Below are 144,179 nucleotides of genomic sequence, written 5' to 3'. Positions count from 1 at the left end.
TCAGGGTGTTGTGGGACAATTTTCTTAAAACGTGGACCTAGTGGACTCTTAGAAGCCCATTTGCCTAGCAAAAGGGTTCTAGAAGGCACCTCCTTAAATCTTTTTGGCATCTTAACAAAGGATCTTGCAGACCTTTGGTTTGATCATTACCCTTGGAGCACTATGGATTTAATCTTTGCACTGGAAACTTTTTTCACTTTGATAGTTGCTTGTTGGAGGAGACTGCAGATGAGAACAATTTCATGTTTATTTCCAGAAAACACTGGCTCTTTTATGTTTTCCACTAAATTCTACTTGAAAATGGAACAGTTCTTCCTTTAGTGCATCTTGCTTTTCATGCAGTTTGTTATGGGAAGCTAAAATAAGACAATTGACACTCTGAACATTTTGTATGAAAATCTTCTTAGCAGGAAAAAATTAGGAATAGGAAATTTTATTATGGCCATCTTGGAAATACACCTTTAAAAATATGTTGTATAATATTATACATTAGCATAGATCTTTTGAACTTTGAGGTATCAGATATTATAACTGAATGGTGTCTCATAAGCTATCTAATATATTGTTCTATACAAGAAGGATTCTTTTCTTTTTGGGAGAATGTAATAAATAATAAAATCTACCAAACCAAAGATTCCTCGCCACAAAATATAGGAAACAAAGAAAACAGTTTTATCATTGAATAAACTTTAATGTATGATACACATCACAGGCAATCCCTAAAGAAATTACAAAGAAAAAATAATGTAACCTTTTTATAGAGCTAGGCAGATACAAGGAGACAAAGAAAGCATTCAAAATTTTCCCTTTGGCAACAGGGAAATTTTTTAATGTAATTAAAAAAATTTTTTATTTACCTCTACATTCTACATTATTCTTACCAGATGACCATCTAGGCATGCAATGAATATAAATAAAGAAAAGATTGCTATGGCATTGTAAATTGTACCATTATTGGATACTGTATTGTACTGGTCAAGGTTCTCCAGAGAACCAATAAGATTATATACATATGTACACACACACATACACACAGTGATGAAGAGAGTTATTATAAGGAGTTGGCTCATGTTATACAGAGGCTGGCAAGTCTCAAGATTGGCAGTTGGCAAGCTGGAGCCCCAGGAGAGTGAATGGTATAGTTCCAATCCAAGTCCAAAGGCCTGAGAACCAAAAAGCCCTGCTGTAGGTTCCAGTCTGAATACGAAGGCAGCAGAAGACTGATGTTCCAGCTCAAAAGACAGTTAAACAGAGAGAGTGAATTCTCTTTTACATCTCTAGTTGCCATTCAGAGACCCTCTTCTATGCTCTTTACTATGTCTTCCACACCTCTGTAACTCTGACACCAAGCACAAAGCCTTTGGTGCACAGATTTTACCAAATAAATGTTTGATAATTTAAGAAATGAGTTATTGGAGCTAGGTTCTCTGATGCTGTTAGAGACTAAGGTATGAAGAAGCTGGAAATTTATTTAAGAACTTATTTAAGAGCATTCAGTTTTTACAGAGAGAAATGAAAAGAATGAGAACATTTTTTTTTTTTTTTTTTTCTCATGGGCAGGGGTGGAGTGGGGACAAAAACCCAAGATTGCTTATATGAAAGATTTTCTGTAGGAAGGATATATGAAGGAAGTAAGTTTAGAGTGACTTGTGAAAGATAATTTTCCGCCAAAACTTGAGATAGTGGATTTAGGGCTCAGCCAAGATGAGGTTAACATCCCACCATAGATTTAAAATGAGTTAACAAAGACAAAAATTTCAACTGTCAAAATTAGGAAAAAGAAAATACAAAAAATTTAAGGTAGTGAATCAGAAAGAGAATCCAAAATGCATTTGCCAAGCCGATTGAGGTTATATTAGCTAATTTCTCTATTCTCTAAGTGGGATTTAGTTAAATATATTACTTGCCTTTTAGTGCGTTTATTTGTGTGCTTTTTGCCAGTGACTAGTGTTCAGGAAATGGGATAGTGAACAGCAGAAAAAACTGAGAGGTTAAAAATCAAGCTCTTCAAAGGAGTTTTCATATTAGGTACTTTGGCCACATGACTGAACTCTAGTCATTGGGATGTGGGTGGAAATGATGCCTGCCACTCCTAGGCCTGGCTCTTATACCCTGTGTTGTCCTCTGTGCTCTTTCTCTTTCTGTTCAACTGTGATTGCCAGAGCCATCTTGGAAGCCAGTTTTTGAAGATGGTTGATTTGCCATAAGTCTAAGTTCCTGAAACACTGAATACCTACCTACCCCCCTCACCTCATTCACCAGGCTAACCTGAAACATTAGTTCTTCACTGTTATCCAAATAAGATACAATTTCTATTGTATCTATTTGTCTATTTGTTACAGCAGTTTAGGTCAAAACTATATTTACACATAATAGAGTGGGTAAGAGCTCAGAATTTGGGGACAGACAGAGTGTGTATAACTAAATCACTAGCACTTTGATCTTCAGTAAAACACTTCATCTCTCTATGCCTCACTTTCCTCATATGTAAACCAGGCTGTTCTTGGGATTAAATGAGTTAATATACGTAAAGTGCTTAGAACAGTGCCTAGTAGATAGGAAAAAGCCTAAAATACATTGGAATTGTTATTATTATACATTCATTACTTGATTTTTCTTCTAATTTAAGTTCTAAAGATGATCTCTTGAAAAATGTAGATTTAGTTAATTTATTTTAACTGTTTAATAGTCTCTTGTGTTAAGACCTATAACTTGGTTATTTCTTACTATGAATACAAAGTGTAAGAATATAGGTGTGAAGAACATGTAACAACTTCAGGATTATAGCTATTTCTCTAGAAATAGAAGGAAAGAAAGTAGGGATGGAATTACATGCTTTTTCTTTTTTTTTTTTTGCGGTACACGGACCTCTCACTGTTGTGGCCTCTCCCGTTGCGGAGCACAGCCTCCGGACGCACAGGCTCAGTGGCCATGGCTCAGCCGCTCCACGGCATGTGGGATCGGGATCTTCCCGGACTGGGGCACGAACCCGTGTCCCCTGCATTGGGAGGCGGACTCTCAACCACTGCGCCACCAGGGAAGTCTGGAATAGTGCAGTTTTGAATATACCTCAGGGTATGCAATTGCCCTGAAACACGTAGTAACCCTGTTCACTCTTCTGCTTTTTATGATTATATATTTTTTTTCTTTTTTAGAAATTCATATAACTGGAATCATACCATATGTAGTCTTTTGTATCTGGTTTCTTCCACTTATTATAATAGTTTTTAGACCCATCTACATTGTTCAATGAGTTAACAGTTTGTTCTCTGTATGTTCAGTTGTTTCTTTATAAACCTATACAATATTTTGTTTATTTAACAGTTGATGAGGAATTATAGTTGCTTTCAGTTTTTGACTATTATGACTGAAGCAGTTATGAAAATTTGAGTACAATTCATTACATGAACATATGTTTTCATTTCTCTTGAGTAAATAGATAGGAATGAGATTGGTTAGTGTATATCTAATTTCACAAAAGACTGCCCAAGAATTTTCCACAGTAGTTGAAAAAAATCATACATCCCACTAAGACTTATGAGGGTATCAACTGCTACTTGTTTTTTTTTTTAATAATTAATTTATTGGATTGGCAAAAATTTTTGTTCTTTCTCCATACAATGTTACGGAAAACCCAAATGAAAATTTTGGCCAACCCAATATTTGGTAGTACCAAATTCCCAGTATTGAAAGCTTATTCAAATAACTTGCATTATTCTTCTTAAAAACGCTATAGTAAAAAAATGCTAAGGAGTTTCCATCACTATTTTTTTTAATTTTATATGGGAGTATGGTTGGTTTAAAATTATGTTAATTTCAGGTGTACAACAAAGTGATTCAATTATACATACATGTATATTTATTCTTTTTCAGATTCTTTTCCAATATAGGTTATTACAGAATTGAGTAGATTTTCCTGTGCTATGCAGTAGGTCCATGTTGACTATCTATTTTATATATAGTAGTGTGTATATGTTCTTCCAAAACTCCTAATTTATCCCTCCCACCACCTTTCCCCTTTGGTAACCATAAGTTTGTTTATTAAGTCTGTGAGTCTGTTTCTGTTTTTTAAATAAGTTCATTGGTATCACTTTTTTTTAGATTCCACAAATGAGAGAGATTGTTAGATATTTGTCTTTCTCTGTCTGACTTACCTCACTTATATGATAGTCACTATGTCCATCCATGTTGCTGGAAATGGCATTATTTCATTCTTTTATGGCTGAGTAATATTCCAGCTGTATATGTATGTGTGTGTGTGTGTGTGTGTATATATATATATATATATATATATATATATATATATATACACATACATCTTCTTTATCTATTCATCTGAGGATGGATATTTAGCTTGCTTCCCTGTCTTGGCTATTGTAAATAGTGGGGCAGTGAACATTGGGGTGCATGTATCCTTTTCAACCATGTTTTTCTCTGGTTATATATGCCCAGTAGCGTGATTGCTGGATCATATGGGAACTCTATGTTTAGTGTTTTAAAGAACCTCTATACTGTTCTCCATAGTAGCTGTACCAATTTAGTAGCTGTACCAATTTACATTCCCATCAATAGTATAGGAGGGTTCCCTTTTCTCCACACCCACTGCAGCATTTTTTTTTTGTAGACTTTTTGATGATGGCCATTCTAACTGGTGTGAGGTAATACCTCATTGAAATTTTGATTTGCATTTCTCTAATAATTAGCAGTATTGAACATCTTTTCATGTGCTTTTTGGCCATCTGTGTGTCTACTTTAGAGAAATGTCTATTTAGGTCTTCTGCCCATTTTTTGATTGGATTGTTTTATTTTTATGATATTGAGCCATGTGAGCTGTTCGTATATTTTGGAGATTAATCCCTTGTTGGTTGCAACGTTTACAAATATTTTCTCCCATTCTGTGGGTTGTCTTTTCATTTTGTTTATGTCTTCCTTTGCTGTGCAAAAGCTTTAAGTTTAATTAGGTCCCATTTGTTTATTTTTGTATTTATTTTCATTACTCTGGGAGGTGGATTGAAAAAGATCTTGCTGTGATTTATGTCAAAGAGTGTTCTGCATATGTTTTCCTCTAAGAGTTTTATAGTATCCAGTCTTACATTTAGGTCTTTATTCCATTTTGAGTGTACTTTTGTGTATGGTGTTAGAGAATGTTCTACTTTCATTCTTTTACATGTAGCTGTCCAGTTTTCCAAGCACCACTTATTGAAGAGACTGTCTTCTCCATTGTATATTCTTGCCTCCTTTGTCATAGATTAGTTGACCATATGTGAGTGGATTTAGTTCTGGGTTTTCTATCCTGTTACATTGATCTATATGTCTGTCTTTGTGCCAGTACCATACTATTTTGATTACTGTAGCTATATAGTATAGTCTGAAGTCAGGGACCCTGATTCCTCGAGCTCCGTTTTTCTTTCTCAAGATTGCTTTGACTATTTGCTGTCTTTTCTGTTTCCATATAAATTTTAAGATTTTTTGTTCTAGATCTGCAAAAAAATGCCATTGGTAATTTGGTAGAGATTACACTGAATCTGTAGATTGCCTTGGGGAGTATATTTTGACAATATTGATTCTTCCATTCTAAGAACATGGTATATCTTTCCATTAGTTTGTGTCATCTTCAGTTTCTTTCATCAGGGTCTTATAATTTTCTGAGTACAGGCTTTTTGCCTCCTTAGGTAGATCTATTCCTAGGTATTTTATTCTTCTGGATGTGATGGTAAATTGGATTGTTTCCTTAATTTCTATTTCTGATCATTCCTTTTTAGAGTATAGAAAAGCAATAGATTTCTATGTATTAATTTTGTATCCTGCAGCTTTACTGAATTCATTGATGAGCTCCAGTAGTTCTCTGGTAGTGTCTTTAGGATTTTCTATGTATAGTGTCATGTCATCTGCAAACAGTGGCCGTTTTACTACTTCTTTTCCAATTTGGATTCTTTTTATTTCTTCTTCTTCTCTTATTGCTTGTGGCTAGGACTTCCAAAACTATGTTGAATAAAAGAGGTGAGAGTGGACACCCTTGCCTTGTTCCTGATCTTAAAGGAAGTGTTTTCAGCTTTTCACTGTTGAATATGATGTTAGCTGTGGGTTTTTCTTATTTGGCCTTAATTATGTTGAGGTATCCCTCCATGCCCACTTTCTGGAGAGTTTTTATCATAAATGGATGTTTAATTTTGTCAAAATCTTTTTCTGCATCTATTGAGATGATCATGGTTTTTATTCTTAAGTTTGTTAATGTGGTGTATCACACTGATTGATTTGCGTATATTGAACAATACTTGCATTCCTGGGATAAATCCCACGTGATCATGGTGTATGACCTTTTAATGTATTGTTGTTGGATTCGGTTTGCTAGTATTTTGTTGAGGATTTTTGCATCTGTGTTCATCGATGATATTGGCCTATAATTTTCTTTGTGGTGTCTTTGTATGATTTTGGTATCAGGGTGATGGTGGCCTCATAGAATGGGTTGGGGAATGTTCCTTCCTCTGCAATTTTTTGAAATAGTTTCAGAAGGATAGGTGTTAATTCTTCTCTAAATATTTGATAGAATTTGCCTGTGAAGCCGTCTGGTCCTGGACTTTTGTTTGTTGGAAGTTTTAAAATCACAGTTTCAATTTCAGTACTTGTGACTGGCCTGTTCATATTTTCTATTTCTTCCTGGTTCCATCTTGGAGATTATACCTTTCTACAAAATGGACAAATTCTTCTAGGTAACCCATTTTATTGGCATATAGTTGTCTGTAGTCGTCTCATGATCCCTCGTATTTCTGTGGTGTCTGTTGTAACTTCACCTTTTTTATTTCTAATTTTATTGATTTGCACCCTCTCCTCTTTTTTCTTGATGAGTCTGGTTAAAGGCTTATCAATTTTGTTTATCTTTCAAAGAATAAGCTTTTAGTTTCATTGATCTTTTCTACTGTTTTCTTCATCTCTATTTCATTTATTTCTGCTCTGAACTTTATGATTTCTTTTCTTCTACTAATTGTGGGTTTTGTTTGTTCTTTCTCTCATTGCTTTAGGTGTAAGCTTAGGTTGTTTGAGATTTTTCTTGTTTCCTGTGGTTAGATTGTAATTCTATAAACATCCATCTTAGAACTGCTTTTGCTGCATCCCATAGGTTTTGGATCATTGTGTTTTCATTTTCATTTGTCTCTAGGTATTTTTTGATTTCCTCTTTGATTGCTTCAGTGATCCATTTGTTGTTTAGTAGCATATTGTTTAGCCTCCACATGTTTGTGTTTTTTACTTTTCTTTGAGTTGATATCTCATAGCCTTTTGGTCAGAAAAGATGCTTGATATTATTTCAGTTTTCTTAAACTTACCAAGGCTTGGTTTATGGCCTAGCATGTGATCTACCCTGGAGAATGTTCCATGTGCACTTGAAAAGAATGTGTATTCTGCTGCTTTGGGATGGAATGCTCTACAAATATCAATTAAGTCTATCTGGTCTAACGCATCACTTAAGGCCTGTGTTTCCTTCTTGATTTTCTATCTGGGTGATCTTTCCATTGATATAAGTGGGGTGTTAAATAAAGTCCCCCACTATTATTGTGTTACTGTCAATTTCTCCTTCTATGTCTGTTAACATTTGCGTTACATACTGAGGTGTTCCTATGTTGGTTTCATATATATTTCAATTGTTATATCTTCTTCTTGGATAGATCCCTTAATCATTATGTAGTGTCCTTTGTCTCTTTTAACAGTCTTTATTTTAAAATCTATTTTGTCTGATGTGAGTATTGCTACTCCAGCTTTCTTTTGATTTCCATTTGCATGGAATATCTTTTTCCATCCCCTCACTTTCAGTCTGTATGTGTCCCTATATCTGAAGTGGGTCTCTTATAGACAGCATATATATGGGTCTTGTTTTTGTATCCATTCAGCCAGTCTATGTCTTTTGGTTGGAGCTGTCTCATTTTGTCTAACTTTCTGTGTTTGCGATCTCTTTTTTGCAGGCTACAGGGTTGTACTTCCTCTTGCTTCTGGTTTCTGCCCCCTGGTGGGTGAGGCTGGTCTAAGAGGCTTCTGCAGCTTCCTGGTGGGAAGGGCTGGTTTCTGCCTACTTGTGGGTGGAGCTGGGTCTTGGCCCTCTAGTGAGAAGGACCATATCAATGGGTGCATTTAGAGGCTGTTATGGGCTCAGGAAGACTTTGGGCAGCCTGTCTGCTGATGGGTGGAGCTGTGTTCCTGCCCTGTTAGTTGTTTGGCCTGAGGCGTCCCAGTAATGGAACCTACAGGTTCTTTGGTGGGGGCAGGTCTTTGTGTCAAAATGGCAGCCTCTGGGAGAGCTCACACCAATGACTATTTCCTGGTACCTCCACCACCAGTGTCCCTATCCCCACAGTGAACCATACCCAACCCTATCTCCCCAGGAGACCCTCCAAGACCAATAGGTAGGTCTGGCACAGGCCTCTATGAAGTCACTGCTTTTTCCCTGGGTCCTGGTGCACATGAGACTTTGTGTGCACCCTGCAAGAATGGAGTTCCTGCAATCAAGCCTGCTGGCCTCCGAAGTCAAATGTTCTGGGGGATCCTCCTCCTCATGCCAGTCTCCCAGTCTGGGAAGCCTGACATGGGGCTCAGAACTCTCTCTCCTTACGGGAGAACCTCTATGATACAATTATTTTCCAGTTTCTGAGTCACCCACCCAGTGGGTATGGAACTTGATTGTATCACAGATGCTCCCCTCCCACTGTCTTTTTGTGGCTTCTTCTTTGTCTTTGGAAGAAGAATATCTTTTTTGGTAGGTACCAGTCTTTTTTGTCCATGGTTGTTCAGCAGTTAGTTGTGTTTTTCATGTTGTCATGAGAGGAAGTGAGCTCAAGTCCTTCTACTCTGCTGTCTTGTCTCCAACCTCAACTGCTACTTGTTATCATCAGCATTTGATATTGTTTAATTTTAGCCATTGTATTTGGTTTATAATTTAAATTGCATTTCCCTTGTGACTAATAATATTGAGCAACTTTCCATATGCTTATTTCTTGTTTATAATCTTCTGTGAAATGCTTATTCAAATATTTTGCCTACTGTCAAAGATAAACAAAGCCAGACACTAGTCAAAGTGGTAAGGACAGATTTTAATCAGTAATATACTATAACAATAGAGGAAAGAGTCCAGTCTGAACTGAACTCAACTTCTATTTGTACAGGGGTAATTAGGTGTTCTGAAGGGACCATGAGGGAATAGAGAAGGAGGTGAGCAGGGGCTCAGTAGAGCCAGGGAAGTGAAAATTACAAAAATCAGAAGGGTGGTGGTCCATGTGAAACCCATATTGGTTTGTTAACTGGTACTTATGGAAGTTAGACTTTTACCCTCCCACAGAGGCTGGGAGACAGGGACTCTACCTGCAGGTGTTGACTGGAACAAACAGAAAATTCTTTTGGCAGCCTAGCCCTCAAACCAGCGAACTTTTATCAGTTTTCTCAACAGGTACTTTAAGGGGGTCTATGGTCATGTTAAGGATGTGGCCTTGAGCTGTTAGAAACCATGTTAGTGTTTTGTTCAGGTCTTTTTTTTTTTTTTTTGGCCACGCCACATGGCATGTAGGATCTCAGTTCCCCAAGCAGGGATCAAACCATGCCCCATGCAGCAGAAACCTGGAGTCTTAACTGCTGGACTGCCAGGTAAGTCCCTGTTCAATTCTTTATAGGCCAAGGTTGAGTCCTAGTAGAGAAAAGGTTTAAACAGCCTGGATAGAGTTTGGTCAAGGAGAGAAACTTTGTCACTACTTTAATTGGTTTTTGTCTTCTCATTATTTAGCTGTAGGTATTTTTTCATATTCTGCTTACAACTCTTAATGAGATATATGTTTTTCAAATATTTTTTCCCAGGCTGTGACTTGACTTAATTTTCTTTGTAACTTATTTTGAAAAGCATATTTTAAAAAAATTGATGGATTCCAAATTATCAGCTTTTTATTGTATGATACATAATTTTGCATGCTAAGAAATTTTTGCTTCACTTAAGGACACAACTATTTTCTACTAGTTTTTTTATTCCAATAATTTTTGTAGCTTTATTAATTACATTTATATGTAAGAGCCATTTTGAGTTTAATTTTTGGATATGTCATGACAAAGAGAAAAAAGATTTTTTTGGCATTGAATGTAAAATAGTTGTGGCAATTGACTGTTGTGGTAAATCAACAGTTGATTTACAATATTGTGTTAGTTTCAGGTGTACAGCAAAGTGATTCAGTAATACACATATATATGTATATGTATGTATATACACACACACACACACACCTTTTTCTTCAATTCTTTTCCATTATAGTTTATTATAAGATATTGAATATAGTTCACTCTGCTGCACAGAGTGTTGTTTATCTATTTTATATATGGTAGCATGCATCTGTCAGTTCCATACTCCCAATTTCTCCTTCCCCCCACATGCCCCTTTGGTGACCATAAGTTTGTTTTCTATGTCTGTAAGTCTGTTTCTGTTTTGTAAATAAGTTAATTTATACTATTTTTTAGACTCCACATATAAGTAGTATCATATAATAGTTGTCTTTCTCTGTCTGACTTACTTCACTTAGTATGATAATCTCTAGGTCCATCCATATTGCTGCAAATGGCATTATTTCATTCTTTTTCATGGCTGAGTAATATTCCAGTGTAGATATACACCACATTTTCTTTATCCATTTGTCTGTTGATGGACACTTAGGTTGCTTCCATGACTTGGTTATTGTAAATAGTGCTACAGTGAACATTGGGGTGCATGTATCTTTTCGAATTAGAACTTTCGTCTTTTCTGGATATATGCCCAGGAGTAGGATTGCTGGATCCTGTGGTAACTCTATTTTTGTTTTCTTAAGGAACCTCCATACTGTTCTCCATAGGGGTTGCACAAATTTACATTCCCACCAACAGGGTAGGAGGGTCCCTTTTCTCCATACCCTCTCCAGCATTCATTACTTGTAGACATTTTGATGATGGCCATTTGACTGGTGTGAGCTGATACCTCATTGTAGTTTTGATTTGCATTTCTCTAATAATTAATGATGTTGAGCATCTTTTCATGTACCTCTTGGCCATCTGGATGTCTTCTTTGAAGAAATGTCTAGTTAGGTGTTCTGCCCATTTTTTGATTGGGTTCTATGTTTTTTGTTAGTGAGTGATATGAGCTGTTTGTATACTTTTGGAGATTAAGCCCTTGTCGGTCGCATCATTTGCAAATATCTTCTCTCGTTCCATAAGTTGTCTTTTCGTTTTGTTTATGGTTTCCTTTGCTATGCAAAAGCTTATAAGTTTGATTAGGTCCCATTTTTTTAATCTTTCATTATTTATAGTTGTAATTCTATTTTTTTTATTTTATTGAAGTTTAGTTGATTTACAATGTTATGCCAATCTCTGCTGTACAGTGACTCAGTTATACACATAGAGACATTCTTTTTTTTAATATTCTTTTCCATTATGGTTTATCCCAGGAGATTGGGTATAGTTCCCTGGGTCCTTGTTGTTTATCCATTCTAAATGTAATCGTTTTCATGTACCAACCCCCAAGTCCCAGTCCATCCCTCTCCCTCCTCCCATCCCCATTGGCAACCACAAGTCTGATCTCTGTGTCTCTGAGTCTGTTTGTTTTGTAGATAGGTTCATATGCCATATTTTACATTCCACATATGAGTGATATCATATGGCATTTGTCTTTCTGTTTCTGACTTACTCTACTTAGTATGATAATCTCTTGTTGCATCCATGTTGCTGCAAATGACATTATTTTATTATTATATTTAATTTTGCGGTACGTGGGCCTCTCACTGTTGTGGCCTCTCCCATTGTGGAGCACAGGCTCCAGACGTGCAGGCTCAGTGGCCATGGCTCACGGGCCCAGCTGCTCCGCGGCATGTGGAATCTTCCCGGACCGGGGCACAAACCTGCATCCCCTGCATCGGCAGGCAGACTCTCAACCACTGCGCCACCAGGGAAGCCCCAAATGACATTATTTTATTCTGTTTTATGGCTAAGTAGTATTCCGTTATATATATGTACCACATCTTCTTTATCCGTTCATCTGTTGATGGACATTTAGGTTGTTTCCATGTTTTGGCTATTGTGAATAGTGCTGCTATGAACAGGGATGCATGTATTTTTTTGAATTGTAGTTTTGTCCAGGTATATACCCAGGAGTGGGATTGCTGGATCCTATGGTAGTTCTATTTTTAGTTTTCTGAAGAAGTTCCATACTGTTTTCCATAATGGCTTCACCAACTTACATTCCGACCAACAGTGAAGGAGGGTTCCCTTTTCTCCATACTCTTGCCACATTTGTTATTTGTAGACTTTTTAATGATGGCCATTCTGACAGGTGTGTGTGTGTGGTGGTAACTCATTATAGTTTTGATTTGCATTTCTCTAATAATTAGTGATGTTGAGCATCTTTTCACATGCCTACTGGCCATCTGTATGTCTTCTTTGGAGAAATGTCTATTAAGGTCTTCTGCCCATTTTTCAGTTGGGTTTTTTGTTTTTTTGTTGTAGAGTTGTATGAGCTATTTGTATATTTTGGAGATTAAGCCCTTGTTGGTAGCACCATTTGCAAATATTTTCTCCCATTCTGTAGGTTGTCTTTTCTTTCTTTCTTTCTTTCTTTTTTTATGATTTTCTATGCTGTGTAAAAGCTTGTAACTTTGATTAGGTCCCATTTCTTTATTTTTGTTTTTATTTCTATTGCATTGGGACACTGACCTAAGGAAACACTGGTACAATTTATGTCATAGAATATTTTGCCTGTGCTCTCTTCTAGAAGTTTTATGGCATCATGTCTAATGTTTAAGTCTTTAAGCCATTTTGAGTTTATTTTTGTGTATGGTGTAAGGTGTGTTCTAACATCATTGATTTACATGTGGCTTTCCAGGCTTACCACACCACCTGCTGAAGACACTGTTGTTTCTCCATTGTATGTTCTTCTTCCTTTGTCAAGGATTAATTGATCATAGGTGTGTGGGCTTATTTCTGAGCACTCTATTCTGTTCTGTTGATCTATATGTCTGTTTTTGTGCCAATACCATGCTGTTTTTATTACTGTAGCTTTGTAGTATTGTCTGAAATATGGCAGGGTTATGGTTCTAGCTTCTTGTCCTCAGGATTGCTTTAGCAATTCTGGGTCTTTTGTGATTCCATTCAAATTTTAGGATTATTTGTTCTAGTTCTGTGAAAATTGTCATTGGTAATTTGATAGAAATTGCATTAAATCTGTAGATTGCTTTGGGTAGTATGGCCATTTTAACTATATTAATTCTTGGTCTCCAAGACCATGGGATATTTTTCCATTTCCTTGAATCATCATCAATTTAATTTATCAATGTTTTTTAGTTCTCAGCATATAATTCTTTCACCTCCTTGGTTATGTTTATTCCTAAGTATTTTATTTTTTTGATGCAATTTTAAGTGGAATTGTTTTTTTACTTCCCCTTTCTGATATTTCATTAGTGTAAAGAAATACAACAGATTTCTGTATGTTAATCTTGTATTCTGCTACCTTGCCGAATTTATCAGTTCTAGTAGTTTTTGTGTGGAGTTTTTTGGATTTTCTATATATAGTAGCATGTCCTCTGCATATAGTGACACTTTTACCTCTTCCCTTCTGATCTGGATACATTTTATTTCTTTTTCTTGTCTGATTGCTGTGGTGAGGACTTCCAATAGTACTTTGAATACAAGTGCTGAGAGTGGGCATCCTTGTCTTGTTCCAGATTTTCATGGGAAGGCTTCAGCTTTTCATCATTTAGTATTATTTTGGCTGTGGGTTTGCCATAAATGGCTTTTATTATTTTGAGATATGTTCCCTCTGTACCCACTTTGTCAAGAGTTTTTATCATGAATTGATGTTGAATTTTATCAAAAGCTTCTTCTATATCTATTGAGATGACCATGTCGTTTTTGTCTTTTCTTTTGCTGATATATATCACATTGATTGATTTGCGTATGTTGAACCAGCCTGTGACCCTGGAATGAATATAACTTGATCATGGTGTATGATCCTTTTCATATGTTTTGGATTTGGTAAAATTTTGTTGGGGATTTTTGCATCTATATTCTCAAAGATACTGGTCTGTAATTTTCATTTTAGGTAGTGTCTTTGTCTGGTTTTGGTATCAGGGTGATGGTGGCTTCATAGAATGGCTTTGGGAGTGTTTCCTCCTCTTCAGTCTTGTGGAAGAATTTGAGAAGGACAGTTATAAGTTCTTTGTATGTTTTGTAGAATTCCCTAGTGAAGGCATCTGGTCCTGGATTTTTGTTTTGAATTACAGATTCTATTTCACTTCTAGTAATCAGTCTGTTCAAATTATCTATTTCTTCTTGATCCAGGTTTGCTGCGCTGTATGTTTCTAGAGACGTGCCTATTTCTTCTAGGTTGTCTAATTTGTTGGCATATAACTGTTCATAGAATTGTCCTATGGGTTTTCTTTTAAATTTCTGTGGTATCAGTTGTTATTTTTCCTCTTTCATTTCGTTTATTTGGGTCCCCTCTTTTCTTCTTGGTATGCCTGGCCAGAGGTTTGTGGATTTTGTTTATCCTTTCAAAAATCCAGCTCTTAGTCTTAATGATTTTTTTCTGTTGTTTTTTCGTCTCAATTTTATTTATATCCTCTCTGATCTTTATTATTTCCTTCCTTCTGCTGATTTAAGTTTTGTTTGCTCTTTTTCCTATTATTTTGGGTGGTAGGTTTGGTTGTTTTGGGGGGATTTTTCTTGTTTTCTTTGAGGAAGGCCTGTGTCGCTATGAACTTCCTTCTTAGAAGTACCCTTGCTGCATCCCATAGCTTTTGTATGGTTGTTTTCATTGTCATTTGTCTCGAGGTGTGCTTTTATTTCCTCTTTGAATTCATCATTGACCCACTGTTTTTTTTTTTAATAACATGTTGTTTAGTCTCCACGTAATCATTTTTTCTCTTTCTGTGATTGATTTCTAGTTTCATGCCATGGTGATCAGAAAAGATGCTTGAAATAATTTTCTATCCTATTAAATTTGTTGAGGCTTGCTTGTGTCCTAGTATGTGGCCTAGCCTGGAGAATGTTCCATGTGCACTTAAAAAGAATATGTATTCTGGCGTTTTTGGATGTTGTGTCCTATAGATATGACTTACTATTCTAATTATTCTATTCTGTGATTCATGATCTCTTTTGCCTTACTGATTTTCTGTCTGCAATATCCGTCCATTGATGTCAGTGGGTGTTACCATCCATTGATGTCAGTGGGTGTTAAAGTCTCCTATTATTATTGTATTCCCATCAATTTTTCTCTTTATGGCTATTAATATTTGCTTTATATATTTAGGTGCTCTTATTTTAGGTGCAGATATATTAAGTGTGATATCCTCTTCTTGTACTGATCCCCCTTTCATAATGATTATAATGTCCTTCTTTGTCTTTCTTTATGGCCTTTGTTTTAAAGTCTATTTTGTCTGATATGAGTATTGCTATCCCTGCTTTCCTGTCATTTCCTGTTTCAAGAAATATCTTTTTCATACCCTCACTTTCAATCTATAATTATCTGTCACCCTACAGTATGTCTCCTATACGCAGCATACTGTAGGTGCTTGTTTTATTATCCAATCTGCCATTCAATGTCTTTCAACTGGAGCATTTAATCCATTGCCATTTAGAGTAATTATTGTTAAGTATGTATTTATTGCCATTGTAAACCTTATTTTCCAGTTGATTTTGTATTTATTCTTTGTTCCTTTCTGCTTTTTGTTTTTCCTTCTGTGGTTTGATGGTTTTCTTGTACATTATACTTGAGTTACTTTCTTTTTGATTTTTGTGAATCTATTATATGTTTTTGATTTGTGGTTACCCTGGTTTTCAAGTATTTTAACCTGTAACTATAGCTACTTGCTTTAGACTGGTAGTCATATAAGCTCAAACACATTCTAAAAGATCTACATTTTCTTACTCTCCTCACCCACATTTTGTGATTTTTATGGCCTACTTTACATCTTCATATTTATCCTTTTGCTGTTCATTGTAGTTATAATTGCTTTCACAGAAATTTTTTGATTATTTTTTAATCTAGGTACTGGCTTATTTACATGAACTTCAGCCCTTTAATGTATTTATTTTTTTCCTATTGATTTCCCCTTTCCTATAGATTTTTGCTTCTTTTCTATTTAGAGAAGACCTTTGAATATTTCTTTTAGGTTAGGTTTAGTATTGCTGTATTCTTTTAGTTTTTTCTTGTTTGAGAAATTCTTTTACTCTCCTTCTATTCTAAATGATAATATTGCTGGGTAGAGTATCCTAGGTTACAGGTTTTTCCCTTTCAGGACTTTGAATATACCTTGCCACTCCCTTCTGGTCTGCAATTTTCTGTAGAGAAATCAGCTGATAGCTTCATGGGGACTCCCTTGGAACTGACTTTTTTTCTCTTGCTGCCATTAGAATCCTATCTTTTTTTTTTTTTTTTTGCCATTTTAATTATGATATGTCTTGGAGTAGGTCTTTTTGGGTTCATTTCGTTTGGATTCCTTGTGATTCCTGTACCTGGATATTTTTTCCTTCCTTAGGATTGGTAATTTTTTAGCTATAATTTCTTCAAAAACATTTTTGATTCCCTTTTCTCTTTCTGGGGTTTCTATTATGAGTAGATTGGCACACTTTATATTATCCCATAGATCTAGTATGTTGCTTTCGGTTTTCTTTTTTTTTTCACTCGTATTTCTGTCTGTTGTTCTGATTGGGTGGTTTCCATTATTCTGTCTTTCAGATCACTTATTCATTCTTCTACATTATTTAGTTTGCTATTTATTGCCTTTAGCTTGGTTTTCATCTCAGCAGTTGAGTTGTCTAATTTTGATTGGCTACTCTTTATAATTTCTAGTTCCTTGTTACAGTGATCTGCATTTCTATTGATAGCCTTTCTTAATTGTTTCAGCATTTTTATTACCTCCTTTTTTAACTCAGAGTTTAGTAGTCTGAAGAGGTCTATTTCCTTGTTTGTTCTGTCAGGAGATTTCTCTTGTTCTTTCAGTTGGGAGTAATTCCTCTGCTTCTTCATTTTTCTTATATTTATGACTATGAATTTAGGAGAAACAGTTATGTACTGTGATTTTGAAGGGTTGTTTTTATGTGGGAGTATACCTGTATAGCCTGCTTGAGTCCAGTATTTTCGGTGCAAGGGCTATTTTTGCTCTGAATGTTTACCACATCTTTCCTTAGGGTGTTCTGGCACTTGATCCCTTCATAGTGGGTTGTGTTTGGTGTTGTGGTGACCAGAGCCTACACTGGATGTTGAAAAAGGCCTCCTGTTTGCTCTGTGGTTGCCCTGTTGCAAGCAGGGTCTGTTCCCCAGTTGTTGGAGTTGAAGCCCCCTGAGGTTCTAATCTGAAGTGGGAAGTAGGCAGGACTGGAACACTCCCTCTGGAAAAGGAGCTGCTGCATGTTCTTCCCAGGAGTTGTCCTCTAGGACATGTGATTCTGTGACTCCACTTGCCACCTGGTGTGTGCCCACAAAGATCACTGTTGCTGGCACTGCACTTGGTGGTTGCCTCTGCTTGTGGGCTCTAGTAATCAGCTTGGAGGTCCCTTAGGCATGTGTACACACTCACAAGACTGCTGGTGCATAAACCCATGTGAGCTGCACCCACTGAGCCCACAGATAATCAGCTCAGATGGCCCTTGATTAAACAATTTTTGAATGGGGTTTTGCATCTATGTTAATAAAAGTTATTGGTCTGTAGTTTCCATTTACTGTAATGTTTTTATCTGATTTTTGTATTGAGGTACTGCTGGCTTCAAAAAATGAGTTGAGAAGAGTTCCATCTCTTTCACTTTTCTGGAAGAAACTGAGTAGAATTTACATTAATTTCTCATATCATGACTGATAGAATTCATCTGAAGCCATCTGTACCTACAGTTTTCTTTATGGGAAAGAATAAACAGATACTTAATTTCTTTCATAGATATAAGGTCCTTAGCATTGTCTGTGTCATCTTGTGTAAGTTTTAATGGTTTGTATCTTCCATGGAATTCATCTGTATTATATAAATTGTGAAATATATTAGCTATTTGTAACATTCCCTTATTACTTACTAGCCATAGGATTTCTATTGCTGTTCTTTTATTTTTCACATTATTTTTTCTTTATTTTATTTTCGATCAGATTGGATTGAAGTTTATCACTTTTATCTTTTCAAAGAGGCAGCTCTTAGATTCATTGATATTTTCTATTGATTGCTTAGTCTCTATTTCATTTATTTCTGCTGTGATCTTTATGCTTTCTTTCCTTCTACTAACTCGGTTTTGTTTATTCTTTGTTTTCTAGTTCCTTCAGGTGCAAGGTTAGACTGTTTGAGATTTTTCTTGTTTCCTGAGGTATGCCTATATTGCTATAAACTTCCTTCTTAGTACTGAGTTTTCTGCAACCCATGAAATTTGGATCATTGTGTTTCCATTTTCATTTGTCTCCAGGTATATTTTTTAGTTTCTTCTTTGATTTCTTCAGTGACCCATTGGTTATTATTAGCATATTGTAAAGCCTCCATGTGTTTGTGTTTTTTGCAGTTTTTTTAAAATTGTAATTGATTTCTAGTCTCATGCCTTTGTGGTTGGAACAGATGCTCAGTATTATTTCTTTTTAATTTCTTGGTTTTTTAAAATTCTTTTATACAATTTTTAAAGGTTACAATCCATATACAGTTATCAAAAATACTGGTTATATTCCCTGTATTGTATAATATATCCTTGTAGCCTCTCTTACACCCAATAGTTTATATCTCCCACTCCTGTATTGCCCCTACCCCCTGCCCACTTAACCACTATAGAGTTTGTTCTCTATATACGTGAGGCTGCTTCTTTTTTGTTTTATTCACTAGTTTGTTGTATTTTTTTAGATTCCACATATAAGTGATATCATACAGTATTTTTATTTCTCTGACTGATTTCACTAACTTAGCATAATGCCCTCCAAGTCCAAACATGTTGCTGCAAAAGGCAAATTTTCACATCTTTTCCCATTAGTGGTTTATATACATATAAACCAGGAATGGAATTGCTGGCTCACATGGTAGTTCTATTTTTAGTTTTTTGGAAACCTCCCTACTGTTTTCCACAGTGGCTTCACCAATTTACATTCCCACCAACAGTGTACAAGTGTTCCTTTTTCTCCACACCCTCTCCAGCATTTGTTATTTGTGTTCTTTTTGATGATAGTCATCTGATTGGTGTGAGGTGGTATCTCACTGTGGTTTTGATTAGCATTTATCTGATGATTAGTGATGTTGAACATCTTTTCATGTGCCTGTTGACCATCTGCATTTCCTCTTTGGAAAAATGTCTTTTAAAGCCTGTTTAGTTGCTTTTTTCTTCCTGCTTTTAAGATTCTTTATTTTTAATTTTTGCCATTTTAATTACAATGTATCTTGGTGTGATCCTCTTTGGGATGATCCTGTTTGGAATTTTCTTTGCTTACTGGACCTAGATGTCTGTTTCCTTTCCTGGGTTATAGCAGTTTTTAGCTATTATGACTCAAAGGTGTCCTCTGCCCCTTTCTCTTTTCTCCTTCTCAGACCCCTATAATGCAAATATTAGTATGCTTGATGTTATCTCATAGGTCTCTTAAACTATTCTCATTTTTAAAAATTCTTTATTCTTTTTTCTTTTCAACTTGGGTGTTTTCCACTGCTCTGCCTTCCAGATTGTGGATCCATTCCTTTGCATTATCTAATATCCTGTTGTTCCTTTTAGTGTATTTTTAAACTTCATTTATTATATGCTTCAGCTGTTTGGTTCTTCTTTACATTTTCTAACTCTTTTTGAAATTCTCACTGTGCTCATCCATTCTTCCCCTGAGTTTGGTGAGCATCTTTATGGTCATTACCTCAAACACTTTATTGGGTAGATTGTTTATGTCTATGTCACTTAGTTCTTTTTCTGAGGTTATGTCTTGGTCCTTTGTTTAAACATATTCCCGTGACTCCTCATTTTGCCCAATTCTCTGTGTTTATTTCTATGTATTAGGTATGTTTCCTGATCTTGGAGAAATGGCATTATGTAGGAGATGCCCCATGGGGGGTTAGCAGCACACTCCTCTCTCTGTTCACCAGAGCTATACACTGTGGGGGTATCCCCTATGTGGGCTATATTTGCCCTTCTGTTGTTGCAAGGCCCGCTACTGTGGGTACACTGACAGATGGACCTGGCCCCTGTCCCAGTTGGCTGTGACGCTGTGTTGTGTGCAGTAGCTGTGTGCCTGCTGGAGGGCAGGGCAGGATTCCTGTTTGGCTGCAGAGCCTGAAGGGTGCATGAGGTTGCTGGTGGCCCACTCTTGGTTGGGGCTGGGCTCCCATGTGCCTGTCTGTGTGTACCTGGGGAAGCATGTAGTGCCAGCCTGTTGGAGGAAAGGGCTGTGTTCCTATTTATTGGGTGGGCCAAAATGTTCATTTGGTTTTTTCCATAAGATGGCTCTAGTAGCACTTAGTTGTCTCTAACTTCATTTGAAACTATTTTGTTAGATTGTATGTGACAGCTGTCATATCAGCATGCATTTAAAAAAAGACTTATCAAAATTGGTGAATTTTTGTATAGCTATTTTACTATTGAAGATGGAAGAAAAAAGCAACATTTTCAGTGTATTATGCTTTATTATTTCAATAAAGGTAAAAACATAACTGAAACATGAAAAGATTTGTGCAGTGTATGGAGAAGGTGCTGTGACTGACTGAATGTGTCAAAAGTGGTTTGTGAAGTTTTGTGCTGGAAAGTTCTCGCTGGACAATGCTCCATGGTCGGGTAGACAAGTTGAAGATGATAGTGATCAAATCGAAATTATAACAGAACAATCAACGTTATACCACACAGGAGATAGCTGACATATTCAAAATGTCCAAATCAAGCATTGAAAATCATTTGTACCAGCTTGGTTATGTTCATTACTTTGATGTTTGGGTTCCACATAAGTTAAGCAAAAAAAAATCTTGAACATATTTCCACATGTGATTCTGTACTGAAATGTAATAACAAAAAGTTCTGTTTTTAAAACAAATTGTGAAGGGCGATGAAAACTGGGTGCTGTACAACAATGTGGACTGGAAGAGATCGTGGGGCAAGTGAAATGAACCACCAACAACCACACCAAAGGCCAGTCTTCATCCAAAGATGGTTATGTTGTATATATGGTGGAATTGGAAGGGAGCCCTCTATTATGAGTTCCTTCTGGAAAACCAAATGATTAATTCCAACAAGTACTGCTCCCAATTAGATGAACTGAAAGTGGCACTCAAGGAAAAGCATCCAGAAATAGTCAACAGAAAACGCATAATCTTCCATCAGGATAACACAAGACTGCATGTTCTTTGATGACCAGGCAAAAACTGTTACAGCTTGGCTGGGAAGTTCTGATTCATCCACCATATTCACCAGGCATTGTACCTTTGGATTTCCATTTATTTTGGTCTTTACCAAATTCTCTTAATGGAAAAAATTTTCAATTCCCTGGAAAACTGTAAAAGGCACCTGGAACAGTTCTTTGCTCAAAAAGATTAAAAGTTTTGGGAAGATGGAATTATGAAGCTGCCTGAAAAATGGCAGAAGATAGTGGAACAAAAGGGTGAATACATTGTTCAGTAAAGTTCTTGGTGAAAATGAAAAATATGTCTTTTATTTTTTCCTAAAAAACCGAAGGCACTTTTTGGCCCACCCAATAGATGTCTGCAAGGCCCAGGAGATCCTATATTCATTTTAATTGCAATATTCCCTAACCTTTTTGTGTTTTTTTGGTGTTTATTTATTTATGTCTTCTGGGACTATAAACACTTGAAGTGTAGGAGCCCAGTGTGTGACTTGGACTCCTTGCTCCTTGGAAAGAACCTCTGCAATTGTGATTATTCTCTCATTTGTGGGTCACCTGTCCAGGGGTATTGGTTTTGACTATACCCCATTCTCTACCTCTCCTACTTTATGATTCTTTATATCTTTAGTTACATAGATCTTTTCTGCTACTCTTCAGGTCTTTCTCATAGATCCTTGCTCTGTAAATACTTGTAATTTTGGTGTGCCCATGGGTGGAGGTCAGCTCAGAGTCTTCCTACTCCACCATCTTGACCACACCCATAATGGATATCTTGATCTGTTTATATTAACCATGGATATCCAATTCTAATTGATATATTAGATAAATTTATATGATAAATGATATGATAAATTGATGGGATATTTTTAGGACTTCAACTGAGAAATGTTGATGCTACTCAGTTCTGTAGCTATTTCTATTATTAATTGCAATGTAGATCTAGTACTTAATATCAGAGTACCAGAATGCCAGATTTTAAAGAACATTCATAGTCCACTGAATTATTTGTCTTTATGTAGTACCTTATATAGGTTATTTTAAAAAAAATTTTATTTTATATTGGAGTATAGTTGATTTACACTGTTGTATTAGTTTTAGGTGTACAGTAAAGTGATTCAGTTATACATATACATATTCTTTTAAAAATTATTTTCCCATTTAGGTTATTACACAATAATGAGTAGTTGCTCCCTGTGCTGTACACTAGGTCCTTTTTGATTATCTATTTTAAATATTGTAATGTGTATATGTCGATCCTATACTCCCAATTTATCCCTCCCCACCACCTTTCCCCTTTGTTAACCATAAGTTCATTCCCTAAGTCTGTGAGTCTGTTTCTATTTTGTAAACAAGTTCATTTGTATCTTTCGTTTTTAGATTCTGCCTATAACCTATATCATATGATATTAGTCTTTGTCTGACTGACTATGGTAAATTCCAGGTCCAACCATGTTGCTGCAAATGGCATTATTTCATTCTTTTCTATGGCTGAGTAATATTCCATTGTATATATGTACCACATCTTCTTTATCCATTCCTCTGTAGAACATTTAGGTTGCTTCCATGTCTTGGCTCTTGTAAATAGTGGGGCAATGAACATTCATTTTAGATTTATGGTTTTCTATGTCCAGGAGTGAGATTGTTGGATCATATCCAACTGAAAAATGTAGCTTTTTTCAGTTTTTAAAGAAACTTCCATACTGTTCTCCACAGCAGCTGTACCAATTTACATTCCCACCAATAGTGTAGGAGGGTTCCCTTTTCTCCACACCCTCTACAGCATTTATTGTTTGTAGATATTTTGATGGTGGCCATTCTGACTGGTGTGAGCCGATATATCACTGTAGTTTGGATTTGCATTTCTCTAATAATTAGCAATGTTGAGCATTTATTCAGGTGCCTCTTGACAATCTGTATGTCTTCTTTGGAGAAATATCTATATAGGTCTTCTGCCCATTTTTTGATTGGGTTGGGGGTTTTGTTTTCTTTTTTTACTATTGATCCACATGAGCTGTTTGTAAATTTTGGAGATTAATCCCTTGTCAGTCGCATCACTTGAAATATTTTCACCAATTCTGTGGGTTGTCTTTTCGTTTTGTTTATGATTTCCTTTGCTGTGCAAAAGCTTTTGAGTTTAATTAGGTCCCATTTGTTTATTTTTGTTTTTAGTTCCATTAGTCTAGGAGATGGATCAAAGAATATACTGCTGCGATTTATGTCAAAGTGTGTTCTGCATGTGTTTTCCTCTTAGAGTTTTACAGTATCCAGTATTACATTTAGGTCTTTAATCCATTTTGAGTTTATTTTTGTGTATGGTGTTAAAGAATGATTTCAGTCTTTTACATGTGGCTGTCCAGTTTTCCCAGCACCATTTATTGAAGAGACTGTCTTTTCTCCATTGTCTATTCTTGCCTCCTTGATCATAGATTAATTGACCATAGGTGCATGGGTTTAATTCTGGGCTTTCTATCCTGTTCCATTGATCTATATCTCTATTTTTGTGCCAGTACCATACTGTTTTGATCACTGTAGCTTTGTAGTATTATCTGAAGTCAGGGAACCTGATTCCTCCAGCTCCACTTTACTTTCTTAAGATTGCTTTAGCTATTTGAGGTCTTTTGTGTCTCCATACAAATTTAAAATGTTATAGTTTTAGTTGTAAGGAAAACACCATTGGTAATTTGATAGTGGTTGCATTGAATCTGTTGATTGCCTTGGGTAGTATAGTCATTTTGACAATATTGATTCTTACAATCCAAGAACATGGTATATCTTTCCATCAATTTCTGCCATCTTTGATTTCTTTCATCAGCATCTTATAATTTTTGGAGTACAGGTCTTTTGCCTGCATAGGTAGGTTTATACCTAGGTATTTTATTCTTTTTGATGTGATGGTAAATTGGGTTGTTTCCTTAATTTTTCTTTCTGATTATTCCTTGTTAGTGTATAGAAATACAACTGATTTCTGTGTGTTAATTTTGTATCCTGCACCTTTACCAAATTCATTGATGAGCTGTTGTTTTCTGGTAGCATCTTTAGGATTTTCTATGTATAGTATATATCATGTCATCTGCAAACAATGATAGGTTTACTTCTTCTTTCCCAATTTGGATTCCTTTTATTCCTTCTTCTTCCTTTATTGCTGGTGGCTAGGACTTCCAAAACTATGTTGAAAAAAGTGGTGAAAGTGGACACTCTTGCCTTGTTCCAGATCTTAGAGGAAATGTTTACAGCTTTTTACTGTTGAGGATGATGTTAGCTATGGGTTTTTGATATATGCCTTAATTATGTTGAGGTACGTTTCCTCCATGCTGACATTCTGGAGAGTTTTTATCATAAATATCTGTTGAATTTTTTCAGAAGCTTTTTCTGCATCTATTGAAATGATCACATGGTTTTTGTCACTTTTTAAATGTAGTGTATAACAGTGACTGATTTGCTGATACTGAAAAATCCTTGCATTCCAGGGATAAATCCCACTTGATCATGGTGTATGATCCTTTTAACGTATTGCTGGATTTGGTTTGCTAGTATTTTTTTGATGATTTTTGCATCTGTATTCATCAGTGATATTAGCCTATAATTTTCTTTGTACTATCTTTGTCTGCTTTTGGTATCAGGGTAGTGGTAGCTTCATAGAATGAGTTGGGAGTGTTCTTTCCTGGGCAATTTTTTGAAATAGTTTCAGAAGGATAGGTGTTAACTCTTCTCTAAATATTTGATAGAATTTGCCTGTGAAGCCACCTGGTCCTGGATTTTTGTTTATTGGGAGTTTTAAAATCACAGTTTCAATTTCAGTACTTGTGATTGGTCTGTTCGTATTTTCTATTTCTTCCCGTTTCCGTCTTGGGAGATAGTATGTTTCTAAGAATTTGTCCATTTCTTCTAGGTTGTCCACTTTATTGGCATATAGTTGCTCCAACTAGTCTCTTATGGTTCTTTGTGTTTATGTGGTGTCCCTTATAACTTTCCCTCTTTCACTTCTCATTTTATTGATTTGAGCCCTCTCCCTTTTTTTCTTTATCAGCCTGGCTAAAGGGTTATCAGTTTTGTTTATCTTTTCAAAGAAGAAGCTTTTAGTTTCATTGATCGTTGCTATTGTTTTCTTCACCTCTATTTCATTTAATTCTGTTCTGATCTTTCTGATATCTTTCCTTCTACTGCCTTTGAGTTGTGTTTGTTCTTCTTTTTCCAGTTTCTTTATGTGCATGATTAAGTTGTTTATTTGAGATTTTTCTTGTTTCCTGAGGAAAGATTGTATTACTATTATCTTCCCTCTTAGAACTGCTTTTGCTGTGTCCCATAGGTTTTGGATCATGTGCTTTTCTTTTCAATTGTCTTTAGGTATTTTTTAATTTCCTCTTTGACTTCTTCAGTGATCCATTGGTTGTTTAGTAGCATATTGTTTAGACTCCATATGTTTGAGTTTTTTTTTTTTTTTTTTACAGTTCTTTTTTCTTAAAGTTGATTTCTAATCTCATAGCACTGTGGTCGGAAAATATGCTTGATATGATTTCAATTTTTTAAAAATTTAATTTAAAAACATTTTTATTGGAGTATAGATGATTTACAATATTGTGTTAGTTTATACTGTACAGAAAAGTGAATCAGCTGTACATATACATATATCCCCTCTTTTGGGGATTTCCTTCTCATTTAGGTCACCACAGAGCATTGAGTAGAGTTCCCTGTGCTATACAGTAGGTTTTCATTAGTTATCTATTTTATACATAGTATCACAGTGTATATATGTCAGTCAATCCCAATCCCCAATTCATCCCACCCAGGCCTTCTGCCTTGGTATCCATACATTTGTTCTCTACTTCTGTCTCTCTATTTCTGCTTTGTTAACTAAGGTCATCTATACCAATTTTTTCAGATACCACATACATGCGTTAATATACGATATTTGTTTTTCTCTTTCTGACTTAATTCACTCTGTATGACACTCTCTAGGTCCATCCAAGTCTCTACAAATGACCCAACTTCATTCCTTTTTATGGCTGGGTAATATTCCATTGTATATAAGTACCACATCTTCTTTATCCATTCCTCTGTTAACAGACATTTAGGTTGCTTTCATGTTCTGGCTATTGTAAATAGTGCTGCAGTGAACACTGGGGTGCATGTGTCTTTTTGAATTATGGTTTTCTCTGGGTATATGCCCAGTAGTGGGATTGCTGGGGCATGTTGTAGTTCTACTTTTAGTTTATTAAGGAGTCTCCATACTGTTCTTTTTAGTTTATTAAGGAGTCTCCATACTGTTCTTTTTTGTTTTGTTTTGTTTTTTTTGGCAGTATGCGGGCCTCTCACTGTTGTGGCCTCTCCCATTGCAGAGCACAGGCTCCGGATGTGCAGGGTCAGCGGCCATGGCTCACAGGCCCAGCCGCTCCGTGGCACGTGGGATCTTCCTGGACCAGGGCACCAACCTGTGTCCCCTGGATCGGCAGGCGGACTCTCAACCACTGTGCCACCAGGGAAGCCCTCCATACTGTTCTTCATAGCGGCTGTATCATTTACGTTCCCGCCAACAATGCATGAGGGTTCTCTTTTCTTCACACCCCCTCCAGCATTTATTGTTTGTAGATTTTGTCGTGATGGCCATTCTGACCAGTGTGAGGTGATAACTCATGGTAGTTTTGATTTGCATTCCTCTAATAATTAGTGATGTTGAGCATCTTTTAATGTCTTTGTTGGCCATCTGTATATCTTCTTTGGAGAAATGTCTATTTCGGTCTTCTGCCCATTTTTGGATTGGGTTGTTTGGTTTTTTGATATTGAGCTGCATGAGCTGCTTGTATATTTTGGAGATTAATCCTTTGTCAGTTGCTTCATTTTCAAATATTTTCTCCCATTCTGAGGGTTGTCTTTTCATCTTGTTTATGGTTTCCTTTTCTGTGCAAAGCTTTTAAGTTTCATTAGGTCCCATTTGTTTATTTTTGTTTTTATTATTATTTTAGGAGGTGGGTCAAAAAATATCTTGCTGTGATTTATGTCAAAGAGTGTTCTGCCTATGTTCTCTAAGAGTTTGATAGTGTCTGGCCTTACATTTAGGTCTTTAATCCATTTTGAGTTTATATTTGTGTATGGTGTTAGGGAGTGTTCTAATTTCTTACTTTTACATGCAGCTATCCAGTTTTCCCAGTACCAATTATTGAAGAAGAAGCTATGTATCCACTGTATATTCTGGCCTCCTTTGTCATAGATTAGGTGACCATAGTTGCATGGGTTTATCTCTGGGATTTCTATCCTGTTCCATTGATCTATATTTCTCTTTTGGTACCAGTGCTATACTTTCTTGATTACTGTAGCTTTGTAGTATAGTCTGAAGTCATGGACCTGATTCCTCCAGCTCTATTTTTGTTTCTCCAGATTGATTTGGCTATTCGAGCTCTTTTGTGTTTCCATACAAATTGTTACATTTTTTTGTTCTAGTTCTGTGAAAAATCCCATTGGTAATTTCATAGGGATTGCATTGAATCTGTAGATTGCTTTGGGTAGTATAGTCATTTTCACTATATTGATTCTTCCAATCCAAGAACATGGTATGTCTCTCTACCTATTTGTGTCATCTTTGATTTCTTTTATCAGTATCTTATAGTTTTCTGTATACAAGTACTGTGCCTCCTTAGGTTGGCCTATTCCAAGGTATTTTATTCTTTTTGTTGCAGTGGTAAATGGGATTGTTTCTTTAATTTCTCTTTCTGATCTTTCAGTGTTAGTGTATAGGAATGCAAGTGATTCCTTTGTATTAATTGTGTATCCTGTGACTTTACTAAATTCATTGATTAGCTCTAGTAGTTTTAGGGTGGCATCTTAAGTTTTTCTATGTATCATGTCATCTGCAAACAGTGACAGTTTTACTTCTTGTTAGTTTAGATTCCCTTTATTCTTTGTTCTTCTCTGATTGCTGTGGGCAGGACTTCCAAAATTATGTTGAATAATAGTGGCAAGAGTGGGCACCCTTGTCTTGTTCCTGATTTTAGAGGAAATGCTTTCAGTTTTTCACCATTGGAAATACTGTTTGCTGTCATATATAGCCTTTATTATGTTGAGGTAGGTTGCCTCTATGCCCATAAATGTGTTTTCAATTTTGTCAAAAGCTTTTTCTGCATCTATTGAGAGGGTCATATGGTTTTTATCCTTCAATTTGTTAATATGGTGTAACACATCGATGGATTTGTGTATATTGAAGAATCCTTGCATCATTGGGATAAATCCCACTTGATCATGGTGTATTATCTTTTTAATGTGTTGTTGGATTTGGTTAGCTAGTATTTTGTTGAGGATTTTTGCATCTACATTCATCAGTGATATTGGCCTGTAATTTTCTTTTTTAGTTACATCTTTGCCTGGTTTTGGTATCAGGGTGCTGGTGGTCTCATAGAATGAGTTTGAGAGTGTTCCTCACTCTGTAATTTTTTGGAAGACTTTGAGAAGGATAGGTGTTAGCTCTTCTCTAAATGTTTGATAGAATTCACCTGTGAAGCCACCTGGTCCTGGGCTTTTGTTTATTGGAAGATTTTTAATCACAGTTTCAATTTCAGTGCTTGTGATTGGTCTGTTCATATTTTCTATTTCTTCTTGGTTCAGTCTTGGCAGGTTGTGCATTTCTAAGAATTTGTCCATTTCTTTCAGGGTGTCCATTTTATTGGCATAGAGTTGCTTGTAGTAATGTCTCATGATCCTTTGTATTTCTGCAGTGTCAGTTGTTACTTCTCCTTTTTCATTTCTAATTCTATTGATTTGAGTCTTCTGCCTTTTTTTCTTGATAAGTCTGGCTAATGGATTATTCATTTTGTTTATCTTCTCCAAGAACCAGCTTTTAGGTTTATTGATCTTTGCTATCGTTTCCTTCATTTCTTTTTCACTTATTTCTGATCTGATCTTTATGATTTCTTTCCCTCTGCTAACTTTGGAGTCTTTTTGTTCTTTCTCTAATTGTTTTAGGTGTAAGGTTAGGTTGTTTATTTGAGATTTTTCTTGTTTCTTGAGGTAGGCTTGTATAACTATAAACTTCCCTCTTTGAACTGCTTTTGCTGCATCCCATAGGTTTTGGGTTGTTGTGTTTTCAATGTCATTGTCTCTAGGTATTTACTTTTCTTTTTTTTTGCGGTACACGGGCCTCTCACTGTTGTGGCCTCTCCCGTCGTGGAGCACAGGCTCCGGATGCACAGGCTCAGCAGCCATGGCTCACAGGCCCAGCCACTCCGTGGCATGTGGGATCTTACCAGACTGGGGCACAAACCCATGTCCCCTGCATCGGCAGGCAGACTCTCAACCACTGCACCACCAGGGAAGCCCTCTAGGTATTTACTGATATCCTCTTTGATTTCTTCAGTGATCTCTTGGTTATTAAGTAGTGTGTTGTTGAGCCTCCATGTGTTTGTATTGCTTACAGATGTTTTCCTGTAACTGATATCTAGTCTCATAGTGTTATGGTCGGAAAAGTTACTTTATACGATTTCCATTTTCTGAAATTTACCAAGGCTTGATTTGTGACCCAAAATATGATCTATCCTAGCGAATGTTCCATGAGCACTTGAGAAGAATGTGTACTCTGTTGTTTTTGCATGGAATGTCCTATAAATATCCATTAAGTCCATCTTTTTCATGTATCATTTAAAGCTTGTGTTTCCTTATTTATTTTCATTTTGGATGATCTGTACATTGGTGAAAATAGGGTGTTAAATTCCCCTACTATGATTGTGTTACTCTTGATTTCCCCTTTTATGGCTGTTAGCATTTGCCTTATGTATTGAGGTGCTCCTATGTTGGGTGCAGAAATATTTACAATTGTTATATCTTCTTCTTGGATTGATCCCTTGATCATTATGTAGTGTCCTTCTTTGTCTCTTCTAATAGTCTTTGTTTTAAAGTCTATATTTTCTGATATGAGAATTGCTACTCCAGTTCTCTTTTGATTTCCATTTGAATGGAATATCTTTTTCCATCCCCTCACTTTCAGCCTGTATGTGTCCCTAGTTCTGAAGTGGGTCTCTTGTAGATAGCATATGTACGGGTCTTGTTTTTGTATCCATTCAGCCAGTCTGTGTCTTTTGGTGGGAGCATTTAATCCATTTACATTTAAGGTAACTATCAATATGTATCTTCCTATTACCCTTTTATAATTGTTTTGGGTTTGTTATTGTAGGTCTTTTTATTCTCTTGTGTTTTCTGCCTAGAGAAGTTCCTTTAGCATTTGTTGTGAAGCTGGTTTGGTGTGGCTGAATTCTCTTAGCTTTTGCTTGTCTGTAAAGTTTTTAATTTCTCCATCAAATCTGAATGAGATCCTTGCTGGGTAGAGTTATCTTGGTTGTAGGTTTTTCTCCATCATCTCTTTAAATATGTCCTGCCACTCCCTTCTGGCTTGCAGAGTTTCTGATGAAAGATCAGCTGCTAATCTTATGCGGATTCCCTTGTGTGTTATTTATTGTTTTTCCCTTGCTGCTTTTAATATTTTTTTCTTTGTATTTAATTTTTGATAGCTTGATTAATATGTGTCTTGGTGTGTTTCTCCTTGTATTTATCCTGTATGGACTCTGTTCTTCCTGGACTTGATTAACTATTTCCTTTCCCATGTGAGGGAAGTTTTCAACTATAATCTCTTCAAATATTTTCTCAGTCCCTTTCTTTTTCTCTTCTTCTTCTGGGACCCCTAAAATTCAAATGTTGGTGCATTTACTGCTGTCCCAGAGGTCTCTGAGACTGTCCTTAATTCTTTTCATTCTTTTTTCTTTATTCTGCTCTGCAGTAGTTATATCCACTATTTTATCTTCCAGGTCACTTATCCGTTCTTCTGCCTCAGTTATTCTGCTATTGATCCCGTCTAGAGAATTTTTAATTTCATTTATTGTGTTGTTCATCTCTGTTTGCTCTTTAGTTCTTCTAGGTCCTTTTTAAACGTTTCTTATATATTCTCCATTCTATTTCCAAGATTTTGGACCTTTACTATAATTATTCTGAATTCTTCTTCAGGTAGACTGCCTATTTCCTCTTCATTTGTTAGGTCTGGTGGGGTTTTGCCTTGCTCCTTCATCTGCTCTGTATTTTTCTGTCTTCTCATTTTGCTTAACTTACTGTGTTTGGGGTCTCTTTCTTTTTAGCAGCCTGCAGGTTTGTAGTTCCCATTGTTTTTGGTGTCTGTCCCCAGTGGCTAAGGCTGGTTCAGTGGGTTGTGCAGGCTTCCTGATGGAGGGGATTAGTGCCTCTGTTCTGGTGGATGAGGCTGGAGCTTGTCTTTCTGGTGGGCAGGTCCACGTCTGGTGGTGTGTTTTGGGGTGTCTGTGACCTTATGTTTTTAGGCAGCCTCTGTGCTAACGCATGGGGTTGTGTTCCTGTCTTGCTAGTTGTTTGGCATAGGGTGTTCTGCACTGTAGCTTGCTGCTCTTTGAATGGAGCTGGGTCTTGGTGTTGAGTTGGAGATCTGTGGGAGATTTTCGCTGTTTGATATTAAGTGGAGCTGGGAGATCTCTTGTGGACCAGTGTCTTGAACTTGGTTCTCCCACCTCAGTGGCACAGCCCTGACACCTGGCTGGAGCACAAAGAGCCTGTCCTCCACATGACTCAGAATAAAAGGGAGAGAAAAATGAAAGAAAGAAAGAAGAAGATAAAATAAAATAATTAAAATAAAAAATATTAACAAAAAAATTTTTTAAGTAATTAATTAAAAACAAACAAACAAAAAAAAACCCAGACAGACAGAACCCTAGGACAAATGGTAAAAGCAAAGCTATACAGACAAAATCACAGAGACGCATACACACACACACTAACAAAAAGAGAAAAAGGGAAAAAAACATAAATCATTTTTCTCAAAGTCCACCTCCTCAATTTGGGATGATTCGTTGTGTATTCAGGTGTTCCACAGTTGCAGGGTACATCAAGTTGATTGTGGAGATTTAATCTGCTGCTCCTGAGGCTGCTGGGAGAAATTTCCCTTTGTCTTCTTTTTTTGCACAGCTCCTGGGGGTTCAGCTTTGGATTTGGAGCTGCCTCTGCAGGTAGGTTGCCTGAGGGCATCTGTTCTTCACTCAGTCAGGACGGGTATAAAATAGCAGCTGAGTAGGGGTCTCTGGCTCACTCAGGCCGGGGAGAGGGAGGGGTACAGATGCAGGGCGAGCCTGCGGCGGCAGAGGCTGACGTGATGTTGCACCAGCCTGAGGTGTGCCGTGCGTCCTCCCTGGGAAGTTGTCCCTGAATCACGGGACCTTGGCAGTGGTGGGCTGCACAGGCTCCCAGGAGGCAGGTGTGGATAGTGGCCTGTGCTTGCACAGAGGCTTCTTGGTGGCACAGCAGAAGCCTTAGTGTCTCATGCCCATCTCTGTGGGTTCCGTGCTGATAGCTGCGGCTCATGCCCATCTCTGGAGCTCCTTTAAGCGGCACTCTTAATGCCCTCTCCTCACGCACCAGGAAACAAAGAGGCAAGAAAAAGTCTCTTGCCTCTTAGGCATGTCCAGACCTTTTCCTGGACTCCCTCCCTGCTAGCTGTGGTGCAGTAGCCCCCGTCAGGCTGTGTTCACGCAGCCCACCCCAGTCCTTTCCCTGGGATCTGACCTGGGAAGCCTGAGCCTCAGCTCCCAGCCCCCGCCTGCCGCAGCAGGTGAGCAGAGAAGCCTCTTGGGCTGGTGAATGCTGGTCGGCACCGATCCTCTGCGCGGGAATCTCTCCGCTTTGCCCTCTGCAACCCTGTTGCTGCGCTCTCCTCCATGGCTTCAAAGCTTCCACCACCACCAGCAGTCTCTGCCCGTGAAGGGGCTTCGTAGTGTGTGGAAACCTTTCCTCCTTCACAGATCCCTCCCAGAGGTGCAGGTCACGTCCCTATTCTTTTGTCGCTGTTTTTTCTTTTTTCTTTTACCCTACCCAGGTATGTGGGGAGTTTCTTGCCTTTTGGGAGGTCTGAGGTCTTCTGCCAGCATTCAGTAGGTGTTCTGTAGGAGTTGTTCCACATGTAGATATATTTCTGATGTATTTGTGGGGAGGAAGGTGCTCTCCATGTCTTACTCTTCTGCCATCTTTAAGCTCCCCCTCCTTTTTGATTCTTGTTTAAATAATCATTTTCTAACAGAACACATTGTACTATATATATCATACTAATAGTTTCAAAGTATTGGCTTTTATATTAAGTTATTTAAGAAATCTAATATTTGGTGAGTATATTTTTATGTTGTTGTAGGAATTTAAATACTTTTAATGTAGATGAATAATTTTTTATTATTCATCCTCCAATTGTTTATAGTGTCTTGTCTTTCATATACCAAGTTTCCATACATTTCTGACTTGGTTTCTGGGCTCCATTTTGTGCTTACCATTAGTATCCTTGTCATTCAATCCAATAAATTAGTGAATTTAATTAGTATAGAGATCTAGTATGGTAAATTATACCTTACTCATTTTGTTGCAGTTATCTTTGTTGTTATCATATCTGTGAGTTATTAGGTAATAATAATAATAACATACTTAAATTGAATATCTTATTAGAAGAGTAAACCTGAAGTTATTAAATTTTACTAAAACTATACAAAATAAGTACAAAAATAATGAAAACTGACATTTTTTACAAACATTAGTTTGTTAATTTGGAGGCTATGTTAAAATACTTTAGTAGGACTCAGGCCAAAGTGGGATGCAAGATAGAAACAAATCCTCTGTTGCTAATTGACAGTCAGTGAGATTATCATGAGAATATTATAGTAGTCTTCTAGTATACATTTTCCAATTCATGTTTCATGTTCATGCCTTTTTAATCTACCTGTAGCAAAACTCAAGTAGATCACTGTAAAAAGTAAAATTTCCACCTACTCCAAAGTTCCATTTCATGATCCTAATATACTTTTTTTCAAATATTATTTCCTATTAGCTCATATTCATAAATTTTACCTTAAGGAAACCTCTTGCTACATTCACCACACTACTTGATCCAATATCCCACTGTGTTTATTTACTTATTATGTTTACTCTTCTTTGAGTGTAACTTACTTATTCATCTCTACATTTATAGAATCAATTTATGTTTTAATGTCCAGGTTAAATGTTGACTTACCTGTCACTCCAAAGCACAGTGACCTCTTCCTTTGAATATGTGTTTATCTTTACCCCCTATAACATAAACAAATTAATTTGTATCTCATATTATTATTAGTTATATGATAGCTCCATCTCTTTTAATAGACTGTCTATTCTTATAAGAATATATTCTGTGTCTGGTTCACCTTTATTTACTCAAAGTGTCTGTTCTTATCATATCATATGGTACATGATTTACATTCTGTTGGATTAATGTAAACTACAGATTTGTTAAAAGGGTACAGAGAAAGAATAGTAAATAATGACAATAAGTTAAGGAGGAGGTGTGAACACTAAAAAAGAGAAGACAAACAGAACCATAAAGAGCATTTGATGTTTGAGGCTAGATTAAAATACTACAAGAATTTTGTTACAGATTTTTCTAGGAAGATAATGGTAGGTAAGTCCCTAGAACTGATGGTATCTACCCAAGCAATTATTAATTCAGAGTTGTATGTGGGAAACTGTTGTACAAAATAAGTTGTCAGTATAAATGACCAATGTGTCAGAGAACAAATATGACTCATATAAGTAAATGGAAAATAGACAATTTATATAAAAACTAACAAAGACAAAACAACAACAGTTAATAATTATTGAGGGCGAACACACACATGTAGACTTACAGTCACATTCAGAGATACAGCCAGTGAACAACTATGGAAGACTCTAGTTACTGTTCATAGCCCAGGAACAGGGATCTTATAAATTGTCTCCTTATGATATAGGCTTATGTGCTGCTTTGATTTAAGAAAGCAATCAATCATAGACATCACTATGACATATACTGAAAATAAAATAAACTGGTTAACTGTCATAGTGGTATTGAGCCTTCATTTTACCTAACTTTCTAGTCAAATTTAACAGACTAGATCATGACTACTGGGGTATCATACTTTCTTTGGTTTATTCCTATCTTACTGGCTGCTTCTTTTAGATCTCCTATACTAATTCCTCTCATCAACGTGATTTCATATATTGGAGTACCGGTGATACATTTGCTGGATCTTTTCCCTTTTCTCACTAAACTACACTACAAATCTATACCAACTATCTGCTGATATTTCCCAAATTATATCTCTAACCTGGCTCTAGTTCTCTTCCCAAAACTCTACAATATTTACCCAACTGCCTATTTGATATCTTCATTTGGAGATGTCACTTGAAATAGTGCCAGGTGACTACGAGGTGACCAATAAATATTTACCAAATCAAGAAATTAAAAGAATGATACTTACAACCAAGTAGAGTTTACTCCTGGAATGAAAGAGTGGCTCAATATTAGAAAATATTTTAATGTAATTAAATGCATCAACAAATTAAAGAATAAAAGCAATGTAACTATTTTAAAATATGCTGCAAATTTTTTTTCAAAATTCAGGAAGCTTTTCCAATAAAAAAGCTGAATTAAAATAGGATTTGATACATTAAAATAATTTTAAAACTATGTAGAAAATCCTGATAGTAAGCATAATATGTTAAAATATTAGTCTTATTCCCATTAAAACTGGGATGAAGACAGTGATACCAACCATCATTCAACTTTGTTCCAGGAGTCCTAAATAATGCAATATAAAAAAAAGAAATAAAATCAAATATTAAAAAGAGATGCAGATGACATGAATGTATGGTAAAATGAAAACAACAAACAGTATTAAAAATATTTGGAGACTATTACAAAGTGACTAGAACAAGTATATATTGAAAAAAAATTCTTTAAAGTTAAAATAACAAATTAAGAAATTTTTATTACACACACACACAAAGACACTATAATATCTGAAATAAAAAGAAGTATATCAGGGAATAAAACTGTAAAATTTTGCTGCATGATACAAACCAAAACCTGCACATATATGAGAAAACATGCTACAGACCTGTATAGGAAAACTGAACATCATGAAAACATTTAAACGATTATATAGTTAATGCAATATATTTATATACTCATTGATTCAACAAATGTTTATTGAATTAAATACCCACTATGTCCCTGACACTAGGAATACAGGGATGAGCAAGATGGCTACGATTCAGCCTCCTAAAGCTTACATTCAAATGGTACAAATAAACATATAAACAAATAAACATTTTTTAAGGTAATTATAAATGGTACAAACAAAAATAAAGTAAGGGCATAGGCATGAGCCTGGTGGTGGTGGTGGCATTGGTCTTTAAAAGATAGATAGGTGGTCAGGGACAGTTTCTGTGAAGGGGACATTTCAGGAGAGACATCTGAACAGTGAGGGGTCATTACAGGAACAATATGAGAGAAACATCTTCTACTTAGAGGCATCAACAAGTGCAAAAGCCCTGAGGCCAGAGTGATTTTGGTATGTTTGGGAAGAGCAAAACAATTAACAGTGTCTGGAGCAGAAGGGGAATGTGGTAGAAGATGAATTTGGATGTGTAGTTAAAAACAGAAAGGACTACTGTAGGACCCATACACACATACCCATGTATATTATATCTGCATTGTATTATATTTAAGCATTTCAATATATTTTTTAATACATTGTATTTAAAAGGTGAATACTCTTAGTAGGCAAAAAAAAAAAAAAAAAGTTCTTAAAAAACATAATGTACCAGAGCAGCAAAGATGGTGGAATAGAAAGACCCTGTGCTCACCTCCTCTCATGAGCAGACCAAAAGCACAACTATCTGCAGAACAACTATTGATGAAAAAGACTGGAACCTACCAGTAAAGGTTTTCTACAACTAAACACATAAAGAATGAACCACAACAACATGGGTAGGAGGGATATACTCCCAATATAATCAAATCCCATATACCCCAGGTGGGTGAGCCACAAACTGGAGAATAATTATATTGCATGTAATGTAATTACATGAGTGAAAGTTCTGAGCCCCTCATCAGGCTCCCCAGCCCAGCAGTCAGGCACCAGGAAGAAAAACATCCAGAGCATTTGGCTTTGAAGGCCAGCAGGGCTTGACTGCAGGGGACTCACAGGACTGTAGGAAATAGACTTCACTCTTAAAGGGAGCACACAGAATCTCATGCACACTGGGACCCAGGGCAAAAGCAGTAATGTAATAGCAACCTGGGCCAGACCTACCTGCAGGTCTTGGAGTATCTCCTAGGGAGGTGGGAGGGGTGGCTGTGGCTCACCCTGGGGACACAGACAATAGTGTCAGACATATTTGCAAACATTTAACCATGTGAACTCTGCTGCTGGAGGCTGCCATCTTGGCCCATTAGTGCCAAGACCTGGCCCCACCCTACAGACCCTAGACAGCAGCACTGGAATGCCTCAGGCCAAAAAACTAACTGGGCAGGGACACACCCAACCCATCAGCCGACAGGCTGCCTAAAGACTTCCTGAGCCCACAGTGACCTCTAGACATGTCTCTAGACACAGCCCTGCCCACCAGAGGGTGAAGATCCAGCTTTACCAATCAGTCGGCAGGCACTGGCCCTTTCTGCCAGGAAGCCTGCACTAGCCTCTAGACCAGCCTCACCTATGATGGGGTAGACACCAGAAGTAAGAAAACTACAATCCCATGGCCTGCAGACAGAGTCTGCCAACAGCTGGCCAGACCCTATTCAGGGAATAGCTGGGCCCTGGCCATGCCCACTAGCAGGTCAACAGAACCTTTGGAACACCCCAGACCCCATACCCAGCTGTCAGGAACTGCCCCCTCCCAAGGATCTGAAACTAGCTCTGGGATCCCTGGGCCCTGCAGCCAGACTCCAGGAAACAGCTCTGCCTGCCAGTGGTCTGGCACTAACCCCAGGATCTGGTTTCATCTGCCAGTGGGTGGGCAACAGCTCCAGAGCCTCTGAAACCCTGACTGTACCCATCAGTGAGCCAGCTCTAGTCATGGGGCTCCCTAGGGTTCTGCAACCAGCCACCTGGTGACCAGGCTAAACAGTAGTCAGCAACATACACACAAAGCAGGTCCCTGGCAACCAACCAGACTAGGGGCCAAATAAGCCTACCAGACCACCCTATGTAGTCAGCCCACCACAACAGAAGAACCCATACAGCCTTCTTAGAGGGAACCCCTAGAGCATATAGCTTTGGTGATGAGAGGGGAGTGTACTGCTGGGATGCATAGGACATCTCCTACAGAAGGCCACTTCTCCAAGGTTGAGAAATGTAAATAACCTACCACATACATAAAAATACCAATAGCAACTTAGACAAAATGAGGTGGCAGAGGAATATGTTCCAGATGAAGGAACAACATAAAACCCCTTAAGAAGAACTAAATTAAGTGGAGATAGGCAATCTATCTGATAAAGAATTCAGAGTAGTGATCATAAAGATCAAAGAACTTGGGAGGAGAATGGATGCACAGAGGAAAAAGTTAGAATTTTTTTTTAACAGAGTTAGAAAACATAACGAACAAGTTAACAGATGAAGAATACAATAACTGAAGTGAAAAATATTGAAGGAATCAACATTAGAGTAAGTGATACTTTAGAACCTATCAGTGAGCTGGAAGACAGAGAAGTGGAAACCACTGTTCCTGAAAAGAAAAAAAAGAAAAAAGAAAAGAAATGAGGACAGTTTAAGAGACTTCTGGGACAACCACAAGCACACTAATATTTGCTTATAGAGGTCCCAGAAAGAGAAGAGAGAAAGAAAGGGCCTCAGAAAATATTTGAAGAGATAATAGCTGAAAAACTCCCTAACTTGGTAAAGGAAACAGTCACCCAAGTCCAGGAAGTGCAGAGAATCCCAATAGAATTAACCCAAATAGGAATACACCAAGATACATCATGATCAAAATAACAAAAATTAAAGATAAAGAGAGAATATTAAAAGCAGCAAGGGAAAAGCAACAAATAACATATGAGGGAACTTCCATAAGGCTATCTGCTGGTATTTGTCAGCAGAAACTCTGCAGGCAAGAATAGAGTGACACGATATATTTATACTGATGAAAGGGAAAAACCTACAACCAAGAATACTCTACCCAACAAGGCTCTCATTCAGATTAGATGGAGAAATCAAAAGATTTACAGACAAGCAAAAGCTAAAAGAATTCAGCACCACCAAACCAGCTTTACAACAAATGTTAAAGGAACTTCTCTAGGTGAAAAAGAAAAGGCCACAATAAGAAATAAGAAAATTATGAAATGAAAAAGCTCACCAGTCAAGACAAACATATAGTAAAGGTTGGGAATCATCTACACAGAAAGCTAGTAGGGAGGTTAAAAGACAAAATTATTAAAAATCATCTGTATCCACAAGGAGTTAAGGAATATACAAAACAGTTAGATGTAAAATATGACATCAAAAACAGTAATCCTGAGGGGAGGAGAGCACAAATGCAGGGTAGTTAAAACACATTTGAAATTAAGAGATCAGCAACAGAACAATCACATATACATAGAGAATGCTATACAAAAATGTCATAGTATCCACAAACAAAAAATCTATAATAGATATACACACAAAAAAGGAAAAGAAATCCAAACAACACTAAAAACAGTCATCAAATCACAAGAGAGTAGAACAAAGGGGAACAAAAGACCTACAAAACTATCCAAAACAATAAACAAAATGGCAATAAGAACCTACATATCAATAATTACCTTAAGTGTATATGGACTAAATGCTCCAAACAAAAGAAACAGAGGCTGAATGGATAAAAAAACAAGACCCATATATATGCTGCCTACAAGCAACTCACTTCAGATCTAGAGACATATACAGACATAAAGTGAGGGAACAGAAAACAAGGTATTCCATGCAAATGAAAATCAAAGGAAAGCCAGAGTAGCAAAACTTGTATCAGATAAAATAGACTTTAAAATGAAAACTGTTGCAAGGAACAAAGAAGGACACAACATAATAGCCAAGGGATCAATCCAAGAAGAAGATATTACAATTGTAAATATATATGCAACCAACAAAGGAGTACCTCAATATATAAGGCAAATATTAGCAGACATAAGAGGAGAAATCAACAGTAACACAGTAATAGTAGGGGACTTTAACACCCCACTTACATCAATGGACAGATCATCCAGACAGAAAATCAATAAGGAAACACAGGCCTTAAATAACACATTAGACCAAATAGACTTAATTGATATATATAAAGCATTCCATCTGAAAGACACAGAATACACATTCTTTTCAAGTGTACATGGAGCATTCTCCAGGATAGATTACATGCTAGGCCACAAAACAAGCCTCAGCATGCTTTAGAAGACTGAAATCATATCAAGCACCTTTTCTGACCATGATGCTATGAGACTAGAAGTTAACTACAAGGAAAAAAACCTGAAAAAATACAAACATATGTAGGCTAAGTAATATGCTATTAAATGAACAATGGACCACTGAAGAAATCAAATAGGAACTCAAAAAATATCTAGAGACAAATGAAAATGAAAACATGATGATCCAAAACCTATGGGACACAGAAAAAAACATTTCTAAGAGGGAAGTTTATAGCAATACAAGCTTACCTCGGGAAACAAGAAAAATCTCAAATAAACAACCTAACCTTTCACCTAACACATTGATAGAAAGAACAAACAAAACCCACAGTTAGTAGAAGAAATTAGAAAGATCAGAGCAGAAATAAATGAAACAGAAACTAAAAAAATAGAGATGATCAATGAAACTAAAAGCTGGTTCTTTGAAACCATAAAATTGATAAACCTTTAGCCAGACTGATCAAGAAAAAAAGGAGAGGGTCCAAATAAAATCAGAAATGAAAAAGAACTTACAACTGACACCACAGAAATACAAAGGATCATAAGAGGCTACTACAAGCAACTATATGCCAATAAAATGGACAATCTGGAAGAAATGGACAAATTCTTAGAAAGGTAAAATCTCCCAAGACTGAGCCAGGAAAATATAGAAAACATGAAAAAAACAATTACAAGTACTGAAATTGAATCTGTGATTAAAAAAAACTCCCAACAAACAAAAGTCCAGGACCAGATGGCTTCACAGGTGAATACTATCAAACATTTAGTGACGAGTTAACATCTATACTCCTGAAAATATTCCAAAAATTTGCACAGGAAGGAGCACTTCCCAACTCATTCTATGAGGCCACCATCACCCTGATACCAAAAGCAGACAAAGATACCAAAACCAAAGAATATTACAGGTCAGTATCACTGATGAACATAGATATAAAAATCCTCAACAGAATACTAGCAAACCGAATCCAACAATACATTAGAAGTATCATACATCATGATCAAGTGGGATGTATATCAGGGATGTTAGGATTTTTAATATCTGCAAATAAATCAGTGTGATACATCACATTAACAAACTGAAGAATAAAAAATATATGTTCATCTCAATAGATTCAGAAAAATCTTTTGATAAAATTCAACATCCATTCCAGATAAAAACTCTCCAGAAAGTGGGCATAGAAGGACCATACCTCAACATAAAATAAAGGCCAAATATGACAAACCCACAGCTAACATCACACTCAACAGTGAAAAGCTGAAAGCATTCCCTCTAAGATCAACAACCAAGACAAGGTTGCCTACTCTTGCCACTTTTATTCAACATATTTTTGGAAGTCCAAGTCACAGCAATAAGAGAGGAAAGAGAAATAAAAGGAATCCAAATCGGAAAAGAAGTAGTAAAACTGTCAGTTTTTCAGATGACATGGTATTATACATAGAAAATACTAAAGACGCTACCAGAAAACTACTAAAGCTCATCAATGAATTGGTAAAGTTGCAGGATACTAAATTAATATACAGAAATCTCTTGCATTTCTATACACTAACTACAAAAGATGAGAAAGAGAAATTAAGGAAACAATCCCATTTACCATTGAATCAAAAAGAACAAAATACCTAGGAATAAACCTACCTAAGGAAGCAAAAGTCCTTCACTCTGAAAACTGTAAGATGCTGATGAAAGAAAGTGAACATGATACAAACAGATGGAAAGATATACTGTGTTCTTGGATTGGAAGAGTCAATATTGTCAAAATTACTATACTACCCAAGGCAATCTATAGATTCAATACAATTCCTATGAACTTACCAATGGCATTGTTCACAGAACTAGAACAAAAAAAATTTTAATTTGTGTGAAAACATAAAAGACTCTGAATAGCCAAAACAATTTTGTGAATGAAGAACAGAGCTGAAGGAATCAGGCTCCCTGACTCTATACTACACTACAAAGCTACACTAATACAAATAGTATGGTACTGGCATAAAAACACACATAGATCAATGGAACAGGATAGAAAGCCCAGCAATAAACCAACACACTTATGGTCAATTAATCTATGTCAAAAGAGGCAAGAATATACAATGGGGAAAAGACAGTTTCTTTAATACATGGTGCTCGGAAAACTGGACAGCCACATGTAAAAGAATGAAATTAGAACATTCTCTAACAGCATATACAAAAATAAATTCAAAATGGGTTAAAGACCTAAATGTAAGACCAGATACTATAAAACTCCTAAATGAAAACGTAGGCAGAACACTCTGCAGTCTAACATAAATCACAGCAATATTTTGTGGGAATCCATCTCCTAAAGTAATGGAAATAAAAGCAAAAATAAACAAATGGGACCTAATTAAAGTGAAAAGCTTTTGCACAGCAAAGGAAACGATCAACAAAATGAAAAGACAACATACAGAATGGTAGAAAACATTTGCAAACAATGCGACTGACAAGGGCTTAATTTCCAAAATGTGCAAACATCTCATATAGCTCAATACCAAAAAAACCAAACAACCCAATCAAAAAATGGGCAGAAAACCTAAATAGATATTTCTCCAAAGAAGACATACAGATGACCAAAAGGCCTATGAAAAGATGCTCCACATTGCTAATTATTAGAGAATGGTAAATAAAAACTGCAATGAGGTAGCACCTCATACCTGTCGAATGGCCATCATCAAAAAGTCTACAAACAGTAAATGCTGCAGAAGATGTAGAGAAAAGGGAAATCTTCTACAGTGTTGGTGGGAATAGAAATTGGTGAAGCCATTATGTAGAACAGTATGGAAGTTACTTTAAAAACTAAAAATAGAGTTACCATATGATCCAGCAATCCCACTCCTGGGCATGTATCCAGAAAAGATGAAAACTCTAATTCGAAAAGATACATGCACCCCAGTATTCACAGCAGCACTATTTACAATAGCCAAGACATGGAAGCAAGCTAAGTGTCCATTGACAGATGAATGGATAAAGAATAAGTGGTACATATACAATGGAATATTACTCAGCCATAAAAAGGAATGAAATAATGCCATTTGCACCTACATGGATGGACCTAGACATTATTATACTAAGTGAAGTGAGACAGAGGAAGACAAAACCATATGATATCACTTCTATGTGCAATCTAAAAAAATACATGATACAAAATAACTTATTTAAAAAAGAGAAATAGACTCACTAATATAGAAAATCAACTTATGGTTACCAATGGGGGAAGAGAGAAGAGGGGTAAATTAGAAGTTTGGGATTAACAGATACACACTGCTATATATAAAACAGGTAAACAAAGACCTCCTGTATGCACAAGGAACTATATTCAATATCTTGTTATAACCTATAATGGAAAAGAATCTGAAAAAAAATATATTTAAATATCTGAATCACTTTGCTGTATACGTGAAACTAACACAACATTATAAATCAACAATACTTCAATAAAAAACCATAATATAAAAGGAAAAAATATATAAGTATGAGATTTACTGTGGAGGAAGGGCAAATGACCAATAAACATAATAAGATATTCAAATTCTTTAACAGAGAAATATGAATCAAAACAATGGGCTAGTATTTTCACAAAATATTTGGCATAAGTAAGAAACAATAAAAACATTTAGTGTTACATTTTTGGAAAAACAGTATTTATTTGCCCCACCAAAATCAAGATTTAGAAAATATCCTAAAAAAATATTATATATAAGGATTTATTTCTAAAGATGGTTATTCAATATTTTTGTAGGCAGCACACTCAAAACAATCCTCATGCCTATCTACAGCAATATTTGAATAAATGATAGTAGTGTATCTATACTAAGAATATGCTAAAAGAGAAAATGAATAGATTGAGAGTGAATTAATGCTGTATTGACTTGTAGAGATATCCGTAATACATTAAGTAAATAAGCAATTAAAGAATTGTTATATAATGCCATATATTTATATGAGATAAATCTATGTATGCATAATTTGTTTCAGCAGAGAAAAGTATGGATGGATCCATATGAAAAGGTTGTTACCTGTTGGTTGAGGGTTAGTTGTTTATTACCTTTAAAAAATACTACTTATTCAAAGAATTCAGTAAAATAAAAAGGAACATAATGATATTAATTGAGGCTTTTCTTTGAAAGTGTACCAAACTTTCTGGTGTACCAAAGGGTGAGGTAGTAGGAAAAGTTTGTCCTACATGCAATCAATATGAAACTATATTGAAGAAAATTTTAAAACAGTAAGCAAACCCACTAAAAGTCAGTTAGATTTTTATCATCATTATGAGCTGGCAATTCTAAACAGTATCAGTGATATTGCCTCTCCCTGCCAGAGGGTCCACTATCACCCCCATCACCAGCAACCACTTTTCCATGTTCCACCTTTAGTTAAGAAACTAAACTAATATAATGTTACATGGCAGTTATATCTCAATAGAAAAAGAAATGTTAGTCTGGGTAACTAATTTACTAATCTGTAGCTTCTATCGTATCTCAATTTTAGAAAACTTTTCTCTACTTAATCCTTTGCTATTAACAAAGAATGTGTGTGTGCCTGTGTGTGTTTGTGTTTTTGAATGTACATATTGAATGGTTTTTGTGTATGTGTGTGTGTATATATATATATATATATATATATATATATGTATTTTTGTGTGTATATACATATTCTGGGGGTGGCATTTAGTAACTATTATGAACATTTTTCTTTAGTTAACTCTACTTTCATCACAATAGAAATATATATTCACAAAAAAGGAAATATCCTCAAGAGGGTTAATAGAATCTCCAATTCTATCTCAAAAGGACAACCAGGGGCTTCCCTGGTGGCGCAGTGGTTGAGAGTCCGCCTGCTGATGCAGGGGACACGGGTTCGTGCCCCGGTCCGGGAGGATCCCACGTGCCGCGGAGCGGCTGGGCCCGTGAGCCATGGCCGCTGAGCCTGCGCGTCTGGAGCCTGTGCTCCGCAACGGGAGAGGCCACAGCAGTGAGAGGCCCGCGTACCGCAAAAAAAAAAAAAAAAAAAAAGGACAACCAATGTCAACCTCTTGGGGTGTATCATTCCATAAGCAGATATTTCTTCCTTCTGATCTTTTTAGACTAAACATAAACAAATTCAACCATTTCAAAATTCAGTTACATGGTTTTCTAAATGTTCTTAAATGTGCATTATCCTGTGTTGTGCTATTTATCAAATTAGTAACTTGACTTCATATGTATTCCAAATAGCTTGAGTTTTATAAAGTACTATATGCACTCAATATGACATAAATATTCTCAAATATGCCATTTTGAAATTCTGTATGATGTATATTTTATGCATATCTAATTTAAGAATTCAAAGGAAGAAAGAAATCTTTTTATTTACCATTTAGATATGCTTTCCTTATAAATGTTGGTTTTGCATTATATGTGAAACTGAAGAACTAATAGTGCTTAGATAAATCAATAAACACTCAGAAAATGTTTTCTTCAAATTTGAGTTGTATTCTCTTTACAATATTAAACCTTAACTGTTATGAACTTCTTCTTGGAATACTAGTTTTCATTTTTTCCCCAACAGTGAAACACTGTCTTAAAATGGCTTTTTAAATAAGAAGCCAAATAGGATAAACAGATACAATTGCAGTTGTTATGGGGAATGGTTGGGTGGCTACCCTGACCTGCTACTCCTTTGCTCCCTAAAGCCCACATCCAAGAGAGTTCCTGAGGCACTTTCTCAAAATCTCTATGGGTCTCCTGGGCAGTATTTTAGTATTTTACTATGGATGAAATGTATGCCATATGAAGGAATCACTTCAATTACTTTTATAATTCTGAAGGATATTTGAGAAACATTGAAATAATAGGAATAGCATATTATTTTAATAATATGAATATTACTGTTTTCTTTTATTGTTCCAACTGGAGACTGTGGTCAGGAGACACTTGTGGTCAGGAAACACTCAGATAAAGGAGACTAAAGTTTAAACTGTGTGATAATCAATATATTCTACATGATACAATAGTGTATAAAATTCTATAAAGATGCACTTTGTATCATAAATCATGTATTTTAAGAATTACATTTCATAATATACACTGAAAAATACTATCATATATATATATAACATATCAAATTCTCCTTTGCAAAATAATGAATTTTTTCCACATTATAAATCACAGAATATTTAGTGAAAAACTAGCAGCACATATCAGCAAAGCAAATGTGCCTCAGATCTCAATCAGCTGTTTTAGAATCACATAGCTCCCATTAAGAGAGTTCATCCACAATATTTCCCTAATCTCATTGCCTCCATATTTTATTTTATTGTTAATTGTCTATTTCTGAGGGAGAAGACTTGAATCCAAATCACAAAATAATTGTCTCAATTACTTTTATTTTATAAAATGAAAACATATATTTTATAAGCTGAAAGCTGCCATAATCATAGCTTATTAAATATAGTGGTTCTAATAGAATCCAGTATTATAGTAGGGTAGGTTTGACTACATGTTAATTTCTGTTTCTTTATATACTCATAGCTCCTAGAAAGGAGAATATTTTGAGCATGCCTCATTAATTGTCTGTTGGTTTGGTTACTGGTCCTTTAAATTCTGTCTGATCATTCCCTCACAATGCCCCGACCAGCACATAAAAAGTAAGCAAGGAATAACAAAACCTTTTCTGGGCACTTGCACTCCTTCTTGCCTTCCTGACTTCCTGACAAAGAGATTTCTGTCTCAGTATTTTAGCTTGTGTACTTCTGTATCTGTGTCTTTATGTGGCATTTCTTCAGTCTTCCTTTTTGACTCTTTAAGCTTGGTCTTTCTATTTGGTTTTGCCTGTGTCTTTCTCTTTTCTTTTTTTGTCTTTGTAGCCATGGGTCAGAAACAACTAATTTTATCCCTCCCATACTGTGAGTGCTAGACTCAAATGTGCAGCTGCCTACTACCTTCATTGTCTCAGCTCTCCCTCAGACATATCAGACTCCAGATGTCCAGAACTAAACCTAATATCTTTCTGCCTGATTCTGCTCTCCCACTGTACCGTCTTTAATGGTGAGTTATAGCAACATCCTACCAGTTATTTTTGACTCTTTCCTCTATATCACTGCTGTATCTAATTGGACAACCCATCCACTGTTTCCAATGAATCCCCAACTTTGTCTTCTAGATGTTATTATAGAACAGCTTGATTCAATAATACATCATTTCAGGTTTTATTTCATTTTTATTCAAAAAGAAGACAAAAATGACCATAGTAATTCCAAATCCAAATTCAGAATGAACTCAGTTTTTACTATAACATATTGACATGCATTTAAAAAATTATAAACATTATTGGGTTATTATAGAAAACTGAGCATTCTGTGAAGCCAATAAACAGGCGGATTTTTAATAGTACTACCTGAATATCATGATTATGTATTTTTGCCTGATTTTTTAAAAATGCTTCTTGCCATGTGGGAGTATTTCCAATCTTTGTTTTTCTGACCCATGTTTTCTAGAAAAGTGGCAGCTCGGTTAATGGTCTGACTAAAATACCACAAAGTTTTGAATGTACTAAATTGGTTGTATGTGTTTTTTGTTTGAGTTCTGCTGTAGATTTTGTTTTTGAGTGGAAAGAGAAGTTAGATGGTATAGAGAAGGGAGTTTACAATTTTTTAGTTACGTGAGAAATCTGAAAGCAGCTTGACTAAATAAAATACATTTCTCAAATATCTTTTTCTTCATTTTCCAGTTCCACTGCATAGGCCAAACTACCACAAGGCTATTTGACACATGAAAGAACTTTCTCTGCCTAAGGGGAAGGAAATGAGATTCAAGTGAACCATGAGGGAGTTGATTTGCTACTCTACAGTGTTTATAGGGCAGAGGAAGAAATTTAGTAGATTAGAGATCAGGTTTATAATGACCACCTCCAGAGAAACTTTGAACTATTTTTCTTAATTTATTACCACTTTTAAGTATCTCTTTTTCGAAAAAGCTCAAAGCCTCCAGACACAACTTTATGTATAAGTGCACATTATATATTTAGGAATTTGAGAAAGAAAATGGTGTAAAGCATGGAAGGAGAGAAGACTGATGAGGGACTCCGATTCTAGATGACATCAATGATAGCAACCTATCCAATTAAGTTCTCATTTCCAGAGAGCACAGAGGTCACTGGAGGTTTTCTTTTTTCCTGATGGTCCATCAGAAAAGAAAAGATAGTGCTAACCCTTCATTAATTAGAACAAAACAAACTTAGTTGGACATGAATATGAATTTTAAAATCCAAAGAAATCACTTATTATTGCTTTCAAATATTAATCAAACTGCATACACAAGTTTGTCACTATCACAGATTTTTAAAGAAATCATTAAATGAGGAAAAAAGTTCAACAGAAATATTTTATGCACTAATTTATTAGAATCATAAGCATTTATTTATTTTAGCATTCATTGTTTATACAAGACATTGATGATAAGCTGTTAAAGTATAACTTAATCACAGGATTTAGCTTTAAGAGGATATATAGTAAAATCATTTAAATATGCTAGTGTGTCTTTTTCCTATCACCTTACTTTCTTCTTTTAGAGGTAATATAATGCTTATACTCTACAGTCTACAGTTTTCCAGACAGATGCCTTACTAAGTAAAGAATCCATTCTTACTGTAGTATACAGAGTTCTATCTTTAAAAAAAAATGGCAAAGCAGTTTTAATAACTCCATCAGCCACATTCTTATTTAAATCATAGGATGACTTTTATTTAGTGTCCAGTTCCTGGCAGTGTTCCTTGATCACAATCTAATTATTTTGCATTTGTCTTCTCTGAGTTTGCATTTATCTCCTGAACCCAGTCACCAAAACGGTCTAAATTTTTTAACCTATTTACCAGCTTTCACTTTTTTTCTCTCCATTTTTAATATAATTTGTTAACAGACTAGTCTCCTTTCAGTAGGTTTTAAAAATTATTATTAATATGCTTTGTGACTCATATTGCCTAAATACTGTATGACTGTAAAATGAATTCTAGAACGTGTTATACATGTAATTTATTTTAAAGTTGAAAATTTCTTTTGGTGAATCATTATCTGGTGATTCTGTTCTACTTTTGTCATTATTAAATTAACAATGATACTTTTGGAATCTTTATAAATAAAAGAAGTAGATTAATTATAGTAATATATAATTAAGAATTTGCTTTTATCCAAATTAAAATATCTAGTGTTCTTTTAATCCTATACTTTTTAACATTTTAATTAAAACAATTCTTTTTAGAGGTGCCATGAAAACCAAAAACAGGTATTTTGGAAGATTTTGAATATATTCAGGGAATCTGGCTTCTAACTTCCATCTGTAATAATGTCAAAGCACTGTCTGGTTAAAACTCCCCCATAAGATGGGGTTAAATTCAGTGGCTATGCAATTCTCATGACCTTTTTCAGATACTGGAGATAACTTAGTCATTTTCCATTTCTCAGCTATAATATTTCTTTTGAATATTGTGAACTTTTAAAAAATGTCACTAAAATGTTAACTGTTTTTTTTTTCTTCACACATTTGTGGATTTTGACTATACGAACATGGGTGTGAAAACGTCTATTGCAAATATCTTTCACAAACTGTATTTCTCAACTTACAGATAATTCTGTTTCACACTTCAATGAATGACTTATGGCATTGAATAATCTATGATCTAGTCTTCTGAAAGGACATGGAAAAACATCTCCAGTTTCCTTTTTTATTCATTTTTATTTGTTTAAAGTAACTCATTTTTTACTCTTAACATTTTTACTATGTTGTTAATATACTTTTTGGATGATTTTGTTAAACTCTAGGAGGGTGTTAATAATGTAACCATAAAACGGAAGAACCCCACAAAAGACAAATATGATAGACTTATCCATCAAAAAGTCAAAACTTTTGTATGAAAAATAAACACATTTAAAATCTTCAGAAAGAAATAAAAAATGTTATTATTATCAAATACTACAGATAGCTAACAGATGTGAATCATTTACTATGTGCCCACTTCTCTTCTAAGAACGACGCATTCCTCTCAGTGGAAAATGAAACCAATCACCTATTCCCACTCACAAAACTATTAAGAGGCAGTGGTTGGTTCTAAATCTAGAAAAGTATAGCTTGAGAGAACATGCCCTTAACCTCTCCACTAAGAGTTACAAAAAATATAAAATTATTTCCATTATGAGTGAAGGAATTCAGAACATGCCACCCTAAAATAAGCCACTCCAGGGGCTTCCCTGGTGGCGCAGTGGTTGAGAGTCCGCCTGCCGATGCAGGGGATGCGGGTTCGTGCCCCGGTCCAGGAGGATCCCACATGCCGTGGAGCGGCTAGGCCCGTGAGCCATGGCCACTGAGCCTGCGCGTCCAGAGCCCGTGCTCCGCAACGGGAGAGGCCACAGAAGTAAGAGGCCCACGTACCGCAAAAAAAAGAAAAAAAGAAAAAAAAAGCCACTCTGGTGTACTGACTATTCTGAGTTAAAGGCACTTGAAAAATGGCAATTACAAAATAAATAAATAAATAACACTCCAACTTTCCAAGCAGGAGTTGAAATTTCCATGTGAAAGATGTCCTCCCTATATCAGAAGAAAAGTAACGTTCTTATCATTAAGGATGAGAAGTTGGGACTAAGAGAATTCCATACAAGTAGACCTTGTTAAAATAATTCTTATCTCCCTTTAGCCTCTCCATGTAGGTTAGTTACTTTTCCACAATTGCCTCTCTTTTTTCAACCTAATGTAAAGGCCTGTAGATTTTGCCATTTTCTTTCTTCACTCCTTATGAAGGCTCCCATGTCATGTAAAACTTGTATTAAATAAATTTGTATGATTCTTTCCTGTTGATCTGTCTTAAGCCAACTTAATTCTAAGGCCCAGTTTAAAAGAACTCTAGTTCTTAAAGGTAAAGGTAGAATTTAGACTCCCCTGTACTAGTAACCAAAGAAAAATGATTAAAAGAACAAGATGACATTACATATCAATCAAGTTATCAAAAACTTTTTCTTCAAAAAAGATACACAATGACAATAAAAATCTATGAAAAAGAGGACAGTATGAATCAGGCCTCTTAAAAAATTCAAAATATGACTTCCTCTGGCTAAGTAATTCTATGTCTAATCATTTATCTTAAAAGTGAAAAACTGAGAACAGTACAAATTATATATATTAAGTAAGTGTAGAAGTAAAATAGGACATAACAACACAGTGGCATATTATGCAGCCCTAAAGTATGTTTTTGAAAAGTTTGAAGAGCCTAGGCGAAATCCTGATATTGTATAAATAGTGTAACAACTGCTACTTAACACAAAAACAAGCAAGTAGCAAGGGGCAACAATAATGAATCCCATAAAGGAATACGTAGAACAATGATTAGGAAACATCTAGATATTTTAAAACTAAACTGATGTAGAAGATGAATCCCAACTTCTGTCAATTACGTTTCAGAATGGTTGTATAAACTCCTGAAAGTTTACAGGCTCTCCGACCTTGGTGCTGGATGTTGGGTGTGGCTGGGTATTGAGTAGGAGAAGTCTAAGCCATAGGCCTCCCATTAATCATAGGTGTGGGTCTACTTTTTATACCTTTTGGTATGATAATAAATAGATACAAAGAATTATTCTAAAACTCCAGCATCTTGTAAAAGCAAATACAACACTTCTTTGTAGGATTATTTTCAGTACTGAACAGATTTTTCTTTCCTAACTCCTAAAAGTGAGCTAACAATGAAACATTACAAACCACTATCAGGAAGAATAAGCACATGTAAATAAAAGGAGAATTAGCACACTCAAAAACAATATATAATAAAACAATGTGATGAGACTTTAAAAATACCTATGATGAGACTATAAAATACATATGATTAAACAAAAGATTTAATAGAAACCAGAATGAAAAATCTGGGAAACAGAAACAGAAAGATTTTAAAGATTTCTAAAATACTCATAGACTTCTGATTTCAGCTCTAACATATGTAGAGTATGGAAATCACTCTTGTCTTCACAACAAGAAAAAGCTGGAAAAAGTGAAAATCAATGACTTTTCTTAGACCCGTCTGAAAACTGAAGTTGCTGGGACAACTACTGCTCTGAAATTGGAAGAGACGGCACATCCTGAGAGATAGAGACAGATCTACTGATCTGGAGCAGAAGCTGCTTGAGCCATAAACTGGTAGGGATACACAAGAAAAACTCGACAAACTGCTAGAGGCTGAGTGTGGACTAGTCTAAAAATGAGAAAATCATGGGGGCTGCAAGCTTAAGGGGGTCCCCTATCCAATTACTTCACCACTAGGTTCTTCTGGTGAGGACTAGAAAGGTCCCCTTATAAACCCAGCAAGGAGCAAAACCACTGTGAAACAAGCCCAGAGCCTTCACCAAAATAAAAGGTCTACTCTCCAGGGGGAAGGATTTTTCCTGATGTAATTCTGAAAGTTTATACCAGCTGAAGAAAACGGAGGCACAGAAAAAAATAGGGGACTTCTTTTTTTAAAGAGTGCATATTTTAAGAGGGCTATAATTATTGGAGTGGACATAAATGTGACCTTTTTGGCCACTGATATATGCCTACATGATAATGCATTTACATTCCTTGCAAATATTCTGTGAAATAATTCAGTTCACCTACTATTTATCATTACTATTATATAGTGACACATACCAGGCACAGTGACAGGGCAAATAAGCATATAAAAAATATGCTCAACATTATTTATCATTAGGAAATGCAAGCTAAAAGAGCCATAAGATCCTACCACAAACCTATTAAAATACTAAAATCCAAACAACGGACAATACAAATTGCTGGTGAGGATGTGTAACTATAGGAACAGGAACAAAATTCATTCTTGGTGGGAATGCAAAATAGTACTGCTACTTTAGAAGATAATTTGACAGTTCCTTACAAAGCTATACAGTCTTACCATACGATCCAGCAATCATGTTTCTAGGTGTTTACCCAACTGATTGGAAACTAATGCCACACAAAAACCTGGACATAAATGTTTATAGAAGCTTTATACATAATTCCAAAGACTAAGAGAAACCAAGATGTCGTTCAATAGGTGAATGGAAAAACAAACTGTGATACATCTATACAGTGAAATAAAATTTAGTGAAAAAAGGAATGAGCTATGAAGTCACACAAAGACATGACTACTAAAACTGAAAGTACAGATACTTTATGACCCAACAGTTACTCTTTTAGGTATATAACCAACAGAAGTGTGTACATATGTGCACCAAAAGACATGCATAATGATGGATAGCAGCACTATTTATAGTAGCTAAAATCTGGAAACAATCTATAAATGGTCTTTTGAAGTAGAATGGATTAAATACATTGTTTATATAATAGAATGCAAAAGAATGGAGAATGTTATACACAACTCCTTGAATCCATATCACAAGCATATTGTCGAATGAATGAAGCCAGATACAAAAGTAGATTCCCTGTGTGATTCCATTTATGTAAAATTCGAATTCAGGCAAAACTGATCTAATAATGTTCTTAGAAGTCAGGATACTTGTGACTTTTGCAGGCTCTGAAGTGGATCTGGGGAGTTGTGACTGCCTGGGGGCACATAGGAACCTTCTGGAGGACTGGTAATATTTTATTTCTTGACCTGAGTCTTTTTACACAACATGTTCACTTTTTGAAGATTCATTATATTATATTTATTTCTACATTTTTCTCTATGTATGTTATGCTTTAGTAAACACTTCTTAAATAAATACATGGAGAATGTTTAAGAAGATTAAACAATGTCTAATAGCAGTTCCAGAAAGAGGAAATAAAGGAAATGGAGAAGAGATACACACATACTCTTAGTTGAGAATTTTCCAGAAATGAATGAAGACCTGAAGTCCTCAGAATTTTAAAACAAACAAACACACATAAAACCTCTCAGGTCTCTGTTAACAGAACAAAAGACAAAAACTACTTCTAGTAAGCTAGATAAGAAATAAAGCAAGATGCAAAATAAAATCTATAATATGTAACTTAGTAGTAAGTAGAAAACATAAAGCAGAGAAAGAGTCTATGAAATATTGGGTTTGGGAAGCAATGTGGAAATCCTAAGTGGAGCTTCTAGGGAGAGCCTTACTGAATGTAGAGAGATATAAAGTACACAAAAATAGGCAGGTGGGTAGATGTGGTTGTGGGGGTTGATAGAAGAGGGTGAAGTAAGATATCCTTCTACAAATACTGTAGTTAATTCTCTGTAGTGAAATAATTCAGTTACCTATTACCTGATTGTGAGGGATATTCCACAGTGTTATCTAATGACCCTGTGGAATGATTTTATATGTCAGTCGTTAACCTACTGTATCATTTGCATCTCCCTCTCCCTCTCTGTGCCACTTCTACCCCATACACTTAGTAAATGAAGCATAATGTTGCTTTCAGTATCATTCTCTAACTACCTGAAAGAGGAAAAGGTCAAAGGATCATACTATTTAAGAAGAATGACAGAAAGACAATAGGAAAAACACACTTCTCTTCAGTACTTGTAAGGGTGTTGGATGGTGTTCATGCAAATAGACTTGATGATTAGGAGGACCCAACCAGCTCAATAATACAGATTTTACAAATTTCTAGCAGAAAAATCTGAGACTGTCTAACATCAAAACTGATATTGTTTAAAAGAGGCATCCTTTGAACTGCATGGTATGAGACTGAGTAGCAGGCAGAGGATTTCTGATTCCAGGGAAAGAGGAATTGGAACCAGAATATTAGCTAAAGAGCAATTGAATAGTTGAAGTCCTGAAGACAGCATGTTTTGAGTTTAAATTTTGTTTCAACATTTATTTTGAAAAATTCAAACTTCAATACACCAGTTGTTAGCATTTTGTATCATTTGCACTTGCTCTGATCTGTCTTTTTATCTTTCCGTCCGTCTCTCTTACACACTCACTCTCACACATGTATACACATATATTTCACTTTATTATTATTACTGTGAAACTATATATTGTATAACCATTTGAATATACCAAATATCACAGTCTTTCATCTTTAAGTAGTTCAGCCTGTGTCTTCTGACAATGAAGATGTTCTCTTACATGACAACAGAACGATGATGAAACTCTGGACATTTTACATTGTTACAGTCCTTATTCTAATTTTTCTAATTGACCTAACAATATTCTATATCCAGGATCACCTAATGCCTTTAATCATCATGCTCCTTTACTTTCTTTTAATCTATAACTGTTCCTCAGTCTTTCTTATCTTTCAGGACATTGACCTTTTTGATGCTGTTTAGTAAAATTAGTTTCAATATTTGTTTATTGTCTCTTCTAAATGCATACTTCTAATCAGTAGTACAAAAGTTATCAGGTAATTGTCCTTTCATCCTTCTCTGATAGGGAACAATGTAATGCTTTTTTTTTTTTTTTTTAATATCCCACAGTGACATGAAAAGACATTCATCATGCCAGGAAAAATAGAATCCTTGTTATCCTACCAAACAAAAATACCCTAATGATTCATTGTGACTAAAATATCTTAGGCAATGTGCTTTATTTCACATAACAAATAGATACCATATCATTTATAATTTCAGTGAAAACTATAAACATGGCAAATTAGAATATAGTCATTTTAGCTTTTATTTCATTATGAGTTTGAGAAAGAAAACATATAGCTTTGAACATTGTATTGATTTTACTTCAATTGTAATTCAAATTTCAAAACACTTATCATAATTTCAATGGAATGGCATATATAAATTGTTCTTTAGTTCAGATTAATCTTAAATCAGTTTTGCAAACCATAGAGCACAGAATATAAAAAGTCTAAATGGACATTAGGCAACTCTTTGCTGCAGACAGATAGTTTCAGATATTTTTGTATTCTGAAAGCTACAATCTGAACATGGTTTCAATGAAGATCAAATATACTTAAAAGCCATCTCATATTCATTCTAACTCCAGGTGGAAAACGCTTGGAATACAAAATAAATGTTTTTATCTCCATATAGCAAAGATAGCAGTCTTTTTACTTTTCCTACTTGCATATGCTTGAAGAAAAAGCAAATTGTTAAGTAGATGATGTTTTTGCATAGTTAAAAACTCATAAATTATGTGCTATCATACATATAACTTCATTTTTTTGCCTAACAGTATAATAAGTGTTAAAGTTTAGTTCTTTGGATATTGTCACCTCTCATCATGTAATTTAGTCTTTTCCAAACCTAAGCTGCCTCTTCATATACTTGTTTATTGTTGTTCTGCAATTTTTTTGCAGTATTAATGACTTTTAACCCTTTATTTTATGTTGCATATCATCCTCAGCTTCTAAGTTTGTATTTTCAATGATAATAAATAGATGTATTCTTGAACAATTTACTATGTCTTGTTTAACTTATATTAAAGAATAAGATATGAAATTACATTAAAAATAGTCCAAGAGGATGAATTAATGTTGTCTGGCAAGTAAGAGGTTAGGATGGAAAATGTAGGACATGGTAATATTTGAGTTTGATAAAAGTTGTTTCCACACAAAAATGTGTCAATAGCAAACCAGTACATTTCTATTTTAATCATTATGGCTAGTTAAATCATTTAATTTATAACAGGTCATGCTCACTTTGGCAGCACATATACTAAAATTTATAACAGGGCAAGTTTTTTCTCCTTAGTATTCTTTATAAAAAATTACCGATCTATTCTTTCTTGTCTATTCTTTCAGATGAATGTCAGAATTACTCCACGTTTTTAACAGACTATTTTTAGGGCAGTTTTATGTTCATGGTAAAATTGAGTGACAAATACAGAAAGTTCCCATATACTCCTTTCCCCACCCAGCCTCCCTCACTATCAACGTCCCACACCACAATGGTACATTTATTACAATTGGTGAAACAACAGCAACACATCATTTTCACTTGAAGTCCATGGTTTACATTAGTGTTCATTCTTGGTGTTTATACATTCTGTTTGTTTGGACAGATGTGTAATAACATGTACCCAGAGGGGAATGATCAAGATAGTGGAGTAGCAGGATGCAGTGCTCACCTCCTCCCACAAATACATAAAAAATATATCTATACCTAAAAATATATCTGTGGAACAATTCTCACGGAATACCTACTGAACACTGGAAGAAGACCTTGGACTTCTGAAAGGGCAAGAAGAATCCCCATGTAAACAGGTAGGATAAAAGAAAAAATAAAAAGAGAGAGAGAATCAGGATGGGACCTGTGCCCCTTCAAGGAAAATGTGAAAGAGGAGAGGAGTTTTGTGCCCTGCGGAGCCCCGCAACCAGCAGAGAGATCAGCAAGGATGGAGGGGGAGCTTCGAAGCCTCAGAGAGTAGTGCGGCAGCCAGTTTGCAGAATGGAGAGAGACATGCACAGACAATCCCTGCCACCTGCATTCCCCAGAATGAGACACGTATCCACTGGTACAGGCAGGGGCTGGGTGCTAAAGCTCAGGCTTCGGAGATCAGGCCCAGGGAAAGGTCTGGGGTTGGCTACGCAGAGACAGTTTGAAAGGGCTGGAGTGTGTTGCAGGTGCAACCAAGGGTATATGTGGAGGGAGCCTGGGACTGCCACAGATGTGGGCACCAGCCGCTGCATCTGCACACCCCCTATTTAGAGGATAACAGCCAGCACATGCTGAGGAAAGAGGCAGCATGCATCCATACTAAAAACAACTCTTACACCAAAAATGTTAAACCCACACAAGCTGTACAGGGACACTCTCCCATAAAAATAGCCCTCCGAGACCACAATAGATAATTGTTTCTCTTAAACTCACAGAGTAAGAGAAATATAAGTAAAATGAAGAAGCAGAGGAAACACTCCTAGTTAAAAGACCAAGAGAATTCCCCTGAAAGAAGAATGAAACAGACCTCTTCAGTCTAAAAGATATTAAGTTCAAAAAGGAGAAAATGAAAACACTGAAAGAATTAAGAAAGGCTATCAACAGAAATGCATATTTCTGTAAGAAGGAACTAGAAACTATGAGGAGCCAAGAAAAATTAGAAAATTCATTTGCTGAGATGAAAGCTGAGCTAAAGGCAATGAATAGCAGAATGAATAATGCAGAAGAATGAACAAGTGACTTGGAAGATAGAATAATGGAAATCACCCAATTAGAACAGCAGACAGAAAGCCCCATTTTAAAAAAAAGCACTATAAGAGGCCTATGGGATAACACAAAGCATGCCAATCTATGCATAACAGGGGTTCCAGAAGGAGAATAAAGAGAAAAGAAGATCAAAAATGTATTTGAAGAAATTATGGATATAAACTCCCCAAGACTAAAGAAGGAAAGAGATGTCCAGGTACAGGAAGCACAGAGGGTTCCAAACAAAATGAACCCAAATACCTACATCAAGACATATCATAATTAAAATGGAAAATGTTAAAGATAAAGAGAGGATCTTAAAGGCAGCAAGAGAAAAACAAAGAGTTAATTACAATGGAACCCCCCTAAGACTATCAGCTGATTTCTCTAAAGAAATGCTGAAGACCAGAAGGGAGTGGCAAAATATATTCAAAATCATGAAAGAGAAAAATCTGTAACCTAGAATACTCTACCCAGCAAAATTATCATTTAGAATAGGAAAGAGAAAGAATTTCTCAGACAAGCAAAAACTAAAAGAATACAGCAATACTAAACCTATCCTAAAACACTGAAAGGTCTTCTCTAAATAGAAAAGTGAGAATCTTATAGGAAAGAGAAAGTCACAATTGGAAAGTAAATCACTTAAATAAACCAGTATACAGATTAAATATTTTTTAATTAAAAAAATTTTGTGAAAGTGATGATAACCAGAATGAACAGCAAAAGGATAACCATGAAGATGTAAAAAAGGACATCAAAATCATAAAACGTAGGGGTAGGAGAGTAAGAAAATGAGAAGATTCTTTTTTTTAGAATGTGTGTGAGCCTATATGACTATCAGTCTAAAGCAAGTAGATATAGGAGGGGGTTACATACTTGAAAAACAGAGTAACCACAAGTGAAAAACATACAATAGATTCACAGAAACCAAAAAGAGAACACAAGCATAAAATAAAAAGTCATCAAACCACAAAAAGAAAAAACAAAAAGAAAAAGAAAGGTACAAAGAAGAAACAAAGAATCAATTACAAAACAAGGTTTAAAATGGCAATAAATACTCACCTATCAATAATTACATTAAATATCAATGGACTAAATGCTCCAATCAAAAGATATAGAGTGGCAAGTTGGGTAAAAACAAAGCAAGAGCCTACAGTATGCTGCCTTTAAGAGACCACTTATGGCAAAGGACACATAGATAGAAAGTAAGGGGATGGAAAAAGATATTTCATGCAAATGGAAATGACAAGAAAGGAGGGGGGGGTTGCAGTACTCATACTGGACAAAATCAACTTTAAAACAAAGTCCATAAAGAAAGATAAAAAGGACACAATATAATGATAAAACTATCAATACAAGAAGAGGATATTACTCTCATCAACATACATGCACCTAATATAGGAGCACCCAAATACATTTAAAAAATACTAACAAACATAAAGGGAGAAATTGACAGGAATACAGTAATAGTAGGAGACTTTAACACCCCACTCACATCAATGGACAGATCTTCTAGATAGAAAATCAGTAAGGAAACAGACATCCCAAATAATACAATAGAACAGTTAGACTTAATATTTTCAGGACATTACATCCCAAAAAACTGAATACACATTCTTTTCAAGTGCACATGGAACATTCTCTAGGACTGACCATACACTAGGGCACAAAACAAGCCTCAACAAATTTATGAGTATAGAAATTATTTCAAGCATCTTTTCTGACCACAGTGACATGAAACTAGAAATTGACACAGAAAAAGAAATGAAAAAAATAATGATTACATGGAGACTAAACAACATGCTACTAAAAAACCAATGGGTCAATGATGAAATCCAAGAGGAAATTTTAAAATGCCTTGAGACAAATGACAATGAAAACACAACCATGCAAAATCTATGAGTTATATATAGCAAAAAGTAGTTCTTAGAGGGAAGTTCATGGCAATACAGGCCTTCCTCAAAAAAAAACCAAGAAAATTCTCAAATAAACAACCTAACCTACAACCTAAAAGAATTAGAAAAAGAAGAACAAACTAAATCAGCAGAAGGAAATAATAAAGATCAGAGAGGAAACAAATAAAATAGGGATTTAAAAAGCAATAGAAAAAAATCAATAAAACCAAGAGCTGGTTTTTTGAAAGGGTAAGCAAAATTGACAAGCCTCTGGCCAGGCTCACTGAGAAGAAAAGAGAGAGAACTCAAATAAAATAAGAAAGGAAAAAGGAGAAATAATAACCAATAATGCAGAAATACAAAAAAAAAGATTATGAACAATTTTATGCCAACAAATTCAACAATCTAAAGAAATGGACAAGTTTCTAGAAATATACAGCCCACCAAAACTGAATCAAGAAGAAACAGATAATTTGAAAAGGCCAATCACTAGAAGTGAAATAGACTCTGTTTTATACATCTATATATATTATATATATATATATATATATTATATATATATAAAGAAAAAACACAAAAACCTCCCTAAAACCCTACAAACAAAAGTCTAGGACCAGAGGGCTTCACAGGTGAATTCTACTAAACAGAAGAACTCATACTGATCCTTCTCAAACTCTTCCAAAATACTGAAGAGGAGGGAACACTCACAAAGACATTGTATGATACCAAAACCAGACAAAGATACAACGAAAAAGAAAATTACAGGCTAATATCTTTGATGGTTATAGATGCAAAAATTCTCAGTAAAATATTAGTAAACTGAATCCAACAGCACATAAAAAAGGTCAAACACCACAACCAAGTTGAATTCATCCACAATTCACAAGGATGGTTCAACATACATAAATCAATGTGGTACAACACATCAACAAAAAAAAGGAGAAAAGCCACATGACCATCTCAATAGATGCAGAGGAAGTATATGACAAATTTCAACATTCATTCATGATAAAAAAAATCTTAACAAAGTGGGTATAGACAGAACATATCTCAACATAATAAAAGCTATTTATGACAAACCCACAGCCTATATAATAATGGTGAAAAGCTGAAAGCCTTCCCACTAAAATACAGAACAAGACAAGGATGCCCATTCTCACTTCAATTCAACATAGTATTGGAAGTCCTAGCCACAGCAAGAAAAAGAAATAAAAGTTATCCAGTTTGGAAGGGGAGAGGTAAAATTGTGATTATATGCAGATGACATGATACTATATTTAGAAAACCCTCCTAAAGACTCCACATAAAAACTGCTAGGACTGATAACTGAATTCAGCAGGATAGTAGGATACAAGATTAACATACAGAAATTGGTTGTATTTCTTTACACTAAAAATGAAATATCAGAAAGAGAATGTAAAAAAAAAAAAACGTTTTAAAATTGTGCCACAGGGATATTAGCTCGGTGCTTTGTGACAGCCTGGAGGGGTGGGATGGGGAGAGTGGGAGGGAGGGAGACGCAAGAGGGAAGACATATGGGAACATATGTATATGTATAGCTGATTCACTTTGTTATAAAGCAGAAACTAACACACCATTGTAAAGCAATTATACCCCAATAAAGATGTTTAAAAAAAAAAAATTGTGCCAAAAAAATAAAATACTTAGGAATAAGCCTGACCAAAGAGGTGAAACACTTATATGAAGAGAACTATAAACTATAAACCATTAATAAAGGAAAATGACGATGATTCAAAGAAATGGACAGATATCTCACGCTCTTGGATGGGAAGAATTAATATTGTTATAGTGGCTATACTACCCAAAGCAATCTACAGATTTAATGCAATCCCTGTCAAATCACCAAGGGCAATTTTCACAGAACTAGAACAAATAATCTTAAAATTTATATGGAACTATAAAAAGACCCAGAAGTGTCAAAGCACTCCTGGAGAAAAAGAACAAAGCAGGAGACATAACCCTCCCAGACTTCAGACAATACAACAAAGCTACAGTCATCAAAATGGCATGGTATTGGCACAATGGAACAGAATAGAGGGCCCACAAATAAATCCATACCCCTAAAATCAATCACTCTTTGACAAAGGAGGCAAGAATATACAATGGGAAAGAGACAGTCACTTCACCAAGGGGTGTTGGGAAAGTTGGATAGCCACATGTAAATCAATGAAGTTAGAAAACAGCCTCATACTATACACAAAAATAAACTCAAAATGGCTTAAAGACTTAAACATTAGACATGATACCATAAAACTCCTAGAAGAGAACATAGGCAGAACATTCTCTGACATAAATCATACCAGTGTTTTCTTAGTTTCCCAAGGCAATAGAAATAAAAGTAAAAATAAACAAATGGAACCTAATCAAACTTACAAGCTTTTGTACAGCAAAAGAAACCATAAACAAAGTGAAAAGACAGCCTATGGAATGGGAGAAAATATTTGCAAATGATGTGACTGACAAGGGCTTAACTTTCAAAATATATAAACAGCTCATACAACTCAACATCAAAAAAATAAAAAGCCCATTCAAAAAATGGGCAGAATACCTAAATAGACATTTCTCCAAAGAAGACATACAGATGGCCAACAGGCACATGAAAAGATGCTCAACATCACTAATTATTGGAGAAATGCAAATCCAAACTACAATGAGCTACCACCTCAAACTGGTCAGAATGGCCATTATTAGAAAGTCTAAAAATAACAAATGCTAGACAGGGTGTGGAGAAAAGGGAACCCTGCTACACTGCTGGTGGGGATATAAGTTGGTGCAGCCACTATGGAAAACAGTATGGAGGTTCCACACAAAACTAAAAACACAGCTGCCATGTGGTCCAGCAATCCCACTCCTGAGCATATATCCCAACAAAACTACAACTCAAAAAGATACATGCACCCCTATGTTCATAGCAGCACTATTCACAATCGCCAAGACGTAGAAGCAACATAAATGTCCATCAACAGACGAATGGATAAAGAAGCTGTGGTACATATATACATGGAATATTATTCAGCCATAAAAAAGAATGAAACAATGCCATTTGCAGCAACATGGATAGAACTCATCACACTAAGTGAAGTAAGCCAGAGAGAGAAAGACAAATACCATATGATATCACTTATATGTGGATTCTAAAGTATGATACAAATGAAACAGAAACAGACTCACAGACATAGAGAACAGACTTGTGGTTTGCAAGGTGGGGGTAGGGGAGGGATGGAGTCAGAGTTTGGGGTTAGCAGATGCAAACTATTATATATAGAATGGATAAACAGCAAGGTCCTACTGCTTAGCACAGCAAAGTATACTCAACATCCTGTGATAAACCATAATAGAAAAGTATATATATATATACATATATATGTGTATATATATATATGTGAATCACTTTGCTATACAGCAGAAATTAACAAAACATTGTATATCAACTCTACTTCAATTAAAAAAAAAAACATGTATCCAGCATTCTAGTATCACACAGGATAGTTTTCCTATTCTAAAAATCCTTTGTGTCCCAACTATTCATCCTTCCCACACCACTAACCCTGGGTAACCTCTCATCTTTTGACTGTTTCCATAGTTTTGCCTTTTCAGAATGTCATAGTTGGAACCATACAGTATGAAGTCTTTTGTCTTCTTTCACTTAGTAATATGCATTTAAGTTTCCTCGATAGGTTTTATGGCTTGATAACCCATTTTTTTTAGACCTGAATCAAATCTAGTTGTCTGGGTGTACCACAGTGTATTTATCCATTCATCTACTGACGCTTATCTTTGTTGCTTCCATGTTTTGGCAATTATGAATAAAACTGCTATAAACATCTGTGTGGAGGTGTTTTGTAGACAAAAGTTTTTAACTCATTTGGGTAAATACAATTCACGTGGACTGTATAGTAAGAATAAGTTTAGTTTCGTAAAAAGCCACCAAACTATTCCAAAGTAGGTGTACCATATTACATTCTGATCAGCAATGAATGAGTTCTTGTTCTACATCCTCACCAGTATTTGGTGTTGTCAGTGTCTGGGATTTTGGCCATTCTAATAGATGTGTAGTGGTAGCTTGTTGGTTTAATTTGTAATTCTCTAGTGACATATGATGCTGAGCATCTTTTCATATGCTTATTTGCTATGTGTATATCTTCTTTGCTGAGATGTCTGTTTAGATCTTTTGCCCATTTTAAAATCAGATTTTTCAGTTTTAAGAGTTCTTTGTATGTTTTAGATAATGGTTCTTTATCAGATATGTGTTTTGCAAATATTTTCTCCCAGTCTGTGGTTTGCCTTTTCATTTTCTTGACAGTATTGTTGGCAGAACAGAAGTTTTCAATTTTAATGAAGGCCAATTAATCAGTTATTTCTTTTATGGGTTATGCCTTTGATGGTGTACCTAAAAAGTCATCGCCAAACACAAGTTCATCTCATTTTTCTACTATGTTATCCTCTAGGAGCTTTATAGTTTTGCATTTTACATTTAGGTCAATTTGGATAATTTTTGTGAAGGATGTAAGGTCTGTGTTTAGATCCTTTTTGTGTGCTTATGGATGTCAAGTTGTTCCAGCACTGTTTGTTGAAAAGACAGTCTTTGCTCTGTTGTATTGGCTTTGTTCCTCTGTCAAAGATCAGTTGACTATACTTGTGTGGATCTTTTCCTGGGTTTTTTATTGTGTTCCATTTATTTTTGTCTGTTCTTTCACCAGTACCACAATATCTTGATTACTGTATCAAATGTAAGGTATAGTAAGTCTTGAAGTTGGATATTTTAAAAATAAAGAACAGTAGCCATTTTAGAATCATATAAGTAATTTTATAAAATGACCATTCTATTTTTGCTATATTGGGACTAATTTATAAAACATTATCAGAAGTTCTTTCTAGAAAATGTAAAAGACTATCAGCATACTTATTATATAAAACAATACAATAAATATTGTCTCATATACCAGTTTGTGAAGAATCAGGATGATTTCCTAAAATAAAATCCTAGACCTGATATACATTTGTGTTTTCTTCTATTTATTCTAATGTTCCATTTAAAAAAATTTAAACATTTATATTTACATGAGCCCACAATGTGAAGATACTATCTATATTCATTTACAAATCTCATTATTCCAGTACCTATGACCTTTGAGTACATCCTTTTCCTGTTGACTTGAAATGCCAATTTTACCATATGCTACATGAATGTGTTTATTTTAAGCCTAGCAGGTTACTTTTCCACTGAATTTACCACCTGTCTTGGGGCTTGAGCCATACTGTTTTAAGTATTATAGATTTATATTATTTTATAATGTCTGGTACTATCTCCCATGCCTCTTCAAATCTTTCTCAGATGGACCTTCAATTTCAGACCCTTTCAGTTCCAGAAGCCTTTGGGGAAAGGTATAGAGAGACAACTGGTGCAATGAATAGCCACTAGAAGAGTTTCATTTCTTTCCTCTGCTCTAGATAAAGCCTGACATAACCTCCACTCCACTTACATATCTCCACTGCCCAAATTCAGACATGCTAGTGTCTCAGCTTTGTCTGGCTCCTATTGTCAGAAACAAAGTTGACCATGATAATGTCTAAGTTCATTTCATGTGCTGTGCCATGATTGAAACTAGGGTCCTCACAAAGCTATACTGACTCCAGAGGAGAGAAGACCAGATGGCAGAGTAGAAGACCTTGAGCTCACCTCCTCCCATGAGAACACCAAAATAACAACTAACTGCTGAATAACAATAAAAATGACTGGAAACTACCAAAAATGATATTCTACATCCAAAGACAAAGAAGAAATCAGAACAAGATGGTAGGAGGGGTATACTCATGATATAATCAAATCCCATAATCACTGGGTGGGCAACCCACAAACTGGAGAATAATTATATTGCAGAAGTTCTCCCATAGGAGTGAGGATTCTGAGCTCCACGTCAGGCTCTCCAGCCTGGGGGTCTGGCATCAGGAGGATAGCCCCAAGAGCATTTGGCTTTGAAGGCCAGTGGGTCCTGATCACAGCAGCTCCAGGACTGGGGAAAAAAGAGACACCACTCTTGGAGGACACACACAAGATCTCCATGTGCACTGGTGCTGGGACCCAGGGCAAAAGCAGTGACTTCATAGGATGCTGGGCCAGACCTACCTGCTGGTCTTGGAGGGTCTCATGGGGAGGTGGGGGGCAGCTGTGACCCTCTCTTGGGATATAAAAGATGGTGGTAAATATATCAGGGAGTATCATCTGAAGGCTGACATCTTCCTTGGGACATTAACACCAAGGCCTGGCCCAACCAACAGCCTTAGGTTCCAGTGCTGGGTTGCCTCAGGCCAAACAACCAGCAGGGCAGGAAAACAGTCCCACCCAGACAGAGAGGCTGCCTAAAGACTTTTGGAGCCCACAGCAACCTCTAGACATGCCCCTTCACATGGCCCTGCCCACCTTAGGGCCAAGACTCAACTCCACCCATCAGTGGCAGGGACCAGTGGCAAGAAGTATAAAGTCCCACATCCTGTGGAACTGAGTCCACAAACATAGGTCAGAACCTACCCTTGGACCAGCTGGTCCCTGGCCACTGGATGACAAGAGGGGAGTGTACTGCTGTGACACATAGGACATCCCCTATAGAGGGCAACTTCTCCAAGGTAAAGAAACATAACTAAACCTTCCACATACATAAAAATACAAATAGAAGTTTAGACAAAATGAGATGGCAGAGGAAAATGTTCCAGATGAAGAGACAGGATAAAACCCCAGAAGAATAACTAAGTGGCATGGAGATAGGCTATCTACCCAAGAAAGAGTTCAGAGTAATGATTGTAAAGATGATCCAACAACTCAGGAAAATAATGGATGCACAGAGTGAGAAGTTACAAGAAGTTTTTAACAAAGAATTAGAAAAAATAAAGAACAACGAAACAGTTGAAGAACATAATAATTGAAATGAAAAATGCACTAGAAGGAATAAGTAGCGGAATAAGTAGCAGAATAAGTGAGGCAGAAGAACAAATAAGTGAGCTGCAAGACAGAGTGGTGGAAATCATTATGGAACAGAGTAAAGAAAAAAGAATGAAAAGAAACAAGGACAGTTTAAGAGACCTCTCAGACAATGTCAAATGCACCAACATTCACATTATAGGGGTCTCAGAAGGACAAGAGAGAGAGAAAGAGCCTGAGGAAATGTTTGAAGACATAATAGCTGAAAACCTCCCTAACATGGGAAAGGAAGCAGTCACCCAAGTCCAGGAAGCAGAGCGATTAGCATACAGGATAAACCCAAGAAGGAACACACCAAGACATAGTAATCAGATTGACAAAAATTATAGATAAAGAGAAAATATTAAAAGCAATGAGCAACAAATAATACACAAAGGAACCCCCATAAGGTTATCAGCTGATTTTTCAGCAGAAGATCTGCAGTAAGAAAGTAGTTGCTGAATATATTTAAAGTGATGAAAGGGAAAAACGTACAACAAAGAATACTCTACCCAGCAAGCTCTCATTCAGATTTGATGGAGAAATCAAAAGCTTTACAGATAAGCAAAAGCTCAGAGAATTTAGAACCAGCAAATCAGCTTTACAACAAATGCTAAAGGAAATTCTCTATGCAGAAAAGGAAAGGGCACAATTAGAAACAAGAAAATTATGAATGGGAAAGCTCACCAGTCAGTAAAGGCAAATATACAGTAAAGGTAGGAAATCATCCACATGCAAATATGATAGCTAAACCAATAATTGTGAGAGGAGAAGAGTACAAATGAAGGATATTTGAAATGCATTTGAAATAAAGCAATCAGCAACTTAAAATAATCATGTATATATATATATATATAGAGAGAGAGAGAGAGAGAGACTGCTGTAACAAAACCTCATGGTAACCACAAACCAGAAATCTACAGTAGATATACACACAAATAAAAAATGAAATCCAAACACAACACTAAAGAAAGTCATTAAATCATGAGATAAGAGAACAAAAGGGAAAGTAGGGAAAAAGATGTACAAAAACAAATCCAAAACAATTAACAAAATGGATATAAGAACACACATACTGATAATTACCTTAAATGTAAATGGATTAAATGCTCCAACCAAAGACATAGACTGGCTTAATGGATACAAAAACAAGACACGTATATATACTCTCTACAAGAGACCCACTTCAGATCTAGAGACACATACAGACATAAAGTGAGGGGGATGGAAAAATCAGACAAAATAGACTTTAAAATAAAGACTGTTATAAGAGATAAAGAAGGATACTACATAATAACCAAGGGATCAACCCAAGAATATATAACAATCATAAATATCTATGCACCCAACATAGGAGCACCTTGATATACAAGGTAAATATTAAGAGACATAAAAGGAGAAGTTGACAGTAACACAGTAATAGTGGGGGACATTAACACCCCACTTTCACCAATGGACATATCATCCAGACAGAAAATCAAGAAGGAAACACAGGCCTTAAATGACACATTAGACCAGATAGACTTAATTGCTATTTAATTGATGTTTAAAGAGCATTCCATCTGAAAGCAGCAGAATACACATTCTTTTCAGGTTCCCATGGAACATTCTCCAAGATAGATCACATGCTGGGCCACAAAGCAAGCCTCAGTAAATCTAAGAAAATTGAAATCATATAGAGCATCTTTTCTGATCACAATGAGATTAGAAATCAGCTACAAGAAAAAAACTGCAAAAAGCACAAACACGTGGAGGCTAAATAATATGCTGCTAAGCAACCAATGGATCACTGAAGAAATCAAAGAGGAAATCAAAAATACCCAGAGACCAATGAAAATGAAGACACAATGATCCAAAACCTATGGGATGGAACAAAAGCAGTCCTAAGAGGGAAGTTTATAGCAATATAAACTTACCTTCAGAAACAAGGAACATCTCACATAAACAACTTAACATTACACCTAAAGCAACTAGAGAAAGAAGAACAAACAAAACCCAAAGTTAAGGAAAGGAATCATAAAGATCAGAGCAGAAATAAATGAAATAGAGACTAAAAAAACAATAGAAAAAAATCAATGAAACTAAAACTTGGTTCTTTGAAAAGATAAACAAAATTGATAAACCTTTAGCTAGACTAATCAAGAAAAAAGGGGAGAGGGTCCAAATCAATACAATTAGAAATGAAAAAGAAGTTACAAGAGACACCACAGAAATACAAAGCATCATATAAGACTACTACAAGCAACTGTATGACAAATAAAATGGACAAACTAGAAGAATTTGTCCATTTCTTAGAAAGATATAATCTCCAAGATGGAACCAAGAAGAAATAGAAAATATGAACAGGCCAATCACAAGTACTGAAATTGAAACTGTGATTTAAAAACTTCCAACAAACAAAAGTCCAGGACCAGATGGTTTCACAGGTGAATTCTATCCTTCTATCAAACATTTAGAGAAGAGCTAACATCTGTACTTCTGAAACTATTCCAAAACATTGCAAGGGAAAGAATACTTCCAAACTCGTTCTATGAGGCCACCATCACTGTGATACAGAAACCAAACAAAGATACCACAAAAAAGGAAATTACAGGCCAATATCACTGACGAACATAGATGAAAAAAATCTTCAACGAAATAGTAGCAAACCAAATCCAACAATACATTCAAAGGATTATACACCATGATCAAGTGAGATTTATCCTAGGGATGCAAATATTTTTCAATATCTGCAAATCAATCATTATGATACACCACATTAACAAATTGAAGAATAAAAACCATATGAATAAAAACCATAAGAATAAAAACCATCTCAATGGATGCATAAAAAGCTTTGGATAAAATTCAACATCCATTTATGATAAAAACTTTCCAGAAAGTGGGCATAGAGGGAACTTACCTCAACATAATAAAGGCCATTTTTGACAGACACACAGCTAACATCATACTTAACAATGAAAAGCTGAAGGCATTTCCTCTGAGATCGAGAAGAAGACAAGGATATATGCTCTCGCCAGTTTTATTCAACATAGTTTTGCAAGTCCTAACCACAGCAATCAGAGAAGAAAAAGAAAGTAAAGGAATCCAAATTGGAAAAGAAGAAGTAAAACTGTCACTGTTTGTAGATGGCATGATATTATACACAGAAAATCCTAAAGATGCTACCAGAAAACTACTAGAGCTCATCAATGAATTCAGTAAAGTTGCAGGATACAAAATTAATACACAGAATCTGTTGCATCTCCATACAATAACAATGGAAGATCAGAAAGAGAAATTAAGGAAACAATCACATTTACCATTGCATGAAAATAATAAAATACCTAGGAATATACCTACTTAAGGAGGCAAAAGACCTGTACTTCAAAAACTGTAAGATGCTGATGAAAGAAATTGAAGATTACACAAATAAATGGAAAGACATACCACGTTCTTGGATTGGAAGACTCAATACTGTTAAAAATGACCATACTACCCATGATAATCTACAGATTCAGTGCAATTCCTATCAAATTACCAATGGCATTGTTCACAGATCTAGAACAAACAATTTTTAAATTTGTATGGAAACACAAAAGACCCTGAATAGGCAATAGCAAACTTAAGAAAAATAAAGATGGAGGAATCAGGCTGCCTGACTGTAGACTATACTACAAAGCTACAGTAATCAAAACAGTTTGGTGCTGGCACAAAAACAAAAATATTGATCCATGGAACAGGATAGAAAGCCCAGAATTAAACCCATGCACATATGGTCAATTAATCTGCAACAAAGGAGGAAAGAATATACAATGGAGAAAAGATAGTCTCTTCCATAAATGTTGCTGGGCCAACTGGGCAGATACATGTAAAAGAATGGAATTAGAACATTCTCTAATACCATACACAAAAATAAACTGAAAATGAATTAAAGACCTAAATACAAGACCAGATACTGTAAAACTCCTAGAGGAAAACACAGGCTGAACACTCCTTGACATTAATTGCAGCAATATCTTTTTGGATCTACCTCCTTGAGTAATGAAAATAAAAACAAAAATAAACAAATGGGACCTAATTAAACTTAAGAGCTTTTGCACAGCAGAGGAAACCATAAACAGAAAAAAAGACAACCTATATCATGGAAGAAAATATTTGCAAACGATGCAACTGACCAGGAATTAATCTCCAAAATATATACATAGCTCATATAGCTCAATATTAACAAAGCAAACAACCTAATCAAAAACTGGCAGAAGATCTAAAAAATCATTTCTCCAAAGAAGACATATAGATGGGCAACAGGCACATGAAAAGATGCTCAACATTCTTATTTATTAGAGAAATGCAAATCAAAATTACAATGAGTTATCACCTCACAGGGATCAGAAGGACCAACATCAAAACATCTACAAATAATAAATGCTGGAGAGGGTGTGGAGAAAAAGGAACTGTTGGTGGGAATGTACATTGGTACAGCCACTATAAAGAACAATATGAAGGTTCCTTAAAAATCCAAAAATAGAGCTTCCATATGATCCTACAATCCCACTCCTGGGCATATATCTAGAAAAAACCATAATTCGAAAAGATACATGCACCCAGTGTTCATTGCAGCACTATTTACAATAGCCAAGACATGGAAGCAACCTAAATGTCCATCAACATATGAATGGATAAAGAAGATGTGGTATGTGTGTGTGTGTGTATATACACACACATATATATATGACTATTATATATAAAATGGAATATTAGCCTTATAAAAGAATGAAATAGTGCCATTTACAGCAACATGGATAGACCTAGAGATTACCATACTAAGCTAAGTAAGCCAGACAAAGACAAATATGATATCACTTACATGTGGAATCTAAAAAAAGTGATACAAATGAACTTATTTACAAAACAGAAATAGACTCACAGATGTGAAAAACAAACTTATGGTTACCAAAGGGGAGGGGGGAGGGATAAATTAGGAGTTTGGAATTAAAATAAACACACTGCTCTATGTAATATAGATAACCAACAAGGACCTACTGTATAGCACAGGGAGCTATATTTAATAGTTAACTATATTTAATATCTTATAATAACCTATAATGGAAGAGAATATAAAATATATATATATATGAATCACTTTGCTGTACATCTGAAACACATTGTAAATCAACTATATTTCAAAAAAATTAAAAATAAAAAATTCAAAAAAATTTGAATTTGAATACTGGAGTCAGTAGACTCCAGTATTTTAATCTCAATGATATTACACTACTTAATTATCTCTAGATTGAGAATGACAAAATTTCAGCTTCCTGAAGTGAATATTTCTACTTGGAAGTAGGTTGAGGATGGGGGATAGGAAGCCTGAATTAGCCCTCTAAATCTTCAGTCCATTCCCATCACTATTATATCTACCTGTAATTGTTTGAAAATTTCAGCAGATAGATGTTCCATCCCTGTTTTTCATTAACAGAGTTTTCCCTAATCATATGTTTCCTTGGCCATATCTGTGGGAATTTGAGTAGGAGGAACACTTGATGCCAGCTATAGAGAAAAACAAACCAACAAAAAGACATCAGATGGAAAGTCGCTCATTTACATTTTATTTAATTCATAAATTTATATACATCCAGCTTTATCTCATAATCCTTCCAACTGCTACAATAGAAACTCACTCATTTTTTCTAATACTAGTAACTCCAAATATCTTATGCTATGGATTTTATCCTCTTTCTATATTTTCTGGGACATTTTACTATCAGTTATGCCCTCTTATTCTCATCAACAGGGTACTTTCTCATCTTTAAATAGTTTTAAATCTCCTCTGTTAAAAAAAACAACTAAAATTATAAACCAGTATTTCCAGATGCTTCGTTTACCTCTGGTTATTTCTTTCTCTTTTCTATCTTTGAAGCTAAGTTCTTGAAAAAAAGTTTCTCAGTAATGCTGTACTTTCCTTCTCCTCTTCTCAATTTCCTCCAGTCTGGCTTATATTCACTTTAGCTTACCTCAACTAAGTTAATTAGTGTACTCCTTTTGTTTCAAAATGAAATGTTTTTCAGTCCACTTATTATTAGACTTCTCAGCAGTGCTGAAATCTTGGTACACACTCTTTTCTTGGCTTCGCTGACATACTACTCTCTGCTATTCCTCCTGCCTCTCTACCTGCTCCGTTTTTGTCTTTTATAGCCTCCTTTCCCATACATGGCCATGAATTTGGTTTCATAAATTTGACTCTGGGTCCTTCTCTTGTACTGTGATCTCTCCATAGTCTATTTGCAGACAACCTGCAAATTTTCATCTTTAACCCATTCTTCTCCTCTGAGCTTCAGACTATAGTCTTCCCTGCTTCTAGAAGATAACTGTAACCTGAAAAACCTCTTGCTGAGTAATTCTCATTGAACAAATTAAACAAAAATAAATAATTCCCATTGAAATTGGTGATACACAATTATTTCAGTAACTAGATAATACACACATGCTATTCAATGTTTTCATAATAAAAACATTAATGCAAAATATAGTAATGAATGATCTTTCTAAAAAGTCAATCAGAAAATCATCTCTCACCCTGTTTTTAATAAACCTCAATAGTCTCTAATCACGTTCATCATAAAGACTCCTTAACTTGGCTTATTTACCTCCAAAGCATCATCCCTCGTGATGCCTCTGTTTCTTTATTCCACTCCAGGCCCACTGGTCTTCTTTCAGTTACTAGAACACGCTACAGAGTCTTTGCTTATATTGATCTCTGAGGCTGCATTACCTCCCTCAATCCCCCCATCACCATTGCCTAGCTAAGCTCTATCCTTCCTTCAGACTTCAGTTCAAACATCACTTCCTTAATGAAGCCAATGATTGCCCTTCCTTGGTCAAATCTTCCAATTTGTACCTCTTCTTAAGAGTTCTTATAACTGTTTGATTTTACGTTTATTTTATGATTATCTGATTATTGGTAGTGGATTTCACAAGGCCTGAAATTTTATCTTATTTCATGACAATTTTATCATTAGACCCTAGTACAGTGCCTGGTATGTTGCAAGCACTTGATATCACTTGTGGGATAAATGAGAGGAAGGCAGAATAAATGGAATTTACCCAGTTTTCCTTTTTTAAACCATGAAAATTTTGGATTACGACTATATTTTTGGGAGTAATTCTATGAACATTGGTTCATTGTTCTGTTTTGTAAATAAGTTCATTTGTGTCTTTTTTTTAGATTCCACATATAAGTGATATCATATATTTGTCTTTGTCTGACTTATTCCACTTAGTATTATAATCTCTAGGTCCACCCATGTTGCTGCAAATGGCATTATTTCATTCTTTTTTTATGGCTGAGTAGTATTACATTGTATATATATACACCACATCTTCTTTATCCGTTCATCTGTTGATGGACACTTAGGCTGCTTCCATATCTTGGATATTGTAAGTAATGTTGCTATGAACACCGGGGTGCATGCATCTTTTCAAATTAGTGTTTTCATTTTCTTTGGATATATACCCAGGAGTGGAATTGCTGGATCATACAGTAGTTCTAATTTTAGTTTTTTGAAGAAACTTCATACTGTTTTCCTTAGTGGCTGCTCCAAGTTACATTCCCACCTATTTTCTAGGGTTCCCCTTTCTCCACATCCTGGCCAACATTTGTTATTTGTAGACTTTTTGATAACCATTCTGACAAGCATGAGGTGATATCTCATTGTTGTTTTGATTTGCATTTCTCTAATAATTAGTAATATTGAGCACATTTTCATGTTTCTGTTAGCCACATGTGTATCTTCTTTGGAGGAATGTTTGCTCAGGTCTTCTGTCCATTTTTTGATTTTTTTGTTTTATTTTGATATTGAGTTGTGTGAGCTGTTTTTATATTTGGGATATTAACCCATTGTTGGTCACATCATTTGCAAATATTTTCTCCCATTCCATAGGTTGTCTTTTCATTTTGTTGATGGTTTCCTTTGTTGTGCAAAAGCTTTTAAGTTTCATATTTTCCCATTTCTTTTAAGGTTCATTAAGGTCCCATTTGTTCCTTTTTTCTTTTGTTTCCTTTGCCTTAAGAGACAGATCCAAAAAAATATTGCTATGATATATGTCACAGTGTTCTGCCTATATTTACTTCTAGTAGTTTTATACTATCCCATTTTACATTTAGGCCTTTAATCCATTTTGAGTTTATTTTTGTACATGGTGTTAGAGAGTGTTCTAATTTCATTCTTTTATATGTAGCTGTCCTGTTTTTCCAGCACCACTTATTGAAGAGACTGACTTTTCCCCATTGTCTATTCCTTCCTCTTTGTCATAGATAGACCATAGTGCGTGGGTTTATTTTTTGGGCTCTCTATTCTGTTCCATTGATCTATGTGTCTCTTTTTGTGCCAGTACCATACTGTTTTGATTACTGTAGCTTTGTAGTATAGTCTGAAGTCAGGGAGTGTGATAACTCCAGCTTTGTTCTTTTTTCTCAAAATTGCTTTGGCTATTCAGTGTCTTTTGTGGTTCTATATCAATTTTTGGATTATTTTTTCTAGTTCTGTGAAAAATGTCATGGGTGTTTTGATAGAGATTGCATTAAATATGTAGATTGCTTTAGGTTGTATGGATATTTTAACAATAGTAATTCTTCCAAGCCACTTACACAGGATATCTTTCTGTCTCTTTGCATCAGAAATTTATTTTTAAGGAACTTGATGCAAATATTTACTTTTTGGGAGGATACTATACAAGTAATAATAATGACAATACTTGATACTTAAATAATGGTGTTGATATGCCAGGCTTGATATGCTTTAAACATATTAATTTATTTGGTCCTCAATACAGTACTACAAAATAGGTATCATTTTATCATCCTCATTTTCCAAATGTGAAAAACAAAGCACAGAGAGTAAGTAAGTTGCTTAAGGACACAAAGAAAACACATAGCAAGGGTGTGGTCATAGAAAGTCCATGCTTTTAATCACTAAGCTATATTCCTTCTCAAGAACAAAGACTACTTTCTATATTTAATTCAATTAATATACCAAGAAAGTTTGTATAAGGTGGATAACGTTGTCTCTATTTGAAAAATTAGGGAACTGAGGTTCATAAAGGGGAGATAACCTTCCAAACATCACAGATATTATAAGTGTACAAGTCTAAACTTTCACTGAGATTAAGTATCCTTTTTCATGAAACTGGTTCTAAATCTGTAATTCTCATCCTATCACATGTAGACAATGAAACAATATACATCTATGAATGCAGTATTCTCAAAAATATGTACTTATCGGCTATGCATCTCAATACCCAACTTCTTTGTATATCCTGTTACACAGTGTTCTTGGTGGAGGCATGAAAAAACAGGATATGTGTTGATAGGGCTATGCTAGGACTGATACCAGTCATGTAGGAGGCATTCAATCCATACTGATTGAATGAAATTCCATAATTTTGTCCATCAGTCATCTCCTTTTAGCAAGAGATTCAGTGGACATTCCTCACAGCAGTTGAAAACTAGGCACTGGGGTTTTGTTTGTTTTTGTTTGTATTCTAGTTTTCAGAGTAGTTTCAAATTTTGTCTTTCTCAATATTTTCATTGGTATGTGAATGCGGAATGTAAATGAACTTTTGTTACTGCATGTTCACAGTACTAAAGATAGTTTTGGACAGATGATAAGCATTTAATCAATATTTGTTGAAAGGATAAATGGTGAGAGAAGACACATCTGGGAAACAAATATCTACTTTCATTAGAAGCAAAATTTGTTTTGAGGATAAAATTATTTGATATTAATATATGCAAAAAACTATGTGTTTCTTTTTGAAAAATGGTTAAGGTTTCACCAAAGATTTTGGTGTCTCTCAAATATATTTGGGAAAACTATTAAACATACTTTAGTTAACCTCATGACTAGTAACTTTTTTACAGTTTAAAGTAAATTTATATACATTAACCCTAAGAATCTAAGTGTGTAAGATATTAATGAATAGTATTAGTATGTTACAGAAGTTATTTACATTAATGAACCCATCATTGATTTATATAAAATAATTTTTCAAAGTTTATGAATGATATAATTAAGATGTTATACTTTTGTTTGAATATCCATAGCTCAGTCCATTTTTAAGACATTCTGTTCTGAAAAGAACATTTAATGTCACTCTATCAAATCTTTTCCCAATTAAAAGAGAAAATGCTTCAATTATAGAACAAAAGAACACACAAAAACACCCGGGAAGCAAAGTAGAATCTTCCAAATGGTAAGTGTGCTTGCTTGTCCTCACTGAATCACATGGCTGCTACATTTTTACAATCCATAATTTAACATACAGAATCTCTGGGTGACATAAACTTTTTGTTTTCAAAGCAGTATATTTCCATCCCTCTTCTAAAGATTGGTTATATTTATGGCCCCAAGGAGTAATTAAGGGATTATAGTAGAGGACAATCTGCATGCCTCTAGCAATGAGTACTAATCTGGTCAAGAAGAGCTATTACATTTTCATTTTTATAAAGCCTGCTTTTCATTTACCTTTGTTGCCAAGATAGAAGAGTTACCTTAATGAGGTAAAGGTGACAGACTTTCTTTTAATTAACATGTTTTTCAATACAAAGTAATTGAAAATTAAGGCAATGCCTAAGTCAGTTATTGTGAGATTACAATTCATTGATATTTAAGCATTTTTGACCAAATTGTACAAGCAAGCAAGATTGCACTAAGATAGATAAATAGCTGCTATTGAATTATGGGTTAAACACTGACTATATAATAATGACTGTGACAGTGGTTTCGACTTTGATTTGGGCGGGGAGGGGGCTGGATTTAAACAATTTGATGTTATTGTATTCCAGACAAAATTTCCTTTTCACTTCGGTATCCATACCACCAAGTGGCATTATATTTCAGGAACTAACTGAGATTATATTAATTGCTAGGGAACTAGACTCTAAACAGAAAATTATTTATTAAAGTATTACAATAAAATATAAACTTTAATATCTGATATATCATTAGACTACTTACTGGTCAGTAGATCAAATTCATATAGATGTAATCTGAGTTTATTCCTGCTTACAGTCTAGACCTCTGCTGTCCATTATGGTAGCCACTAATCACATGTGATTATTGAGCACCTGAAATGTGGCTATTTCAGTTTGAAATGAGCTGTAAATCTGAAATGCACACCAGATTTTGAAAACTTAATTTGACAAAAAGAGTATAAAATATCTAATTAATAATATTTTATATTATATGTTGACCCCAAAGGGGTTATTATCATTTCTTGAGTTATATTTGTTTAGATTCACCCATGTGTTTATCTGTTCCACTGCTCTTCATTCTGTCTTTCATTTCTATGCTTCTATTTGGGATCATTATTCTTCTATCTAATGAACTCCTTTTAATGTGTAGGTTCATGTAGATTTGCTGTTGAGGAGTCCTCTCAGTTTTTGTTTGGAAACATTTTTATTTCATTTTCATTTTTGAGGAATATTTTTCCTGGATAAAGAATTCCTGGTTCACACATATTTTCTTTCAGCATTTTAAAGATGTCACTTCATTACCTTCTGCATGTTTCTTTTATGAAATATTTTTTCTTTGAATATAATGTCTTATCTGGCTGCTTTTTCAAATGTTCTTTATGCATTTTAAAAAGTTAATTTTACTCTAATATGCCTAGGTTTTCTTTCTCTCCACCAGAGTCCTCCTTTGTATTTGCTAAAGTTCTGGGTTGTGTGGCTTGATGTCCTTTTATCAATTGTGGAAAATTTTCACATGTTATCTATTAAAATATTGCTTTTATAACATTTTATAACATTCTCTCTCTTATTTTGAAAATATAATACAGATATTAAATCTTTTTATTGTATGTCATAGATCCTGGATTTCTTTTCTATATTACAGACTCTCTTTTCTCTCCGTACTTCAGTCTGTATATTTGCAAACAATCTCTCTTCTAGATCACTAATCCTCTCTTCAATAGTCTAATCTGCAGTTAAACACATCTGTTGCATTCTTAATGTCAATTATATTTTTAATTCTATAATTTCCATTTGATTATTGTTTATAAATTCCAGTTATATGGTGAGATTCTCCATCTCATCAACAATTTTGTTAAGATCTTACTCTTCATTATTTTAAAGGCTATAATACATAACTCCAACTCTGATTCACCTTTGGATCTGCTCATACTGTTTATTTTCTTAGTTTCTGTCTTTTAATTCTATCTCCTGGCATGCCTAATAAATTTGATTAAATGTTGGTTTTAGCTTATGAAAAATTATAGAAATAATTTGATGTTTTGTCTCATACTATCTTCCTCCAGACAGAATATTCTTCTGCTTTCTCTCAGGCACCTTAGATATGGAGCAAACCAATTTTTTCCACTGTGGGGTTTTGCTTGTTTAGGGCTGAGCTTCCCATTTTTGTGAGAATTGATCTAATTCTCATCATCCATGTTCCTAAGGTATATTTCTATGATCCTAGCAGGAAGTCAGTGGCAATCACTAGAGTTCATCCCCTAACATTTTTTCCTCCATCCTGTGAAACTGCCAAACACTCTGTGCAGATGCCCAGACCTTACCTTCCACTTCTGACTCTACTTCTTAGACTCTTGACCCAACGTCAAATAAAATTTAGCAATGGCTTGAGGGGCAAAAAACCCTGACACAATGCTAGACTTTCATCAGTGTTCTCTTTTCTTTGGAACTTTTGTCCCCTCAAGTCCTGCTATCTTGGACCTGAACTCTAAGGTTTGTTTCTATAGACCCTAAGAAGGCCAGAACTTCAGCTTAGATTCCTATCTACTTCGTGGCTGTCTTCTTAGCCTTAGGAACTACAACAGTCCTCCAAGGCAATGTTACACTCAAAGTTGTGCCCTCCCCATCCTTCCCACCAGGTTCCTGGCCCTTACAAGACATGATTGTCTGTGTAGCTCTCCATTCTCTTGACTAGATATAAACAAAAATAAATTCCCTAATTTTTCTCAGAGACTTGGTCTGCAACAAGTTACTCTGCCATATCTGAAATTCTTTCTTTACTATAGTTTGCCAAGCTCTTTGCCTTTTTTTTTTTTTTTAGCTCTTTGCCTTTTACCACTCAATTCTTGAAATCATGTGTCTTTGATGAACATTTATAACTAAATATAATATTTCCTAGACATGTAACTATATGCTCATCACCCAACTAAAAGTATACAGTATTTTTAAGAAAGTATATTTATTAACTTACTTGCATATTTATTTCTCTGATGATTATTATTGTCACATTATAAACTAAAAGAACATGTTAAGATTATGTTTGATTATTTATTTTTACATGGTGCCACAAAATAAGTCCTTCAAAAATGTTTTCATGTCCCAGATGTGCCCACCCACATCCCAAACCCTCTGTGCAATAAACCTTCAGAAGACAAAGCAGACTAGCTCCTTGTTCAACATTTCCATTACAGATGAACAAAAAGACTGGTTCCATCTTTTCTGTTTATATACTCTCCTATCATTACTGCTAGAGAACCTCAAAAAAAGGACATCAGATTTGGATTCAGAATTATTCTGCATTTCAGTAAGTATAGTGTCATTTAGAGGCTCCCTCCTTTAATTAACTTTCAGGAAAAACAATTTTATTTCACAATTAGAGAGGAGTTTAATGTTTGGCTGAGCTACTACATTAACTCTAAAGAAAAATGAGTGAGTTAACATGTTCAAGTGGCTGCTATCAGCTCCATGCATGTTTGGGTGAAGGGGGAGCAAGCTGGATAACAGAGGAGTGTTGGATGATTGAAAATTGGGAAAGAATTACCAATTGAATGTCAAATAGCAAGGATAATGTCACCAAAACAAATTCTCTGGACTTCACAGGTTTAGCCTGGATCAAATAACCACATTTTGCTCAACTGTTCCTGGTCATAATGGAAATAAACATAAAATATTTTTGGCATGTATAGTCTCACATACATGAAACTTCGTGAAAAAATTGATTTCTCCTAAGATGAAACCTAGTACAGCCTTTTATGTGCTACAGGTACATTCTAAAACCAATTATATTATAAAGTATCTTCATTCCCCAAATATTCATCAATGAATAAATCAGTATATCAAATTATATTTTGAAAGTTTTATCATTTATTTAGTTGTGACTTCTGTCAGTTGATACTTCATCTTATTAAATTCACTATTATTATGATGTAACATCCAAACAATTGCAGTTATAATATGTATTTTAATATATACTTTCAAGTACCCTGAATCTCTAGAAGAATCATTAGGACAATCCAAAAGCTACGATTTGGGCATAATATGAACTACTTGATATCAGTGATACTTTGTCAATTTGGTTAGGGGAAAAAAGGTATTTTGTGAAATTTTTGTATATTTTTAAATTTGAGGTAATGTAACTAGAGGAGCAATCTGAGAGAATATTTTGGCTTAGGTTGAGTAGTACAATAAAGACACCACTTACTGAAACAGGCTTTCTTTCCCCACAGATATATTCCAAAGTTATTATCTATTAATATAAAGGTAAGCTGACAGTTCTCTCACAAAGAAGTAATTCCATTTTGATGATGTCCTCCATCAGCTGCTCAAAGAAACATAATTGCTCTTCTAACCTCAAGAGATAGAAAAATCTGCTCTTGCAAGACATTTAATTATTTTTTCCTCAAAAATTTTCCTATTACAAAAACAGTATGTATATTTGTTGCATTCTTTCTCAATATATATTACTAGTGCTTTCATACAAAATATAATGCTGAATAAAGACATCTGATGAAAAGTCTTTTTCACTTTAGACTCTCATTCTGTGACCAGAGAATGCAATTACTTTCCAAATACCAGGCATGCTGAAACAAAGCAAATGATGTTATTATGTGTATGTGTTATCCACTTGACTTATTTTCTTACTCTTTATTTCTCTGAAATTATAAAAGTGGAGAATAAAAATCATAAAAGGAATGTTCAGTATGTTTTACATTTTGTGAGTTTTATGTGCAAATAAGAGAGCAAGGAAAAAGTGATTGAATTGTGGTAACACAATTTAATTCCAGTAGCCAATATATTTGGGGAAGATAGATAAATATGAAATTGCAAGACTTGGGGTTAATGTTCTACTTCTAACATGGTCTTGAAAAGGAAATCAGTTAGGGATAAGGATTTGGATCAATGGGTCTTAATTTGGGGGGGGAACATAATTATTTCCCCTTTGAAATTTTGATAAAACTTATGGAAATTTAATTAATAAAAATGGACTTATGCTATTTTTAGAATGGCATACATTTTAGAACCTAAATTTTTTCTAAATTTTAGAACCTAAAATTTAGCATAATTTCAAAGGATTCAAGTCCTGAACTCTTTCAATATATTCTGGTTTAAGAAAACTTTATCTAAAATATCTCCACTAGGGCTTCGCTAGTGGCACAGTGGTTGAAAGTCCGCCTGCCGATGCAGGGGACATGGGTTCGTACCCCAGTCTGGGAAGATCCCACATGCCGCGGAGCGGCTGGGCCCGTGAGCCTTGGCCGCTGAGCCTGCGCGTCCACAGCCTGTGCTCCGCCACGGGAGAGGCCACAGCAGTGAGAGGCCCACGTACCGCAAAAATAAATAAATAAAAATAAAATATCTCCACTAGTGTACCTAGAATTATTCATCTAAGATTGGAACAATAAAACCCAGAATAAATGGTCAATGAATACTTGCTCTTCCATTGGATTCATGAATTAAATTGAATTGAATTGGAAAAACAGCACAGAACTGATGGTTGATAGAAACCTTGAGCTCATGTCCTGGCTAGGAAACGCTAAGTGAATTACTTAATCACCTTGTTCTTTGTTCTATGGCTGTAAAATAAACAGTTGGTGTGATAGGTTAGTAGCTTTCAAACACAAACACTGCTTCACAATTACCAAATGAGTTGATAATACAATACAACTTCCTCATCTAACAACTCCCCAACTACTGTGGTCTGTATCCTTGCATGGAGCCCTGGAACCTGTATTGTCCTCTAGGTGTTAATGTGATGAAGTTAAACTGTAGCTACATAGTCCCCAAGGTTTCTACTAGCCATATGGTATTTTTTTCAGCAGTTACTTTTTTATGTCATGTGACCATGTAAAATATAATTCTGGTCACAGAAAATTTAGATGACCAGGAACATTTGAATTGTATTACATATGTTGCAACACCCTTGCATGTATTCTTTTATGATAAAACTTTATAGAATATTTTTTATTGTCTTTGTCTTAATTCTATTCTTCTATAATATATTACATGATATGAAAATCTGTTCATGAAAGCAAAATGAAAATTTAGAATGCAGGAGACAGTTGCCAGTCACAGCTCTTAAGACAACACAGTTCTTACATCTGTAATCTTGAATTGTTTAAAAATTTTCTAGACCAGAATTAGTTGGAAAAACATAGGTTGGAAAAGCTTCCTCCCTACCCACCAATTAATCCTTTCCAGCAATTTCATCCAGTAAGTCTCTTATTTGCTTTTAGTTAGTTTTCATCCCTTTCAACTGAACTATCACTATCACTTAAAACATTAGGTTTTCTTGAGGAAACTTATTCTTATTTGATGATTATAGAGCTCATTTCAAGGAGGCAGTTTTTTTAGAAATATTTTTAAATCATCTTCTGTCCTTTAGTGTTATTTAACCTTTGCTTAATATGTTAATGTTTGAGATATTAAATGCTATTACAAAAGGGATTTCACAAGCAAGACAATCCATCATGTGGGCGCTCTCAAAATTTATACTGTTACTCTTTCACTGTCACTTTTTTCCTATGTTGCCCAGGGTTGTCATTAGCCTTGGTAACATAAACAAATTCCTGCTGTTACTCACAGCAGGGTATGTTGCCTAAAGTTCTCCATGTGGGAAGCAGCTAAATTATGCTATGACTTGAATGATCTTCCCTTGTGACTTCTAATTCTACGTCCAATTTTAAAGACATATGTTTTCTTGCTCTCTGGCATTTTAATTAATATAGCTTATTTCTCCCAATCAGTAGCTATTTAAAAACTAGGGTTGTACCTCAGTTTTAGCAGTTCTGGAAAATTATCTACCTCTTTACCTCCAAGGTTGCTGAAAATGTATTTTATGTGCCTTATTTTAAGTTTTCCATTATTTTAAGTCAGACCTCCCCAACGATTATTCCCAATAATAATCTACGGTACTAAAGGAGATCTGCAGTTGGTTAAATCAACAGATGCAGAACCACAGGTTTGGAAGGCCTATGGGAAAGTTATATGTAGATTTTCCAGTGCACACGCATTGAGGGCCCTGACCCCTGCATCGTTCAAAGCACTATATATATATATTTTTTAAAGCTGAGTTTTACCTATAAAACACAAGATAAAAAAGGTTCTTTGATTTGTAATCTTGTGCTCATAAATACTATATATTTATTTGTGTAGGTTAAGTGGTATTCTTAATATTACTTATACCTAGAATTCTAATAAATGTCAAGCACTAAGAAAATCTTAGAGTCTTATCTACAGAATTATCTCTTATATGTATTTATTGAATTTATAGTAAACTACCTCTCTAAATTTTTTACCTAATTCTTAAAAAGATATGGCGTATGTTTTCTTTATGCTCTTTTGAAAGTAAGATACTTACTATAGAAGAAAGGATACAAAGATTTTGGGGATGGTTTTTGAGCCAATGATATTCAGTTGGAGATAAAACTTTTGAGTGGTGGGAATTAACATAATGAAGAATATAATTTTCTGAACAATAAGAAATCCACATAAAAGAAGGTAACATCAAATCATGAGGTACCAATTAATTTTTCACAAGGCAGTTTCTCATAAAGATGCAACAGATAATTAAAAAGCAAACTGACATCAAGAAAGAAAATTCAGGGCCCATGTCTTGGTCAGGGCCCCCTCAGGACTAAATCTCATTATACATATGTGTCTAAAATCATATTTTGCTATATTAAGTAACAAATATTAAATAATAATGGCTAAGGTGTCAAGAAAGTTTCATTACACATCTTCTACTTAACATGACAGTGAAGTGCAGAGTACGTTGAAGAAATGTGGCCATTAAAAATAATTAAAAATTTTAATTGATAGTATTTAAAATGTTATAGCTCAGCTATCAAGGTAATTCAGATATCCAGAATGATATATATCTGTGCATTATGATTTTATCTTTATAGGAGGTAGATCTTATTGATGAATTGTCTTCAGTTTACCTTGGTGCCTATGCATATAATTTTCTTTACAATCAAAGATCTGAAGTTGGATTTAACACTATTCTTAGCAGATGATATCATAGGGGAGGCATAAATTCTTTACTGAAGATTATCTTCTCTTCCCATGGCTAAATATGTCTTAAATCTTGTAACATGATTTGTAAAAAGAGACATTATTCCAAAAATACAAATTATCTCATTTTGAATTTAATCTTGTAAACTGCTTTGAGGGTGAACAGAGATCTATGTAATCTATAGGATTATATGGAACATGACACTTAAACCCATCTTCTTAGAGAGTGGTTCTTACTTGCCTAAATTTTTGTTCTTTTTTAAACAATAGTGAAACAGGGCAATTGAATATAGCATTAATCAGAATTTTATGTAAAAATAATAATATATTGTATGCTGTTTGCTAAGGGGTCACAGAGCAAATTTTTAAGCAAAGGGTTACTGTCCCAGATCCTGTGCCTAAAGCTGTTCACTCTCAACTAAAGTCATGCAATTAATACCCAAGGATAATTTTTCATGAATGTCAAATAAATGTAAAGTGCTGATCCTATAACATGAAGTTAACTACCAGTTGATCTTTTGTGCAATAGATCATTGTTTTATTCAGCAATAAAAATGCTTTAAGTTTCCTTTATCAATTGAAAAGGTCTTGTTATATTATAGTCATTCTCAATGTAACTGGTGGTATAAATTCATAGAATTACATCATTCAAGGACTTTTCACAACTTCCAGCTCTCAGAGTATAAACCAAATTCTGCAATGAAGAAATGTATACAAAACTGAAGAACTCTGTAACATTTTTCTTAAATTGCAGAGAGTAGATCTAAATGTCTTTGTACCCGTGATATTTTTATAAATACAATATTACAGACTCTTAAAAAGCAAAGTCCTCAACTTGTATATCTTCGTATCACCCAAAGTGCATAGCAAAATGTTTTGCATGTAATAGTCAATACATGTTAATTTACTGAGATCAATCTGGCATGAGCAGAATTTATGATAAAATAAGAGACACAGCAAAAAAAAAAAGTAAGGTTTTTCTTTTTCTTTTGCTCAAGCTAAATGTTATCGAAAGTATTAGGCCACCTTCAATGTACATATCTTACTAGAACTTGTTGTAACTTACTTGTGCGCGTGAAAAAAATTTCATATGTATATGGTTGAATTGTGTCCTCCAAAAAGATGTTGATGTCCTGATTCCCAGTACCTGTAAATGTGATCTTATTTGGAAATAGGATGTTTGCAGAACCTTATGTTAAGATCAGGGTAGACCCTAATCCAATATGACTCTGCCCTTATAACAGGGAGAATTTTCTCTCTTTGTGAATGCACATAGAGAGAACTCCTTGTGAAGAAGAAATCAGGGTGATGCAGCAGAAGCTAAGGAATTCTGAAGATCGTCAGAAAACTACCAGAAGCTAGGAGAGAGGCATGGAACAGAATCTCCCTCATAGCCCACAGAAACAGCCAACCCTGCCAACACCTTGATCTCAAAGTTTCAGCTGCCAGAACTGTGAGACAATAAATTTCTATTGTTTAGGCCACCTAGTTTGTGGTGCTTTGTTCTGACTGCCCTAGCAAACTAACAGAATATGCATGAATCACAAACAACTTAAAATTTAGATTTAAATACTTAGGTTATATAAGAATGAACTTTGTGTTTAACCTTTCTGTTACTAGTTAAAATGTGCTTTTGGAGGCAAAAACAAATGTTTGTGATGCAAAGTCAACAGAAATCTATATACAATATCAGATTTTGATTTAAGGAAATTAAAAAAAAGTCTGTGTACAAACCAGTGTTGGAAGTAAAAATAGAAAAGAGAACCATAGATGAACTAATACTGTAAAATTATTATAGAAATTTTCCTTTCCCTGTTCCAACTTTCTATTCTTTTTGCCCTTTTTCAATTTTATTAATAATCCTCATTTTGTCCACCAACAGTAAAGTGTAGGTGAATTCTATTTTCTTATGGACGGGAGGAGAAGACCACCACCACCTGTTTTTTAATTCTGGTAATATTCATTTGAAAAAAAAAGGAAAGGCATATCCTTGAGAGTATACTCACACACACTCCCTTTGACCACTATTGTCTGTATTAGCTCGAACTTTCATTCTCTACTTGATATTATCCAAGTCCTTCCATTTTTTTATAATTTTCTTTCAATCCTCTATTATCTCTGAAAATATGTATATAATTCAATAATCTGGATAAATTTTTCTTTACATATTTTCTGTAATCTGTACATTTTTACAATCTGGATACGTTTTCTTTACATACTTAGAAGTTGGGCTCCTTGGAAAACAGTCTCTGGTATGCAGTCTAATGTGCAGAATGTCTTTTTTTTTTTTAACATCTTTATTGGAGTATAATTGCTTTACAATGGTGTGTTAGTTTCTGCTTTACAACAAAATGAATCAGTTATATATATATATACACATGTTCCCATATCTCTTCCCTCTTGCGTCTCCCTCCCTCCCACCCTCCCTATCACACCCCTCCAGGCGGTCACAAAGCACGGAGCTGATCTCCCTGTGCTATGCGACTGCTTCCCACTAGCTATCTACCTTAAGTTTGGTAGTGTATATACGTCCATGCCTCTATCTCGCTTTGTCACAGCTCACCCTTCCCCCTCCCCATATCCTCAAGTCCATTCTCTAGTAGGTCTGTGTCTTTATTCCTGTCTTACCCCTAGGTTCTTCATGACATTTTTTTTTTCTTAAATTTCATATATATGTGTTAGCATACGGTATTTGTCTCTCTCTTTCTGACTTACTTCACTCTGTATGACAGACTCTAGGTCTATCCACCTCATTACAAATAGCTCAATTTCGTTTCTTTTTATGGCTGAGTAATATTCCATTGTATATATGTGCCACATCTCCTTTATCCATTCATCCAATGATGGCCACTTAGGTTGTTTCCATCTCCGGGCTATTGTAAATAGGGCTGCAATGAACATTTTGGTACATGACTCTTTTAGAATTATGGTTTTCTCAGGGTATATGCCCAGTAGTGGGACTGCTGGGTCATATGGTAGTTCTATTTTTAGTTTTTAAAGGAACCTCCATGCTGTTCTCCATAGTGGATGTACCAATTTACATTCCCACCAACAGTGTAGGAGGGTTTCCTTTTCTCCACACCTTCTCCAGCATTTATTGTTTCTAGATTTTTTGATGATGGCCATTCTGACTGGTGTGAGAAGATATCTCATTGTAGCTTTGATTTGCATTTCTCTAATGATTAGTGATGTTGAGCATCCTTTCATGTGTTTGTTGGCAATCTGTATATCTTCTTTGGAGAAATGTCTATTTAGGTCTTCTGCCCATTTTTGGATTGGGTTGTTTGTTTTTTTGTTATTAAGCTGCATGAGCTGCTTATAAATTTTGGATTAATCCTTTGTCAGTTGCTTCCTTGGGATCAACACTTACAGAAGGGAGGGTGTGGAAGCAGGACTGAGCAGAAGGAGAAGTCAACCCAGCAGGGTGCTCTGGAGGGAGAATGGGCTTTCAGAATTGTTCTAACTTGGGCTAAAACAGCTGGCCTTTGTACTCCTGCATAGATCAGTCATTGGAGTGGGCCACCCCACAAAGAGTGTGACCTTGTGCAAGGTGGCTCTCTGCAGCTGAGTGAATCCCTTGAAGGTGCTGACAGTTCAAAGCTGTTTGTCACCAGCGCTTCCCATAGCTGAGGCAGCAAGTCCTTCCCTGAAAGGATTCTGGGTACCACGTTACAGTGCCCATTACATGGGAGAATGAATATCACAAGTTTACCTTGTAAAAGATACTCTCCTAATACTATACAGCACTTGATTTTTTTAAAAACTGGAAGCATTTTAATTATGAGACAAGAGATGTCATATTTAAAACTTTTGTAAATGAAGGATGCTTTAATTCATAAAGGAAAAAATCATCCACTAGTTTAGATTTTTAGCTTTAAAATAACCAATATATTCACATGTTGACCTTGCTGGAGGCAGGGTTCACCTCTATGAACACCCTGTGAAATTTTGAATGCTAAATGATTTCCAACACTGATGGATGCTGACCTGAACTTTCAAACACTATTAGATCAGCATGATAAAGCAGACTTAGAGCAAACTCTAAAGAGCAAATCCCTTTTTTGTCACTGATCACCTCTTCCTGCTACCACTCAAGGGAATTTAAACTGGGACTTTAAAACAAAATTATTTAAAATGTCATGTCCTTGATGCCATAAAATTTATCCTTTGTACTTGCTTTAAAATATTTTCAGCCAGTTACTTCACACCTCTGCCTAGAGAGCTTGGGTTCTACGGAGTACTGCAGATAGGGATGTTATGGGTTGATAATTCTGCTGCTTAAGCTCTCTGCACGTTGCTTACTTTGTTCATTAAGCTCTTAATGTGAAATCTGATTCTTCCCCAGGTTTTTGTCCCCTGGCCATGTATCATCTAGTTCCTTCAATTTTCCTTTGTGATCAATCTCATTCCTGAGCCAACCTATTTCTGCTTCAGCTCTTTTTCTTTATTGCTAGAGAATTAAGTTCTTATTCCCACCCTTTTAATCGCGTAATTATCTCTGAGCTAGATTTTTTCAGTGGCACTTAGTCTCTTCTCCCTAATCATTGTTAAGCTTTTAAATTTTTTATGAATCCTTTCTGCTTTAAATTCGCTCAATGTTTTATGACGTAAGTTTTGTGTGTTTATTTTCTTTGTAGTGGCAGACTTTCTGGTACTTTGGTTTAAACTTGTCTGCAAATACTGTGAAGTTTTTACCAATAGATAGACAGGTTCTATGTGCTATTTAAGATAAACTTGCACAAGAAATGTATCTGAGTCTAAAGTGTTAAAATACATTTTTATATCTCCTGACCATTTCTTTAAAAATCGATTTTGCTTAGCTCCTAATTCTTCTTTGCTTTCTTCAGTGGTTCATAGGTCTTGGGCTGACAGGTTTATTATTTACCCACCAGACAAACAATGTTTTGTTAACAAAAATAATAGTCTTTCTGAAAGCAAGAGTACATTGCAATTGTTCTGGTCATATGCAGAAAGGTTTATTTTAAATTCACCATTATTTTGTGGAAGAGGTATATAATAATAGCCATTATATCAATTAAAATAGAAATGTGATAAGAAAACTGTCTTTTTTTTTTTTTAATGTAATGGTTTTTCTGAAGTAACTCATTGTACCAAGTTATTCAGGCACTCTCTAGTGTGGTTTTGACTACTAACTATAACATAGAACATAGTTCTATGAAATGAATTCATCAGAGTCGGAGGATACATGACCAATATGCAAAAATCAGTTGTATTTATATATACTAGCAATGAACAATCCCAAAAGGAAATTAAGAAAACAATTCCATTTATAATAGCATAAAAAAGAGTGAAATATTTAGGAGTAAATTTCACCAAGGAGGTACAAGACTAGTGCATTGAAAACTATAAAACATTGCTAAAATATATTAAAGAAGACTTAAATAAATAGAAAGACATTGCATATTCATGGGTTAGAAGACATAATATTGTTAAAATGGAATTATTCTCCATTAGATTAATGCAATCTCTGTCAAAATCTAAATGACCATTTATTTTTAAGAAGTGGAAGAGCTGATCCTAAAATTCATACAGAATTGCAAGAGACCACAAATACCCAAACCAATCTTAGAAAAGAACAAAGTTGGAACACTCACACTTCTTCAATTCCAAAACTTACTACAAAGCTACAATAATCAAAAAAGTATGATGCTAACATAAGGGTAGACATATAGATTAATGGAATAGAATTGACAATCTAGAAATAAACCAATACATCTATGACCAGTTTATTTTGATGAAGGTACAAAAACCATTCAGTGGGAAAGAATATTGTCTTTAATAAATGATGCTAGGACAACTGAATATCTACATGCAAAAGAATAAAATTAGATCCTTACCTCATACAGTATATAAAAATTAAGTCAAAATGGAGCAAAGAACTAAGTGCCAGAGCTAAAACTAAAAACTCTTAGAAGAAAACATAAGTAAATCTTCATGACCTTGGATTTGGCAATGGTTTCTTAGATATGATACCCAAAACACAAGAAACAAATTAAAACAAAACAGATGAATTAGACTTCATCAAAATTAAAACATTTGTGCAAAGGGCACTATGAAGAAAGTGAAAAGGCAACCCACATAATAGAAGAAAATATTTGTAAATCATATATATATAGAGAGAGTATAGTATCCAGAATATATAAAGAAACCTTACTAGCCAAGAACAAAAGCCAACCCAATTAAAATCTGGGTGAAGTATTTAAATAGAGATTTGTCCAAAGAAGATACACAAATGGTCAACAAGCACATGAAAGATACTCAACATCATTTTTCATTTGAGAGATGCAAATTGAAACACAATAAGATACCACTTAATATCCAGTAAGATGACTATAATAATAAAAGTAGTCAATAACAAATATTGCACAGACATGGAGAAATTGGAACACCCATATATTGCTGGTGGGTATGTAAAATAGTGCTGTGACTGTGGAAAACAGTTTGGCAGTCCTCCAGTAAGTTAAACATAGAATTACCATGTGACTTAACTATTCCATTCCTAGGTAAACACTCCAAAGAATTAAAAACAGATGTTCAAACAAAAACTTATACATGAATATTTGTAACAGTACTATTCAGAATAGTCAAAAAGAAATAAACAACCCAGAAGTTGATCAACTGATGAATGGATAAACAAAGTGTGGTATATCTAGACAATAGAGTATTACCCAGCCATAAAAAGGAATGAAGCACTGATATATGCAATAACATGGATATCCTTAGAAACATTATGCTAAGTGAAAATTTAAGCCGACACAAAAGACCATATACAGTATAATTCTGTTTATATGAAATATTCAGAATAGATAAATTGGTAGAGACAAAAAACAGATTAGTGGTCTGCCAGGGATTGTGGGCAGGGAGGAATGGGTAATGACTCATTAATGGATATGGAGTTTCCATTTGGGGTAATGAAAGTGCTCTGGAACAAGACAGTGATGATGGTTTCACAATATTGTGAATAGTATACTTATTTATTTGTTGCACATGTTCATTAGTATAAATGCCATTGAACTGTATAACTTAAAGTAGTTAAAATGGTGAATTTTATGCTATATGAATTTTAACACAATAAAAAACAATTTATAAAAAAAATTCCCCACCAATGGATCGTGTATATTCTTTTGAAGTTTAATTTCTCATTAAAGGATAAACTTTTTCCCAAATACATGTAATGGGTGGAATTTTACCTTGAAATCCAGGTGAAAGAGTATCTGAGAACTTTCCCTTATTTATTAAGTGTGAGAGCATATAATGGTAATTAATTTGCTTTGTCTGTTAGAAAGTAATTTAGCTCTGTAGATACTATGACCTTACCACCAAAGAAGAAATTCTATAATTGTATTAAAGAGTGTGATTTGGATCATAAAATTAAGTCTAATTATGTGTTCATTTTATTGAATTGTAAAAACACTGAAATAAGTTTTAGTATACTCTGTGTCATAGATTTGTGGCAGCTGTTTCCACACGTGTCACCCCCAATTTGTAATTTCCATCTGTAAGTCTTTGTGCCAGAAGAGCTCTAGACCTGAGTGACATCAATGTAAATAGATCATCACACTGATTCTTAACTCTTCTGCCTCATTGTGGTAAAAATTGATCAAACTCAGAAGGGGCATCTTTACCCAGCAGCTTGCTTTCAAAGAGCAATCATGCTCTCTAAGCACTGGTAGCACAGCCATTGATTTTAGAATCAATGGGGCATCAGGGCAACACTGGATCTCTGATTGGCAGCAGGAAAATGGGTTAGAACATTTCAAACTTTATAAAATAAAGGCAAAATAAACATTAAATTTCACAAAATCACATCTGCTCTGGCTGCTTGCATTTTAGGATTTAGCTTGAAGCAGACATGAAATGTCCAACATTCAACTTCAGAAATTTGAAAATCAGCCAGCCACCCCAACTTTGTATCCCATTGCCCAACATTCCAGTTGAGACTCAAATGTGGACTTACTCTTAAGAGCTCTTTATGATATCTCATTTTGAAATTTTTATCACTTTTCAAGAACTGGGATCCTAGGTTGGTAGGCTGGTAGAATCTGAGCATTCCCAGAAGACTCACAACACAAAGCCCAGAATTGTTTTACAGGTGATAATTTGACAAACGCTAAGTGTATAGCTGCAAGAGTCCGTAAAACATGCTTGTTTGAATAAATGCCAAGTCGTGGCTTGACCTCATAATAAAATGACAAAGTAGAAACAGTGATTTTGTTCAAATTAATGTAAACATTTAGATGAAATTATAGTAAGTAATGGAATGTTTGTTCTTTGTACATTTTTCTAAGCTTTGTCTCTCCTGGCCCCCTTTCCATGCCTCCACTGATAGTTTTAACTGGATTCACCTGTCAAACTAGTGGCACATAGTAGAGTGTCCTTAGTTTCGTGGATGCTGTTTTGGGGGGTTGACTTTAAGTTACAGTGTGTTTCATTTTGATTTTGCAGCTTAGATTGTAACACACTGTACATAATTTGTACTTAACTTTCTTTGTACCTTTTGTTTCTTTGACAGATGGCTGCTGCCAAGAATCAGCTTGGGTGGGGAGCTAAAGTTCCAAGAAATATAAGAATTGCATGCATAGCTAATATCCCTTAGGTTTTTTCCTGCACTCTACATGATAAACAGAGACCCAAGCCACAGTTCCTGCCTTCTGGGATGGTCCTTACCAATGACGGCTTTGTCTCTTGCCTGAGTCCCAGTTCCCTAGTCTGTAAATCAGACATAATTTGTTTGTCATCCCCTTTACTTCACCAAGGGATTTTAAGGATTGAGAAACCTTGTAGCACTTGACAATATAAAATGTTATGGTGATGGTTAAAAAGAAGAATGACCTTGTCCCGCCAATGAGTAATTTACTCCCAGGGAGTAAGTTAGGTATCTGGGATGTGAATTAACTCTCTCATATCCATCAAGGCACCATTTTCAGCTGAGTGCTATAGGGCATTAAAGAATACACTATTTCCATGAGAAGCCAAAGTACTTCTGCTCTTCCCGCTATGTCTACATTTTTAAAGCAACTAACAATTTACAAGGAGATATTAGACACCTTTGGGAAATACCAAAAATTAAATCTGGAAAATCATCCCAGTCTTATACACAATTATTGAAGTAACCTCGAATGTTTGTTTATCCCTTTGATATAATAAACTAAAAACTTCTCAAGCTTTATGTTAGGTTCTCCCTCTAAGTCAGCCTCAGACTAGAAGCACGAATGTATCACAGTTGTCCTTCACAGCTCCTTTTAGCTTTATGAATTTATACAAACTTTGTTTTATCCTATTGATAAGCTGATTATCACTTTGTAGTGGTGTGTATTAAGTTTACAACTTATTTTCTAAGTTAATAATAATCAATTTCTAATAGTTTTCTAGGGCTGCTGTAACAAAGTACCACAAACTGGGTGGCTTAAACAACAATAAAGTGCCTCAAAGTGGGTGGCTTTGTCTCTTGGTTCTGGAGGCTAGAAAATGGAGATCAAGTTGTCAGCCAGATCAGTTCCTTCTGAGGGCTGGGAGAGAGAAATCTGTTCATTCCTCTCTCCTAGCCTCTGGTGGTTTGGTAGCAATCTTTATCCTTCATTAGCTTCTGCTGCATCACCTTGATCTCTGCCTTCATCTTCATGTGGCAGAGTCTCTGTGTGCATGGCTGTGTCCAAATATCCCCTTTCCATAAAGATGCCTGTCATAGTGAATTAGGAGCCCATCTTACTCCAATATGACCTCATCTTAATTTAACTAATTACATCTGCAACAACTATTTCCAAATAAGGTCACATTCTGAGATACTAGGGGTTAGAACTTTAATATACGAATTTGGCAGTCGGGGGCATATAATTCAACCCATAACACAGTTTTATTTAATCTAAGTTAAATTTGTTCAAGCAACATGAAATAATAACTCATTATAGTCTAAAATTTATATTTGAAGCCATATTCTTTTTTTTTTTTTTTAACACTCTTCATGGCTTTTAGATTTGTCACCTACTCTTCCAGCTTTTATTTTCAGTGTCTATGGTGTTCCAGTTGCTTTCACGCAGGTGTCTTACAGTGTTCTTTCTTACTCTTTCTAGGGTAATTTCTACATTCTTAGGGTCTGCAATTCTGTTACCATTGTTTGGATTATCACTGCATACATGTGTTACGTATCACTTGATCACTCCAAAATTCATAAATGCTTCAAAGCCTGGCACCTAAACTGGAATTTTTATTTGAGTCTGCCTGGTAGTAGATCTATGACCTTAGGTGAGTCATAGTCTATGACCTATGAGTGAGTTTCCTTACTGGTAAAGGGATTCATGATATTTGTAATAGGGATTCAGAGAAGACTGAACAGGATACTGAAAATAAAGTTGGTAAAGCTGTTAGCATAAAGCTTGAGATTTAACAAATGTTCAGGTAATTTACTTGTTTTCATTTTATTATTCAAAATGGCTTAGTGTTATCTACAAATTGAAGAGAAAACAATGAGGCCTTTCTCCAGGTCACTCAACAAAATTTGTACAAGGCTGTGTCAATTTTCTTCTAGGTTAGTTTGCTGTAACAAATGACCCTCCCTCAAATCTCAAGTAGTTTATAAGAACAAATTTTTTTGTAGTTTTGTTTTCGCTTTTTTTCTTGTTTGTTTTGTTTTATCTACTTGTCACACTAGTTCTGCTCCTGCCCCACATTTCTCCCTCATTCCAGAATGCAGGCTAAAAACAGAGCCTGAAGACCCTATCTAGAACATACTATTCTTACAACAGAGGAAAGGAGTCCAAACCAAAGTACTCAATGGCTCTTAAAGCTCTGCTTATAGCTGGCATATTCTCACTTCTACTCAAATGCAGATCATTTGGGCCAGCATGGTGCCATGAGGTTGGGAAGTATACTTCTTCAATAGAAAGGCAGTGCAAGTCACATAATAAAAGGTAGAAATGTAATCTAAAAAGGAGGAAGAAAATTATTTGGAACAGAGTACAATCTATTACAAAGAGCAATCACAGTTCTGATACCTAAAAAACACAACTATTTGTATTTTTCTCTTCGTGGATGTACCCCTTTATAGTCACCTCTGATCTTTCTGTTGTTGTTATTGTTTCTCATCTGGAAAAACATAATTCTAATCTTGAAATGACTAATATTGATCGCCCTCATAAAAGGACTTTTGAAAGACACTTAAATCCGATTACTTTTATCCACATGCATGATTAATCTCTTCAAACTCCCCAAATCAACATAAGGTTTCCTTATATGCAGGTTCATATTACTTTTCCCAAAATTTATACCCAAATATTTAGTGGCCTGTTAGACATCTTTTGTTTCTGCCTGCTTTAGATAATATTCCAGCCTTTTCTGGTAATAATACTCCAATTTAAAAAAAAAAATTACCCTTTAACATTTTCAAACCCCTGGATATTCTGTACTTTAAAGTGTGTGAAAATTAATAAAAGAAAACCTCAACTAAAATTGGAGTCAGGAAGGACTGAGGGAACTCAAACACAGTACCAATCTTGGTCAACTGCAGATCCCAACTGAAAGAGACTACATTGTACTCTCAAACAGGAAGTGTAACTACTTTCCTAGCCAGCAGGGGGAAGGAAGATCTTCTTGCCCAGCAACAAGCCCAGTCAGTGGATTTGCCACAGCTGAGTCAATGAGAAGCTATCATCACCTGAGCTCTTATTTTCCTTCAATGAACTTTCATTTCTCTCTTGCTGATGACTTCCTTATCCCACTTTCTTTAAAAGCCTTCTATTTTGTATAACCCCTCAGAATATCTCTCTGCTTGCCAGATGAGATGCTGCCCGATTCATGAATCATTTAAAGCTTCTGCAAACTTAGGTCTTTAAATTTACTCAGTTGAATTTTGGTTGTTAACAAGTGTCACTTGAGTGGATATATGAATCAGGCTGAGCTAAACAGAGCCAATAGGTGTGAGCCAGACTATGGGGAAAGACCATCTATCTTTTGTATGGGGTTTATGAGGTACTACCTGGAACCATACCTGGAACTACTGGTAACTCTCTGGCCACCATGAGAGTATAGCTTCCCTGAATTATCCAGACCAAAGAATTTGACAATTGAAGAGAAAAAGAAAATATTAGTAGTATTGTTTAAACACCTAGATAACAACCTTAACTGAAGCTTTACTCCCTGGATTTGTAAATCAATACATTTCCTTTTTTTGCTTAAAGTGGTTTGAGTTGGGTTTCTGTCATTTGCAACTAACATAGTCTTGACTCATATGCAATTTTCTAGAATCTTCTGAAATGTGAACGAATATATGCTTCTGAGCTCCAAGATTGCAAGGAATGAAAACTACTATAACAAATAATTTACTATAAATTATTTTCAAGTTTCAAGAGAAGGGAGTGGCATTATGATGTCAAGGGAAAGGAAAGAATTTAAAATTAATGGACCTGAATTAGAAATCTTGTTCTGCTACTTACTACCATTGTGACCAGGGAGAATCATTTAAACTTCACAATATCCTTTTTTAATTTTTAAAATGGTGTAATACTAGAATTCTAGGAGAGCTATTATGGGGATCAAATAAAATAGTACTTGTGAAAAGAATTTTTTAAAGAGGGGATATATGTATACATATAGCTGATTCACTTTGCTGTACAGTAGAAACTAACACAACATTGTAAAGCAACTATACTCCAATAAAAATTAATTAAAAATAATTTTTAAAAGATTTTATAGAAATGACCATTATTCTTACCACAAGGCTGACATATAGTTCCAAGACTAGCAGCATTTGCATCACCTGGGAGCTTGTTAAAAATTCAGATCCCAGCTCTACTGAATAAGAATTTTTGAGGATGGGGCTCAGGAATCCATGTTTTAAGAAACTCTCTAGGAAATCCTTGTGAGAGCTATAGCTTGAAAATCATCACCTTAAAATTATTATACAAATAAAAGAAGCAAGTCACCAGGATATCTATACTTCTGAGGAGGATTCAGTGAACTGTAAGAGGAAGCACATTTACCAAAAACTTTCTGATTTAGCCATAAAGAATTTAAAGAGTCACTATATAAGATAATGGTGAGTATAAGGCATTATGTTTAATTATCAAAGCAATGATATATAATAAGTGATATGAAATTTAAAAGAAAGGATAAATAAGCACTACAATTTTCTCAGAGCAATAGATTGGAATAAATTCTCCAAAGTATGTGTAGAATTGGGCTAAGTTAAGTGAGTGGAAAGAATTCCAGATAAAAGAATTAGGGTGAAAAACAAGATGGAAGGGCAAGGCCAGGAGTAATTTCAGCATGACTAGAGCACAGAATGCTTTTGGGGGGAAAAAAAAGGAGAAACAAGAAAGGAACTTGGGATAAGCTAAAAATGGCTTTTGGTGATAATCAAATGTATTTGGCCTTCATCTTGTCAGCAGTGATGAATTTATAAAGAGAGAATTAAAACAGTGCACGCACATCACGCCATAGTGGTTTAAAACAATGTCTCAGTGTTGCCTGGATTTAAATCCTAAATCATTACTTACTATCTGTATAAATTTAAAATACTTTTAACTACCCTCTCTCAAATAGACAGTGGGAATATAATTTACCTACAGAGTTTAGTGCTTATTTGTAGTTACTATAATCTACTCTGCCTGGTTTAAGCATGGAGAGAGTTACTACAGAATAGCAAATGGCCTTTGGAAGCATTTGCTGAGTTTTAAAAAATGATGCCCAAAGCCAATGAAGAACTGGACCAACATGGATATACTGCTGCTCCTGCCATAATCAGGAAGCCACTGCTGTATCAAGAAGTCACCATGACATCTCTCAAGTCCAGAGTCACGACGTCTTTGCTATAGTTTGTAATAGAAAACATACACCTTCAGTTCTGCATCTCTCTAGACTTCACTCAGTTCGGATTCAAGTTTTGCATGAATGCATATGAATGATGCACTTGGTTGGAAATGAGTCTGGGGAATGTGGCATTTAGCTTTCCCACTTTCCAGCCCAGGAAGGTACACTGGGAAAAAGTTAAGATTAAATGTTGAAGGAGCCAATCCACATTATCACCTCCTAACTCTCAGGGTGACTGTGAGGATTAGATGAGCTTGTTTGTGAAGCCTTCACCAGGATGGCTTACATTTAGTAAGTGCTCAGCAAATGGTAGCTTACAAAAGACTTTAGGATCAAATATTTGAATAAAAACAGAAGCTATAGAGTCATTTATGAGATAATTGCTTCAGTTTAGAACAGAAGAAATAATGGCACAGAATGAAAATTGTAAATATGATGAATAGAATGGATATATGTGCTATTTCAAAGACATTATGGACAGGATTTGATGATAGAATGTAACAGCTAGTTTCTCAGTTTATTGTTCAGATTGCTAGTGATTATCAGCATAAGGCTACTTTTTTTTAATTTCAACATGCATATTAGAAAGGGAATCAAATAAATTTCAGATAGGAGAATTGGTTGCTTGGCCTTCTTGTGTTTTCAAACCCAAACATTGTGAGTGTAGACATCTGAAGAATTTGTGGCAACTCAGTATTCTCCCTGAAAGAGTAAATTTCAATAAATATGTTCTGGATGGCTCTTATGCAATGTCTCAGAAATTAAACAGGTATTTACCTGGAGCCAGAAATAAAATTAATTTTTCTTTCGCAAGTCAAAATATCTTCATTTAAAGGTAGAAGTCATTAATGGGGAGAAACTTAGGCCATATTCTGCAAGACATTTATTCCCCTGAAAAATGACTACTAGAAAGACCAAAGAATGTGTTGATTCCAAATACTCAGTAGGACATCCAGCTTAACTAGTTATACACTCTTCCAGGAAGTCAGTAATAGAGTTCTCAGTGTTTTTGCACAGTTGTTCTAGAAGGAGGAAACAATTATCATTGACTCAGCACTTTGTTCATGTACTTAGTACATCAATAATGGCCGGGTTGGGGATGGAAGAAGGTATTCCATGATAATGGGAATCAAAAGAAAGCTGCAGTAGCAATATTCATATCAGACAAAACAGACATTAAAGATTTATAAGAGACGAAGACAATATATAATGATCAAGGGATCAATCCAATTAGAAGATATAACAATTGTAAATACATATGCACCCAACATAGGAGCACCTCAATATACAAGGCAAATACTAACAGCCATAAAGGGAGAAATCGACAGTAACACAATAATAGTGGGAGATTTTAACACCCCACTTTCATCAATGGACAGATCATGCAGACAGAAAATGAATAAGGAAAAACAGGCCTTAACTGACATATTACACCAGATGAACTTAATTGCTATTTATAGAGTATTCCATCCAAAACCAGAATACACATTCTTCTGAAGTGCACACAGAACATTCTCCAGAACTGACCACATGCTGGGCCACAAGGATAGTCTCAGTAAACTTAAGAAAATTGAAATCATATCAAGCATCTTTTCCGATCCCAATGCTATGAGATTAGAAATCAACTACAAGAAAAAAATATATAAAAAACACAAATACGTGGAGGTTGAACAGTATGCTACTAAACAACCAATGGATCACTGAAGAAATCAAAGAGGAAATCAAAAAGATACCTAGAGACAAGTGAAAGTGAAAGCACAATGATCCAAAACCTATAGGATGCAGCAAAAAGTGTTCTAAGAGGGAAGTTTATAGCAATACAATCTTACCTCAAGAAACAAGAAAAATCTCAAATAAACAACTTAACACTACTCCTAAAGCAACTAGAGAAACAGGAACAAACAAAACCTGAAGTTAGTAGAAGGAAAGAAATCATTAAGATCAGAGCAGAAATAAATAGGGACAAAGAAAACATCAGATGCCAATGAAACTAAAAGCTGGTTCTTTGAAAAGAGAAACAAAATTGATAAACCTTTAGCCAGACTCATCAAGAAAAAAACGAGAGGACTCAAATCAATAAAATTAGAAATGAAAAAGAAGTTACAACTGACACCCCAGAAATACAAAGGACCATAAGAGACTACCACAAACAACTACATGCCAATATAATGGACAACTTGAAAGAAATGGACAAATTCTTAGAAAGGTACAGTCTCCCAAGACTGAAACAGGAAGAAATAGAAAATATGAACAGACCAATCACAAGTACTGAAATTGAAACTGTGATTTAAAAAAACTCCCAACAAACAAAAGTCCAGGACCAGATGGCTTCTCAGGCGAATTCTATCAAACATTTAGAGAAGAGCTAACACCTATCCTTCTGAAACTGTTCCAAAAAATTGCAGAGGAAGGAAAACTCCCAAATTCATTCTATGAGGCCACCATCACCCTGATACCAAAACCAGACAAAGATACCATTAAAAAAAGAAAAAAAGAAAGAAAGAAAGAAAGAAAATTACAGGCCAATATCACTGATGAACATAGATGCAAACTTCAACAAAACACTAGCAATCTGAATCCAACAATACATTAAAAGGATCATACACCATGATCAAGTGGGATTTATCCCAGGGATGCAAGGATTTTTCAATATCTGCAAATCAGTGTGATATACCACATCAACAAATTGAAGAATAAAAACCATATGCTCATCTCAATAGATGCAGAAAAAGCTTCTGACAACATTTAACATTGATTTATGATAAAAAATGTCCAAAAAGTGGGCATAGAGGGAATATACCTCAACATAATAAAGACCATATATGACAAACCTACAGCTAACATCATACTCAATGGTGAAAAGCTGAAAGCATTTCCTCTAAGATCAGGAACAAGACAAGGATGTCCACTCTTGCCACTTTGATTCAACACAGTTTTGGAAGTCCTAGCTATGACACCTGAGAAGAAATAAAAGGAATCCAAATTGGAAAAGGAGAATTTAAACTGTCACTGTTTGCAGATGGCATGATACTATACATAGAAAATCTTAAAAGGCACTATCAGAAAACTACTAGAGCTCAATGAATTTGGTAAAGTTGCAGGATACAAAATTAATACACAGAAATCTGTTTCATTTCTATACACTAACAATGAAAGATCAGAAAGAGAAATTCAAGAAGCGACCCATTTACCACTGCACCAAAAAGAAAAAAAATACCTAGGAATAAACCTACCTGAGGAGGCAAAAGACCTGCACTCAGAAAACTATAAGACACTGATGAAAGAAATTGAAGACGACACAAAGAGATGGAAAGGTATACCATGTTCTTGAACTGGAAGAATCAATATTGTCAAAATGACTATACTACCCAAGGCAATCTACAGATTCAATGCAATCCCTATCAAATAACCAATGACAGTCTTCACAGAACTAGAACAAAAAATCTTAAAATCTGTATGGAGACACAAAGGACCCCGAATAACCAAAGCAATCTTGAGAAAGGAAAATGGAGCTGGGGGAATCAGGCTCCCAGGCTTCAGTCTATATTACAAAGCTGTAGTCTTCAAATCAGTATGGTACTGGCACAAAAACAGAAATATAGATCAATGGAACAGGATAGAGAGTGAAGAAATAAACCCAGGCACCTATGGTCATTAATCTGGGACAAAACAGGCAAGACTACACAATGGTGGAAAGACAGTCTCTTCAACAAATGGTGCCGGGAAAACTGGACAGCTACATGTTAACAAAAATAGAGCATTATTTAATACCATACACAAAATAAGTTCAAAATGGATTAAAGACCTAAAGGTGAGACCAGACACTGTAAAAGTCCTAGAGGAAAATATAGGCTGAACACTCCCTGACAAAAATCTCAGCAATATCTTTTTCAATCTGTCTCCCAGAATAATGGAAGTAAAAAAATAAACAAACAAATGGGACCTAATTAAACTGAAAAGCTTTTGCACAGCAAAGTAAACCATGAACAAAACAAAAACACAGCCCACAGATTAGGAGAAAATATTTGCAAATGATGTGACCAAAAAGGAATTAGTCTCCAAAATTTACAATCAGCTCATGAGGCTTAATATCATCAAAACAAACAACCCAATCAAAAAATGGGCAGAAGACCTAAATAGACATTCCTCCAAAGAAGATATACAGATTGCCAAGAAACACATGAAAGGATGCTCAACATCACTAATCATTAGGGAAATGCAAATCAAAACTACAATGAGGTATCACCTCAGTCAGAACAGCCATCATCAAAATGTCTATAAATAATAAATGCTGGAGAAGGTGTGGAGAAAAGGGAAACTTCCTACACTGTTAGTGGGAATGTAAATTGCTATAAGCACTATGGAGAACAGTATGGAGGTTAAAACTATAAATAGAGCTACCATATGATCCAGCAATCCCACTCCTGGGCATGTATCTGGAGAAAAACAGTCTGAAAGGATACAGGCACCCCAATGTTCATTGCAGCACTGTTTACAATAGCCAAGACATGGAGGCAACCTAAAACTCCACTGACAGAGAAATGGATGAAGGAGATGTGGTATATATATTCAATGGAATATTAGCCATTAAAAAGAATGAAATAATGCCATTTGCAGCAACATGCATGGACATAGAGATTGTCATACTGAATGAAATAAGTCAGACAGAGAAATAGAAATATTGTATGATATCCCTCATATGCAGAATTAAAAAGAAATGATAAAAATGAACTTATTTACAAAACAGAAACAGACTCACAGACTTGGAGAACAAACTTATGGTTACCAAGTGGGAAGAATGGGGGGGGAAGGAATAGCTAAGGAGTTTGGGATGGACATGTACACACTGCTATATTTTAAATGGATAACCAACAAGGACCTACTGTATAGCACAGGGAACACTGTTCAATGTTATGTGGCAGCCTGGATGGGAAGAGAGTTTGGGGGAGAATGGGTACATGTATATGTATGGCTGAGTTTCTTTGCTTGTGCACCTAAAACTACTACAACATTGTTAATTGGTTATACTCCAGTATAAAATAAAAAGTTTAAAATTTTAAATTAAAAAATTTTTAAAGTATTTTCGGGCTTCCCTGGTGGTGCAGTGGTTGAGAGTCTGCCTGCTGATGCAGGGGACATGGGTTCGTGCCCCAGTCCGGGAGGATCCCACATGCTGCGGAGCAGCTAGGCTCACGGCTAGGCCACTGAGCCTGTGCGTCCGGAGCCTGTGCTCTGCAATGGGAGAGGCCACAGCAGTGAGAGGCCCGCGTACCACAAAAGAAAAAAAGTATTTTCTAAAAAAAGATAAAAATCACCACCCTGAAAAAAAATAATGGCTGTTTTTCTGTTTGTTTGTTTTGTTTTCCCCCTGATCTCTAGTCAGGGTCTTTGACTCCCAATCTTCAGCTGGCTTCTGTTCATGGCTCTTCCCCTTCTTTCTTTTATTCATATATAAACAGTGCAGGCTGTTTAGTTTAACTGATATGGTTTACTGATCACTGATTTCTGTCTGACTAAAGCCACTGTTTAGCTAATACAAAATGACACTTACTGCATTTAGTTACCCAGAATAATCCCTTGAAGGTTGCTGATTCCTCAGGCAGTATATTCATGACTTATTTGAGATTACTCTAACCTCTGAACTTCTGAGTTTGTGGGCCAGATTAGAAGAGTGTTGCATCTTTTCTCTCAAGAACATTCACTAGACCTGAAAGACTCCACACAAAATCTACTAGAACTGATATATGAATTTAGCAAAGTAGCAGGATACAAGATTCACATACAGAAATCTGTTGGATTTGTTTACACTAACAATGAAATATCAGAAAGAGAAAGTAAAACCACTTTTAAAATCATTTCAATAAAACAATAAAATACTTAGGAACCAAGGAGGTATAAGACTTATATGCTAAGAACTATAAAACATTGAAAAAGGAAACAGAAGATGAGTCAAGAAATGGAAAGATATCCCATGCTGTTGGATTAGAAGAATTAATATTGTTAAAATGGCCATACTACCCAAAGCAATCTACAGATTTAATGTGATCGCTATCAAATTACCCGTGACATTTCTACCAAAACTAGAACAAGTAATCATAACAGTTATACGGAACCACAAAACACCCAGAATTGCCAAAGCAATCCTGAAGAATAGAACAAACCTGGAGGTATAATCTTCCCAGACTTCAGACAATACTACAAACCTCAGTAATCAAAACAGCATGGTATTGGCACAAAAACAGACATATGGATCAATGGAAAATAATAAAGAGCCCAGAAATAAACCCACACACCTATGGTCAATTAATCTTCAACAAAGGAAGCAAGAACATACAATGGAGAAAAGTCTCAGAGAGGAACCAAGATGGCAGAGTAGAAGGACGTGTTCTCACTCTTTCTTGCGAGAACACCAGAATCACAACTAGCTGCTGGACAATCATCGAAAGAAAGACACTGGAACTCACCAAAAAAGATACCCCACATCCAAAGACAAAGGAGAAGCCACAATGAGATGGTAGGAGGGGCGCAATCACAGTAAAATCAAATCCCATAACTGCTGGGTGGGTGACTCACAGACGGGAGAACACTTAGACCACAGAAGTCCACCCACTGGAGTGAAGGTTCTGAGCCCCACATCAGGCTTCCCAACCTGGGGGTCCGGAAACAGGAGGAGGAATTCCTAGAGAACCAGACTTTGAAGCCCAGTGGGAATTGATTGCCAGACTTTGACAGGACTGGGGGAAACAGAGACTCCACCCTTGGAGGGTACGCACAAAGTAGTGTGTGCATCGGGACCCAGGGGAAGCAGTGACCCCAGGGGAGAATGAACCAGACATACCTGCTAGTGTTGGAGGGTCTCCTGCAGAGGCAGGCGGTGGCTGTGGCTCACCCTGGGGACAAGGACACTGGCAGCAGAAGTTCTGGGAAGTACTCCTTGGTGTGAGCCCTCCCAGAGTCTGTCATTAGCTCCACCAAAGAGCTCAGGTAGGCTCCAGTGGTGGGTTGCCTCAGGCCAAACAACCAACAGGGAGGGAACCCAGCTCCACCCATCAACAGTCAGGTGGATTAAAGTTTTACTGAGCTCTGCCAACCAGAGCAACAGTCAGCTCTACCTATCACCAGTCCCTCCCATCAGGAAACTTGCACAAGCCTCTTAGATAGCCTCATCCACCAGAGGGCAGACAGCAGAAGCAAGAAGAGCTACAATCCTGCAGCCTGTGGAACAAAAACCACATTCACAGAAAGATAGGCAAGATGAAAAGGCAGAGGGCTATGTACCAGATGAAGGAACAAGATAAAACCCAAGAAAAACAACTAAATGAAGTGGAGATAGGCAACCTTCCAGAAAAAGAATTCAGAATAATGATAGTGAAGATGATCCAGGACCTCAGAAAAAGAATGGTGGCAAAGATCGAGAAGATGCAAGAAATGTTGAACAAAGACCTAGAAGAATTAAAGAACAAACAAACAGACATGAACAATAAAATAACTGAAAACTACACTAGAAGGAATCAATAGCAGAATAACTGAGGCAGAAGAATGGATAAGAGACCTGGAAGACAGAATGGTGGAATTCACTCCTGTGGAAAAGAATAAAGAAAAAAGAATGACAAGAAATTAAGACAGCCTAAGAGACCTCTGGGACAACATTAAACACAACAACATTCACATTATAGGGGTCCCAGAAGGAGAAGAGAGAGAGAAAGGACTAGAGAAAATATTTGAAGAGATTATAGTCAAAAACTTCCCTAACATGGGAAAGGAAATAGCCACCCAAATCCAGGAAGCACAGCGAGTCCCATACAGGATAAACCCAAGGAGAAACACACCAAGACACACAGTAATCAAATTGGCAAAAATTAAAGACAAAGAAAAATTATTGAAAGCAGCAAGGGAAAAATGAAAAATAACATACAAGGGAACTCCCATTAAAGTTAACAGCTGATTTCTCAGCAGAAACGCTACTAGCCAGAAGGGAGTGGCATGATATACTTAAAGTGATGAAAGGGAAGAACCTATAACCCAGATTACTCTACCAGGCAAGGATCTTTCAGATTCGAAGGAGAAATCAAAAGCTTTACAGACAGGCAAAAGCTAAAAGAATGCAGCACCACCAAACCAGCTCTACAACAAATGCTAAAGGAACTTCTCTAAGTGGGAAACATAAGAGAAGAAAAAGACCTACAAAAACAAGCCCAAAACGATTAAGAAAATGGTAATAAGAACATACATATCGACAATTACCTAAAACGTGAATGGATTAAATGCTCCAACCAAAAGACACAGGCTTGCTGAATAGATACAAAAATAAGATCCATATATATGCTGTCTACAAGAGACCCACTTCAGACCTAGGGACACATACACACTGAAAGTGAGGGGATGGTAAAGATATTCCATGCAAATGGAAATCAAAAGAAAGCTGGAGTGGCTATACTCATATCAGATAAAATAGACTTTAAAATACAAAATGTTACAAGAGACAAGGAAGACACTACATAATGATCAAGGGATCAACCCAAGAAGAAGAGATAACAATTATAAATATATATGCACCCAACATAGGAGCACCTCAATACATAAGGCAACTGTTAACACCTATAAACGAGAAAATTGACAGTAACAGAACCATAGTGGGGGACTTTAACACCTCATTTATACCAATGGACAGATCATCCAAAATGAAAATAAATAAGGAAACAGAGCTTTAAATGACACAATAGACCAGATAGATTTAACTGATATTTATAGGACATCCCATCCAAAAACAGCACATTACACTTTCTTCTCAAGTGCGCATGGAACATTCTCCAGGTTAGATGACATCTTGGGTCACAAATCAAGCCTCAGTAAATTTAAGAAAATTGAAATCATATCAAGCATCTTTTCTGACCACAAGACAGGGAGATTAGAAATGAACTACAGGGAAAAACCGTAAGAAACACAAACACATGGAGGCTAAAAAATACGTTACTAAATAACCAAGAGAACACTGAAGAAATCAAAGAGGAAATCAAAAAATACCTAGAGACAAATGCCAGTGAAAACACGATGATCCAAAACTTATGGGATGCAGCAAATGCTGTTCTAAGTGGGAAGTTTATAGCTATACAAGCCTACCTCAAGAAACAAGAAAAATCTCACATAAACAATCTAACCTTACACCTAAAGGAACTAGAGAAAGAAGAACAAACAAAACCCAAAGTTAGCACAAGGAAGGAAATCATAAAGATCAGAGCAAAAATAAATGAAATAGAAACAAAGAAAACAATAGCAAAGATCAATAAAACTAAAAGCTGGTTCTTTGAGAAGATAAAAGAAATTGATAAACCATTAGCTAGACTCATCAAGAAAAAGAGGGAGAGGACTCAAATCAATAAAATTAGAAATGAAAAAGGAGAAGTTACAACAGACACCGCAGAAATACAAAGCATGCTAAGAGACTACTACAAGCAACTCTATGCCAACAAAACGGACAACGTGGAAGAAATGGACAAATTATTAAAATGGTATAACCTTCCAAAACTGAACCAGGAAGAAACAGAAAATATGAACAGACCAATTAAAAGTAATCAAACTGAAACTGTGATTAAAAATCTTCCAACAAACAAAAGTCCAGGACCAGATGGCTTCACAGGTGAATTCTATCAAACATTTAGAGAAGAGCTAACACCCTTCCTTCTCAGACTCTTCCATAAGATTGCAGAGGAAGGAACACTCCCAAATTCATTCTATGGGCCAGCATCACCCTTATACCAAAACCAGACAAAGATACTACAGAAAAAGAAAATTACAGACCAATATCACTGATGAATATAGATGCAAAAATCCTCAACAAAATACTAGAAAACAGAATCCAACAACACATTAAATGGATCATACAACATGATCAAGTGAGATTTATCCCAGGGATGCAAGGATTCTTCAATATATGCAAATCAATCAATGTGATAAACCATATTAACAAATTGAAGAATAAAAACCATATGATCATCTCAATAGATGCAGAACTAGCTTTTGACAAAATTCAACACCCATTTATGATTAAAAACTCTCCAGAAAGTATGCATAGAGGGAACCTACCTCAACATAATAAAGGGCATATATGACAAACCCACAGCCAACATCATTCTCAATGGTGAAAAACTGAAAGCATTTCCTCTAAGATCAGGAACGAGACAAGGATGTCCACTCTCACCACTTTTATTCAACATAGTTTTGGAAGTCCTAGCCATGGCAATCAGAGAAGAAAAAGAAATAATAGGAATACAAATTGGAAAAGAAGACGTAAAACTGTCTCTGTTTGCAGATGACATGATACTATACATAGAGAATCCTAAAAATGCCACCAGAAAACTACTAGAGCTAATCAATGAATTTGGTAAAGTTGCAATATACAAAACTAATGCACATAGATCCCTTGCATTCTTATACACTAATGATGAAAAATCTGAAAGAGAAATTATGGAAACACTCTCATTTACCACTGCAACAAAAAGAATAAAATACCTAGGAATAAACCTACCTAGGGAGACAAAAGACCTGTATGCAGAAAACTATAAGACACTGATGAAAAACATTAAAGATGATACACACAGATGGAGAGATATACACTGTTCTTGGATTGGAAGAATCAATATTGTGAAAATGACTATACTACACAAAGCAATCTACAGATTCAATGCAATCCGTATCAAATTACCAATGGCAATTTTTACGGAACTAGAACAAATCATCTTAAAATTTGTATGGAGGGCTTCCCTGGTGGCACAGTGGTTGAGAGTCTGCCTGCCGATGCAGGGGACGCAGGTTTGTGCCTCGGCCCAGGAAGATCCCATATGCCGTGGAGCGGCTGGGCCCGTGAGCCCTGGCCACTGAGCCTGCACGTCCGGAGCCTGTGCTCTGCAGTGGGAGAGGCCACAACAGTGAGAGGCCCATGTACCGCAAAAAAAAAAAAATTTGTATGGAGACACAAAAGACCCTGAATAGCCAAAGCAGTCTTGAGGGAAAAAAATGGAGCTGGAGGAATCAGACTCCCTGACTTCAGACTATACTACAAAGCTATAGTAATCAAGACAATATGGTACTGGCACAAAAACAGAAACATAGATCAATGGAACAAGATAGAAAGCCCAGAGATAAACCCACACACCTATGGTCAACTAATCTATGACAAAGGAGGCAAGGATATACAATGGAGCAAAGACAGTCTCTTCAATAAATGGTGCTGGGAAAACTGGACAGCTACATGTAAAAGAATGAAATTAGAACACTGCCTAATACCATACACAAAAATAAACACAAAATGGATTAGAGACCTAAATGGAAGACTGGACACTATAAAACTCTTAGAGGAAAACATAGGAAGAACACTCTTTGACATAAATCACAGCAAGATCTTTTTTGATCCACCTTCCAGAGTAATGGAAATAAAATGAAAAATAAACAAATGGGACCTAATGAAACTTAAAAGCTTTTGCACAGCAAAGGAAACCATAAACAAGACGAAAAGACAACCCTCAGATGGAAGAAAATATTTGCAGAGGAATAAATGGACAAAGGATTAATCTCCAAAATATATAAATAGCTCACACAGCTCGATATGAAAGAAACAAACAATCCAATCCAAAAATGGGCAGAAAACCTAAATAGACATTTCTCCAAAGAAGACATACAGATGGCCAAGAAGCACATGAAAAGCTGCTCCACAGTATTAATTATTAGAGAAATGCAAATCAAAACTTCAATGAGGTATCCCCTCACACCAGTTAGAATGGGCTTCATCAGAAAATCTACAAACAACAAATGCTGGAGAGGGTGTGGAGAAAAGGGAACCCTCTTGCACTGTTGGTGGGTATGTAAATTGATACAGCCACTATGGAGAACAGTACGGAGGTTCCTTAAAAACCTAAAAATAGAATTACCATATGATCCAGCAATCCCACTACTGGGCATATACCCAGAGAAAACCATAGTTCAAAAAGACACATGCACTCCAGTGTTCACCGCAGCACTATTTACAATAGCCAGGTCATGGAGGCAACCTAAATGTCCATTGACAGACAAATGGATAAAGTAGATGTGGTACATATATACAATGGAATATTACTCAGCTGTAAAAAGGAACAAAATTGAGTCATTTGTTGAGACGTGGATGGATCTAGAGACTGTCATGCAGAGTGAAGTAAGTCAGAAAGAGAAACACAAATATCATATATTAACACACGTATGTGGAACCTAGAAAAATGGTACAGATGAACCGGTTTGCAGGGCAGAAGTTGAGACACAGATGTAGAGAACAAACGTATGGACACCAAGGGGGTGAAACCGCAGTGGGGTGGGAATGGTGCTGTGCTGAATTGGGCGATTGGGATTGACATGTATACACTGATGTGTATAAAATTGATGGCTAATAAGTACCTGCTGTATAAAAAAACAAAGAAAAAAACAACTAATACTAAACTTTCTTTGGGTTATTTGTATGGAAATATATTAATATAAATGTTTCAGACATTACACGAAATTCCTAAAAATCTTATATGTTCTGGTATAATGTTATAAGTCATAATTCTAGTTATTACTTTAAAATGTATATCTCAGAAATAACTAAATCTCCTTGTCAATTGCATTATTATGAACTTTCATCAAATCTTTAACCATGGTTATTTTTAAGTCTTTGTTTATTTACAGACAATTCTGGGTGAACTCTGATGCTTTTGCAAAAATGTTCCTATAAAAGGCTTTTGTCTTCAAGGAATTCATGGAAAAGTCTCTGACAAGTACAGGTTTCTGGTAACTGACTATACTGTTGAACTGAATGAATAAGCATTTTCAGATCTCTAATGGAAAACTGATGAATTCATAATAGTGCTAACAAAAGATCAAGATTAAAAAGAAATTAATTACATGGGACTGAGTGAACTGATGAGGATGATTATAATTTTTGTGACTTTCTGTTTGAATAAAAAAAAAAAAGAAATCAGGGACAGTGGGTACCTTTGAGGGAGTTGTGCCTGAAAAAGAAACATGAGAGGAACTTTTGTGTTCCTGGCAATGTTTTGTTTCTTGATCTAGATGTGAAATACACTGTTCATTTTTTGAATTTGAAAAATGAATAGATAAATAAGAAAGCTGACCTGTATTTAGCCATCACTTATAAGAGCTACTCATGCCAAATGCTTCATTCACCATTAAAAAAAAAAAAAAAAAAGAACAAAAAGCCAAGTTTGACAATATACTAACATTTTGAACCTCTATGTTTGTTTTGTTTTGTTTTGCGGTACACGGGCCTCTCACCACTGTGGCCTCTCCCGTTGCGGAGTATAGGCTCCGGATGTGCAGGCCCAGCGGCCATGGCTCACGGGCCCAGCCCCTCCACGGCACGTGGGATCCTCCCGGACCGGGGCACGAACCCGCATTCCCTGCATCGGCAGGTGGACTCCCAACTACTGCGCCACCAGGGAAGCCCGAACCTCTATGTTTTTAATTGAATAATGGGTAATGTGGAAAAATATAAGGTCATTACAGGAGTAATATTATTTCAAAAGAATATAAGAATCATGAATCATGTCTACTCTCTTTTAAAAAATAATAACAAAACTTTTACATTTTGATAAGTGGACTTAGTGGAGGTAGGAAAGAAGAAGCAGTGATGTCACAAGTCTTCCTTAAGTTCTATTCAGTATTAATATATGAAAAGTGACAGAGGAATATTTTCTTTTCTTCCCTTACATACATCAATCATATAATTAACTGGCTGGTAGTTAGAAGGAAATGTATGTGTATATATTGAACTCCATCTGTGTTTAGAGTTAGAAAAGCAACTTCAAAAATGTACAGCTATTTCTTAATAAACAATATTTTATGTTTCTTCTAGTTAAAAAAAAAAAGTCTCTTTAGCAAGTGGTGTTGAGAAAGCTGGACAGCTGCATGTACATCAGTTAAGTTAGAATACTTTCTCACACCATACACAGAAAAAACCCCTCAAAATACCTTAAAGACTTAAATATAAGACATGACACCATAGAACTCCTAGAAGAAAACATAGGCAAAACGTTCTCTGACAAATCATAGCAATGTTTTCTTAGGTCAGTCTCCTAAGGCAAAAGAAATAAAAGGAAAACAAACAGATGGGACCTAATCAAGCTTATAAGCTTTTGCACAGCAAAGGAAACTATAAACAAAACATGAAGACAACCTACAGAATGGGAGAAAATATTTGCAAATGATGTGACAAACAAGGGCTTAATTTCCAAAATATACGTACAGTTTGTACAACTGAACAAAAAAAGAAACATTCCAATCAAAAAATGGGCAAAAAGGCTTAATAGACATTTCTCCAAAGAAGACTTACAGATAGCCCAGAGGCACATGAAAAGATGTTCAACATCACTAATTATTAGAGAAATTCAAATTAAAATTACAATGAGGTATCACCTCACACTGGTCAAAATGGCCATCATCAAGACGTCTACAAATAATAAATGCTGGAGAGGGTGTGGAGAAAAGGGAACCCTCCTACACGTTGGTAGGAATGTAAATTGGTACAGCCAGTAGGGAGAACAGTATGGAGGTTCCTTTACAAAGTAAAAATAGAGCTTACCATGGATTCTAGCAATCCCACTCCTGGGCATATATCTGGAGAAAACCATAATTTGAAAAGATACATGCACCGCAATATTCATAGCAGCACTATTTACAATAGCTAAGATGTGGAAGCAAGCTAAGTGTACATCAACAGATGACTGAATAAAGATGATGTGGTATATATATATATATATATATATATATATACACACACACACACAAATACAATGGAATATAACTCAGCCATAAAAAGGAACGAAATAATGCCATGGATGGACCTAGAGATTATCATACTAAGTGAAGTAAGTCAGAGAAAGACAAATATCATATATTATCACTTATATGCGGAATCTAAAAAATGATACAAAAGACCTTATTTATAAAACAGAAACAGACTCAGATAAAGAAAACAAACTTATGCTTACTAAAGGGGGAAGGGGGCTATAAATTAGGAGCTTGGGATTAGCAGATACAAAGTACTATATATAAAATAAACAAGTTCCTACTGTGTTTGTAATAACCTATAATGGAAAAGAATCTGAATAAGAATATATATATATTCAGTTTATATATATATCTATATAAACTCAACCACTTTACTGTACACCGGAAACACAATATAGCAAACCAACGGTACTTCAATTAAAACAAAACAAAACCCGTCCTAAGGCACACACATGCAGCAAGGAAAAGCAGTTCAGGTATGCAAAAAAGGCAGCTGGATTCCAGAATCAAGGGAAATATAAGTGTATGTTATCATGTGAACTAAGATTTTAATTTTTTAATGCTAATATGAAATTGATTCACTAAGCAGTTTCTTAGGAAAATTAATACTAAATGTCACAACAGATGGAATTCTAGTTTGTTGTCTTATTCTATCCTCTGCTGCTTCTGGCTTCAAAATTTCAGTTAGGAAAGTCAAAGTTAGAAAAACTGAATGACAAAGAATAGAATCACAAGGGGGCAAATTTATCAGGAAGACAAATTCAGTATATTTTTCAATAAGGAAATAAAAAAGGGATACTGCTTATTTCTAAACTACATTTTAAAGAGCAAGAGTTTTAAGGGAAAAAAACATCTCATTCTTTAAGCAAAATTTTGGTAATATATATCATGATATCTACGTGTAGCATGCATTAGTATTGCTTGCATCCGCAGAATCCAGAAACTCAGCTATCATTTCTTTGCTTTTGTTTCCCTCTTTTCATAGTTAATCACCTGTAGTGAGAAATCGATAGTTTGTGGCCAATGAAATGCCCACTCCAAGACATGCAGCACAGTGGAGGGCATTTCCAGCACTCCTGGAAGTCGAATGGATATTTCAAGACAAAGAGACACATGAGCTACCTGCATCTTAGAGATTCATCCCACCAAAGTATTGTAATAAATTCAAGTGGTCACTATTACAGAGGTGTCTCTGTAACTTCCCTTTGATTTCTTGCCATTTCCAGGTTTTACAATAGCTTATGGTGGCAGCTCAGTGAGCCAAAGGCTTTGTCTGAACAAATCCTCAGCTTCTTTTTGTCTTTCTTTGGTCCAGCTTTTGACAGTGAAACCTGCCTGAAGGGCCCAGTCTGGCAAGGTAAATTCCCAATGATTTATGCAATGTCACTTTCTTGATGATTAACCTGAATAAATCATGCTGGTCTTTTCAGCAGTGACCTTTATATTCTTATCAATTTTCAGAGCAAGAAGAAATTAGCCCCGTCCTCTCATTGATCTTGTGAGGGAAACTGTACCTCATAGCAGGGGTTCTACTGATAGACAATGAACACTACAAATAAGTTATCAGTTTACTTTTAATAAAGTGTCTCACAATGCATTATTCTAGCAACGGGTCTAAATCACTGTAACTATAACTTGTTTTCAAAACCTTTTAATCTAATTGGAAAATCTTCCTTCGTACTAGTAATAAACACTCACTAAACTGTCTGCACCTAATTGAGCTATAATAATTTATGGGTACTCCCTACTGTTTTTCCCCTTTTTAATCAGACAGACCGCTTTATGTCTTTAACTAATGAAATCTAAGAATCCACCCAGTAGATCTGGTCAAATGTCACTAGTGAATAAATCTTCATTAACACTGGCAGGTTCCAAACCTAGTCTCCATCTTGATTTAATTATTGTCTCACAACTGTACTCTTGTCAGATTGCAAACACTTTTTCTCCATTTCTTCAAATAACGTGCCTTCATCACCAGATCTACTTGTGGAGCACAGCCCTCTGACAGCACAGCCCCCTGTAGCCCTTGGAATGAAAGCAGAGCTGACTTGCTAGTCTAAGCAAGACCATGTGTCCCAGTCACGGGCACTGCTTCTGTTTCAGCTTCCTCTGCAACTTTTTCTACTTCTTACCTTTGTCAGTGTAAAAGCACACTTCTATCAGTTCGCTCAAGGTGTCCAAACCCTGGTAAATTAAAGTACACCACCCCAAATCAGAAAAGAACCAAAAGATAAACTAAAATAATTTTAAGAGGAATAGAATAGTCCCACAATAGCTATTTATCCCAGTAGGAAAGTTTTCTTGTGAAATTCACTAACGTCAGAGCAAAAGGAGTTAGATGATACTAACTTTGGAGCAGTGTCACAAAGCTGGCCCCTACCAATGACCAATGAAATCCTCTGGAAAGTCCTCATTAACTATATTTGCAATAAACTGACATAGCATTTATTTCCCTGAACTGTTCTTAGAAACACTGGCTGATCAGGTTTATTTTGAAAGCTTGTTTTTTTTAATTCCATCTGCTTCATTTTGAAACATGCCATTATATGATTTATATAATTCCAAAAAGTATGCCACCCACAAGTGACTTAGGTACCTTAAAATTAATAAAAGAGTAATAGATGCTGACAAGTGGGAGCTGGAAGCAACAATATTACCGTGAGAAAGCTAGTTTAGTTGCTAGTTAACAAATGCTTAGGTAGTTTTAATCGTATGCCAGTTACTCTTCTAAGTCCTTTGCAAATTTTAACCTTTACAAAAAGGCCAAAGAGGTTACTCTTATTAAAAAAAAAATAATAAGATTTTCCAGCTGAGGGAACTGAGACACAGGAAGTTTATGTACTTGTTAGAGTCACACAACCAAGGAGCGGTAGAACTGGAATTTGAATCCTGGTAGACAGGCTTTGGAGTTAATGCTTTTTCCTCTACATTATGCTATCACTTTGCACAACTGAATATCTGACTTGATTGAGTTGCCGAATGTAGGGCAAAAATGGAGCGTAATGATACCTTAGGGAAGACATTCCTCTTGGTATTTAATTATAAAAAGGTATCTTTGCACTTATTCCAGAGAACTGTAGTCTCTCAGAATAATCATCCAAAAAAGGATTCCATGGCTTAATGAATCGGGGAACTTTACACACGTTATAACTTTGGAAATTCACAAAGCACGTCAGTATGCTGAAGGCTCTGGGATGTACAACGAAGACCTACGTATAAGTAGGTGTAATCTAGAATTTGTAGACCTGCTCAACAGCGGAACAATGTTTTCTGGAAGACTCACTAAAGTCTTGCAGATGTAATGACTCACCATGAATCATCTTCATGGAAAAGTCATAAAAGTCTTGTTTAATGTGGGTCCTTAGAGGGGCACTGAATAATATACTCAACGTATCCTTGACACAAATCCCAAAAAACAAATACTGAATTGGTTTTTACATACTTTCATGAACTTTTTTTTAATTAAATGATTAACACTGAAATACAATGTGTTAAAGATTGTCCTGAATGAAGCTAAACTACATATAACCTTCCTATGGTTATTAGATGGAATGAAAATGGAGTATCTGTCACAATTTCCAAAACTATAACTTATTTAGCTTTCAGATTAGTTGCTTCCCAATTGAAATTTTGGAAAATACTTATTAACATAACCTTAAATCATGCATTAAATGGGGGTAAAGTGATTGTATTCCACAATACAGGAGTTTTTATGTCCATAAGAGAGGTCATTTTTTTCTCACCATTGGGTCAATTACTGATCCCCAGATCCTTGTTTTTCTGAAAAGTTTTATGTAGCCTTTTCTATTTGGGGCCTACAGTTGACTTTTCTGTTGTGCCTATAGTGCATCTTTGCACAGCACTAGAGAAGTCTCTGTCTGTCCCATTTCTGCTAGGATAGTCTTCAGTGGTTCAGAGTATGAGCTTTAGACTGGTCAGAATGTGCTTAGAAATCTATCTCCCACTTGTTAGTTCCACAACTTTGGTCAAGTTACTTTACATTGATAAGCCTTGGCTTCTTGACCTATACAACGTGAGTAATGATAAAACTTGATTCACATGGTTATCGTGATGACTGACAAAATGTTTACAATTAAATGATTAACACTGAATCTAGTGTGGTATACCGGTATCACCCAGTAACTGGTGTCTATTCCTATCATAGCTTCAAACTTTAGTTTCCATCAGACACACTGGAGGCTTTTTAACACAGATCTGAGCTTTACCCCCAGAGTTTCTAATTCAGTGGATCTGGGACGAGGCCTGAGTATCTGCATTATTAATAACTTCCCAGGTGATGCTGATGCTATTGGTTTGAGGACCACACTTTGAGAATCACTGCCGTAGAGTACGTGACTAATGTTCTATACAAAGAGAAGCTGTCAAAGTGGTCATGTTGTATCAGGTGCATTTATCAGAGGCGTTTAACAGATATGCCTATCAGAGATGTTGAAGAAAAGGGCCTTTAGGCAGAATTATTGTCTTAACCTGGAGTCTGCCAAGAATAGCATTTTTGAAGAGGTATACAAATGTCTTCAGCTGATATGCATTGGCCTTGTATTGGCCTGGGATGGTTTCTTCTTCCAAAACAGTATTGCATTCAAGCTTGGTGCTAGGTAGCAATGTTTTGTTTCATTGTTGTTTTGTATCAAATTCCCATGCTGTCACATAATGGTGGTCTATTAGAGCCCATTTTACACTCTCCCAGATATCAATGATGCCATTAAGATGGCTCTCCCCTAAAAGTTATCCAATGAGAAGTAACACTCATGAGTCATTGGGGGCCCTGAGTATGCAACCTGGACTAGAATCCTTGGAAAGTTCATCTTTTCACCTTAAAACAGATGGAAGCAGCTAGAGAAATGATAGACAGAAGGGGAACAGAATTCATTATACCTTCTGAGTTAATATTGACCTGGGAAAAATACAATGATTTCAAAGTTTGTTCTGATAACTGAGAAAGCCTTCTTAATTAGAAGTAATGTCAAAAAGGTGGCTATTCCCCCCAATTCCTGCTCACTTACCATCTGCTGCTGATAAAGGTTGGCAATTAAGAAATGTTAAGAGTAAGTTCTAATTACCTTCCTACCTCTGTATTTTGTTCCCTTGTTGCTCTTTGATAGCCTTAATTGAAGCCCACATGTGAATCACATCTTCGGCCTCATGCTGGCTCCTTCTGCCTGAATATGCAGAAATCATCATAAATCCAAAGTTGCCCTCTGGTAAGTATCTGTTGTTAGAAACACTCTTATACATTTCAGCTTTTCTGTGTGTGCTCATCTTATTTTACCATCATTACTCTGAGTGTGGCAGTGATAGCAGTCCTAAATTCAATTTCCCAAGAATGGCACTTGCCATTGGCTTAATCCTCCTCTTCGGTAAGTTTGATGATGCAGTGGAAGTGGCAGCCTTTCTCACCAAGCCCTCACCAAGTGTATTGAAATCTGTGTGGTCCTATTCGTGTCACCTCTTCTTTTATAAGTCACAGAAACACATTTTAGAATCTCTATTTTTAGTAGGGAAATTTTGCTTCCTATGCTTTGGTACTGCCAGTAGAGAACAGAAAAAGAAGAGCAGTATTATGCTGGAAGTAATTTATGACTGCTGGGGCTTTGGCTGTATAGGAATCAGAGCTTGTTTACCCTCCTACTGTCAGATAAAAACTATGACATTCTGGCTCCATGTTGCCGTGGTGTTTTTTGGAAGAGAGATTCACCTCACTGCACTGACCTGGAAAAGTACAAAATAACTGTTTCATTGAGGCCATCATAAATATATCTCTACAAGTGGTGCCCAGAATTCATAGATCTCTAAATATCTGAGTTTATGAAATTTATTTATATCCAGCATCTGTTCAATTTTTTCACTAATTATTTTAGCAGACACTGAAGAGCCAGATCCTGATAATTTTCCACTTTATCACACAAATCAAAAAAGCAGCACCATACAGGCAGTTATTCTTTGTGGAGCACTTACAGGAGCAAACCCATATGCTGTTCTTGTTTGGGATAATTATAAATTTTTAAACATTTAAATGTAGTTATCTTTAAAACTGGTATTAACTCCCAAACAATTTAACGTCAACAACCCAATACCTAGAATGTCTATCATACAAAAGAGTTAATTAGGTTTATATGTGTATCCCTGCAAACAATTGCAAATGGCTTTCATGTGTTTGCACGAATAATCAAAGCAGGTTATACATGAATACATTACCTTTTTCCTTTTAGAATAGTTCACTAGGACTTGAAGTCACTGAATTTTAAAGTTAGGGCTTCAAAATCATCGAGTCCAGTGATTTGCAAGCTTGAGTATGCATTATAATAAGCTTTGGCACGAAAGCATATATACTTGAGCGCCAGGTATGTACGAATAAGAATTTGAGATGCTTACTCACTGGATGAGTAAGAATGAGAACATGGCATGTATATTTTTAGATGTGTAAAAGATCATTCTGATGGGCACTTGTATTAGTTTCCTGGAGTTGCCATAAAAAATTATCATAAACTGGGCTGCTTAATGCAACTTAAATGTATTCTATCACAGTTCAGGAGGCTGGAAGTCTAAAATCAAGGTGTCAGCAGAGCCATACTCTCTCTGAAAGCCCTGAAGAGGAAGAATCCTGCCTTGCCTCTTCCTAGCTTCTGGGGGTGGCTGGCAGTCTATCATCCCTTGGCTTGCAGCTGCATTGCTCCATTCTCTGATTCTGTTGTCACGTGGTCTTCTTCCCTTTGTGTCTGTGTCTCTATCTCTCCTTATAAGGATACCAATCACTGGATTTAGGGCCCAACCTATCCAGAATGATCTCATCTTAACTTGATTACATCTGCAAAAATCCTATTTCCAAATAAGGTAACATTCAAGGTATCCAGGGTTAGGAATTAAATATATGGTCGTAGGTAGGGAGGTGACACAATTTAATCCACTAAAGCACCCAAAGTAAAAAGTTCTGATCTAGTGTCACTAAAATCTACTGACATCACTATGTTTAAAATAGAGGAGTTAAGCGACTTATAGTAGTTTTCTGTTGCTCCATAAGAAATTACTCCAATTAACATAATAAACCTTTATTATTTAACAGTTTCTGAGGGTCAGGAATCCAGAAGAAGTTTAGTTGGGGTGTTCTAGCTCAGGGTCTCTTATGAGGTTTTAGTCAAACCTGAGGTTATAGTCATCTGATGGCTTAAATAGGGTTGGAGGATCCACTTGGAATCTCACTTAGTTCTGCAGTGTTAGTTGGCTTTAGGCCTAAGTTCCTCACCAGGTCAGCCTCCCCAGAGGGATGTTTGTGATACGACAGTTAGCATCCACCAAAGTGAGGGATATGAGATGGAAAAAGAGAAACCAAGACAGAAGCCACAGTGCCTTTGGTAATCTAATCTCAGAAGTGAGATAGCGTCTATTCTGTCATATGTAATTGGTCACACAGACAAAGGAGGGGACCTACAGTGTTTGATACCAGGAGGCATAGATCACTGAAGGCCATGTTGGAAGCTGGCTACCATAAGTGGGAAGTCAGGCATTTTGACTTCGGGACCAGAGACACAACCTTTGCCACTCAAGGTGTGATCCAAGGGTTGGCATCGCTTGGGAGCTGAGTAGAAATGATGAATCTCAGGCTTTAGGTCAGATCTAGTGAATTAGAACCTATATTTTAATAAGATCTCCAGGTGATTTGTATGCACACTACATTCCGAGAAGCACTAGGTTAGAATTACTGACTCAGACACATTGCCCTTTTGAAAGTAGTGCCTTGAGTAGTACATCTAGTCCAAAGAGACTGTCATTGCTTGAAATCTGCTATGAACTTTGCTTTGGGACAGAGCATAAGACACCCCAAGAAATCAGCACCTTCCCCTTGTGGCCACACTATCTTACTGTACCCATAATAATATTTTACCCTTTGGTCACACAAAGTTTGTTTAACCAGATTGATTCAAAGATGTTTAATTCGTTTTAAAATACCAAAAGTCCACTTAAAGAATACAAATCTATTCTACAGTAAAGATATTAAAAATGTATTGCATCCTCCAAAGATCTTGTGATCCCAAATCATAATGCTGTTTTCAGAAACAGTGCCATGCACTTCTAGCCTCTCAGCTTCTAAAGGGAAGATTACGATCCTGCCCTCAAATAATGGAAACCAGTGGTGAACTGAATCTAACTAGAAGTACAACAAAACTCAGACCAAAATAAAATACAGACGACATTAACTCAGACCCCTATACCAACAGCTTGAGAGAATAAGAGGCATAACATTCAGAAGAACACTGTATACTGGTTCCCATTTCCAAGGGAAGACTCCTCAACTACATGGAGAGTAGCAAAGATCATCACTGTGCCAAGCACCAGAAATAGGAGTCCAGACACCTCTGCCCATTGAATCTTGGTATTGGAGTTTCCAAGGAAAACAATGCATCAAGCACTGGATGAAACAATGCTTTACTTACATAGAGAAGGGACAGAGTGAGATCAGCTTCTGTAGTGGGTGTCAGTTCCCCACGGCCTGCAGGTCTCTCTCTCAGCAGCCAATGCAGGGCAGTTCTCCTATGTGCAGCCCTCCCGTGCTGCAGTGGAAACACCCCGTGCCATCCCTGTGAAGGACAGACATAATGGTAGGGTTGATCAAGTGCTCTATAGCACACACATTTAAGGAGAACCACAGAGAACCCACTGAACATGAAACAGGGAAAGGTATTTCCACACAAGGTGATAAGTGTGGCATAGGCTGTGTGAGCTTTTTTAAAGTATTTTTTTTAAACTTTAAAAAAAAACGAACAAAAGATTCCTTAAGTTCTATAGTGCTTTACAGTTTTCGAAAGTTTCACACACATGATTTCATATAATTCCCACAATAACCCTTTTTAAAATCCTCTACCCCTATATTGCCCCTTCTCCCTTCCCTCTCCCGACTGGTAACCACTAGTTTGTTCTCTATAACTGTGAGTCTGCTTTTTTGTTTTATTCACTAGTTTATTATATGTGGAATCTAAAAAATACAAGTCATCACATACAGTATTTGTCTTTCTCTGTCTGACTTATTTCACTTAGCATAATGCCCTCCAAGTCCATCCATGTTGCTGCAAATGGCAAAATTTTGTTCTTTTATGGCTGAGTAGCATGCCATCGTGCATATATACCACATCTTCTTTATCCATTCGTCTGTTGATGGACACTTAGGTTGCTTCCAAATCTTGGCTATTGTAACTAACGCTGCTATGAAAACTGGGGTGCATGTATGTTTTCGAATTAGTGTTTGCGTTTTTTTTCAGACATATACCCAGGAGTGGAATTGCTGGATCATATGGTAGTTCTTTTTTTAGTTTGAAAAATCTCCATACTGTTTTCCACAGTACATTCCCACCAACAGTATAGGAGGTTCCCTTTCTTTTGGTAAGGAAGTGCTCCAGGCCCAAGGTCCATTCTTATGAGGCCGAGTGGGAGTCAAAAGCCTGTAAACACGAGACTGCCTTTCCCAACACACAAACTTTTCTAAGTGGCAAAAAATATTTAATGTCATACTTTTGTTGTTGTTTATACAGTTACTATCATGTGATAAAACACATCATGTGTTTTTATTATAAGATAAAGTAAAAAAAAATATATATATATATATATATAGTCAAAAGAGAAAAGCATCAATAAAATCAGACTCAGAGATGGCCCAGATGTTGGAATTTTCAGACAGAGACTTAAAAATAACTATGAGAAATAATGTTAAGTGTTCCAGAGGAAAGATTAGCAACTTAAGGGAACAACGGGAGAGAGATGGAAACTATAGAAAGAACCAAAAGGGATTCCTAGGGATACAAATATATGATCTGAATCATAAAGAATTTATCTGAAAAAAAAGAATTTATCTGATGAGCTAATGTAGTCTGGGCACAGATGGAGAAAGATTTAGTGAACTCGAATCAATGTCAATAAAACTTATCAAATCTGAAACTTATGAACATAGACACAAAAATCCATAACAGGATATAGTGCATCAAATCATATAATACATAAAAAGGATAATCCATCATGATCAAGAAAAGTTTCTCAGAAATGCTGTTTGTTCAGCACTAACATTTTTACCAAGTTAATTACCATATTATGAAGAAAGTATCATAAATTAACCTCAATAGAATCAGTATGGGCATTTGATTAAAATTTAGCACTCATTTTAATAGAACTTGCTGCAAGTGAGAAATAAAAGGAAACTTCCTCAGCCTGATTTAGGGCATCTCTGAAAAACCTACAGCCAACGTCATGCTTAGTGATGAAATATTCATCATTTTTCCTTTGAGACTGGGATGAATGCAAGAACGTAGACTCTGACCACTATGCTAGAACATAATGCTGTTTTATTTTAGAACCACAGGTTCTCACCAAGTAAGCTAAGACATCTTATCCAGGGAAGTCTCGTCCTCTACCTCTTTTCTTCCACCCTAGAATTTGAAGGTAAATATACAGTAGTGATAGTCTCAGACTTTGGTGTCCCTCAAAGTCACAGGACATCACTCACTTTATTAATTCAGAGTCTACTATGTCTCGGGCACAGTGCTAGGTGATGGGGAATTATTTATAGTTCTTTTCTTTAAAGAACATACAGATAGGTGGAGGAAGTAAAAAAAACATTGTTTTTTACAAAGCACAAATGACAGTGTGCTTCTACGGAGATAAGCACAGGCTGTCACAGGCACATCAGAGGGCATTAACCTAGGCTGGGAAGGAAAGGCCAGGGGAAGTGAGGAAAGTCTTCCAGGAGCAGGCAAATATTAATCCTAAGATTTGACTGCGATCCAGTAGTTCTTGCTATAAGGTCCCAAGTCACAAGCACCAAATCCAGTGTAGCCAGAAGAATTTCCTATTGGCCCCAAGGACAGCTGGCCTTCTTTATTAGCAATAAGCCAGAGACAACACGTTCATTTGTTCCCACTGGAGAGCAAGGGGTGTGTATCCAGCCTCAGCCTAGCCAAGGCTCATGTCCGTTGCAATATACTGTTGGACCTTCTTTTAAACTGGGTACGGTGTGTGCCCACTTGTGCTGATCAGTCCTTCCTGGTCTTGGTCCTACTTTGCCTGGAAGCATCTGAATTCTAATTTTCTGTATCCACTACTCCTAATTCATGTGTACAGAGAGGACTAGATAATGGGCAGGTGCTAACACTTTTACATGTTCCCAAAGGAAAGAAAGGAGAGTGAGATGTGTCTTGACAGAAAGAATAACAAATGCAAAGGCTTGAAGGTAAGAAAAACATGACTCTTTCAGGGAACCGATAGTGCTTCAGAAGGAGTAGATTTTGAGTGGCTACTGTGGGAGGAGCAAAGCCATAAAAGGGCCTACATGTCACAATGAAGAGTTTAAATTTTCCTTTCCCTTAGGCCAACAGAGAGCTATTGAAGGGTTTTAAGAAAGAAACTGTGTCACTACATAATTCAGGTTTAAGAAATATTACCCTGGTGACAATGTGAAAAGTGAACTTAAGGGGGCAAGATAGGAGTCATGGAAACCATTTAGGAAATTGTTACCATAGTGGACTGCGAAATGATGATGCCATAATTCAAGGTGCTGGTGCCCTGGTGGAGAGAAAAGGACAGATTCGAGAGATTGAACAGATAGCACTTGGCGGTTAATTGGACATGAGGAATGACATAGGATAATTATGCTTTAGCCCTTCATCAAAGGATGTTTTTGTAACACTGTGTTACTCTATGTTTTATATTGATACTTCTTCACCAAGCATGTATTTCTCACTTGTTAAAAGCCTGAAAATGTTCATCCATTTGTAATGTTTTTTATTGTCCGTTCCTAAGATAGCAAAGATAAAATGTATCTTTGAACAAACTCTCACATCACTTTCCAGCAAAAAAACACCTTGAATACTCAGGTATAAATAAGATAAACACAAGATACAATTTTCATCTATTATGATACAGCATTACATATTTCAGTGGAAACTTGAACTAAAAGAGATCTAAGAAAAGAAGTATTTTAAATCATTTTCTGGTTAACCCTAAATTAACCAGAATTTTCTCATTTCAATATTCATAATTGAAAATCTTATTAAAATTAAACTGTTAATCCTTTGCTTTACTATCTACATCATACCAAACATAATTTTTTGATGAGTCAAGGTTTTTTTTGTACTCTTTAAGTCATTCTTATAAATATCAATTATTAATCACCCTTCAACCCACTCTATGTTCAGTAATGACTTTGCTGATTAAGCATACCAAAGGAAGAGTAAGATGAAGCTTCTTTAAGAAACAAATACCCTAGTATAAAAAATAGCAGAGTTTCAAAGGGGATATTTTAGAGAAAGCTTTCAGGAACACTATGGAGTGTAGACAATCTGTGTGTGGTCATGGCAGGAGGTGGGGGGAAGGGGGTGCAGTAGTGCAAAGGCCTCAAGGAAGGGGACTGGATGGTGTGTTTAAGGACCAGAAGGGAGTGAGTATGGTTAGAATTGAGTGAGCAAAGAGAAGAGGTACAGGGATAAGCTCTGAGAGGTAGCCAACTATAGTGGTTTTGAAACCTAATTCCCAGATTCTTTGACACTTCCCTAATTGACAGGTGGAGCTTATAGGTCTCTCCCCCTTGAATGGAGGTGGGTGACTGACTGGCAATGTGGTTGAAGTTATGCTGTGCCAGTTTCTAGGCCCAGACCTTATGAAACTGGTAACTTCTGCTTACTGTTCCTTGGATTGCTTGCTCTTAGAACTGTGAGATGTGCAGGCCACGTGGAGGGGCTACATGTAGATCCCAGCTAACAGGGCACGACCACCTACAGCCAGGATTAGTTGTCAGTCTCGTAACTGGTGAAGCCTGTCAGATGATTCCAGCCCCTACCACCATGAAAGAACCTGAGAAAGAACCCCCTAGCTGAGCTCAATCAACCCCAGAACCATGAGAGAGAATCATAAAATGATCACTGTGGGGTGACTCGTTACACAGCAATAGGTCATCAGAACACCAAGTTCTATGTCCAGTAAGGCTTTTTAGGCCATTATAAGTCTAAGAGCCTGAGTGATAGGACTGCCAATTTGAAGATGGATAAGATTTAACTTCTCTTTTAAAAGGGTCACGATAAGTGCTGGTTTGGTAAAACACTATAAAGGGTAAGGGGTAGAAGCAAGGAAATTAGGCCACTGATGTAACTGAGGTGTGAGTTCACAGTATTTCCATTTAAGGTGGTAGCAGTGAAGTGGTTAATAACGGGTCACGGGCAGGATATATCTTAAGGGAGACTGAAGATATACCCTGACTTGATTTCCTGAAAACAGTGTGGGTATGGTCCATTTTTATAAGCATATTTTCCCAGGATGATCCTGATTTATAAACATTTTCCTTCAGTACAGAGGAGGGTATGTATATATTAGTTTTGCCTTGTTTCAGTCTATTTATTTACATATTTGAAGGGAATATTGGGACAGCAGTCACTTGCTGTTTCTGTACATTCTACTTCATTCTATGGAGCACATTTCACTTGTCACTGGTGGCCAGTTTTACAGCTTTCTTTAAACTTCCACAAATAAGTGCTCCCTCTTCCTTCTTTGTTTAAAGTAAGATAAATGAAAATTAGAGGAAGAGTGGACTTGATGTTATCTGGAGCCCACCTCCATGTTTTCACCTGATATCTGTCACCTAGGGAAAGATTTAATTAGATGGCTACTGTTCTCACTGTTATGCTGTGAAAATTTTTACTTCAGTGGCTTATCTTGTCTTATAAAAGGAAATATATAATTAAGCCCTATGGGAAACCATGCACTTTGTGGCAGCTTCCACATTTGTTACACTCTTGTAAAAATACAGTATGCCAAGTCAACTATGCATAAAACAAAGTTCACTTTATGTGAATAATCTGTTCAAAAATGAAAATAAGGGTTCAGGAGAGAAAAGAAATGGCAAAAGAAACAATGCAAATATAATACAAATAACAGAAAAGGGAAGGATTCGGGGATTCTGGTTATGAATGTGTTTAGGAAGAAGAGCTGATGAAATTATTAATTGTCATAGAAAATATAACTGAGCTCCCTGAGACCAACTGCTCACAGCTGCCCTCTAACACTGAAGTGTGGGCATGTGTCACATCAATCTGAGCCCAGTTTGTCTCCTGCGGCCTGAAGGTCTGAACCATGTCACTAATATTTCACACAACTCTAAGGCACAATTTCCCAATGAAGAGAACCACCAGTCTACCAGGTAATGCTGATTTTGCTGATGAGATCTCAAAATTCAACCCAGAAGACACCAAATACCAGCCAAACAGAAAGTGCCCTTCACCCACAGCTTGGCTCTGAAAGCATTAAATGTGGAAGATGGGAAAGTAATATTTTTACTTTGACTTTACATTTAAAGATAAGAGTGACTCTATCAGAATTTCTACAAAATTATAAGTAGAAGGAAAATGCAATGCCTGGTTATAACAGCTGCTGGACCATTTGCAACACCACTTCGGTGGGGGTGGGGTAAGAAATGAAGCATGAAAATATAGTAGAGGCACCATCAGAGAGTCACATGAATCTTTTGAAATTATAACCTAATTAGGCCTATGGGAAGAGAATGCCTTGCCAAATACAGGTATTCATCTATCATATTCTGAAATACCATTTCTTCTCATTATTATTCAAATATATTCATTGAAAATAAGCTTTGTAATACTCATTGTAAAGAAAAAAAGCCCTTGCTTTGTCTTGTTTGTAGGTTGGCTCAGCCTAGACTATGGTGGGGAAATGTAGATGCTGGTCCTTGGTTGCTTTTGATTTGCACATGTCCCAGCATCTCTGGGATCCCCTACTCACAGTAACACTGACCACCTTCTAGAACTCCTCCTCTCTTGGGTACAGCCTGCTGAGCATGGGAGTTAGTGGAGAGGTGGAGGTTGTCCTCCTTGGTCATCTAGGTCCTTCAAATAAAACCAAGACCATAACACCAAGACAGCAGGGCTAAAGGACTGTATTACTGAAGGACTAGATTACAGTACAAGGGCGGTTATGATAGAGGAGGGCAAAAATCAGCAGCATGCACTAAATATCTTCTCCAGAGTAAGTGCTGCAAGGAAAAAGTACCATTCTGGAGTGCATCTCCCTTCTTAGACAAGCTTCCCCACCCTCAGGTTCTACAGGACAGTGGAGGTAAGAACCAGGAAGAGGCTTTGTATTTCGGGCTTCTTTGAGGCCCTGTCACTTGTGCAATAGTGTAAACTGCAATAATGTCCGTCTCTAGAGCTCTTACTTCTAAATTTTTAATGGTTACATATGTTGAATTATAATATATGCTCACATCTCCCCCCAAACTTTTCATTCATTTACTCATTCATTTTAAGTATTAAATGAGAGCCTACTCTCTGCCAAGTTAATAGTAAAAAAGTCATTTAAGCGAGAAAATCTTGGATTGTGATTAGTGCTCTTAAGATATTAAACAGGGAGATGAGTGAAAGTTGCATAAAGGGGGTGCTACTTTAGGTAGGATAATCAAGAAGGTCTCTGAGGAAATAACATTTGAGATGAGATTTTGTCTATGAGGTTAAGATAACAATTGTATCTACACTGAAGTTTTTTGTTGAGGATTAAATGAGATAATGTATGCAAAGTGACTACCACTGCATGGCTCATAGTTAGGACTCAGTAAATATTAGCAGCCATTATCCATGTTATTTTTATCATTAATCATAACAGCCTGGCAAGATGGGCAAAGAGACTATTGATATTATTTTATAGATAAGGAAACTGTAACTCAGAGAGGTTAAATGACTTCTCTGTGGCCACACAACTTATAAACGGTAGAACCAAAACTCAAACCCCAGTCTTTTGACTATTATTCCAATGCACTTTCAATGCACACTGTCATATCACTTGGGAGCAACACCTCTATCTATCTGGCTATCTGGCCATCTCTCCCTTTCTCCATCCATATCCATTCACCTATTTAACTAATTAGTCAGGGTTCCCCAGAGAAAAAGAACCAAATGGATAAACATAGATTTATCTCCTATCTTATCTTCTTTCTCTCTCTCTCTCTATATATATATACACACACATATATATATACATACACACACATATATATAAAATGAAAAGAACACATAGGATTAATGTATAGAGATATAGATATATACCTATATCCCAGCAAGATTGGATGTTGCAGACTTGAGCCTGAAGAACATGTAGACGGAGAAAGCCTTCCTTTTCAAGGATCCCAGTCTTTTCTCTTAAAGTCTTCAATTGACTGGATGAGACCCATCCACATTAAGGAGGGTAATCTGCTTTACTCAAAGTGTACTGATTTAAATATTAATCACACCTAAAAAATATCTTCACAGCAGTATCTAGACTGATATTGCCTAAAAACTGGGCACCTTTGTCTAGTCAAGGGGAAAATTATATACGTACTTTCCTACCTATCTAGGAGTGCATACTACATTTTGTCATAGGATTTACATTGAACAAAAGGAAGCTCTTTCTTAGTTTCAGCTGTGGGTTTGGGAGGTACAGGCAGACTCAGATTCCTGGCAAGCGTTCTTCCCTGGATGCTCCTTGATAGAATGTGCTTGTTCTAAATGCCGTTATAAATCGTATTTTATTTTAGTTACATGGTTATAGTGGATGTACATCACTGTTCCAGGTATGTGGTATAACTATTTCTTTTCCTTTAGCTCAGCTGAACAAACAAAATGCTTTCACAAAATAATTTCCCACAAGCTCATTCTTCCAAAACAGTATCAAAGAGACCCCAAGAGGAGAAAAGTAGTCTTCTCTTTGTGTATATGAGGGTATTGGTTTGATTCTTGGTTATTCATTAAATTGTATAAAACAAATATTTTGCAAGTTTGATAAAGAAGTTGGTTGCCAAATTAAGGTATCTCAGTCCTACCCACTGTATCCGTAATATAATGCCTAGATATTTAAGGTAATAATCTGCAATGTATATGATTTATGTACATAAATATTTGGAATTGTGAAAATGAACACAAATGAAATATTTAAAAGGCAAGTGGCTAACTATATTAGAGTATGTTTTTCAGTCCTTCAAAATGTTTTTTTATAAAGACATGGAAAACTGCTTATGAATTTATACAATTAAAGTAGAATTCTTTGTCTCTATTTATAATATCCCAATTATGTAAAAAAATGCATAGACCAAAAGGATATCTATGTAAAAAATATATAAAGTTATCTATAATGACTATTATCTCTAGATGGTAGTATGGATGATCTTATTTTGCTTCTTTATATTATCTTTAATAAAATTAGCTTTTATGCCATACATGTACTTTTTGTGTGTGTGTGTGTATGTGTGGTATGCAGGCCTCTCACCGCTGTGGCTTCTCCCGTTGCGGAGCACAGGCTCTGGACGCGCAGGCTCAGCGGCCATGGCTCACGGGCCTAGCCGCTCCGCGGCATGTGGGATCTTCCCGGACCGGGGCACAAACCTGTGTCCCCTGCATCGGCAGGCGGACTCTCAACCACTGCGCCACCAGGGAAGCCCACGCATACATTTTTATAGTAAGTAAAAAATTAGCTTAAAATTTAAAATAAAGAAAATTAAAAAACCCTAAGTATCCTAGTTCCATGTGGTAAGCTTAAGTGGCATACTTGTGGCATATGATCTCTTTTTAATACTCAGTCTTGTATATACTAATAAAATAAGAAAAACATAGCGTATGCCTAGTCCATTCTATTGGCTATCAGACTTTTATCACTTAACTTAGGAGATAAATTCTAGGAAAAAAGTAAAACCATTTCTCAGTTTCAATTTGTACCTCTAGATCTTCACATCATGAAGTTTCTCTTAAAATTGATGAGCAGTTTGTGTGCCTGTGCTCACATCGTTTCCCTGCCTGGAAAACTCACTTCTTCTCTCTCATTCACTTTGCTCTAACTTCAAGGTCCTGAACAAGACTTGACACCTCCAAGAAGTTCTCTCAGATACCTCAAGCCCAGAGTAACCTTTCTTTCTCATATTCAGCACATGATGAATTACAATTGATGTAAACTGAACCCTTGACTTCATCTCCTCTCTTCCATTAATTGTCCTTTATTTCCATTAACCTTCCTTCAGATTTATCATCGAGTCTTTTTTTTAACAAACTTACTAAAAGCCCCAGTCTTAGAATTAGTTTTATTACAACGACAGTATACAAACTAGAACGAGCCAAAAGGAGAGATACACAGGGCAAAGTTAAGAGTTCCAAATGCAAACTTTCCAGGGATGTGTTACCTTCTCAGAACCAAAGTGTGATAATACTCAAAAGAGTATTGCCAACCAGGGTACTTCAGCTAAGCTGCAGTGTCCAAAGTTTTCATTTAGTCTTCATTCTGTGGGCATGACTGATTAAAAGATTTGTCTTGGGCTTCCCTGATGGCGCAGTGGTTGGGAGTCCGCCTGCTGGTGCGGGGGACGCGGGTTTGTGCCCCGGTCTGGGAGGATCCCACATGCCGCGAAGCGGCTGGGCCCGTGAGCCATGGCCTCTGGGCTTGCGTGTCCAGAGCCTGTGCTCCGCAATGGGAGGGGCCGCAACGGTGAGAGGCCCGCGTACCGGAAAAAAAAAAAAAAAAAAAAAGATTTGGCTACGTGATTGAACTCAATCTCCATCCTCCTTACCCTTCTCAGAGGTAGGACAGATATCACCTGGGTCAAAGCCCAAACCCTCTAATTACACGACTGGTCTTTCTGGCATGGCCAGCCCCCATTTTGAGTCATTTCATTAGTATAAACTATATAGGGGCCCACCACGATTCACCTTGTTAGCATAACCTATCAAATGTGGTCCAGGGGCCCACCCTGGATAACAAAGACAGTCACCACTTGGGAAATTCGAAGGGTTAGGAGGTTATTTCCTCAGAACTGGGGTAACAGCCAGCCAAATCCTTTATCACACAAAATAAGTACACAAATTTAACAATTTTCTTACCAAGCAGAAGAAAATTTGGCTCCTTAGATTTTCATGCATGCATTTTTAAACATAATGAGAAAAAGGTCAGTGGCCGTAGTTTATAAAGTATCTATATCTTGATTCTCTATTACATTTATTAAAATGAATAAAACACAATATCAAGCAATTAAATACTGTTCATATCCTAGATTTTCATTTGAAACAGAAGGGGAAATATTTTTTGCTGCCAAGCCATGAAAAAAACGTGAACAACACTTTTTGCTATCCGAACTGAAATCTTGAAAAATGAAAGAGTAAACGATAAGCTTAAAAGTAAGTGAATTTAAAATGGATCAAAGACCTAAATTTAAGAGCTCATACTATAAAACTCTTTGGCAAAAAAAGAAAAAAGGAAAATCTTCATGACCTTGAATTTGGCAATGATTTTTCAAATATGACACCAAAATGACAGGCAACAAAAGAAAAAATATATAAATTGGACTTCATTAAAATTAAAAACTTTCGTGTATTAAAGGAGACTATAAAAGGAGTGAAAAGACAACCCACAGAATGGGAGAAAAATTTTGCAAATCATATATCTAATATAGATTTAATATTGAGACTAAAGAACACCTACATCTTACCAACAGAAGAAAACAACTCAATTATAAAATGGACAAAGGACTTGGATAGATATTTCTCCAAAGAAGATATACAAATGGTCAATAAACAAATGAAAAGATACTCATCACTAATAATTAGAGAAACACACATTAAAACCACATTAAGATTGTACCTCACACTCAGTAGGATGGCTAGTATGAAAAAACACACAAAACAACAACAACAAAAACCCAGAAAATAAGTATTGGCAAGGATGTGGAAGAATTGGAATCCTTGTGTACTGTTGCTAGGAATGTAGAACGGTGCATCTGCTATGGAAAATAATATGGTGGGTCCTCAAAAAATTAAAAATAGTTTTAATTAATAATCTGACAATTACACTTCTAGTTATATACCTGAAAGAATTAAAAGTAGGGACTCAAAGATATATTTGTACATTCATGTTCATAGTACCATTATTCACAAAACCCAAAAGACAGAAGCAACCCAAGTATCCATCAACAGATGACTGGATAAACAAAATGTGATATATACATACAATGGAATGTTATTCAGCAATCAAAGGGAATGACGTTTTGATGCGTGCTACAACATGGACAGACCTTGAAAACATTATGCTAACTGAAATAAGCCAGTTACAGAAGAAAAACTATTGTATGATTCCACTTATATGAGGTATATAGAATAAGGCAAATTCTTAGGGACAGAAATTGCTACCAGGAGCTGGGAGGAGGGGGCAATAGGGAGTTGTTGCTTAATGGGTAGAGAGTTTCTATTTGAGACGATGATAAATTTCTGAAAATAGATAGTAGTGATGGATACACAACATTGTGTGTGTACTTTATACCACTGAACTGTACACTAAAAAATGGTTAATTTAATATGTTATGTAAATTTTATCACAATTTTAAAGAGTCAGTGAAGTAAAGAAAAAAACAGAAGAATGTATCATTAGATAGCTAGATACTAAAAACAAAAAGTTATGACAGTTGATAACTACAGAGAGGCTTTCAAATGGGCCTCTATACAGACAGGAAAAGAAAGTGATGGAATCAATTCCAAGCAAAGATCACAAAAATTACACAACAGAAAACTCTTTTGAGATACCATTTCCCCCAGTTTAAAGATGTTTATGGCTCTATGCAGCTGTCTATCATTAAATTATAATTTAACTTACTTGAAGAATAGTGTGGTAGGCAGAATAATGCCCCCCCAATGTGCCCACTCTCTGATCCCTGAAACCTGTGAATATGTTATGGTTATATAGCATAAGGGACTTTGCAGATATGATTAAGATTACAGTACTTGAGGTAGGGAGATCATCCTGGATTACGTGGATGTGCTCAATCCAGTCACATGAACCCTTAAAAGCAGCGAAATTTCTCTGGCTGTTGTCAGAGAGATGCAACAGAAGAGAAGGGCAGCAGATAGGTGAGGCAGAGAAATTTAAAATGTGAGAAGAGCTTGAGCCCCTTTGAAGATGGAAGGAAAGTGGTCATAAGCCAAGAAAAGAACTCACCTCTAGTGTTACGGAGTCCAAGCTTATACTGCTCGCCACAAAACGGGCCAATCACTCGAGAAACAAGATTTTGGGGCGAGGAACAGCAAGTTTATCCAGAGAGCCAGCAGATGGAGAAGATGGCAGACCAGCGCTCTCAAAAGACTATCTCCCCCGCGATGGCAAGTCAGCCTTCTTTTATACTAAAGGGGGAGGGGTTAAAGTCCTGCTTCTGGCTGCACTCCTGGAAGGGATGCGTTAATTGATTCTTTTCCCCAGCCATGCACAGGTGGGCCTGGTCGAGATGCTCCTGAGTTAACCAAAGGTATTTTAGCTTAACCTTCATTACCTGGGAGTCAAGGTTCCCAGAGATGGATCATTATGTAAAATTTAAGCTTATAGGCAACATCCCTTTAGTGATTAACTTATAATAGAATACAAAGTTTCTTCCCTATTACACTTGGAGTCAACAGCCAGCAAGGAAATGGGGACCTCAGTAGCACAAAGCCATGGAATTGAATTCTGTCAGTGGGTGGATTCGAAAAGGATTTGGAAATGGATTCTCCCCAAGAAGCTCCAGAAAAAAGCAGAGCCCTGATGACACTTTTTGGTTTTGGCCTTGTGGGACCCTATGTAAAGAAACCAGCCAAACCCACTAGATTTCTGACCCGTAGAACTATGAGAAAACACATTTATGTTGTTTAAATGGCTAAGACTGTGGTGATTCTTTATGGTAGCGATAGAAACCATACAAACAATAAATCAGGAAACGCTTTGTAAATACATCTAAATTTCTTCCAAACACTATTTAGAATTTAACATCAACATCACTTTTCCCTTCAGATAATTTCCTGACATTTAATAGTCATTGAAATTAAGCAACATAACTCCAAAGTTTCTGAGAATCAGTTATTTTTCCCTGGGTATGTTTTGACTTTTTATAAAGGGCACCCAAGAAAATCAAGGGGCAGCAAGAAAAATAAAAGAATAGTGTTATTTTTTTTCCTTGTGTGTTAGCAAAATCTCAACTCAAATATTACATATTTGATGCTGAATAATAATGACTCAGGAGATGATTTCTCACTTGCACAATAAAAATACTTTAACTTGAGAGAAAGCAAAACTTCTCTCCACTTGACATGAGGTAACTCTGAGCACTATGCGTTTTGGGATTTTCTCTAGGCCTCAAGGTCGAGATCACTGAGGTAACTGCAGAAGTCTAGCGTCGGTATCTTAAGGATGGGTAGTGCACACAGATATGGTTCAGATGCAAGTGAATTAAAATAGAGATATTTTACTTTCTGAAATATCCCTGCCAATCCTGCTTCTCATCCTGCGTTAGTTTTATATTCTCCATAAGAAATTACCATAAAAGTGGGTAACACAACACATATTTATTACCTCTTATTCTCTGTAGGTCAGGCATCCTGGCACAGGACTGGTTTCTCTGCTCAAGATGAAGCAGGGCTTCAATCAAGGTGTTGTCTGAACTGCGTTTTCATCTGGCTCAGCTGGGAATGTATCTTCTTTTAAGCACATCCAGGCAGAATTTATTTCCTTGTGGCTGTAAGCCTGAAGGCCCTGACATTTTACTGGCTATCAGCTCTCATCTGAGGCTCCCCTCAGGTCCTAAAACACACCAGTGATTTCTTGCCAGGTGGGCTTTTTACTTCATCAAGCTAGCGAGGAGAAGCTGTGAAGCAATTTGGCTAGCAAGACTTATACAGTGGGATATAATCACAGAAAGTTCCATCCCTTTCTCATATTCTAGCAGGTACAAACAAGTCACAGGTCCCACTCACACTCAAGGGGTAGGGATCTTGAAGGGCATGAATGCCAGATAGCAGAGATCACTGGGGTCACCTCAGGGTCTGTCACACCCAGTTAAAGATTTCATGATTTTATGTTGTTTTTCTAAGCTTAGAAAATGAAAAGATAACCCGACTTGGGTTGATTTTTTTTTTTTTTAATTCCTGTACTCATTTAGAGGCAAATAGGGTAAGCATTGGTTAAAAGCATTGGTTTTGCAATATTTACATAGGCCTGGGATCAACTACCAGTTCTAATGCACAATTTGGGGCTAGCTGCTTAATTGCTATAAACCTTGACTTACTCTTAATAGGAAATGCAGATAAAATTACTTATCTAATAGTTATTCTGTGAGAATTAAATGACAGAATGCATATTTAGTAAATATGCATTTACAATCCAAATTATTTATTTTATATATTTTTCATTTTTATTGAAAAAAAAGTCCTCCCGATCCACAGGCAAGAGTCAAAGTTAGTATCTGGGCAAAAATAATATCTGTTACACATGGTATCTGTAGCATAAACCAATCTGTCAAACAGATGCAATATATGCCATGTAAAGAGATTTTACTGAATACACATTTCATTTTAAGTCATTCTTTAGTAATCCCTAACACCAGTTCTGGAAATTTCAGTTTCACAAATTTCTATTATAAGAAATACCAAACGTAAAGCTCACATTTTAAATAATTCCTTCTCTAAAATTGGATGGAACTGGATTGACTTATTTATTTATTTGAAGACATTACAAAATAATTGGACTCCTCAACAATTTTGTTCTTTTTGTTTCTTCAGTGATCATCCTTTAAATAATGACTTTGCATGAAGTGTGAAACCATGGGAGTACTTAAATATACAAATCAAGTGGAGGTAGAGGAGGCCATTTTTCTAACAACCGTTTTATTGTTATGCCATGTGGGCCCCATTCAGTTTCACATAAACTGTTGGAATATAAAGGTTCATGGTATGAGTTCATGTACCAGCTGAATTTATTTTTGTCAATTAACAGCTGCATATGCTGTTGAGATCCTTTGGCTAATATACTGCATTTAGTTCATATTACAGCATCCAATACAGATCACACCAGGCCATGGCTGTCTTGCAGAGAACAATTTTATTGTAATCATTATTGTGGTCAGGAAATATTTCCTTTTAGCTTTTTATTTTTGTACTTCACTAATCGTAGACATAAAAGTAACTAGATGAGTAGGTAGGTAGATAGAAGATAGATAGATAGATAGATAGATGGATAGGTACTTCTTGTGGGTGATTCATACTAGATCATTTTGGCAAATGAACCATAGTAAAAGTGCTGTACTAAGAATTTATTAAATAGAATTTTTACAAATCAGAGAAAGTATATATTAGAATTGAGGGAGGAAGTTAACTTCTGATGTGATGGGTTTGTCTACTCTTGTCTATGTTTTTACTACTTTTTTCTTTATACTTTTTTGTCCTTCACCATTATTAATAAAATGAGCATGACATTCAGGAAAAGATGCAGACTTGTAGTTTAAAGACCTGGGACCATGTCTCAAAACAATAATTATTCATTTTGGCAAATCATGGAATTCTTTTTAGCCTCAGCTTCCCTTTCTGTAACATGGGATTGTTAAACTTCTGCCCTACCTACCACACACAGTTGTCACAATGATTAAAAACATATAAATAATATATTTGGTGTGTCTCGCCGTTTTTATCTATGTAAGTCTTAAGATCCTGGGTTATGGATGTATAACCCTGGGACTCTGGGGCTAAGTCTGAACCAGCTGTACAAACACAAAATTTCTTTGATTTACTAGTTTTTTTTTTTAATAAAAAATGTATATGACTTTTAAATTCTATTTCTTAATATATTACATTAACAGTAATAAAATTCTGTTTTGTAGTCACCTCTGAGTAACATTAATGCCATGCAAAGATATACTTTGGCTTTAAAAATGTCCTGCCTTACGGCTGCTTTGTAAATACAACTGCTTTGTATATTGTAGACATTTTACACATCTGAATTATTTTTGTAGATAAAGAAGGAAAAAAGTTTCTCTGTGAAATAAGCTAATAATAATTTTTATTTCTCTAATAAAAGAATATACTTGAATGAGATTAAGGGAGGCCAAAAACATGTAATAGAGTGAGAAATATAAATATTCTGTAATGGTTACTTCAAAGTACACTTAAAGTAGTTATTAGCAACAGACAGAATAATATCTGAAAAATTATATATAAGAACTGTATGAAATAAGTGTCTTTTAAGAAGGTAATACTAAATGCTTCATACAGCTCATCATGAACAATAGGTCTAGACACCACCTTACATAATGTAGTGAGCCTTTTACTGATCATGGCAAAGTAATTGAAGGGGGCAATTCAGTGGCGATTTAAATAATCCAGTGTTATCAACAGCTAGGAAGCTATTTCTAAGACCAATTTGACACTCAAGATGAAGAACTGGTTCAAGGTACAGCATGATTTGCTTTTGTGTGGGGGTTCATCTGATCATTCCTGGCCCATTCGGGCTATTTTATAGGCCTGTGTGGCAGAGGCTGGGACTCCACTGTGGTTTTCCAAATGTGCACATTTATCCATATGCCTTCTTCACCCAAGAAAATCTTAGGTTAGTGAACATTTAAATGTCACCATTTGACCGATGTCCATAGAGCTCCTTTGCATTTTATAACGATTGAAGAAATCATACAAGGTCATCTGGAGTATATAGGTTGTCATGTATCCTTAAATTCCTACTCCAGACTTACCATGGCTGTATCACTGGGGCTATTCTTATAAAAACGGGTTTCCAAGGAAGCTGAATCATTTGATATATGATACACTAAATAGAGGAGAGAGAGCATAAATATGAAATGGAGAAAATTTACAGGGTGACCATACTCTTTCGATTTTTATGTTTCTACATTATATCATTACAGTTCCATTCAGCTGTTCATTCTTTTAAAAGTTGGTTAAACTGCTCCATTTAAGGATTTATGTACTAGATTCCTTAAAAATATGGAACATAATTATCTGTGAATTATATTCTGAATATGGCACTTCTGCATCATTGTCACTTGAGCCTCAGAGATATAAATAGGAGGTCATATTTATGTTTGCTGGACCTTACTGCATCTATCAATTGATTTTTATAAAACAAAGTTTAAAAATCCTATCAAGTGTCCTTGCTGAAATATAAAACAAAGTGTAACTTCTAATATCTAATTTTCTAATTATTTGTTTCCATCTTTAACCAATTACTGAAAAAGTTAGATCCCTCAACACTGAATATACTATATCTTTCTCAAATCATTTCTAGCTCAAAGTCCTGCAAATGTAGATGATTCCAATAATTGTGTTTATCTTCTTCAGCAATTTAACTCTCTATTATGTAAATTCAAAGACATTGAAAAATGTACCCCCATGTCCAGATATTGAAGAGCCCACCCTCTCATTCATGCATCAGCTGGAAGCAGGAGCTGGGAGAGCAATTCAGCTGTGGCAAGACTGCCAGAAACTGACCAATCTAAAGAAATTTGGTCTCTAAAGATAGGAGCCAGTTTTTCAATGAGGCTGGTTGGTAGAGAATGTGAAACAACACAAATTGGCCAATACTAATTTATTTTCACCATCTATTAGTTTTTTGATGGGAGAAATAACTCAGCTACATCCCCCAGTTCTTAAACAAGCATGCTTCTTTCTTTAGTCCCTCTTTCACCTCTACTCAGCTTTCTACCTGTGTTACCACCATCATCCCATGGGTCGTTCATTCATTAATTTAAGAAATATTTGTTGTATATCAGCTATGTGCCAAGCATCTCTGTTAGGCACTGGAGATGTGGCACTGAACAAAATAGACAAAAATATCTGCCCTTATGAAGCTTATATTGGGAGGGGAGTGTGTAAGATATTAAAATAATTAAAGTGCTGGTTAGAAAAACAAAGTAGGGAGGGGGGTTAGGGAATTTCCGTGTGGGAGGCAGGGCTTGCAATGCTGGCCAGAGGAGGTCTCACTGAGAAGGGGGCACTTGAAGGGAGATCAAAAGGAAGAGCTGGGGTGAGCCTTGTGGCTATTAAGAAAAGAACACAGGCACAGCACAAATGCCCTCAAGTGAGGACGTGTTGTTTAAGAAATCACAATGAGAGTAATGTGGTAGAGCAGAGGCAACTAGCATGAGGTGAACAGAAAGTGAAGTCAAAGAGGCCATGGGAGAGAAGCAGATCACAATGAGCCTTGGAGGGCCTTTTGAGGACTCTGGCTTTTACACTGAGTAAGTGGGAAACCCCGTGGAGAGTTTTGAACAGTGATGAGGCATTTGACTTAGATTTTGACATGATCACTCTGGTGTCTCTTTTGAGAAGAAAATGAGGAGAAACTAAGAACAGAAATGGGGAGATCATGATTCTGGTGAGAGATGGATGGCAGCAGTGGAGGTAGAGAGAATTGGCCAGATTCTGGAACTATCTTGAAAGTACAATCAACAGGATGTGCTGACAGATCATATGTGAGTGTGAAAGAAAAAAAAAAGAGAAGATAAGGGAGACCATAAGATTTTGGCCTAAGCCTCTGGGAAAATAGAACTAAAGGCTGTAAGAGGAACAATGGAAACTCCCAGGAGGCCAGTTTTGAACATTAGGTCTGAGGTGTTGATTAGATATCCAAGTGAAGAGAATGAAGAGCTAGTTGGATAGCTGCCTGAAATTCAAGGGTGTGATCTAGACCAGATATACAAGATTTGGAGGCACGAACCTAAAGATGGTATTTAATCTGCTGAACTGGATGAAATCACCTAAGGAGTGAGTACAGATAGTAAAAGAAGTTCATAGATGGATTAAACTCCAAGGTTGGTTTTAGTTTGTTATCTTACTGTTTCTTAAATTCTTTTTGTCTTTTAGTGTGATTCTTTTCTTGGGGTGAAAGGGTGGTATAAGCATGCTTTTTATTACAGTAACTCCCCTACATATGAATGAGTTTTGTTCCAAGACTGCATTCATAACTCCAATTAGTTCCTAAGTCCAACAAAGTTAGCCTAGGTACTCAACTAAACAATCGGCTATACAGTACTGTACTGTAATAGGTGTAAAATATTTTTCACACAAATAATACATAAAAAAACACAAAAAACAAAGAAAACATTTTTACTCTTACAGTACAGTACCTTGAAAAGTACAGTAGTCCAGTACCACAGCTGGCATCCAGGGGCATGTTCGCATCTTTGAAAGTTCACAACTTGAAGGTTTGTATGTAGGGGACTTACTGTACTTACTTTTAGGCTGGCTTACTTCTAAAATATCTTTTGGAACTTAATTGTAGCTAATATATTTTATTGATTTTTATATATATTTTTAATACCCAACATATACAAAAAGGTAGTACAATACATTTTAATAATTCCCATAGTAAAAATTCCTATAATATATATGATTATCTTGTTAATAATAGTTTTCATTATTTCAAAAAGTAACATAGGAGAGATGACTAATTCAAAGCCTGGCACTTTGTGCCCCCAGCATCTAACACACTGTCTCATATATAGAATGTGCTCAATATACATTGATTGAATGAGTAGTTATGCATGCTAATTCATGTGGCACATGAGAAATTTGAAAAAGAAATTTTATTAATAGAATTGAAAAAATTAGTGATCTAATTATTCCTTAATAAGATTTTTAAAGTTATTTTTAATTTTAAAAGTTATACAATTATAGAAATACAGTTAATACAGAAATGCAAAAAGAAAGAAAAAATAATCTAAAGAACACTAAAAAAACACTGTTAACATTCAACTGCATTACTTTCTAATCATTTTCTATCTATACTTTAAAGTTAGTTAGGATTGTTTCATATATATGTATATTAGTTTAATCTTACCTTTCTCAGCAACATCACAACAAATTATTTTCTAGCTATTTTGTTTTAAAACTATACTAATTTAACTAAACTGTTAATCTCTTTTTAGGATATTTTTGGATATTTCCAATTTTTCATTATCAAAAAACAATGCTCAATGAATGTATTTGTACATAAATTTATTTACTGAATTAAAAATCATTGACATATACACACTGCTATATTTAAAATAGATAACCAACAAGGACCTACTGTATAGCACAGGGAACTCTGCTCAATATTCTGTAATAACCTAAATGGGAAAAGAACTTGTAAAAGAATAGATACATGTATGTGTATAACTGAATCACTTTGCTGTACACCTGAAACTAATACACCATTGTTAGTCAACTATACTCCAATATAAAATGAAAATTTTAAAAAAAGAGAGAGAGACTGTGGAAGAAAAAAAGAAAAAAATTATTTTCTTAGGTGATATTCTAGACTTAGAATGTAATAAAACTTAAAAGTCATTTTTAAATGTTTTAGAACCTCAACATTAGAATATGTACATTATATCTTTGTTCAAACAGTAGCTGCCAAACAGTATAACTTCAGAGGTAGGAGATACGTTTTCTCAAGCACAAAATCATCACAATTTTGTAATATTTCTTAAGAATAAAGTCTAATATTCTGACTATACCTTCAATATATGTACCTTTAAGATATATGCTAAATATATCTATGCCTCTATCTCTCTATATATTTATACATTGATATATATATATATTTAAGGTAACACAAATATATTAAATCTTTCAAGAGGAAGTTATTAAAATATTGTATTGAATAATAAAAGGTTTGCATTTGGAAATGTCAATGTAGCATCCCCAGGACATGTTGAATTAATCACACAATTGTTCAACCATGGCCAGAAATCAGATATGAATAAAAGAGAATTGCCTTTAAGAAGTTTAAAATTTAGAGAGGGAGAAATAGAGATAAACTGAATATTATATTAAGACCCACCAAACCTGGGGCACGGGGGTTCCCCATCTGCACAGACACACTTAGAGAAGCACTGGACAATAACTCATGTAAGTAAAAAGAACTTCACTCTTTACTCTTGTCTCCTGAACAGCCCAGGGTGACACATCTCAAACAGCCCATTCACTCAGAACTCATTTGGAATCTCTCACAC

The sequence above is a fragment of the Phocoena phocoena genome, chromosome 5 (assembly GCF_963924675.1).
Source record: "Phocoena phocoena chromosome 5, mPhoPho1.1, whole genome shotgun sequence".
Classification (NCBI taxonomy): Eukaryota; Metazoa; Chordata; class Mammalia; order Artiodactyla; family Phocoenidae; genus Phocoena; species Phocoena phocoena.
The sequence above is the reverse complement of the archived record's forward strand: the minus strand, read 5'-3'. Positions refer to the sequence as shown.